This window comes from Vulpes vulpes, chromosome 3 (genome assembly GCF_048418805.1).
Source record: "Vulpes vulpes isolate BD-2025 chromosome 3, VulVul3, whole genome shotgun sequence".
Lineage (NCBI taxonomy): Eukaryota > Metazoa > Chordata > Mammalia > Carnivora > Canidae > Vulpes > Vulpes vulpes.
The window spans coordinates 42,355,036-42,499,214 of NC_132782.1; positions in this window are offsets into that span (position 1 = coordinate 42,355,036).

Below are 144,179 nucleotides of genomic sequence, written 5' to 3' on the forward strand. Positions count from 1 at the left end.
ATTTTTTATTCTATTTTTGATCTCTTTGCTGTCACTTTGTCTTTTAGTCCATCTTTGTCTTTCTCTTGTAAGTGACTGGCATTTCTCCTATGTTGAAGACCTTGGTTACCTATTCATATTTTTAGAAGAGAGACTAAGTAATTACTTCGGTTCCCTTTAGAGTTGTGCAAATACTGTTTCTCTCTAATCTCCTTGTTTGAATAAGAAACCTGATTAGAAGCATAATTACAGCTACCTGAAGCCATTTACATGCTTTATTTTATGATGAATGCAGAAGAATGCAGGTATGGGGCTGGCTATCAGACTGTGTATTCTCTGTATGTCAGAATTAGCAGATCACATAGATTTTCTATATGCAGTTTTTATGACTATGTGTAACACAGACCTCTAAGCTTTGCAAGAATTTTTTTAAAAATAAGATTACAGTATCATAGTTTGTATAACTATCATGAAGACCAGAATGATCCTGTTGACTGAGCAAAATCATCTCTCTGTTGGAAAGCTAGTTGCTTAATGATTATGTTATTAGTGCAAGAAGAGTTATTAGATTATATATCAATTACTGGGGATTCCTGCTATGATTGCCTGAGGCATCCATACCTATTATAGGATTGTACTTGACAAAAATTTGAACACTCATATCCCTGAGATGACCCTTCTCTGCACCCAAGAGTGCTAGAGAAACACTTTCCTAAAGAAATGTTTAATAGGATCATTTCTCTCTCTTTTTTTTAAAAAAAAATATTTGTTTATTCATGAGACACACACAGAGAGAGGCAGAGATACAGGCAGAGGGAGAAGCAGGCTCCACGCAGGGAGGCCGACGTGGAACCCGATCCCGGGTCCCCGATATCATGCCCTGGACTGAAGGCAGCGCTAAACCGCTGAGCCACCTAGGCTGCCCATAATAGGGTTATATCATGTGAGTATGCAGACAAGTTAATTAGGTAATTAGCATTCCTGGGTCCCTAGTACTTGAAGAAGTAGAAGATCAAGATCAGTGCTGTGCAACAAGTTTCTGTGATAAATAGAACGTACTATGTCTGTCTTGATCGATATGCCAGTCACTGGCCACAGGTGGCAATCGCACACTTGAAAGGTGGCTAGTGTGACTCAATAATGGAAATTTTAATTGTTTCTAATTTAGTTAATTAAGATTTAAAGTCCTATAGCCATATCTAACAGCCACCTGTTGGACAGCTTCTATCTAGAAACTTAATATCAGCTCATCTTTCACAAACGGCACCTATAGAGCCATGAGGATAGCATGATAAAATATGCAGCATATATTAGGCACTCCATAAATATTTGTGAAATTATCCAGAGTTTTTTTTTCAGTACACATACCCAGGCTTAAAGAAACATCTACTGAGAATATCATCTTAATAGCTAATGTCAAATTTTTTTCATTTCTTTTTATGCATTATATATCTCTATTTACATATATAGAGAGTAAGTAAAAGGTACTTTCAGATTAAAATTGTGTATAGCCTATAGAATATTTATTAAGCGTGTACACATTCAATACAAGGAGGGATTTACTGGCAACTACATTCATTCTCTACCAAAATGCAATACAGAGTTCAGGAAACAGTGAGAAGACCTGAATTTAAGCAGTGGCTCTGTAACCTTGGGATTATAACCTTGGAGTAGTCATACAATCTAAGCACTAGTTTTAAAATCTATAAAATAGTAATGACAGTTCTAAAGTCTAATTTAAAATTCTTTGTGGTAATTAATAAAAACAATAAAACTTAATAAGTAATTAAAAATTAAGAAACTAGTAATTCTTAAAAATCCTGGTCAGGGATTCCAAAGTTCAACAGAAATTTAACAATTAATAGTATTGGAATGTTCTGTAACACAATAGAAAATAATTTTGGATTTTAGACCTGCCTCAGCCACTTGAAAAGCCATTGACTTTGGACAACTATGTAAACTATTTTCTCATACTCACAGTGTGGATAACAATACCTAATTTCTCTAAACATGGAGTTTTGTAAAAGTTATTATAAAGACCCAGGTGAATTAATGTGAAATAGTTGAGTGAAATAATATGATTTTATTAGGAAAAAATCATAAGGCAAATGAAAATGAATAAGAATGAATAATAAAAAAAGACATCAAATGCTTTAGGAGGTCAGAGGAGTGACAAATCTCCAGCCTGGGCCCAGGAAAGCTTTATAAAGGAGGGATTGAAAGCAAACAGGAAAGCACGATACTCAACCCTATATTCATATTTCAACATCTTTTTTATTTGCATTCCTTTCATTTTAAAATCTAAAACAAATTATGATAAACTTGAAGGTCAGGGAAAGGGCAGCAGAAGATAATAGTTCAATTTAATGAAATAGTATTGTGTCAACACAGAGAGACAGGGTGCTCAAAGAAATTGTTAGTGTTTCATTTTATATTCTATGAAGCCTATATTAGGAAAATTCAATAATCAGCAAAGACACCAAATTCATGATGTGTCAGAATTATTCTATTTTAAATGATATTTAGTAATGTCCCTTCATTTAATTTAACAATTTCAATGGAACTGATATTTCTACTTTCAATGATTGTCACTTATTTAAAGCATACATTCTCCTAATAATCTATTACCTTATGAATTTGACAAAATACTGAAATTTTTTGAAATGGCTTTTGAAATGTTTTTTTTCTTTGTGTCACATTCAGATTTTGCAAAGTGATTTTTGCTACTAACAATGTTACTAATAAAACATTTTTAAAGAGGATAATTCCATTTGTACTATTAGTTAAAGTAGTTTGTTATAAAATGTCATGATTTTTAAAATTCTTTCTTTGGTATTTCTTGTTTCTAAGACAATCCGATTTTAATTTCACAGTTTTTGTTAAGCTTCTTCCTTTTGTTGGAAAAAAAAACCGATGGACTCACATTTCAGACTAATCCAGTAAAAAGCTATCTTTACAATAGTGATGAGTTTTTTTAAAAAAAACTCTGGTGGACTGTTATATTTCAGACTAATCTAGTAAAAAGCTATCTTTACAATAGTGATTGCTTGCAAATATTCTACTAGAATTGGCTAGACTTTTGACATTTTCTGTACTTTATACTGTCCCAAGAAATATATGACTCTATCTCCTATATTTTTAACAATAAAATTGAAAGAAAATTATCTAAGTAAAATCCCCCATTTCCAAAATTTTAAAAGGAAGAATTTGCTATTAAAACTGCTCATGATCTGAAAATAAATTAAGAAGGTAAACATGCAATCATAACTCGAATGGAAAGGTGCGAGTTGTTAACTTTTTGAGTGTGGTGTATTTCATTCTATCACTGCCTCTATACTTTTCCTGTTTTACTGAACTTTGTTTTGGGGAGAAAATGCCTATGTATTTCATACATATTAGTTGTGCTTAAAATAAGTGTTCATTATTTTCTTAATTTTAAACTGTGAGCCTTGAAGAATTCAATTAACAGGTATGTTATACAGTACAAATGTGTTCACTGTATCCACAAAAGGACCGTGGCTCAACTATAAAGAGCTTCTGTTGAGACTTAGCAGGTGGCTAAATTAGTTTATTTAATAACTTTATTTTCACTGAGTCTTCCTATAAGATAGTAAATTTGTGGCATTTATTGCAAGTGTGATGGATTTCCACTCAAAGTATCAACATTCTATAGATCATTTGATCAAACTTCAAAATAGATATTTTTAACAGAGAAAGGGAATTCTTTATTTCGATCTCAAAAATAATACTTTTCTATATTTTTAGAAGATAAATCCCTAGTTGGTGTATATTTTTATTTTTAAAGAAAGGCATTAAAAAACCAAGAATATTACACCTCCAGTACCACACCTAGTTTTGTATTTACTTTAACTGGGTATTTCAATATTATTTCATAGTTATGATGATACTTTCTTTGCACGTGTTTTCTAACCCAAAAAAATATCACAATAAAGAAAATAATTAATTCCTACAATGAGAAACATGTTTATGTGTCCTTGCAGATAGAAACTCAAGGAGGAGCAGAGTTATTCAAGTACTTCTGAGCTTCATCCCAGTCTCTCTTACACATTTGATTTTAGAACTAAATTTGATGGTCACTACTACTAAATCCTTTCTGACAAACACTGTGTTAATGCTCAAAAAAATTAAATAATGATAGAAAATTTAAAGTTACAAAGTGAACTTAGTTCAGTTTCTATAGAACCCAGTTCTACTTTTTTTCTGCACCTCAGTAAAATGTGAAGTACTTCATTTTTAAAAAAGGTTTTATTTATTTATTTGAGAAAGAGAGCAAGTGAGAGCACAAGTAGGAGGGAAGAGGAGGAGGAAGAGGCAGAAGCAGACTTCCTGCTGAGTAAGGAGCCTCCTGCAGGACTCAGTCCCAGGATCCTGAGATCATAACCTGAGCCAAAAGCAGATGCTTAACCAACTGAGCCACCTAGGTGCCCCAAATGTGAAATACTTCAAACAATAATATGTCCAAAAGATAAAAAAAGTATGTGAAAATGTTGGACTTACTTGGAAGCAGTTTTAGTTTATGAAAGTAATTTTCATAGTAATTGGAAAAATGTTTGCAAAAATTGTTATAACTTGATATAGTACATTAAATACTATACCACTTATATACTAGGGATCCCTGGGTGGCGCAGCGGTTTAGCGCCTGCCTTTGGCCCGGGGCGCGGTCCTGGAGACCCGGGATCGAATCCCACGTCAGGCTCCCGGTGCATGAAGCCTGCTTCTCCCTCTGCCTGTGTCTCTGCCTCTCTCTCTCTCTCTCTGTGCGACTATCATAAATAAAAAATAAAATATATAAAATATATATACCACTTATATACTATTAAGTGCCATAGACTATGATCTCTATGAAAAAATGTACTTGCATTTTCATCAAGCACATTATAATTAATAACTTGTCTTTCAATAAAGTAAATTAGGATAATTATTCAAATATTATTTTGTTAATGTTCCACTTTACGTGTTTTGAGTGTTTATATGATCACTTTTAATATAAATATTTTCTTCTATGTAAATTTTTTGGCTAATCATTAAATATTTAGAAAAGCTTGCCATTCAAAGAAGACATTTTATGTTTGTTAAAGAATGAATCCATTTTTATATTATAAAGGGCTAAGTTCCATTCTCATAGCACACTGGGTTCAAACACTTGAAAATGAAAAAAATGGTGTATTTTTTTTTGTCATTATCACTCATCCCTTCATTCACTCTAGAATTTCTAATTGAGAAACGAATGTGTGTCAGGTAGTTATCTAGTTATTAAATATATGGTAGTGAAGCAACATCCATGCCTTTGTGTAACTCATGCTATTATGTGAAGGAGACATTACTGAAAAAAAAGAAAAATATACTATGTCAGATGAAGAAAAGTGCTATAAAAATATTAACAGAGAGGAGAAGAGATGACAAAAATCACATGTAATTTTGGGTATTACTTGATTTAATAGAGTCAAGAAAGTCTTGCTATCTGGGAAGCCATGTGAGAAGGAGCCATGGGGGGAAGAGTACAGTGGAGTATGGGAAGTTGGGGAATGTTCTTTTCCAGGTAAAGATACCTGCCAGTGCAATGATCTGAGTTTGGAATATGCTTGCTGTGTGCACAGGACAATAGTGAGGCCTGTGTAGCTAGAGAGGAGGAGGCAAGTACAGAGGAGTAAAACATGGAGCTAGGGAGAATGCAGGGACAGATCACAGAGGACCTTGCAGGTATGTTATTGGCTAATACTCTGAGTGAGATAGGAGGTCACTGGGGGACTCTTGTTTTGTTTTATTTTAGCAGAAAAGGAAATGGTCAAATTTAGAATGAAAATGTAAATTAACAGGGATCCATTTAGTGTGACTGAGAGTGCTAATGGGCTCAGTCACTTTAGATAGCAACATACCATTATACTTTGAAGCTGGACATTTATACACCATATAGCACACCACTTCTGCTGACAGGTATGCACACCCAAAACTGTTGCACACATGTTTTGGGATACATGCACACTCATTTTCCTATCAGCACTGTTCATAATGGCCAAAATCTATAGAGAATTATAATGTTCATTGACAGGAAAAAAGGAAAAAGTTATAGTGTATAGATTACTATATAGAAGTGAAAATAAATGGGGTAGGTGTCCATGTAGCAAAAATGGATCTTAGAATCAGTGTAGGATAAAAACAGATCACTTACAGTGTGATATCATTTTAAGTGTCTAGAAAAATAAAAAGCAAATGGTTTTTAATAGGGATAATCAAAAAATAATAATAGGGATAACCACATATATAACCAAGATAAACGAGGAAATTAAATATAATGGATTCTCAGGAGGCTCCTGGATGTACAGGTCTCCATCTCATTCCTGCAACTGCTGGCTCAAGCTGCCCCAGGAATCTCCAGTTACAGCCCCACAGTGGGTTCTTATGAATCAAGAATCCAGCTCATTCTGGTGCCTTTGATTCCAACTGCCCCAGGGACCTCCAAGTAAGAGTGGATGATATATTCAAAATGCTAAAAGAAAAAAATGCTACCAACTAAAAATATTTTACCCCAAAAAATTGTCTTTGAGGAATAAAGGGAAAATACTCTCCTAAGAATTTATTAATATTAAACCTGCTGGGAGAATTTATCGACACTAATTATGTGAGAATGGAAGTATTAAGTAAACTTATTGTAGTAATCATTTTGCAAAACATGTATGTTAAATCATCACAGAGTATACCTTGATCTTATATATATTATATGCCAAATTTCAGTAAAGCTAGGAAAAATATTAATAAAAATGATTTAGCTAAACAGGAGAGAAAAATAAATAGACTTAGGGAACTCAATGACACTATCAAGTGTAATATTTTCATTATAGGAATCTCACAAGGAGAAGAGAGAGAAAAGGAAGGAAATATATTTGAACAAACAATAGCTGAAAGCTACCCAAATCTGGGGAAGGAAATAGAAATCAGGTTCGAGGAAGCACAGAGAACACCTCACAAAATCAACCTAAGGAGGTCCACACCAAGATACATAATAACTAAAATGACAAGAAGTAGTGATAGAGGGGGATGCCTGGGTGGCTCAGTGGTTGACTATCTGCCTTCGGCTCAGGACATGGTCCCAGAGCCTCGGGATCGAGTCCCACATCGGGCTCACCTCGAGAAGTCTGCTTCTCCCTCTGCCTATGTCTTTGCCTCTCTCACTGTGTCTCTCATGAATAAAAATTAAAAAAAAAAAGAAGTAGTGATAGAACATTTTAAAAGTAGCAAGAGAAAAGGCAGTTAAATGCAGGAGAAACACTATAAGGGCATCAGCTGATTTTTCCACAGAAACTTTACCTGCCAGAAGAGAGTGGCATGATGTATTCAAAATGATGAAAGAAAAAAATAACTTATAACCAAGAATACTTTTACAGCAAGGCTATCATTCAGAATAGGAGGGATAAAAGGTTTCCAAACAAACAAAAGTTAAGGGAATTCATGACCAATAAACGATTCCTACAAGAAATGTTAAAGGGAACATTTTGAATGGAAATGAAAGACCATATGCGGGAGTAAAAGATATAAGCAGCATAAAAGCAGTAAAAATAAATATATCTATAAAAATCAGTCAAGGGACTTACAAAATAAAAGCATGTAAAGTATGACACTATATACCTAAAACATGGGGGCAGCAGAAGAGTAAAAAATAGGTTCAAACTTAAGTGACTATCAACTTAATGTAGATTGCTATATGCAGGTGTTATATGCAACCTTATTGGTAACCACAAGTGAAAGCCAGTAATATATATGCAAAAAATAAAGGGAAAGAAATCCAAGTATTTCACTAAGGAAAGTCAACAAACCATGAGAGAAGAGAGCAAAAGAAGAAAGGAACAGAGAAAAACTAAAAAAACAACAATAAAACAAGTAACAAAGTGGCAATAAATATGTACCTACAAAAATTGCTTTGAACATAAATGGACTAAATGTTTCAATCAAAATATATATGATGACAGGGTGGATGAAAAAGCCAGACCAAACTATATGCTGCCTACAAGAGACTCATTTCACACCTGAAGACACCTGGAGATTAAAAATGAGATGATGGAGAAACATTTATCATGCAAATGGAAGTGAAAAGAAAGGTGGACTGATGATACTTACATTGGATAACAGACTTTAATGCAGATTGTAGGGGCACCTGGATAGCTCAGTTGGTTGTGTCTGATTCTTGATTTTGGCTCATGGCATGATGTCAGGATTGTGAGGTTGAACTCCACATCAGGTTCCACACTGGGTGTGGAACCTGCTTAATATTCTTTCTCTCCCTCTCTCCCTCTCTCCCTCTCTGTCCCTCCCCCTTCTAAAAAACAAAATAAAAATAATAAAACAAAGACTGTAATAAAAGATGAAGAGGGACACTATATAATCATACAGGGAACAATCCAACAAGAAGATATAATCATTGTAAATGTTTATGCACCAAACATGGGAGCACCCAACTACAGAAAGCAGATGATAACAAACTTAAAGGAAGTAATCCATAGTAATAAAATAATAGTAGGGGACTTTAACCACTTATATCAATGGATGGATCACTGAAATAGAAAACCAACAAGGAAACAGTGGCTTTGGATGAAACATTGGATCAAATGGACCTAACAAATATTTTCAAAACATTCCATCCTAAAACAGCAGAATATACATTCTTTCAAATGCACAGGGAACATTCTCTAGAATAAATCGCATATTGGTCAACAAAGCAATTCTTAACAAATCCAAAGAGATCAAAGTTATACCATGCATCTTTTCTGACCACAACACTATGAAACTATACTATGAAACTAGATATCAACCATAGGAAAATGTATGGAATGATCACAAATACATGGAGATTAAATAACATGCTACTAAACAATGAATGTCAACCAAGAAATCAAAGAAGAAATCCAAAAATACATGTAAGCAAATGAAAATGAAAACACAATGGTCCAAAATCTTTGGGATTCAGTAAAAGCTGTTCTCAGGGGAAGGTTATAGCAATACAGGCCTACTTCAAAAACCAAGAAAAATCTCAAGTAAACAACCTACGTTTACATCTTAGAAAGCTAGCAACAGAAGAACAAACAGAACCTCAAAACAGTAGAAGGAAGAAAATAATAAGGATTAGAGCAGAAATTAATGAAGTAGAATCTAAGAAAAAATACAATAGAACAAAGCAAGGAAACCAGAAGCTGGTTATTTGAAAAGATCAACAAAATTGATAAATCCAGATGAGAGAGAGAGAGAGAGAGAGAGAGAGAGAGAGGACTCAAATACACAAAAACAGAAATGAAAAAGAAATAACAACCAACACTACAGAAATACAAAAGATTAAGGAGAATATTATGAAAGATTATATACCAACAAATTGAACAACCTACAAGAAATGGAGAAATTCCTAGAAACATATAACCTCCCAAAACGGAATCAGGAAGAAATAGAAAATTTGAACAGACTGATTACTGGCAATGAAATTGAATCAGAAATCAAAAAACTCCCAACAAACAAAAGTTCAGGACCAGACAGTTTCACAAATGAATTCTATCAAACATCTAAAGAAGAGTTAATACCTATTCTTCTCAAGCTATTCCAAAAAAACAGGAGGGAAAGCTTCCAAATATTTTCTATGAGGACAGTATTATCTTAATACAAAACCCAGATCAAGACACTATAAAAAAGAAAAAAAAAAAGAAAAAAAGACAAGTACAGGCCAGTATCTCTGATAAACAAAAATATGGAAATCCTCAAAAATATTAGCAAACCAAATCCAACAATACTTTAAAAAAATCATCCATCATGATCAAGTGGGATCTATTCCTGCGATGCAAGTGTGGTTCAACATTTGCAAATCAATGTGATATATCACATCAACAGGAAAAGGAATAAAAATTATAAGATCATTTCAATATATGTAGAAAAAGCATCTGACAAAGTACAGCATCTATTCATGATAAACACCCTCAACAAAGTAGGTTTAGAGGGAACTTAACTCAATATAATAAAGGCCATATATGAAAAAAAAAACACAGCTAATATACTTAATGGTGAAGAACTTTACCCCTGAGGTGAAGAACAAGACAAAGATGTTCACTTTCACCACTTTTATTTAACATAGTACTGGAAGCCCCACCAACAGCAGTTAGACCATATAAAGAAATAAAATGCACCCAAATTGAAAAGGAAGTGGTAAAATTTTCACTATTGGCAAATGCCATGATACTAGATATAGAAAACACTAAAGACATGATACAATATATAGAAAACCCTAAAACTCATAGCAACATTTTTCTAGATAGGTCTCGTGAGGCAAGGGACACAAAAGCAAAATAAACTATTGGGACTACGTCAAAATAAAATTAATTCTGCACAGCAAAGGAAACCATCAACAAACATAAAGACAACCTATTGACTAGGAGAAGATACTTATAAATTATATCCAGGAAAGGGTTAGTAAAGAACTTATAACTAACTCAACATCAAAAAGCAAGAAAGGGTTAGTAAAGAACTTATAACTAACTCAACATCAAAAAGCAAATAATCCAGTAAAAATGGACAGAAGACATAAACATAACAACATTTATTTTTTCTCAAAGAATACATACACATGGCCAACAGACACATGAAAAGATGTTCAATATCATTGATCATTTGTGAAATACAAATCAAGTCCATAATGATATATGATCCCATACAAGAAATAATAGCCATCCATGAGGATGAGAAAAAGGAACGTTCATGCACCTTTGGTGGGAATGCTAACTGGTGCAGACGCAGAGGAAAACAGTATGGAGTTTCTTTAAAAATACATAGAATTACCGTATGATCCAGTAATTCTGCTACTGGGTATTTACCCAAAGAATACCAAAACACTAATTCAAAAAGGTATGCACCCATATGTTTATTGCAGCATTATTTATGATAGCAAATTGTGGAAGCAGGAAGCAGGCCAAGTGTCCATTCATAGATGAAAGGATAAAGAAGTGATGGTATCTATCTATCATCTATCTATCTATCTATCTATCTTCTATATATCTATCATTATCATCTATCTATTAATCATCTATCATCTCTCTACCTATTTATCATCATCATCTATCTGTCATCAATCATCTACCTACCTATCTATCCATCCATGCATACATACCATGGAATATTACTTAACCATAAAAATAAATGAAATCTTGCCATTTGCAACAACATGGATGGATATAAAGAGTATAATTCTAAGTGAAATAAGTCAGAGAAAGATGAACACTATATAATTTTGTCCATATGTTTAATTTAAGAAAAAAAATGAACAAAGAAGAATAAGACAAACCAAAAAAAAAAAAAAAAAAAGAAAAGAAAAGAAAGACTCAACTATAGAGAACAAACGGACGGTTACCAGAGGGGAGGGAGGGGGCAGGGTGAAATAGTGAAGGTGTTTAAGATTTTTTTTTTTTATAATTTTTATTTATTTATGATAGTCACAGAGAGAGAGGGAGAGTGAGAGAGGCAGAGACACTGGCAGAGGGAGAGGCAGGCTCCATGCACCGGGAGCCCCACGTGGGACTGGATCCCGGCTCCCCAAGATCGCGCCCTGGGCCCAAAGGCAGGCGCCAAACCGCTGTGCCACCCAGGGATCCCGTGAAGGTGTTTAAGAGTACACTTATTCTGATGAGCACTGAGCAATGTATAGAATTGTTGAATCACTGCATTGTATACCTGAAACTAATATAATACTGTATATTAACTATACTGTAATCAAAATACAAAATAAAATAATTTAAAAAGTAAAATAGGGATCCCTTGGTGGCTCAGCAGTTAAGCCTCTGCCTTCGGCCCAGGGCGTGACCTTGTAGTCTCAGGATCAAGTCTCACATCAGGCTCCCTGCATGGAGCCTGCTTCTCCCTCTGCCTATGTCTTTACCTCCCTCTCTCTGTGCATCTCTCATGAATAAATAAATAAAATCTTTTTTTAAAAAAATTAAAAAGTAAAATATTTTTAGTGAAAAAAATTGTTTAAAGAATGCTGATAAAGCAGAGAAAATTGATCAGGAAATCACATGGTTTTGCTTAGGAAAAAAAATCAGTAGCACAATGCACAAAAGTCACTATATAATTTTGAGTAAAGTAAATTGGTCAGACTTTCCTTTCAATGTAATGTGTTTGTTGTGTAAAAAACTACCATAGGTAGACAGAGATAGATATCGGGAAACCAATTAGGAGACCATTTCAGTTGAGGGATGATCCTAGCTGGCTTGGACTTAGTTAGTGGTGGATGTGATGAGAAGTGTTTGGATTCTCGATATATTTCACAGTTATATATAAAATGTAAGAGAAATAGAGACTTCAACATATGGACTTTGAATTGGAGTAGAATAGAGTTTTCATTAGTTGAAGTTGAGAGGACTATTGGAGACACATGTTTAAGGAACAGAACACAGGGTCATGTTTTGGAATATTTTAGACCTGTGATGTCCATTACACAGACACAGGGAGATAAGGGATACGTGTCTGACTTTCAAGGGAGGCATCAGAGCTGCAGGCGTAAATGTGGGCATCATCCGTGCAAGTCGGCTATTTACAGCCCACCGACTAGAGTTAAAAAGACAGGCAGTAACTTAGAGACTGAGCTCATAAGGCCCGAGAGTTAGAACATTGAGAGAAAGTAGTCCTGATGTCCAGTAAGGACAGTGTTTGAACAAAGAAATAATGAATGATCAGTCGTGTCAACTGTGGCTGACATACCGTGTAAGTGAAGGTTGAGAAATGATACTGCATTTGGCTCCACAAAGAGCATCAATAACTGTAACAGAGGAAGCCCACATCCTATTCCTGCTACAAGTCATAAATTAAGGTAGTAAGTTCTTAAATAATCTCTACACTTCAACCTTGACCGAAAAACAAAACAACAAAAAAAATCCAACACAAACAAAAAACAAAACAAAACCAAAAAAAAAATCACAACTTTATGGTAATAAAATAGAAAATTAGTGACTAAATTTTGTCAAATTATCAAAGATGAACCATAAATTAGATGATACAGAAAAAAAAAAGCAGAGATGATATATTGTGCTGCTCGGCAACACTACATTTTTCTGCAGGATTCTATTCTATTCATACTGAGAGGAAGGGTTTGTGTAATGAACTTGCCTTTCCTACTCCTTACATACTGAATTCCACCATTCAGTTCAAATTTTGATGACTGCAGATTCAGAAACCCCAAACTCTGGATGCAGGCAATGCTTTCTTTGGAGAAAAAAAAAAAAATCTGGGAGCTGTGGAGAGGATTTCCAGGGCCAGGACAATGTTAAATAAAGGAACAAACGTTATATTCACTACGTGCTAAAGATTAGATCGCAACTGATGGAGGAGGCATCCATGTATTCTTTAATGACATTTCTTGAGTTTTGGGAGGAAGGATAGGACTTCATGATGTGGACATGCCCCAAATCTAAGTATATATGATTGTTTGTGAACATCTCAAACTGTACTCTGAGGCTGGCATGGCTGAAGGTAAGAGTGAGCAGAACTGGAAACTGTGCTTCCTTAGGATTCCCTCTCTTGTGCTCTCTATTGTCACTGCTTCAGAATGGGGAACACACAGAGAACATAGCAATCCTGGGCTTGAACAGACTCCATGTACGTTAGCTGACACTTTTGTTTGTTTGTTTCTCATATTAAAGGATGTAGGTACTGGGGGGAAACATCAGGGCTTGGAAGTGAATTAGTTAATTCCTCCTTTATTCCATGCCACTTTTTGCTTCCTAGAACTAAGTAGATGATCCAGCATCATTTTTATGCATTCCTGATACCCAGAGTAGGATCAAAGCCTACTTTCTGAGGACTGAATATAGCACAACTGCATATTTTGTTTAAGGCTACTTCTCAGATACTTATATTTTTTGTGACAAGTCAAAGAAATTAAAATTAGAATGAGGAGATTTAATGAGAAGAAAAATAATTTTCTTTGCTCAATGGAATTCATAAAAGTGGCTTTTAGAATTCAGGTATCTCAGATACTTATTTTTCCATGCATTTGAAGTTGAATATTATGCTGCATATGAAAGTCAAGAAATTATTTTATGAAATGAATTTAATCATTTTAGTTTGATTGCATAAAAATCTGTTATCAGAAGCTATGGCAAATTGATTTTTGGATGGAGAGGGATTTCCAAGGCATTAAGCGATTTGCTTTTGCTTGTCAGCAAGACAGAAGCAAGAAATATTTTATCTCATTTGGGCCTATGGTTCTTGTTTGGTTCATTAGTTTTCATTCAAGTTCATCTACATGCCACAGTTAATACACTAACGCTTTAATGAGTGTGTATAAATAAGATGAGACAAAATCTGGTCTATAAATTCCCAAGATATAATTGCTTCTATAGTATATACAGTTTTCTTTCTTCTAATTAATTTTAATTAATATAGGATATAAGCCAAACTAGGACTTTTCATATACTAATGTATGTGTTGTCACTGCATTATCTGGAGTTCTAGAAATCTGTATTAGAATTTATGTAAATGACAGTATAACGATTGAAAAGTCTAGGGGCAACAAAACTTGAAAACTTTCATGCAGACTTATTTAAATATCAACTCCTTTCTATAATTATTTAGCTTCTCCACCTCTCAATACCGGTATAAACTCTTCTTTATTCCATGGAAACTTAATAGATTTTTCTATCTTAACATATATCATGTTTACTATAATTTTAATGTCATCTTCATAATGAGAGCAGGAGCTCCTTGGGGACAAGGACAACAAAGCCTTCATGGGTGTTTTTCAGTGAAAAGTACGATGAATAAGAAGGCCACGTAAGCTTGGCAAATAATTGTTGACTCATTATGATCCTCTTCCAGCCTCCTAGTAAATCCTTTTTCCTCCCCTTCCTGGTCCCTTCTCCCAGTAGTTAGTAGTTATAGTTTTATATATGTTTATTATATTCTTTCAGAATTCATCTGCTTTATAGCTACAGCTGCTATTTCCAAAGTGTACCGTCATATATTTAGCCTTGTCCTCTCAATTGCACTCCATCTCATATGTAAAGTTGTTACATAAGTTTCCATATCTCTCCCATATTTTTTCCCTGCTCTCCTCATTGCTCTTACCTCCTGCAATCTGGCCTATTGCTATAACTGCCTCTCAATTTGTCTCTTTGAATTTATTATCTTTCATTTCACTCATTTATTCTAACACCATTTTTTCCCCTAAAATACAGATTTAATCATATTTCCCTTCTGTTGTTTAAAATCTCTACCACCTATGGTCCTCTACTATCTCAGAGTCACTGTGCAAATTAACCTCCATTCCCAGCCTCAGTTCTCATAGCATCCCACACTCTACTGGGCCTCCAAATGTGCCACAGGTTTATCTACCTTGGTGTCTTTTATTACGATTTATCTTTTATCTTGGAAAAGTATACTCTCATCTATTCCTTTGTCAATCTTCAACAAAAGATCAGTTAGTTCAAATGTAAAACCTCTTCTGCGGTTGGAATGAGTCTCATTCTTTCAGAAATCACTTTTTATTTACATTTTACATCATACCTGGGAAATAGTAATTTCTGTAAATATTTATCTTTCTTACCTTATTTTAATCTCCCTAAAGACAAATAAGACATACTTCTCCTCTTAGTGGAGCTCATCTTCCAGCATGAGTGATGGTTTTGTTTTTCCAATCTCATCCTTCTTTCCTGACTCACTCTCTGTTTCCACACTCTATTGACAAGGTACAGGGAAGGCTTGTATCTCTGTAATGAACTCTCTGGACTTTCGACATTGCAAACAGGGAACCCAGCTCATACTTCTGTTGTTACACCAATTCTTGGCAAGCAGTCCGGGTCAGTAATGCGATTTACAAAACAGTACTCAAAGATTAACATTTAATTATATTCCCTAACATCTTGTTTTCTCTCCGTTGTTGTTGTTGTTGTGCTGCTTCTGTTTGCACAATTGACCAGAAGGCTCCAAAATAATAGCAACCATTTTCTTACCTCTTTTGTCTCTCCCTACCTATAATACCTGACAGAGGTTTGTAAACACAGCCTCGTTAGCTAGGCAATTAGGTTTTTTGTGTGTTTATTTTTTTTCATTCTTATTATTCTTGTCATGAATCCATCAATACAAATTAGTTATAGTTGCATAATACAGACATTATAAGCTCCATAATCTATCTCTCTTTATATATGTTCAGTAAAATTTCTACCACAATGAAATATATAGATGTTTAGGTGAATATATTCTCCTCCATCATTTATACAATATTTTAAATTATTTGACCTGTGTTTTAGAAACTATTCTATTCATATCTTTTTCCTTTTGGCTCAGGTTTGGTCAGCACCTTTGAAAAAATACAACACGTTCAAAAGTAGGATGTAAGCAAAGAAATAGAAATAACTATAATCTGGCTATTCAGTTTTTCAAAAGGCGTGTGCTTGGGGAAAAAAAAAAAGTTTTCCCCTCACAGGAAAAGATAAATTATTCTGTTAACATAGTAACAAGTGACCAAAAGAAGTAAGTTTATATTTCTGTGGTGTTAGAGCCCCGGAGTGTGATAACCAGGTTATGTGATGGTTACATATTTAGGTTTATAAGAAACTGCCAAACTATTTCCCAGAGTATCTGTTTCATTTTATATTTCCAACAGCAACGTGTGAAAGATTCAGTTTTTCTGCATCCTTGCCAGCATTTTGTGTTATCATTATTTAAAAAAAGTTACTCATTCTAATAGGGGTATAGAAATATCTCATCATGGTCTTAATGTATGTGTCTCTTATGGCTAGTGATGCTGAACATCTTTATCTATGCACATTTGCCATCTGTCTATTCTTTCCAGTTATTTTTTTCTGGATATAAATAACTATGTCAGATATCTGATTTTTAAATATTTCACAGTCTATAGCTCATCTTTCCATTTTGTTAACAAAGTCTTTGGCAGAGCAAAGATGTTTAATTTTAATGAAGTCCAATTTATCCATTTTTTCTTGTATAGATTGTGCTCTTGGTATTATACCTAAGAATTCTTACCAAACTCTAGGTCTCAAAGATTTTCTTCTATTTTTTTCCTTATACATGCTTTCTATTTTCAATATTCAAATTTTTTTCCATATTGAATTTACATTTGTATAAGTTATATGATTAAAGCTGGGGTTCATTATGGACAAATTATGATATAAAATTCCATCAAAATAATAACATAAACCCTATAGAAATAAAACAATTTACCTAAATACTATTATATAAAAAGTAGGATTTTAAAAAAGAATAACAAAATATATTTACCTTGAAAACAACTATGTAATACATTTAATTTAATAATGAATTTATTCACTAACCTACTCTGTTCAAAAAGGATCTCAGACAAGTTAATTGTAACTATTTTATAATGAATCCCTGGAATTCCTAGTAAGTGAAGGATCAGAAGTCTTCAAAAGTGTTTGTAAGCAGGATGTGTTTTGTCATAACAGTTTATTTCCTGCCATTAAGCACTGCTCTTTTTCTTTCTGCAAACAATTGTCCAAAAGATACTATATAGTTATGTTTATTATGAATCAGAAAGAAAATATCAATTTAGAAAGAGGAATAAAAATCTGCATTTTATATTTTAAATTAATTACTTTTGGGGAGGGGCGTAGGGAGGGGCAAAGGGAGAGACAAAGAATCTTAAGCAGGCTCCATGCTGATCCCAGAGCCCAACACAGGGCTCAGTCTCACAACCCTAAGACCATGACCAGAGCTGAAATCAAGAGGTGGATACTTAACCAACTGAGCCACCCAGGTGCCCTAAAACTATTTTAATAATAATCAGTTACATCCAAGAAATTACTTGTAATTTTTTAAATGACCCTGTTTTTTGCTAATGGTCAGTCATTCCTGCAAATAAAATGAATATTAATAAATGTGCAAACAGAGTATACTTTATGCAAATCCTATGAGTGTTATTTCAAAAATAACAATTTTGGGGGCACCTGGATTACTCAGTGGTTGAGCGTATGCCTTGGCTCAGGTCGTGATCCTAGGGTCTGGGATTGAGTCCCACCTCAGGCTCTCCACAGGGAGACTGCTTCTCCCTCTGTCTCTGTCTCTCTCTCTCTGTGTCTCTCATGAATAAACAAATAAAATCTTTTTAAAAAAACCCATAAAGATAGACAAGTTAAAAAGTAAAATTTAACTAATAAAAAAGTTTACTACAATTTATAAGATGTAAAACCAAAGAAAATCACTGGAAGAAAACTATAAGCATTCCTACTCGACAAAAACAGCCTAAGAAGTAAAACAAATAATATGTCTTACATAAGAAATATAATAATTTATAAAATATTTTAGCAGACTTGAGACTAAATATGTTAATTATAACAATAAATATGAATAGGCTTAATTCCCCTATTAAACAAAAATTGTGGGAATAAGGACCAAAGTTTAATACTAAAATGGAGCTTATATACACCCCTTTGCCTTACCACTCTTTCCATACCATATTAACAAGTTCTGAGTATCCATAAACAGCAATCTACCACTGGGCATGGGTCATGATTTTGGAGTGAGGCACCCTCTTGAGGTTTTGGCTAATAAGGAAAGTCTAAATTTAAGGGCAGAGCAGGAACAGTAAGAAAACCACTTCAGTAACCTAATCCTTTTGTTGGCATAAAATGATCCTGGAGGAATTTGGAGTCAGTTGTGCACTAAGGATAACCTTAGCAAGAACAAAATCTGAAAACCAGCTAATTAACTTAACCACTACCAAATATTCAGCAAAATCCTAACAGCAGAAGAATGCATAGTTCTAGACACAAATAGATATAGGCTTGAATATAGTTTTTGTTTTTTTGTTTTTTTTTTTTTTAACCTCAATCATCACTGGTCTTCACACAATTTCCAGCTTTCAATAAAAAAAGAAGAAAAACCCTGAAAACTCCATAATATAGAAATGGAAATAAACAGAACGAGATTCATAGATCACCCAGATGATGATACTATAAGACACTAATGTAAAATAATGAAATAGTATGTTTAAAATCTCGAAAGGAAAAAACAGATGGGGACTCTCAGCCGAGATGGACAACATAAAATCCTAAAACTACTGAGATACTATTTCTTATCAGCTAAGTGAAATGTCAGATAGATGAAAATTAAAAGTATAATAACACATTTTCAGTGTATGTGTGAGGCATGAGGTGCTCCTCCTACACTAGTGTTGGGAATCCCTACTGGTACAACTCATGTGGAAGAGAATTTAAAATATTTAACAAAGTTCCCAATCGACTTAGCGATCCCACTTCTAGGAGTGAACCCCAACAAAATGAAAACACATTTGACAAGTGTATTTATTCCAGCATTGTTTGTAATTGCAAGAATTGGAAACAACCTATATGTCTATACAAAGGGGAATAGTTGACCAGACTATTACCCACCAGACAGACTACAATAGGAAAGACGTATTAAGTGATGTAGTGTGATTTTTTAGAATATATATTGTACCTACCAGATGGACTACAATGGGAAGGAAGTATTAAGTGATGTAGTGTGATTTTTAGAATATATATTGCTAAGTGACAAAAGCAAAGTCCAAAGGTTATCTATTATACATTACATTTCATGGAGAAAGAGGAAAAACAAGAATATATGTACCTCATTTCACAAATTTTTTAAAAAGAGAGAAATTTAAACCAGAAACAAATGAGAGTAATTATCTATTAGGATATGGGTGGGAGATCACTAAGTATACTTTAAAAAAATAGTTCTGACTTTTAAATCAATGTTAATATTTTATACACTTAATAGATAAAATAAACGGAGATGACATTTTTGAAAAATATTTTAAATGACAAGAGTATTTTCATATAAACTTCCTCTCTCTCCCCCATCCCCCATTCACTCTCATTCTCTCTGTCTAAAAAGTTTGGTTGAAAAGAAAATATTGACAGTTTCTATATTGCTAACCTTTATTCTTTTTCATTTTCTGACCAGCCTTGGGGAAATATACTTGAGTGGAATAAGCACTGTACTCTGAGTTGGGATTCTTAAGTTCAGTTTTAAGAAAGTCATAACCTTTATGATCTTCAAAGCCCACATTTATCTGATGAGGATACTAATTCTTCTTCCTGGCCAGTATAGTTGAAGGATTTGTAAGATAATAAATTAACAGAATAATCCCTAAGAGAATAAGCCTATATGAAATCAATTCTCAATTCTATACCTGTTTGCTGATTCACTTTGGCAGAAAGGTGGCTGAATTATTAGATAAATTAGAATATAATTAAACAGGCCTATCGATGAAGGTATCTGAAATCAAACAATAACAAATTAACTGCAGTTAATATCAGTTGTTTTAATGTATTAGTTAACCTTAGGTTTGATAGCTCAGTCATCAGGCAAAAGTGTCTTAAAGAGTTTGGATGGTGAAATCGTGTAGAATAGGACAGATTTGGAATCTAAAGGCATCCAATATTTGGAAGTTGAAGATGTTCAAATCCTGCGTGTGTTGTATTGTAATTACGTGACACAGCGTACTTAAGTTTCCTAAGGTTACCAACTTACCAAGAAACTGACATAAGAATACCTGCTTAGCAGAATAATAGGACTGTACTTGACTGACATTCAGCACCCAGTAAATTTGACTATTTCTAGTGTGTTATTATCTGATAACTTAATGATTTAAATCAGTGAATTTGAAAACAGAAAAAAAATGTATAGCTTTTACATTCAAGAGTCAGATCTTTATAACTGGAAAATAAATCAACCTACTAACTCAAGCACAGAAGGTAGAGAAAGAACCAATTCATAACCAAAAAATGATAATGGAGAAATTACCTGCCAGAGAGTTATTTCAAAGAATCATGACTCCTTGCACAATAATTTTGAGAGCATGGATGTCATGTGTGATTTTTCTAAGATAAATATACACGACGAGAACTGATCCTATCAGGGTAGAAATCTAAGCAGATAATTACCGTAGAAGAAATAAAGTTGTCAAAGATACACTCATTACTTAAGGAACACGGGGCTTGAATAAGCAGTTTAAGATAATAGTGCAGTGCCTTTAAGTAACAGATAATTCTAATGACCTTTTAACCGTTTCTGAGAACAAAGGAGAATTGCAAATTATTTTTATGAAATTAGCCTGGCATTTATTTCCATTTTTGTTATTAAGCTGCATTGGAGTTATTTCATTGTTTCTTTCTATATTCTTAATTTTGCATGATTAGTTCCTTTATGATAACATTTTTTCTTTTTTCCCCCATCTTTATTGAGATACAATTGACACATAACATTGTATAGTACATTGTGTTGTGACACATAACATTGTAATGTACTTTGTGTTGATTTGTTACACTTACATGTTGCATGTGATTACCACCCTAGGTTAGCTAACACCTCCCTCACATCTCATATTTTCTTTTTCTTTCTTTCTTTCTTTTTTCTTTTTTTCTTTCTTTCTTTCTTTCTTTCTTTCTTTCTTTCTTTCTTTCTTTCTTTCTTTCTTCTTCTCCTTCCTTCCTTCCTTCCTTCCTTCCTTCCTTCCTTCCTTCCTTCCTTCCTTCTTTTCTTTCTTTCTTTCTTTCTTTCTTTCTTTCTTTCTTTCTTTCTTTCGGTGAGAACATTTAACGTATACTTCCTTAGCAATTTCCAAGTGTATAATACAGTTTTATTAGCTATTATCATGATGCTGTCCATTAGATGCCCAGAGCTTACTCATTTTCTAATGGGAAGTTTGTATTCTTTAACCAACATCTCTTCATTTCTACCTGCCAGGCCCTGGTAACAACCATTCTTTTTCTTTTTTTTTCTTCTTTTTAAAGATATTTAAAATTTATTTATTCATGAGAGACACACAGAAAGAGGCAGAGACATAGGCAGAGGGAGAAGCAGACTCCATGCAGGGAGCCGGATGCAGGACTCAATCCTGGGACCCCAGGATCAGGCCCTGTGCTGAAGACGGATGCTCAACCCCTGAGCCACCCAGGCGTCCCAAAAATCATTATTTTCTCTGCTAATATGAATTTGGCTTTTTTAGATTACATGTAGAGGAAATATGCACTATTTGTCTTTCTCTGTAAGACTTATTTCACTTAGCAAACGGCCTCAAGGTCCATCCAAGTTGTCACAAATGGCAGGGTTTCCTTCTTTTCTTTTTTCTTTTCTTTTCTTTTCTTTTCTTTTTTCTTTTCTTCTTTTCTTTTCTTCTCTTTTTCTTTCTCTTTTTCTTTCCTTCTTTCCTTCTTTCTTTCTTTCCTTCTTCCTTCCTTTTCTTTCTTTCTTTCTTTCTTTCTTTCTTTCTTTCTTTCTTTCTTTCTTCTTTCTTTCTTTCTTTCATTCTTTCATTCTTCTTTCTTCTTTCTTTTTCTTTCTTTCTTTCTTTTTCTTTCTTTCTTTTTTTTTTCCCTAGGGGTTTTGCGGTTTCAGGTCTTACCTTTAAGTCTTTAATCCATTTCAAGTTAGTTTTTGTGCATGTTGTAAAATATGGACCCAACTTAATTTTTCTATATGAGGTTGTCCAGTTTTCCTATCATCATTTATTGCAGATTGTCCTTTTCCCATTGAGTATTCTTGGCTTCTTGTCAAATATTAGTAAGGATTGCAATGAATACATTTTGCTTTCTTAGTGTCTTTGGCTGTGTCTTTTGGTTTCTAACAAATATCCTATAGTCTTTGGGGCATATCACATTGGAGATCTTCTCTGAATAGAGTCAAGAAAATTCACTGGTTTATTTAGTTATTTGCATGTTTTTTAAATACTCTACTGCTGGATATTTTGTGTTCATTTTACTTTCCAATTTTATTATAAATCTTGGGGGATTATCCTGTTATCAATCACTTAAATTTTAAAATACAAATAAAACTTAATTGGGTTTAATATATATTTGTCTTTTTGGACAGTTCACAAATTTAAACAGTGACTATAAACTGATTGCCAATTTAAATATTAATCTGGTTCATTTAGAAATTACATGGATTGCAATATTAACATTAGCTTATTTTATGACATGCTGATTTTTGAGCAATATTTTTATACTACTGCCAGGTAGAAGATAATAGAATTTGGGGTATTTAATACTAATTTTTAATAGTAATTTTAAAAATACCATATATGCCATTAATTGTGATATATTATGTGCATATTTTTTAGTTTTAGTTTTAGTTTTTTTGAGGGAGAGAGAGAGAGAGAGAGAGAGAGAGCAATGGTGAGCAGGGACAGAAGGAGAGGGAGAGAGAGAACCCCAAGAGGTCCGCACCCAGTGTGCCATGGAGCCTGATTGCACGACCTTGATATCATGACCTGAGCCTAAATCAAGAATCAGACACTCAACTGACTAAGCCACCCAGGCGCCCCTGTCCTTTTTATTTTTGTACTCAATATATTATCATAGAAATTTGGAATCCATTTTTTATTAAAATTGTATGCAAATATCCATCTGCTCTCTTTCATTAGTGATTTAATTTTGTAGAGATTTAATTTTATTTATTTATTTTTTTTCATGTTTGTTTGTTTTTGTTTTTTTTTTAATTAATTTTTATTGGTGTTCAATTTACCAACATACAGAAAATTTTAAAAGAGAAATTATTTGAATTCAGTTTCAGAGCTTTTACTAAATAGTTTGAAACTCTCGATAATCTTGAGTAGTGAAGGACACAATATGCCTACTTTCACTAATTATAGGCAATTCATAAATGCACATTCCTTTGTATAAGTCCATGTAGGCACATATTACAAATCTTTGGATTTTTCATTTCTTATATAGCTATTTTAGTGAAGTAATATTGAAATACCATGTGAAAACATTTAATTTATGCCAAGTATGTTATAATGTTTAAAAGTAAAAGGTAAATCAGATTTGCTATGTCCAAGTCAAGCTGGCTCAGTGTGATGATTCCTTTGACAATTTCTTAAAGAAAAGGGAGCATAAATTGTGTGTAAAATTGACCTGAATTCTCCATTTGGGTAAAGGGTCTGATAAGAACAAAAACTTAGACAAGGCCTAGATAAGGCACATTAGAAGACAATAAACAACTGGAAAAATTAAAAAATCATGTTACTGAGAACTTGGGCACATTACACATTCCTGGATATCACTTGTAGTCTCAGATTGAAATTATGGGGAAAACATTTTTTTTGGACATCAAACCATACTTTACGAATGTAAAGGCGCACACTTTGATAGATTTAACTAATTTTATTAGATAAAATGATAACAGGGAATTTAAGAACAGAGAGGAGCTGAAAGAAAAAGATACCACATAAGTGACAGAGCACTCCAGAGAATGCACACACTAATCAAGGTAGATAAACAATCGGATTTTCACCAAAGAGAAAAATTATCATTTTCATTAATTCTATCATATTATACTATTTTATATTTAATTATGACACATTATGATCTGTTGAATTTGACAATAGTTGCATTCCAGCGAAGAGATGCAGTTCATGATCTATTATTTTTCTGATAAATAAAATTTGAATTTATAGGCTTATAGAAGATAAGTGAAGTGTGAATCTTGGCAATGGAGATCTTTGCTAGTCTGAGTTTAGCAGTGTCGCATTGTGCTTCCTCTTTATAGGAGACCTTAAAGCTCTTCCTGAATATCAGAGACAAGCAGATATGAATTTGAATTTTTTCTTTGGCACTAAGTATGGCATTGGAGAAAACGATTATCTATGAATTTGAATTTTTTGTGAGTGAAATGTAGATAAAAATATAAATCCAGCGGGATTGGGAGTTTAGGGATAAAATTAGGTAAATTCAGATGATTTGCTCTCGCTCTCTCTCTCCTCAGGTTTCTTTTCTATATTATTTTTATGGACATTGATTATACTCAGAAAAATAAACCTAGAAAAAGAAAGAGGAAACAGAGTTGAGATGAGGAAAAATTTTATTATACACCCTTCCGTGCTGTTTATTTTTTAGTGAGTGCATATATTACTTAATTCAAAAATGACTTTTTTTCCACAGCAAAAGCTTTGTTTTATGAAGTCAGAAAAATATACATAGATTTGTATTTGTAGGTACAGTTCTTATGACAGAACAAATCTTTATTGAATGAATGAACTGATCCCATCTGCTTAATTCTTTAAATCTCTCCCTCTCCCCTCACACATACACTCTCTCTCTTCCTCTTCCTCTCTCTCTCTTATTCTTGAATTTGAGGGCACCAGATCTGTGTTCCCTCCTATGGTTTCTGCTACCTCTATTAATTATCATTCCGAGCTCCTCATTTCAGTTCAGCTGAGGTTGTACGTTTCTTTATAAAACAAATTAGATGGTGCTAAGCTTTGATCCTAACATCAGAAATACTGAGTCAGCATTAGAACACAGAGTGTTTGAAGAGAAAGCATGATTGTTTAAGGCATTCTTTTAAAAATTTGATTATATCCTTATTAAAGTATAATTAACATACTGTGTTATATTAGTTTCAGGTGTACAATATAATGACTCAAAAATTCTATACATTTCTCAGTACTCATCAGGATAAGTGTACTATTAATCCCCTTAAGCTATTAAATAAATAAATAAATTTAATTGTATATAACCCCAAAAATAGTGTATTCATGGAAAAATAAGTATTATAGTGTCTTACTATACGATATGAGTTATCAGCTTAGTGAAAAATATTAATGAGTAATTGAAAAGTTTCTTAGCTCTTAATCACATAATTTTCCAGTTGAGACAACCTGCTGTTATCTCCAGAAGAGTAGACACCTCTCGTAGCATACATGATATTTATCATTAAGTGAATTTAATTAAATTAACAGCAACCAGGGTGTATTTATTTCATGCCTCATACAACTTCTGAATACTAACTTACACGTTTGTGAAATTAACCCCTAAATAATTTATCCCAAATGAAGAAAACAAGGTTTACTCGGAGGTTTAAAGTTTGACTTATAAATCCAAATTAGTAAAAGACTCTCTGGGTCACTACTAATTTAACTCTAAAACTTAATCCTTTCCTTTTTAAATCAAAAGCTCTTCAGCATCATTAGCAATACTGACATCAGAGTTATAAATTCCCTAGGAAATAACAGTTTAAAAATTCACCTGTTCCACCTCATAAAATTGCCGTTTTTTCCCTTAAGGAGCCATGTGATACAAGAATCTTATTCCTGCAAAATTATCATTCCGTTTTCCATCACACTTAGAATTTTAGTCTTAGAACTCATTTCAATTTTTTTTAAAATCTACCATCTGATTTTGTTTTACTCCGAAGTTCAATTATCTGATTTAATATTTTTTAATTTACTGGCTTTTCTTCTTTTATGATACATTTTTCACATTTTAGTATTACTTTCTCTTTCCTGATTCCTTCCATCCCCCAAATATATTCCATATATGAAATATTACCTTTCATTCTGGACTAAGTTCTCCTACTTGTCCTTATCTGGCCTCTTAATTCAGATGTGGCCACCTTGACCCTGGCATCTTTGTTTTTTATGCTTTCCCAACAGCTACCAACAAAATCTATATTGTCTTCTCCACTTAGAATTTTCTTCCCATAGAAAACTTTTCCGAAAGCAAAAGTATTCAGTAGATCACATTTTTCTCTGACTTCTGATATCATGATACATATACATATATGGAAATTCAGAGGGATTCTCATTGGGTTCCAGAAGTGAGGGAATACTTTGAGGAGGGGGTTGGAGTTGAAATGAAGTCTGATACTGTGTTTTAGGAAAATATTGAGTGCTGTATATTTCTGTAATTTCAGTGTGTCTGTGTTTGTATGTATGATTTCACACTTGATAAATATTTTAAATATCCCTCAGTCAGGTGCTTTTATTTTTTTTTATTTCTTTCCCAAATTTTAATTTAAATAGTAGTTACTTAACATATAGTGTAATTCTAGTTTCAGGAGTAGAATTTAGTGATTCATCCCTTACATATAACACTTCATGTTTGTCATAATAAGCACTCAGGTACTTTTATTTTTAATTCTTGTGTTTCAAAATGTATGTTCACCATCTTTAAAAATAAACAAAATGGTGTAGATAATACTCTCAGTTCAACTTTATTTCCCTGATAATTTTATCAATGTTGCTACATTTTGTTCTGATATCTAATGATGATGAAATTATTTTTCTTATCTAAATATAGATGATTTATTTCTGGATGACTAAGAAATAATTTGTTTATTAATAAAATTGAAAAGTAGGGCCTTAGTATGCATTATTCTTTATTAATTTTAGTTGGAACATATGGATCTTTTCAAGCTATTTCTAGAATTTTTAAAATTATATTTGGATGTATTACTCGATTTGCTAGTTTCCATTACAAAGACACTTGCTATCCATATTTTGGAAAGTCTTTGTTTTTCTTATTTACTCTTACCTTCCTAAATGCTTTAATCTTTTTTTTTTTCACTCAGTATAATCATCTGAACACTTTTTTCCATGTCAACAATTCAATTCTCATTCTCTGATATTTCATTTACTTTATTAATGTCTATAATAATGCTTTAACCTAGTAATATATTTCTTCAAGTTATATTTTCAGCTTATCTTTGAGTCGTAACTTTATAGAATTCATGTTTTGTATTAATTTAATTTATATTCTAAAGTATTTGTGTTTCTCTATTCTTGAGCTATCTGTTGTACAAACTAGGTTCTTCTAATTATAAATTAATAAATGAACGAATAAAAATGGGATACTCTGAGATTGGAAATAATAGCCAACTGGGGAGGTTTATTTTAAGAATCTAATCAAAAGAAAGTGTTAAGTTTAAGAATTTGCCACTTGCTTATCTATTTATTTTGTTATTTTCTTGGACAGATGATGACAATGCTTACATCATGTCTTATGAGCCTGTTCTGTCCTTTTTTTTAATTTTTTAACAAAATTGATGTATCCTCATGAATCCTTTTTGTATTTAACACTGAATTGACAGCCTCCAAGAAAGAATAAGGGAATTTGATGCATGACTTTGAAAACCAATTTAGGTGTGCTCTCATTTTATTTAAATGGTTTATTACCTAAACGCAGGAAATTTACTGAAACTACATTTTGTAACTGCTCTAAGGGTAGGTTCCTTTCAGGACAGACTTAGAATATATGAAATAAATGAATGTCTAATACATACCTTGCTCTACTAGAACTAATTTATGTATCATTATGAGCAAAATTGTATCAACCGTATTATGTTGTTGTAATATAGCTTATAAAATACTATTTTTTTAAATGCATGAGCTTTGTTTTTTATTTTTTTAAGATTTTATTTATTTATTCATGAGAGACACAGAGAGAGAGAGAGAGAGGCAGAGACAGAGGCAGAGGGAGGAGCAGGTTCCATGCAGGGAGCCCTATGCGGGACTTGATCCCGGGTCTCCAGGATCCCACCCTGGGCCGAAGGCAGGCGCTAAACTGCTGAGCCACCCAGGCATCCCTGAAGTACTATTTTTAAAAATAAAAATTTTCATTTGAAAACCTGACTTTACTTTTTAGAGAAATTTTAGGTTCACAACAAAATTGAGAGGAAGATACAGAGATTTCTCGTATAGTTTCTGCCCCAACCCACATATAGCCTCCCTAACATTATCAATATCCCTCACCAGAAGGCTACATTTGTTACAGTTGATTAACCTACACTGATATAGCCTTATCATCAAAAGTCCATAGTTTACTTTAAGGTTGTGTATTCCATGGGTTTTGATAAATTTATAATGATATGTACCCACCATTACAATATCATGCAGAGTTGTTTCACTGCCTTAAAAGTACTCTGTGCTCCATCTATCCATTCCTCCCTCCCTTCCAACCCTGGACAACCACTGATCTTTTTACTATTTCATAGTTTTGCCTTTTTGAGAGCATCATCTAATTGGAACTGTGCAGTGTGTAACCTTTTCAGGTTGTCCTTTGCTTGGTAATATGCATTTAAGTTTCCTCTATGTCTTTCCATGACTCAATAGTTCATTTATTTTTGGCACTGCATAATTTCACATAGTCTGGATGAAATATTTTATATATCTGTTCACCTACTGAAGGACATCTTGGTTGCTTCTAAGTTTTGGCAATTATGAATAAAATTGCTATAAACTTTATTGCTTTAAAGTTGCTATAAATCTGTGTGCAGGTTTTTATGTGAACAGGCATTTCTATAGCCTTTGGGTAAAAACCAAGTAGGGCAATGACTGGATTGTATGTTAAGAACATGTTTAGATTTATAAGAAACGTGTCTTCCAAAGCACCTCTACCATTTTGCATTCTCACCAGAAATTAATGAGAGTGCCTGTTCCTCCATAGCCTCCCCAGCATTTGGTGTTGTCTGTGTTTTGGATTTTGGCCATTCTAATACGTGTATAATGGTATCTTATTTTTGTTTTAATCCACATTTTCCAATCATAAATAAAGCATCTTTTCTTTTACTCCTTTACCATCTATGTATATTCTTTGGCAAGATATATGATATTTGGTCCATTCTTTAATGAGGTTGTGTATTTTGGATGAAGCTGTTCTTTCTTAGAGAAGTGAAAAAAATTAATTGAGAAATTTATTTGCTATACCCACAGAAACTATTAAAAAGTTTCTTAGAACACAAATATAATCACATTTCTTTTTTAAAATGTCAGCACTTACCTTGTCTTTATTAAAAATTCATCTCTTTACCAATATTTAACTAGACTTAACTTTTTGTGTCCTCTATTACCATAGATTTTTGGGGTCAGGAAGATGCATACCAGCTAACAAGAAGTAATTACCCAACATTGTAGTGGCATTTTTTACTTTATGCCTTCCATAATGTTGGATCTAAATTTCTGCTACCTGAAATCTTTGCATAAGAAATGGGTTCCATTAATTTTATGTTAGCAGTCCAAATGCCCAATATCCCACTTCTAGGTATGTATCCAAGGCAAATGAGAACATCACTTTGCACAACGACATGTATATGTTTGTTAATAACAGCTTCACATAAAATAAATGAAAATTGTAGACAACCCAAATGGCCACCAGTAAGTGAATGAGTAAACAAATTATGACACAGTCATGAAATTGAATGAAATACTATACAGCAATAAAAGTAATGAAGTACTAAATATACCTATACTATATGGCTTTATCTCAAGATATTAGCAATAGAAGTCATACACCAAGAGAGAATTATTCCATTCCATTCTAGACTGAATGATTACCTTGTACAAAACTCTGTTTAAGGCAAACCTATTCATAAGTGATAAAAAATAGGTCATTTGTTTCCTAAGTTTTGGGTGTGGCAGCAGCATGAGGCACAAGGGAAACTCTCAGGGTGATGAAAACATTCAAATCTTGAAAGGGTTGATGAATATGTGGATGTACAATTTTTTTTAAGATTTTATTTATTTATTCATGAGAGACACAGAGAGAGAGAGAGAGAGAGAGAGGTAGAGACACAGGCAGAGAGAGAAGCAGGCTCTGTGCATGGAGCCTGACGTGGGACTTGATCCCGGGTCTCCAGGATTAGGCCCTGGGCTGAGGGCAGCACTAAAGCCCTGAGCCACCCGGGCTGCCCCACAAATTTGTTCAAACCACCAAAATATATGCTTAAAATGAATGCATTTTATGTATTTAAGTTTTACCGCAGTAATATGATTTTAAAATATGGAATGATTCTTTTCTTGTGATATAATTTCATAAAAATTCCCCCAATTATTAGTTGTCAATATTTTATAATTTTCCTCTTATTTTTCTTGTCAGTTCTTCACATTGAGAGTGATGCAGTTTCTCTCTATAATTCGTTTTCACTATTAAATTCAGTTTTGTATTCCATTGATAGCAATTGTTTGGATTGAATGCCAAGATTTAAGTTTCATGAGTTTTTTAAACCATATTTCTTCCTTTTATTGGTTAAGATATAATTGACATACACAACCATGTATTTCTCAATCTTACAATTGTAAATTATTTCCTGGTTGGTTGAAAATAATCAAAAAAAAAAAAAAAGAAAGAAAGAAAATAATCCAGTATTCGCTTTTCAGGAAAGTAATAGAGACAACAATAGTAATAGTAATAGTAACAGCAAGAAGAAATAACTTATATATTTACTTATTTATTTAAAGTATAGTCGAAATACAATATTACATTAGTCAGGTGTACAACTTAGTGATTTGGCGAGTTTATACATTATCCTACACTCACAAGTATAGCTACCACCTATTTCATTACATCACTCTTACAATATCACTGACTGAATTCCTCATGCTATGCTTTTTATTCCTGTGATTTACTCATTCCGTAATAGAAGCTGATATATCCCTCACCCCTTCACCCGTTATACCCAATCTCCTACCCCCTCCCCTCTGGCAACCATGAGTTTGATCTCTGTATTTATGGTTCTGATTTTGCTCTTAATTAATTATTTTTTTAAGATTTCATTTATGAGTAGAATCCTATGGCATTTGTGTTTCTCAGTCTGAACTATTTCACTGAGCATGATACACCCAGGTTCATCCACATTGTCTCAGATGGCATGATTTCACCCACTTTTGTGGCTGCATAATATTCCATCATACATGTGTATATGTGTGTGCGTGTGTGTGTGTCTATATGTAGACAGATGATAGATTGATTGATAGGTAGATAGATGGATCACTTTTCCTTATTCATTAATCTATTGATGGATACTTAGGTTGCTTCCATGCTTCCATGTCTCAACGATTGTCAATAGTATTGCAATAAGCATGGAGGTGCATATATCTCTTCAAATTAGTTTTTCTGTTTTCCTTGTGTAACTACCCACTAGAATCATTGGATCATAGGGTATTTGTACTTTTACATTTTTGAAGAATCTCCATTCTGTTTTCATAGTGGCTGTACCAATTTATATTCCCACCAACAGTATATAAGTTTTCCTTTTCTCCACATCCTCACCAACACTTGTTTTTTATCTTGATTTTAGCCATTCTTTAGGCATGAGGTGATATCTCATTGTGGCTTTGATTTGAATTTCCCCGATGATTAGTGATGTTGAGCATCTTTTCATGTGTCAATTGGCGATGTGTATATCCCCTTTGGAAAATGTCTATACAGGTCCCCTGCCCGTTTTTTAATCAGATCCTTTGGGTTTTTTTGGTGTTGACCTGTAGGCATTCTGTGTATTTTTTGGGTACTAATTCCTTATCAGATATATCATTTGCAAATATATTCTCTCATTAAATACTTTGTCTTTTTGTTTTGTTGATGGTTTGCTTTGCTGTACAAAAGCTTTTTTATGTTGATGTAGTCCCAATAATTTATTTTTTGCTTTTGTCTCCCTTGCCTTAGGAGACACCTAGAAAAATGTTGCCATGGCTGATGTCAGAGAAATTACTGCCTGTATTCTCTTCTTGGATTTGTATGGTTTCAGTTCTTACATGTAGGTTTTTAATCCATTTTGAGTCTATTTTTTTCATCAGTGTTTTATGGTGTCCAGCTCTTTCACTTTGGTTAGGTTTATTCCTAGGTATTTTATCCTTTTTGGTGCAATTGTAAATGGTATTATTTTGTAAATTTCTCTTTCTGTGATTTTGTTATTAGTGCTACTGATTTCTGGATATTAATTTTGTATACTGCTACTTTACTGAGTTTATTTATTACTTCTAGTACTTTTTTTGGTGGAATCTTTAGGATATTGTATGTATAGTATCATATCAGCTGCAAATAAGTGACAGACTAACTTCTTCTTTACCAATAATGGATGCCTCCTGTTTACTTCTTGTCTGATTGTTGTGGCTGGGACTTCCATTACAATGTTGAATAAATGTGATGAGAGTAGATCTCCTTGTCTTCTAATTGACCTTAGAAAGAAAACTCAGTATTTTTAGCTGTGGGACTTTCATATATGGCCTTTATTATGTTGAGGTATGTTTATCTACCCCATTTTGTTGAGCTTTTATCAGAAATGGATGTTGAATCTTGTCAAATGCTTTTCTGCATCTATTAAGATGATCGTATAATTTTTATCCTTTGTTTTGTTGATGTGGTGTATGATATTGATTCATTTGCAAATAGTGAAACACATTTGGACCCCAGGAATAAAACCCACTTCATCATCTCGAATAATGTTTTTAAAGTATAGTTGTATGCAGTTTGTTAGTATTTTGTTGGGGATATTTGCAACTATGTTCACCAGGGATATTGGGCTGTATTTCTCCTTCCTTCCTTCATTCTTTCCTTCCTTCTTCCCTCCCTCCCTCCCTTCCTTCCTTCCTTCCTTCCTTCCTTCCTTCCTTCCTTCCTTCCTTCCTTCCTTCCTTCTATTGTGATGTCTTTGCTTTTGGTATCAGGATAATGCTGGCCCTATAGAATGTATTTGGAAGCTTTTCTTTATCTTCTATTTTTTTTTGAAGAGTTTGAGGAAAATAGGTATTGACTCTTTTTAAAATACCTGGTAGAATTAATCTGTGAATCCTTCTGGTCCTAGACTTCTGGTTTTTGGTAGATTTATTTTATTACTGATTCAATTTCGCTATTTGTAATTAATCTATTTAGATTTGTATGTTTCTGGGAATTTCTCCATTTCTTCTAGGTATTCCAATTTGTCAGCTTATTCTTTTTCATAGTATTGTTTTATAATCCTCTTCATTTCCGTGGTATCAGATGTTACTTCTCCTCTCTTGTTTCTGGATTTATTTATTTGGGTCCTCTCCCTTTTTTTTCTTATTTCTGTTTTGATGTTTATATGTTCTTTCTCCTACTTACTTTGGGATTTGTTTATTCTTTATCTAGTTCCGTTAGGCACAAATTGTTTATTTTTTTCTTGTTTCTTCAGGTAAGGCATTTAGATATCAAATGGTCCAAGTATTAGGTTGTAGAGAGTATATATTATACGTGTAATACATGGGGCTGTATCAAATTACCTGGGTACTATAGGAGAGGATCAATTTACCACATCCAGCCAACACTTACTGTTATGATACTTTTTGCTTTTCATTTTTAATAGGAAAAATTTTGTTGACTTGTGGCTTAAGTGGCTTCTACACTCTAGTGATTCATTTAGCTCATTTGCAAGGAAATTAATAGAAGAAGAAAAATATAGGAGTTTAAAAATGTCAGTAAGGTATGTTCATTTTGTATAACTGTATTTAGAATTAAAACTAGTGTTTTTAAATTGAGATGTAATTGACATATTAGTTTTTGATGTGCAACATTATGATTTGAAATTCATATATACTCTGAGGTGATCACTAAAATAAATCTAGTTAACATCTACCACCATATATCATCACATTTTTTTCTTGTGATTAGCACTTTTAAGATCTTAAATATTGTAAATTTTAAATATACAATACAGTATCATTAACCGTAGTCACCATGCTATACATTATATACCTATGACTTATTTATTTTATAGCTGGAAGTTTATATTTTTTAGACCTCCTTCACTTATTTTGCCCCTCTTCCTCACCTCTAGAAACCACTAATTCCTTCTCTATAACTAAGAGGCAAGTGTTTATTGCTGTTGTTTGTTTTGTTTTTATATTCTGGATATAAGTGAAGTCATATAGTATTTGTCTTCTTCTACAACAAATGACAGGATTTCCTTCTTTTTTTATAGCTAAATAATATTCCCTTATGTATGTGTGTGTGTGTGTGATATCTTACATTTTATTTCTCAATCCATCCATCAATGAACTCTTGGTTTGTTTTCATGTCTTGGCTATTGTACATAATAGTACAGTGAACATGAGGGTGCAGATATCTTTTCTAGTTTTCAACTCTCAGACTTGCTTAGTTTACTTTTTTCAAAATTATTTTAAATGTTTTGTTTTGTTATGCATAAATTCCATGAATTTTGTATATTGTTTTCATATCTTGCTATCTTCCTGAGGTTTTCAACATTATAGCAATAATAAATGCCTTAGTGATATGCACAAAAACATCAATAAGGTAATCAAATGTCCTTTGACCTCCGTAAGGTATAATTGATAGAAGGTGATACTTCTCTCAAACTAGACTATCTAGTTTCAGCGGTATTACTAATTTAGCTTCATAGAGACAGAAACTAGGTAGAGGCATTTAACTGTCATAAGAAACTTAGATAATTATATTACTAGATTGCACCTCCTGAAGACTGTCAGGACCACAGAAAGATGTGATGTTTCTAGGGACAAGATGGATAGAATCCTAAATGGGAGCTGTTTATACAGCTTTAAACAAAACAAAACATAGCTCTGGGGAGTAGAAGTGTTACTTAAGTTGAAATAAAAAACTGTGATTCTTTACCTTTTCTCTAGATCTAATTAAGTTCACAGACCCAGAGCCCGCTGAATAGAACACTGGACTCCCTTAAGGAATTAGCCTATAATGCCACCACAAGAACAACATTTATTGTTCCCCTCACCCTTTTTTGAAAAAAGGGACCTGTGACCACATATAAATATAAGTTCACAGAGAGTTTAAGCCAGATATTTTCAGGGCTGCAAAATAAAATATCTAAACTTATACTGATTCATGGAGCTCTGGCATTCCATCGTGTCCTTTTTTCTTTTCTATTTAGTGTTTATGGAGATCAGGAGATAAAGTAACCCTGGGCTAAATTCATCTGCAGCGCGTCCAGTGGGTTCACAGATCTACCCAGTGGTATGTCCTTGACTCATGAGTTCATAATTTGGTTAATATATGTATCAGCTGGGAGAGACCTCAGATGGGTTACCTTACTTGTGGAGTAGGAGCCACTTAGTTGGGAGACTCAAGTGTTTATCATCTTAGGTCCCATTGCTTAAAGAAGTAAATATTCTATATAGCAAAACTACTTACTTAGTAGAAATCCTTTTTTAACTTTAAAATTTTACCTGGGTTTTGTGCTGAGATCATTATTATCATATTTGACTATGTGTTGTGTTGGGGCACCAAAAGTTGTATAAGAGATTGATGTATCTTCTGGGAGAGAGAATTCATTCCATGGACATAGGGACTCTGTAATTAGTCATCAGAATGATGAAGTAATTATGACTACACCATGATTTTCTCCGATTTGGGTCTGCCTCCCAAAGATTAATTGTGGATGTTAAGGAAAGAAAAGACTGTGAATAAAAGCATTGAATTGCAAATTCCTATTAAAATATGGTAAATAACATATTACTTCATTGATAAAACCACAGTGTCAGAAATATAATAAAAGATGAGGTCCTCTTCATTTTACTACCAAAAGGCTCCAGGATATTGAGGTCTAATGCATCAGTAACCCCACCCAAAAGGCAGTCAGTGGGGAAGTTCATAGGCAAAAAATGTTAATAAACAGTAGTGTTCAGCAGAATGGGTAGTGGTCTCTACAGGTGAAGGAATGTTCAGAAGCACCCAGCAGGTGTGGTAGTTCCCAGAAGGGCCTACAGCAATGGTGGACAATGACTATTTAGAGGTGGCAGGGATAATGGACACCTTAAAAGTGGAAATGGTGTATGAGATTTGTTTTACTACCTTAACTGCAGTTTAAAGGAAATGGAAATTTTCCTTACATAAATGCCAGATCTGTTGAGTACTCTAGTGGAACGGCTATATTGCTCTATGTGATGATCAAAGGACTTAGTCTTCTTCTGGCCTGTTGCTCTACTCATTCTTAGATGATGGAACATAGCTTATGTTGCTATCTTATGGGGTATCTGAAAGTGCTCCTGATAGAATAAAAGAGAAAGAAATACGCTTAAGAAGCATTGTTTTGGGCAGCCTGGGTGGCTCAGTGGTTTAGCGCCACCTTCAGCCCAGGGCGTGATCCTGGAGACCCAGAATTGAGTCCCAGGTTGGGCTCCCTGCATGGAGCCTACTTCTCCCTCTGTCTGTGTCTCTGCCCCTCTCTCTCTCTCTGTGTGTGTCTCTCATGAATAAATAAATAAAATCTTCAAAAAAAAAAAAAAAAAAAAGAAAGATCTTGTTAAAACATTTCCTAGAAGTGGTACTTACCACTTTTGTCACATCCCTTTGGTCAAAGATTGATCACACAACCACTCCTGGTTACCAAAGAGCCCAGCAAAATGGGGTTGCTATTACTAAAAAGAAGGCTTAGTTGCAGATAGTAGTTTCAATTCAGACACCAGTATATGAAATGGTGCTTCGTACAGGTAGAGGGGCACAGTAATGTAGGAGTGGCAAAGTGGAACAAGAGGAGAAAGGGAAAACAAATTCCATGATGTTGGGTTTATTTCATGGGTATACTGAAGTCATCTAAGAATGTACTTGGCAAAATTCGCTACAGGTTCTGGCAGAAAGTGAGATGGCACATTGAAAGATATGGACAAAGTTAATAAAATATAGGTTACATGAGCATTCCCAAAGTGTCCAGTAGAGGGACACGTGGGTGGCTCAGCAGTTGAGTGCTTGCCTTCGGCCCAGGGTGTGATCCTGGAGTCCCTGAATCGAGTCCCACATCTGGCTCCCTGTATGGAGCCTGTTTTTCTCTCTGCCTCTCTCTGTTTGTGTCTCTCATGAATAAATAAATAAAATCTTTATTTAAAGAAAAGTATCCAGTAGAGGCTGGGCTTATTTGTAGAAACTTTATGCTTGAGTTTTAGATATTATAACAGGAGCATAGGCCTTCTTGGAAGCATAATATGAAGCTAGAATTAGAAATGGAGTACAGAGGGGCACCTGGGTAGCTCAGTTGGTTGAGTGTCGACTATTGTTTTCAGGCTCAGGTCATGATCCCAGGATCATGAGATGAGACTCACCTTGGGCTCAGTGGTCAGTGCGGAGTCTGCTTGAGATTCTCTCCCTCTCCCATTTCTCCCTCCCACTGCTTGCTCTCTCTCTCTAAAGTTAAATACACCTTAAAAAAAGAAATGGAATACAAAATAGTAAATTATGTTAGTGAATAATTCCAAATTTAAAATAGGTACTATATCATAATACTCTAATAAAGGTAAACTCTTATTCTTCAAAATAGAATAAGATATGCAGTGATAAAATTCAAATGCTGTGTATCTTCTATTGTAAAAAAAAAATCTACACATTTTAAAGCATTGAGCAAATAACATATATCTGCTCTAATAATTTACTTTTTTCAGCTCTCTTAAAATCAACTTTGCACTGATAATTTCTTATATTGTATAAAAATAGAGAATTTCTCTAAAATTTTGTATCTAAAAGTGTTCTTCATGTAATCCACCATATTGATTTTTTTTCTTTTCAGTAGATAAAAATAAATGTAACAAAAATTGAAACTATATGAAACTGAAAATATGAAAAAGGTGAATAATGAAATATTTAATTTTTTTATTCCAAGTTATTTCACTCTGAAAGTTTTGAAAAGTTATATAGCTTCCTTTGATTTATTTTTCTCATCATTAACATTTTCAGTAAAGAGTTTTCTCTTCTTAAAATGTTAAAGTTCATTGTAACTTTATTATTTTTTAATTACAGCTTTAAATTTTGCAACTGGTTTGTCAAATAATCCAAAAAAGTTGAGGGAGAAGTAATCCATTTCAAAGGAAATCAAGACTGGATTATTTTTGCAATGGTTAGTCTACTCATCTCAAACAAAATAAGAATATTGATAGACACTGATATCATGTTGATTTTGAATGTAGAACGTGTCAAGGGCAGAATAATGTTATAGGGCTGTACTTAGTGCACCATGATTGTTTTTATTCAAATACGTATCACTTTCTTTTGCAGTAAGACTGTGAGAGAACCCCTAATGAGTAGAATGATAAGAAACTTGTCTACAAAATGAATAGGTTTATCCAACAGTATTTCATACAGGTATTCATGTATGACAGTTTTGCACATTTTGAGAATTATAGAGTGCTCTTTCAATTTCAAATGCACTTATAATAATACTGGGAATAACAATAGCATGTATGTTAATATTCTTATTGGCTCATTTATATAGGTTATTTCATTTTATACTCATTTATAACATTTTTACAAGTATTATATTATCTCACTAGTAGGTTGAACAAACTGGGTCTTAGAAAGGTAATTATCTTGCACAGAGTTATACAGACAGCAGATAAAAAAACCTAGATTCAAAAATACTATCTCTAGAGCTTGGAGCCTCTGCCTCAATGCTACTGCACAATAATATGGTGAAAACAAAATGCTGCACAGGACTGTGTTCTACAATAGCATAGAGAGCCCGTGTCAAAACAAACTACGCATCTTCCTCCTCAAGGAAGTACATCTGACTTCAGTATTTCTGTATTGAGATTCAGGTCTTGAAATATTAACTGCTATGTCTTAATTCTCACTATTTTCAGTTTTCCTAATTGTTCCATAGCTTTCTACCAATTGGTTCAATTTCAGTGTTTGCTTCAGAGAGCAGGATCAATTTGGGTTTCAAATGCACCTTTGATAAGTATATAATTGAAGCAATTTTTCTTAAAAGCATTTGATTGAGAGTGGAAAATTTCTTGTTTGTTTTGTTATTTTTAATTTCAAAAGGCTATCTTTCTAAATCAAGAGCCAGAATCTGGCTGATTTAGATCATGGATGGTTAAGAAAACAACCGGAAGATAAAGACAAAACAAACAAACTAGGTGAAAGGAAGATGTGACAGAAAGATGAAGTAGCATAATTCCAGCCTGCCAGGCAGCTCCATATCATTCTGGGCAGGCATGAAGGAACTGACGTGACTCCACCTTTTGCACATATACCTGCAGTAGCACCTTTTACCACCACTTCTTTGATGGGATGGATGGTCTGAAAAGTTTCTTACCCTCAGATTTCACCTGTGGAATTTCAGGGAAAAAAAGCTAAAAATTGGGGAACATGAAACAGTGTGCTTATCTGAGGGAAACTGTGGAATGGGAGAAAGATGACTATAAAAGCTGTGAGATAGATCTCCAAAACCAGAAACTATCTTAAAAAAAAAAGAAAAAAGATGGAGCCAAGTGATGAGGTATACAGACTTTGAGCTCCTCTCAATCCTGCCCACTGAGAATGGACCGCAAGTTACAGTGCCTGGTAAATTACTGCAGATTCTGTGGAGATGAGTCCAATATTTCAGACTAGTCATATTTTCTTTAAGCACAAAAACCACTCCTTGATGACAAGATGATTAATAGCTACCTTCCCTTCCCATGAACACCTAGAGAAAGGAGAAAATAAGGGGCAAGGAAGAACAATGAATTTGTCTCAGCCTAAGTCTCAACTTGACTGAAAGTGACCTTCATTTACCATGTTTGACTTTTCTCCCCCTGCCTTCAATGTAAATGAGAGATTATGAGCTAAGTTGAATTCTGTTACAGAAATAAAGCTGCAATTTTGTCTACCAAGTACTAACTTTAAAGTTTAAATATGAACTTTAAAACTTCTAAAATTATCATCCATATTCAAACTCTGACAGTCAAATTTTTTTTACCCTCACCCAAATGTATTAAATCAATCACACATTATTGTCCACTCTTTTGAAATCTGTTTTAATATTTATAACTGCCTATTTCTGCAGTAGAATGTGATATAGTTATTAAGTTGCAGATACAGTAAATGACATTGTAAAGAAAAGTCATGTAACAATGAGATAGTGTTGGGGAAATTGTTATACTAGAATCAAAGTTGAAGATGAGTATATATACATTTTCTATGGTTTCCTGGAACCTCAACTGAAATGTAAAATATAAAGACATAGGTAGTTCTTAATGTAAGTTTATAGAGTGAAGTAACCTCTTTTCTAGTACCTAAAACTAAAACGCATTTGCCTCATGGATATGCCTATCTATATCCATATATCTACATGTATATAGTATTAAAATCCTATATAGTATTAATATCCTATTAATGGAAAAGATTATTATAAATGTAGTGGCTTAAAACAACATAAATTTATTATTTTGCAGTTCTGAAGGTTAGAAGCTCAGTATGGGTCTCATTGTGCTAAAAATGAATGTGTTGGCAGGACTGTATTCCTTCTGGAGGTCCTAGAAGAAACTTTCTTGCCCTTTCCAGCTTTTGTAGGCCACCTATAATCCTTGGATTGTGGGTCCTTCTCCATTTTGAATGCCAGCCATTGCTTCACTTTCACTTTATTTTCATCATCACTTTTCTTCCTCTTCCTCTCTCTCCCTGCTTCCCTCTCTCACAAGAATGCTTGTCATTATACTGGGCTGAGTGGGAGAAGGATTACTCCAGGATAATCTCCCAATATCAATATTCTTAAGTTGATCATCTCTGCAAAGTCCCTTTTGCCATGTAAGATAATATATCATCAGTTTCATGAGTTAAGAAGTCAACATCTTTTTTTTTTAAGATTTTTATTTATTTATTCATGAGAGACACACAGAGAGAGAAAAAAAAGAGAGAGAGAGAGGGGCAGAGGGAAAAGCAGGCTCCATGCAAGGAGCCCAATATGGGACCCGATCCCATCCCGGGATTCCAGGATCATGCCCCAGGCCAAAGGCAGGCGCTAAACCGCTGAGCCACCCAGAGATCCCCAGAAGTCAACATCTTTGAAGGACCATTATACTGCCTACCACACATACACTCATAAATGATTGCATAGTGTGATTAAACATTATGAATTTAACTCTTTCTTATATTAATTCAGTATTGCAGTAAGCAATTTGAGGGAAACATAATGTATTTGTAGACATATATATATATGTATATCAGTGATTACACTCATGTAGCTAAAGTATATGATTATTGGTAATAAAGTTTAATACAGCCTTCACTTGCATTCAAAGTAAATGTAAGCATTCAGAAGTGCTGACTTAAAATTAAGCTTTAGGTATAGGAATATATAAAATGAAATTGCATATTATTATGAAAATAATTGAATCCTTTTTGGTATGTGAGAGAAGATCAATGTTAGTCTATAACTGGAAGATGTCCTCTGTTTTCTTCTCATTCTCTTCCTTTTTCTTGCTTTCTGTCTCGCTTTCTATCTTTTCTTTCTTTGCCTTCCACTTTTTTCTTGCCCTCTTTGGCTTTATTGAGCAATTCATATAATTCCTTCTTTTCTCCTCAGCATACTAAGTATAATTTTTAAACTTATTTTTAGTGAGTGATGTTGAGTTTTCAATATACATTTACAACAAATCTAAGTCCTCTTTCAAATAATACTACACTACTTCACAGGTAGTGTAAACACTATGCATAGAGAATCCCAAGTTCCTCCCTCCTTCTTTATAAGAATTTTGTCATTCATTTCTTTACCTATGAGCTATAGTCACTGAATGCACTGTTACTGTTATTATTTTATTATTTTAAAGATTTATTTATTGATTGATTCATGGGAGAGACTGAGAGAGAGAGAGAGGCAGAGACACAGGCAGAGGGAGAAGCAGGCTCCATGCAGGGAGCCTGATGTGGGACTCGATCCCTGGTCTCCAGGATCAGGCCCTGGGCTGAAGGCAGGCGCTCAACCGCTGAGGCACCCAGGGTCCCCTACTGTTATTATTTTAAACAAACTGTTATCTGTTAGATCAACTAAGAATGAGAAAAAATATTTTATTTTACCTTCATTTACTCCTTCTAACATATTTCCTTTATCGGGTGGTTCCAAATTTCTATTTTATTTTTTCTTCTTTTTGAAGAATTTCTTTGAACATTTCTGGCAAGTGTGCTAGAGAAAAAATTACCTCAGTTTTTGTTTGTCTGGAGTATGTTTCCTTCACTTTTGAAGACTACTGGATACAGAATTCTGGGTTGGTGATTTTGTTCTTTTAGTACTTTAAATATTTCACTCCACATTTTCTTGATTGCATGGTTTCTCAAGAGAGGTCCAACATAATTCCAATCATTCTTACTCTATTGCTAAGGTATTTATTTCTTCTCCTTATTTTCTTTCAAGATTATTTCTTTACCTTTGATTTTATGCAATTTGAATATTATATTTCTAGGTGTGATTGGTATTTTGCCTGCTTGTTAATCTCTGAGTTTTGGGAATCTGTAGCTTAGTGTCTGTTGTTCATTTTTGGAAATTATTAGTCATTATTACTTCAAATATTTCTTGTGTTCCTTTCTTTCTTCTCCTTCTGGTATTCCCATTGTACATATGTTGTATCTCTTTAATTACTTCAGAGTTCTTGGACATTCTGTTCTTTATTTCTCATTATTATTCTTTGCATTTTACTTTTAGAAATTTCTATTGCCATTTCTTCAAACTCACTGATTCTTTTCCTGGCTGTGCTTTAATTGTAGTTGTAAGGTGGATAGAAGGGGAGTGTTGGCCAAACCCCAGTTAGTTCAGCTCTAGTAATACACTTTCTCTTGAAGGCAGGCTTTGTTATAAGGAACAAAGTGTTCTGAGAATGTTTCAGAATAGCTACTTTCTGCTCCTCCTCTTGATAATGAAGGGATTTTTCTCTGATCTTCACTATGAGAACTCAGTAGAGCTCCTATAGGCAAAAATAAAAAATAAATAAATATACATGTGGCTTTTCCTAGGACTGGACACCCTGGAGATTTTAAGTCTCAAATATGCCTATATTGAGCTTCCAGAAATTCAATTACAGTTTCAGTTTCCCAACTCTGGTACTAGTTCCCACAGAAGTTTCTGCTCCTGGGATTCTGCTCTGGTAAGCTGTGATTTACTGTATCTGCCTTTCTAATTCTGGGGGCAGCAGCTATCCCTGTGACCTCAATTCTCTGCTGAATATCAGAGTTGTTAATTTTCAATCTATTTAGTTTTTTCTTGTTACAGAGATAGGAGTGAGTACTTCCAATCTGCTTACATTCTGGACTAGAAATCAAAAGTCACTATTTATTTTTATTGCTGAATTTTAACATTTCATTGCATGGATATCAGATTCCAAGAAATTTTCAAATCTTAACAATAGGCTCTTTTCATTGAATAAGACCCTCAGCTTGCTTTGGAAAAATATTTGAAACTAAGCATCATTATTTCTTGCTTGATACATCAGAGTGAATTAGCTATAAAATAAACTCACTTGGTGAATCCACTGTTCTCTCCTCCAGATTAAAAATTCTGAAAAAATGACTGGCCAATATTGGGTCGGGTGGGGGGTGGGGGATAAGGCACTGTCTAGTCTTAGTGCATTCTGTATCCTACCAAAGTTCATTTTGTAAGGTCTTCCCAAAATATTTCAAAGGGTTTGACATATTTTTTAGTCCAAAATAAAAACAAAATGTAGTTACAAAGTATCCACATACCTTTCTTCCCCATATTCTTTGTAATAAGATTAGGGTGTAGCTTTATATTCTGGTTGGTAGGATATAGCAGGAACTAATGTACATTACTTCCAGGCCTGCTCACAAAATTCCTCCATCAGTAATGTTTGCTTTCTTTTTCTTAACAGTAGCAAATTTACAAGCCACTTGTTTAAGATTATAGTGACACAAAGGTGGAAGAATGATGGATCTCTGAGATAATGCCTCTAAGGAGAGTCAAGCAACCTGAACATAAGCAACCTGACATAAGCAAGAAATAAACTTGAATGTGATAAGCCAAAAAAGTTGGGGTCTTGTCAAGGAAGAATAGTCTGGCCTTCTTGAATGCTTAAACTGTGACAACACACTAAGCCATCATTAAGTTAATAAATGATAGAGCAAAGAAAATGTAGCAAGCAGGGAAAGAAAACTTAAATTCTCAATGATCTTGGCAAAGAAATTTCACAGCATCCTCATAATGGAATTGATATATTCCAATCAACTTGATGCCCTCTTGGGTACTATACCCAAGACACATGATTTAGCATTGCTGATGAAATTGTGGACACTTGGGAGGAGCAGTATGGTTAGGGATGAGCCATGCATACCCTCCATGATCTCTTTGGTCATATATTCATTAAGAAAATGCTTGGGTAGCTAGGCAAAAAGCTAACTGATTTCCACAGAGTAGTCTGTCTTGTAGATATTATAAATTGCTTCCTCCTGGTAAGAGCTTTTAGGGATATTCACTTTTTGGGCCTAATATTCTCCTAATTTGGGCTACATGTTTTTAGATGTGTCTACATTTATGACTAGGTGAATCATTTAACACCTATTTTGTATTGAGCTGTTCAAATAACATAGCGTTCCGTGGTACATAGTCTCCTACCAGTACTGAGTGGCAAGACAGCAGCAATTTCTCAAAAGGAGTATATTCACTTGCTGAAGAGAGAATGGCTCTGCGCCAAACCCACATGGACCCTCTGCTGTGATTGTGATTCTCCTATTGGGGTTTGCCACAAGATCAATATAGCAGCTTGATCTTTCATAGATACTCTGCATTTGCTGCTCTGTCTCCTCCTGTCAGCACTTTCCAACTCCTGAAACCCATCTACTGTGTCCTCTGGGATTCACTGTTCATTATCAGTAAAACCCTTTAGATTCTCAATCAATTTTCCAAACACTTATTTTACTTTCTTCCTCCAGTGAAAACCTGGCTTTCCCTGAGGACACTGCTTACTCTGCAGCCTTCTAAAGTGATTTACTCCATGCATGGATACACATCCCTAGGTCTGGAGTAGAAATTGGGGAAGGGATAAATATCCTTATTGATCCTCTTGCCAACTTTAGAAATTTTCTTTCACTAACAACTTCCCAAACTAATTTCTGTCTATCAGATGCCCATCAACCCTCATTGTTTCAGTTATCTCCCAGCCCTTAGAACACTACCCCCTCATTTCTTTGCAATATAACTTTTGGCTCATGGTCATTCTTGCCAATGCATTTCTGTCTATTACCACATTCATTTTGTCATCTACTTTATCTTACACACTAATTTTTTTTTTCTTACACACTAATTTTATCTCACTCTGCCTACCTGTCCAAACCACTCCCCTTAATGTCTCACCTTTAATACTTTTGGCCACACCAGGATGTATGATCATTTTATCCTACTACATTTTGACTATCTCTCAAATATTTGATTTTCTAACTTCTCTCCTTAGACATGTTAATTTTGTGGCTAATATTTCATCATTCCATTGGTATATCCTTAACTTCTAAGCATGTCTCTTGCTTCTTATTCTAAGCAAAATTGCAATTTTACAAAATCTACCTTGCCTACTTTATAACTGTGTTTGTGCAACTAAACTTGGTTGGAGAAAAATATCCAAGTACAATGGGGGAGACTCACTTTAAATTCATGGTCATAAACTTCAAGTTGATCCTTAATGCTGAAAAAAAATATTCTTCCATTTTTCTTAATATTAGTTCTCTCTTCTCACTTCCTCATTCCCCATCACAAGGGACAGTGATCCCTAAGAAGCAGGAAACCAGTGTGGTGAGGACTATGGTTTTCCCAGCTTAATACCTTTTGGTAAGTTGCGGACTGTGGCACAGGTAAGAGGAACTTACATAAAGCCTGGGAGATGCCTTGAGTTAAGGAAATGGAGGTGAGAAGCTGAGAAGACCATAGAGTTTGAAGGACTGAGTATTTGAGAGATGACAGTTGTACAGAAAGAGAACTCCAGAGGTCTGAAAATTATAAAAGCAGTCAGGGTAAGTAACTTACCTTGCATAAAACGCAAACATAAGAATAAGATCATATGTATCATCAGAACCAATCCAAGACAAAGGAAAGTTTTGTAACATTGAAAGTATTGAAAGAAACAAATTTTTCCATTTGTAATTTTATATTCACTAGAAATGTTCTTCAAAATTTAAGGGAAGATTTGTGGTTCAAGATCTGATGTTAGATTCAGATTTACTTGCTATTTCTCTTGAAATTCCACTAAATTCCTGGAAATAATTGAATAGAATCTTCATAAAATCATTCTGAAGCTTGGAAAGAGGACTGTAGACCGGCTAGCAACCTCAGAATTTGAAGTAAGTCAGCTTGATGAGTTCCCTGTTGTTGTTGTAGTTTATCTTCCCTATATACTAAACTGTATGCTAAAAGGCTTATAATACAGAACCACTAACAGGCATAAATTAATTAATAAACTAGTTAATTTGTTAAAAAGAAAGTCCACTCCTTCTTGACAAAAGACAGGGGAAAGGGAAGCCCCACAGGGATTTCCCTAGTGGTAAATGCCTACGCATGGCAAAAAGGTGCCAGTATGGATCTGTGGACCTACCCAGGTTGCATTCACACTCACTGGTGATAGCTAAGCCAATCTACCCTCAGTAGCAGAGCACAACGGTAGGATCTAGACAGGCCCACTCAGTTCCTACCGAACATTAGGTTCAGCAAGTAGATCTATTCTCCTTTACCAGTTGTGTTAGCAGGCAAACTGTTTCCTTCATTTCCTGGACCAGGAAATCCAGGTTAATATTAGATTAGCATCAATTGAGGGACTTGTGACAAAATACTTGACAAATATTTTCACTTCAAAATTGTTAAGGTTACCAGAGATAAGGGTAGGTCTGAGAAATTCTCAGAGCCAAGATATAGATACCTAAGAAGACATGACAACTAAATATGATGTATCTGAATGGAATGCTAGAATAGAAATAGAACATTAAGTAAAAAGCAAGTAAATATAAATAGGATATGGACTTTACTTAATAATAATATATTAATATTCGTTCATTAATTGTGACAAATATGCCATTCTAATGTGCAATGTTAAAAATAGGAAAAACTAGGTGAGAAATATTATAGGAACTCTCTATACTATCTGTAAGTTTTCTGTAAATGCAATATTTTTAAAATATAAAAATTATTAAAATATAATTTGGAGCAAGAAAAATTTTTTGCTATTTGTAAGACACTAAGAAAATGAAAAGATTGGGAGAAAATATTTGCAAAGTATATCTCTGATAAAGAACTTGTATCTACAATATATAAAGAGTTCTCTAAACTCAGTTATAGGAACACACAACAAAATAAAACTTATCTTACACAATGGGGCAGAATGTTTGAATATATAACCTGATAAAAAAAAATACACCAATGACAAATAAGAACATAAAACGGTGCTTAATTTCATTAGTCATTATGAAAGTACAAACTAAAGCCACAATAATTTTCTGGTAGACAACTATTAAAATCACTAAAATTAAAAGGCCTGACCTCACCAAATGTTGGGGAGAATTTAGAGAAACTGGAACTATCATACATTCTGTTACGAATGTAAAATGTCACAACTACTTTGGAAAATACCATGATGTTTCTGGGAAAGACAAATGTAATTTAACACATGATTTGTCTTTCCATTCTTAATGACTCAAGAAAAGAGAAAGCTATTTGCCCAAAAAAGTTCATGGCAACTTTATTTGTAATGATCAACAATTGGAAATAATAGGCTAGTAACAAATGAGTTGTGAATAGAATAGAATAAAACTAATGAACTATGTATGCACACATCAACATGGATGAATCAAAATAATCGTTCTGGGTGGAATATCCAAATAATATAGTATACATACTACGTGATTCCTTTTATATAAAAATATAGAAAATTCCAATAGGCATAAAGAAATATTTGGAAGTGCTCAAAATGTCCTCTACCTTGATTTATGTTATGGTTCAATAAGTTTATATGTACGCTTTAAATGCATATACTTTATGTTAGTTATATCTCAAGAGACCCATTAAAGTAAAATTTTCCCTTCAGTAGCTCTACTTTCTTCTCTTTTAATCATTTTTTCCCCATGGAACAATAGAAACAGTGAATCACATAAACTTTTTCTTTCTAAATTGAGAGAGAAAGAGACTGGGACAGAGAATCAGAGAGAGACAGAGAGAAAAAAAGACAATTTTTTCATGCTAATGCTAGTTATAATGTATTATACTGAAGAAAGCATTTACAGAGTCAGCATTGAATATTCCACAAATATACTGGTATTTTTTGTAATAAAAATTATCTGGGAAAAAGCTAAAAAGCCTAAAAGATATTATTTTACACTATTGTTTAAAATCATGCATGGCTTTAGATAGTTACTTACAAAGTTAATTTATATTTTCTTTTTTTTTTTTATTTTTATTTATTTATTTATTTTTTATGATAGTTACAGAGAGAGAGAGAGAGAGAGGCAGAGACACAGGCAGAGGGAGAAGCAGGCTCCATGCACCGGGAGCCTGATGTGGGATTCGATCCCGGGTCTCCCGGATTGCGCCCTGGGCCAAAGGCGGGCGCCAAACCGCTGCGCCACCCAGGGATCCCCTAATTTATATTTTCATACCAATTGTATTCATTAGAATATTTGACAAAGTAGTCCTGTACGGTTTTTAGAGGTACACTTTTTTTTAACCATTTTTGTCTTTATTTGCTTACACACACACACACAAAGAATATAAAGAAATATATTTATACAAAATAAAACTAGATATAACTATACATAGCTATAAGCAACCACTTTGTATAAATAAATATATATGTACGCATATATTTTTAAAATGAAAAAACATCAATTATTTGGGTAAAGCAGGAAGACAACCCTTAGGTTACCTTATTGTTATCTTAATAAACCAGATTTATGTAAATCTTCAACCTAGAAAGTGTCATAATATTCAGAGAAAAGGCTAAAATATTCTTTTGAATGCTCTATAATTTTAAATCACTGTTTGCTTATTTGGAAAATCCAGATTAGTAGCACAGTATAGAGATGATACCAGGATGATTTATTGCATTTATTTGGGTGGAAAATTATAATAGATGGTCTTGACATTGGTTTCACTCACATGATTAAGTAAAAACAGTTTTTATTCAGTCTGCTTTTACTTTTTTATTTTCTATCCTAGGCAAATTATACAGTATAATAACCATATTCTGAACAGACTCCACTGAATATCAGGCTTCTCCCAGCATCAGAAAATTCAGAGTTTACCATGTCTGATGGAGTTCTCCTGGCTTAAGGAGGAGCAGTGTCTACTGTGATCTGCAAGCACTCTTTAAGGCTTCAGTAGAAGCCCTCAGAATGCCATAATTATTAATGTATACTTTGAGGAAACCACTTTTCATTTTTTAAAATATTCTATTCATTAGTTCATAAGAGACACAAAGAGAGAGACAGAGACATAGGCAGAGAAAGAAGCAGACTCCCTGCAGGGAGCTCAATGAGGGACTCATCCCCAGACACTGGGATCAGGCCCCAAGCCAAAGGCAGATGCTCAACCTCTGAGCCACCTAGGCATTCCAAGGAAACCACTTTTCTATTAAATAAATATATGCTAAGAACTGTCTTTGTCACAAGGGTCTTTTCTTCAAGTTTTCATTAGAGTATAAGAGACTTAAAGTAAACTAGCAATTAGTGTATTGCTACAAGTAAACATAGGGATCTAGGGGAGTGCAGAGTAAAGAGTATTAGATGTGATTAGAATGTTGATGTAGTTGTAGAAATTTTTCCCATTGGGAATGATGCTTCGTTATTTTTTTATTATTTTAATTTTTGAGAGAGAGTAAGTGATCAGTGGTGGGGGTGGAGAGAGGCAGAGGAACAGAGAGGGCAGTGTTTTGGGCTAAATTTTAAAATACAAATAAGAATTATTCAGATACAAGAGGAGAAAGTAAGGTATTCCAAGCAAAAGAGACAGCGTGTGAGAATGTAGTGAGGTGAGAAATAGCATGTTACTTGTTGTTTTTCAGTCATTATTACACCTTAGTAGTTTAAAAACCACTAGGGAAATCGATGAGTTCCTAAAGAGGAAACTCAAACACCTGAGCAGAATAACACTGTGGCAACTGAGAGAGCAGAGATTGGCTTGAAAATCCATGGAAACATGCTGAGTGTAATGCTGTACCACATTGGCTTGGCCATCTGGCAGTACTTCTGATCTGTGATGCCAGAACAAGACAAAATTTGGCAGGAAGTATAAATTATGGCATTCAAAAACTAATGTATATGCCTCCTAGAAGCAATGGGCAGATTCAAATTAATGGGCTAGAGCTACCACTTCACAGAATGAACTGCTAATTCATCCCCATTTATTTATGTCTTCTTTTTTTTCTGTACCATAATACCCTCTGAAGGCAAAATTCTTAATTTTAGATATGTGTATGCTATAAATTTAGTTAATGTCAAGTTTTATTCTCCTCTATAAGTCATTTTGTTTCTTTAAGGAGACAGTTAATGGTATGTGTTCACTTTCCATATGTCAACTTTATATTTCAAATTTCAGAATACATCATTCTTTCCAAGGTTTTGAAAAGAGAGACATGGAGAGTTATCATTATCATTAAATATTTTCCACAGTGATTATATATTTATAAGCAACATAAGTGTGAAGGATTTATAAAAAAGATGGCCCTGAATCTTTATCTCTCTGTATCCACAATCTTGCAATGTGAGCTGTTATATACTCTCATCAAGAAAGAGATTCTATTTTTCTATTTCCCCATTGTTAGATAGTGGAGTTGCTATGTACCTTGCTTAAAAAAAAAAAAAAAAAGAATCACAATTGGTTGTGTGCTGATTCTGAACCCAGGCTTCAGGAGGCACTGAGTGTGGCAGCTCCCTCTCTTAAGACTATAATGAGAGCAAGCCCAAGCAAACATGCTGGAAGATGAGATACCATGTATAGCAGAGCCAATTCATCTTACCTGAAGCCAGTAGACATCATCCATCCCTCAGTTTATCTATTAAGTCTCAGCAGAAGGGTGAACTAGAGCAAGAACAATTAGCCAAAACTGGCACAAACTGAACTTCAAAGACAGCTATTGCTTTATGCTATTGAACTGAGATGTGGTACATTGCACAGCATTATAAAAGCAACAGATAACAGATCCAACACACTTTATTAAAGAACATGAATAGTATTACTGCAGTATGATTTTGTGCCTTATCTCCCTTTATCCTTGCTAATGTATACTTGCCTACTCTTCTACTAGGCTGCCTAAATTTACTTAATTGCAAAGTGGAGAGAAGAGTTAATTGAATTAAGTGCAAGTGCATTGAAATGTTTGGCTGAAAAATAAAATGGCACTAATTTCACTGCTATAAGTGTAAGAAACACCTATATTTGCTTTTTAAATTGAAATGCAATATCCTTTCTTAATATAAAGTAACTCTAAATAAAAGTAGAAATACGATTATTCTGCAGAGGCAGGATAAACCCCCCAACCATATCTGAGTTGAGTGTTGAGACTAATGATACCACACACATATTAAGAAGGTATGAACAGGCTTATGAGTCTTATAATGAGGTTTTCCAGGGCCAGCAGGACAGTTCTCAGGTAGATACAGAGATGTCCTGAGAGCACAAGGAAAGGAGATTGCTTGGGTATTTTTAAAGGTGGTAAGTGGTGGTCCCAGATTAGGGTTCCTTTTCTTTTTTTTAAAGATTGTATTTATTTGAGAAATAGAGAGAGAATGAGCAGGGGAGAGAAGGAGAAGCAGGCTCCCTGTTGAGTAAAGAGCCTGATGTGGGGCTCAATCCCAGGACTATGACCTAAGCTGAGGGAGACATTTAACTGAAAGAGCTACCCAGGTGCTCCCAAATGAGGGTTTACACTTCCCACTATTGCCAAAGGAATGAACACCCAGAGCTTCTCCATATGTGAAGCTGAAGCATAAGAGTGGGATGTGAGGTGTAAAAGTGATTACTAGTCAAATATCAAAAATGAATTGAGAGTCTTTATTACAGTTCACCCCTGATGTTTGCTTGCTGACTGAAATATGCTATGTTGCATTTAACGGATTTGAACTTTGTCAAGTAAGCTATTATGGTGATTTATGAGACCTTCAACTTGATTTCATAGAGAGGTGAAAGTTATATTAAAGGCCTTGCTCAAGACCGAGCATTATATATTCTGAGAATTTAAATGAGTGTCTAGTTCACTATCAATAATTTCTGGAACTCTTAAAAGGATAGAGGAGGATCTCAAGGAGGCTTTGTAACATGGATTGTATCGTAGGTGTGTAGACATGTATAATCTTTATTTTTTTTAGATATCTGTGAGGCAAGAGGTTCTTAGAGATTTTTACCCCCTAGTTGGCAACCCTGGTAAGGAATTGTTGCCATCATTTCCTGGCTATTCAGACAGATTAGAGGAAAAGGTGATGTTTAAAAGCTTACAGCAGTTAAGCATAAAAAATATAGCGTGTTTGTTATAATAGAGAAAGTTAATAAAATTTAATTTGTGAGAGATCATATTGCTGAAAAATTGCAAGTGGAGAATACAGATTTATTTTTTGGGGGGGATACAGATTTATTAAAAAGTAAACATATGTATAGCCTTTACTGCTAATAATGGGTATGGAAATATATCTATAGATTACTAAAGTAAAATGTAGAGAAATAAAGGTAAGAAGAAACATGAAGGACATGTGGGACTGACAGTTATGGAAAGAAAAACACCCAAACAGTTATGGAAAGAAAAACACCCAAACATAGGATTTGCGAAGAGAGATAGTGAAGAAAGTAGGAATCAGTGACATGAGATTTGCTTTCCACATTTTCTTTTGGAATATAAGCATAACATTTATCACTTATAGTTATTTCATACTTTAGCTAAATAGTACATACTTGTTTGCTGGAGAAATAAATGAAACATCACAAGTTATAGCTCTTCATCTATATTTCAAAAATAATACATAGATATTATAAAAAGAATAATTTAACAGTAATGTCAAGAAATTATTTTGCAAATGTTTAACATTTTTTATGTTCCTTTAACAAGACTGGAATAAGATGGGTTTTATAGTTGAGGGGAATTTTATGTTTATTGAAATATCTAGATGATAAGTGTAAAAAGATATAAACCATGGTATAGAACATCTCATATAAGTATAAATATGTACAATTAATAGAACATAAAAATGGAATTATATAGCCTGTTTCTTTTTAAACAGATCTATGGAGATACAATTAATAAAAGACACAATTCACCACTTAGGGCAAATGATTCAATGTTTTTAGTATTTATATATATTTTTTCCAACATCACCACAGTCTAATTTTAGAATATTTCTTATCCCAGAATGAAATCCAATTCCCATTAGAATGTATGCTTTTTTCCTCTTTTTTTTCCATTTAACATAATGCTTTGAAATCTAAATGCATTGTTGTGACTATTCATCATTTATTTTTTATTTATGCTGTAAGTAGCATTCTTTCTGAGGCATGAATATATCATAAACTATTTATCCATTCTTTTGTTAATAGATATTCTGGTTGTTTTTGGTTAGCTGCTGCAGTAAACTAAATGTACAAGTTTATTTGTGTGTGTGTGTGTTTGTGTGTGTGCACATATGTGAAAATATACTTTTTCTTTTTTTAAGATTTTATTTATTTATATGTATGTATGTATGTATTTGAGAGAGAGAGAGAGCAAGAGCAAAGGGGAGGAGCAGAGGGAGAAGCAGACTCCCCACTGAGCAAGGAGTCTGATGATGCAATGCTGGGTTTGATCCCAGGATTCTGAGACCAAGACCTAAGCCATAGACAGGCACTTAACTGACTGAAACACCCAGGTGACCCATCTTTATTTTTTCTTTGGTAGATATTTAGTCAAAGAAGTAGTTAACTTTTGAAAGATTAGAAAAGGAAAGGGTCTAATTTACAGCTAGTGTCTGTCTTGCCTGACACTCCAATTGCAAATCCCAATACCACAGTTCGGTGTGGCAGAGAACATAACTCAGGGGTTAAGAATAGCTGGGAATTAAGACAGAAAGCTCTAGATGTAAGAATATCTTAGAACAACTGAAAGGACAAGATTCAAATTTGTATACACACCTCACCAGTGCTTCCTTGCATTAGAGGTTCATATCCCTAACATATGAATGCCTAAGAGAGACCCCAGGGTTTTTCATTCCACAAATGTGAGTGAAACAAAGTAATATGCCCTTGACAGAAAAAAACTGCACTATGTAAGCTTTGCAAGTTTGCTTCTTTTTGATTGTATATTTGTGAACCTATGAGCAGCTTCAGGAGCAGAGAGCTGAAGTTTTATTACCATGAGATATTAAAAGGTTAGAGCACAGAGACAATAAAAAAGCTGGAAATTTAGAGGAGAAAGCCTGGAATAAAGACAGTCACAAAAATGTGAGGCCAAAAGTTTGAGTTTAAACTCTGTCCAAATCATCTTTCTAGATACAGAAGAGACTTTTGGGAGCCAGGCTTAAAAAAGCAACAATGAGAATCTGAAAGAACTGAGAAGAGATATCACACTACAGTGTAAACAGAATTTTCATTATGGGTTCAGGCAAGTTAAGTTCTACCAGAATAAAAATTTAAAAAAAAAATCCAGCAAATTTTACAAGAATATGACAGAATTTAAAGTTGGTACAAAGTGTCATGTACAATGTCTACTTTTTAACCAAAAATTACTAGACAAAGTAAAAGGAAAAATGTGAACTATTCAGAGGGGGGTAAAAAAACAGTTAATGGAAATGGATCCTGATATGTTGTTATTGTGAATTTCCTTAAGAGTACAAATGATCTATTACAAACATGTTTAAAAAAATAATGTAAAAAACAATTAATGTAAATATGCATAAGTAATTAAAGGAAAGCATTATACCAATGAGTGAAAAGACAAAATGGAAACAAAAGACAAAAAGGAAAGCTCAAAGATGAAAAGTGGAGTAAAAATTCATATCCACTAGACAGATGCAAAATATTGACGATGACAAAACAAAGAATGAATAAATTTGACCATAAATGTATAGGAATTATTTATATCAAACGACAGAAAACAAAACTATTGAAAAAACAACAATTGGGTATCAGAGGTAAATCAAGTGATTCAATATAGGCTTAATAGTACTTCAAATGGAAAGAGAAGTTAATAAAATATTTGATGAAGTAATGGCCACAAATTTCACAAATAAAAATAAAAATATATTGGATTTTAGATCCAGGAACCTAAATGAATCTTAAGTTGTATAAATTACAAGAAAAGCATGTCTATACACTTCATGGTCAAATTGCTCAAAGCCTAGGTTAGAAAAAAAGTCTTGAGGGCAGCCAGAGGAAAATGATTCATTAGATAAGAAGTAAACAGTGAGATAGTTAAAAACTAACTTCTCACCAATGGTATGGAGTCCACAAGATGTTTAATTATATACATGAAGGGCTAGAAAAAAATTGCCAGTAGTCCATATGTTGTAGGACTTATGGACTTATTTTACCCTCTTTTACCCTTATTTTACCCTACTTATTTTACCCTACCTCATCACTACTCATCAAGCCAAATTATTTCATAATTTAATTACTTCATAATCGATAGACATAATAAGATAGACATAACTGATAGACATAATATTAAGACATAATTAATCTTTTAATTAAACACAATTCTTCCTTTTTCCTGGAAAAAAATTGCAAACCTTCCATTTGGAAAATGCAGGAAATACTGTCTTTAATACAGGGAGAAAATATCTAAAAGTGAAAAACACATTTTTTGTACATCTCTTTTATTAGAATCTAATTATTCAAATAATTTATTTTTATTATCACTATATTAATATTTTTGATAGATCTGCCACAAAATAATGTCAATTTGGCTAAGATATTGAGTGTTAGCTATAAAAATGGTATTGAGAACACTATTTCTGGACTTGAGTTGTAATTATTATAGTGGTTAATATGTTATAGCCTAGAAAAAAGAAAAATAGTGCAACACCAAATTTCATTCTGTTTCCACAAGCCATGTATAACTTTCTTTGAATGAAGGTAGTTTTGTGTTATCCATGGAAAACAAATGATTATTTGGAGTTATTTTTCTATTTGTAGGATCAAGTCTTATAAAGTGAATTAAACAGCATTTTCATCTGCCATGGCTATTAGCTTGAGCTGAAATAATCTAATCTTTCAGACTATTTTGCACCTTTAAGATTTTTTTTAAGGCATACATTTGAAGTGATGCTTTTTATTAAAATTCTTATCTCCTTGAAGTCATCAATATGTATTTATTCTTAAAAGATGACAACTGACAGAGATTCCATGCATATTAACTTTAGCCTTCTCTCCTTTCTTCTTGTAGATGATGGAATTCTAAAGAACCAGAGAAAAAATAATCATCAGTTTCTTGACATGAGATGAACTAATAGGACCTTAAATTTATAAGAATATTTAGTGGATTAAAGGGATTATTTGGTTTAAAGTCAGAAAAGATAGGAACACAATAAATCGCAGTTATATTTGGGAAATTTATTCATAAGTAGAAATCACGTGATACCACAGTAAGGGAAGTTATATAGCTCAATCTGTTTTGGGAATGATAAAACTGTGCCAAAATGACTTACCCTTATCTTAGATAATTAGTGTCAGTCATGATTTATTGTCATGATATTCTAATTCCTAGACACACACACACACACACACACACAGTAAATACTGAAGTATACATTTTAAAGGGAAGGTCATAATTGCAGCAGCAGTATTTGATAAATGTCATAGCATGTAATTGTTTAACAAATGGTAAGTGCTTAAATAATTAACTCATATATAATGAACAAATACTCCATCATTGTCATTATATATGAAAAATTGTGTTAATTTTTATCAACAAATGATGCATGTTCCTTTGTTGATGAAAATTTAAGAGGAGTCTTAGGACTTACCTACACTGTGTCAGGTCATAGCACCCTTCTGATCTCTTAATGTCACAAATTCTATCTCAGTTTTATAATTAAAAAGATCAAGTCCGAAATTAGTCACCATTCAAGGGTAGGACTTATTCTGCCTTTCTCTCATGCTGACTGGGCTTCTTCTCCTCTTTTCTCAACTCACTTCTGTCCCTACGTGCTAGCACTAAGTGTGCAACAGTGCCGGGGAGGATTCTGTGTCATAGGTAGAAGTAGTGAAACAAAAACTCTTCTGGTCTGACTTTGAGACTTCAGGTTTACCAGGCCTGGAGACAGCAAAAATTCATGAGCTTTTACAGCTGCTTGTGAGATTCCAACTGCAACCCTTTAATTCTAAGTCATGTGAATGAGAAGTTTATTTTCTGCTTTAGCTCATCGCTCCAGATCCTCCTCATCTCCTGTTTGTCTTCTTTCAACCTCATGTAGACCTGTGTGGTAGCACTCTTTGCCTTCTAATAGGTCATTTTCTTGAGCAGGAAATGAATGAGAAGGAAATAGAATTTATCTACCCTTTTTAGTTTCTGTGAGATAAAGAGGATGACGTGGACATGGCTTTCTCAGAGCCTTCTGACTCTCTTCAAAGAAATATCTACAAACATCTCCTTACTCTCTTCTGCTTTCTTTTTAAATCTGTAGTGTGACCGGGATTCAAGAAACATGGTTGAATGAAGCTGACCCTTCATTATCGAACTTAATTGGATTTAAATAGTGAAAGACTAGGAAACTCTGAGGATATTACAAATCCAGAAAGTCCCATTCAGTGTTTTAATAAAATTCTCTAAACTTTCCAGCAGAATTGCAACTTTGGAAGAACATTTCTAAACATTTCTAAAGTTCTTAAAGAACATTTCTTTCTAAAAGCTTAACTGCAAGCTCTAGGAGAATATTTATTCATAGTTTATAAAATGTAAATTGGCTCAGAAATAATGCAGACTTAATTTTAAGGCAGACTCTTTTTTTCCCCCCCAGCTTAGTTATCCATGTTTATGGCCAATATTTGCAAGAGACATTTACTGATAGTAATGCGTAGGGATATCTTCTTCAGTGACATTCCAATGCTGTGATGTTAAAACTTTCTACTTAAACCTTCTTTGGAGAAAATCTACTTAAGTCCCAGAGTAAAAGTAAGGTCTGACTCCAAAAGGAAGGTTAGGTAGGTAGGTCACTAAATGAGACTTTTCTAATTTTAGAGTTTCTCTCCTGGAATGCAGCATACTGCATATGCCCTCATTGGATTACCTTGTGGGGCTTGGGGGCTCAGTTAACATTTCAGATATGTTCCTCTGACTTCAGCTTTTGCTCTGAGTAACAAACTGTCTTTGTCTCTAACCCAGAGTTCTTATATTTCTGTCAGTATACACATAACACACACACACACACACACATACACACACACACACACCATGGGTAACTATAACATGCAAATTATTTCAAATAATTCAGAAGCTTATTAGCAGAATTAATACAACTGAGGATACAGCCTGAAGATAGGTCAATTGGAATTTCCAAAACTGGAATACATCCTAACTATTGTAATAGGGAGGGAAAAAAAGAAAGGAAAAAAAGAAAAAAGAAAAAGAAAAAAGAAACCAACAAAGAAAGAAACAAAACTCAACCATACAGATTGCAAAGAAAGAGGCAAAATTAGGTGCATTTGATGAAAATATATCTGACTATATTAAAAATACCAAAGATTATACAGAACAAGCTACTAGAATGAATAATTCGGTTTAGCATGTTATTAGAGAGAAATTCCACTTACCAAAACTCCATCGTATTTCTATATACGGCAATGAGAAAATGGAATTTGGGTTTTTTCTAAGTTTTCATTTAAACTCCAATTAGTTAACATACTGTGCTATATTAGTTTCAGGTGTACAATTTGGTGAATCAGCACTTCCATACATCACTCTGCTCATCACAAGTGAACTCTTTAATCCCCATCATGTATTTAACCCAGCCCTTCTCAGACCTCCCCTCTGGTAACCATCTGTTTTCTAGAGTTAAGAGTCTATATCTTGGTTTGCCTCTCTCTTTTTTTCCTCTTTGTTCATTTGTTTTGTTTCTTAAATTCCACATTTGGGTGATATTGTATGGTATTTGTCTTTCTCTGACAGACTTCCTTCACTTAGCCTAATACTCTCGATCTCCATCCACATTGTTGCAAATGCCAAGATTTCATTCTTTTTTGTAGCTGAGTAACATTCTACTATATATATCTCATTTATTTATCCATTCATCTGTTGATGAATATTTGTGTCCTTTCCATAATTTGGCTACTGTTGATAGTGTTGCTATAAACATTGGGGTGTATGTACCCTTCAAATAAGTATTTTTGTATACTTTAGGTAGATGCTAGTAGTGCAATTGCTGGGTAATAGGGTATTGCTATTTTTAAGTTTTTGAGGAAACCCCATACTAGTTTCCAGAGTGGCTGCACCAGCTTGCATTCCCAATTGTATGTATGTAAGAGAGTTGCCCTTTCTCCACATCCTTGACAACACCTGCTGTTTCCTGAGTTGTTAATTTTAGCCATTCTGACAGGTGCAAGTATCTCATTGTAGTTTTGATTTGAATTTTCCTGATGATGAGTGATGATAAGCATCTTTTCATGTGTCTGTTAGCCATTAGATATGTCATTTGCAAATATCCTCTCCCATTTTGTATAGTGTCTTTTAGTTTTGTTGATTGTTTGCTTCACTATACAGAAACTTTTTATCTTGATGAAACCCCAATAGTTTATTTTTGCTTTTGTTTCCCTTGCCTCTGGAGACATATCTAGTAAGAATCTGCTATGGCTAGTACCAAAAAGATCGGTTCCTGTGTTCTCCTCTAGGGTTTTGACGTTTTTCTTTCACACACTTAGGTCTTTCATCTATTTTGAATTTATTTTCATGTATGTTGTAACAGAGTGGTCCTATTTCATTCTTCTGCATGTTGCTGTCCAGTTTTCCCAAAACCATTTATTGGAGAGACTGCATTTTAGTTTTGTTGATTGTTTCCTTCACTGTGCAGAGGTTTTTCATTTTGATGAAGTCCCAATAGTCTATTTCTGCTTTTGTTTCCCTTGCCTCAGTAGACATATCTAGAAACAGGTTGCTTTGGCCAATGTTTAAGAGGTTACCAACTGTGTTCTCCTCTAGAATTCTTATGGTTTATGGTTTCAAATTTAGGTCTTTAATCCATTTTGAATTTGTTTTTGTGTATAGTGTAGGAAAGTGGTCTGGTTTCATTCTTTTGCATGTTGTCGTCCAGTTTTCCCAACAACGTTTATTGAAGAGGATGTCCTTTTCTCATTGGATATTCTTTTTTGCTTTGTCAAAGATTAATTGACCATAAAACTGTGGATTCATTTCTGGGTTTCCTATTCTGTTCTACTGATCTATTTATCGATTTTTGTACTAGTACCATACTCTTTGGATCACTACATTTTTGTAATATAACTTCAAATCTGAGATTATAATGCTTCTAACTTTTCTTTTTCAAGATTAATTTGGCTATTTAGAGTCTTTTGTGGTTCCATCCAAATTTTAGGACTATTTTTATTAGTTCTGTGAAAAATGCTGTTGGTGAAAGTAGAACTTGAAACAAAATTATACATATGTCATTATAATAATGCCAAATACCCTGAAATTACATGCAAATAAAACCAAATATATGAAAAATCTGTATGCAGAATATTATAAAACATTGTTGAAATAAATAAAAGAAAATATAAATGGAGAAGTACATGGTGTTTATAAATTAAAGGACTCAAAATTGTTAAGGTATCAGTTTTCCCAAAAATGGATATAGATTCAGTGTTATCAAAATCCCAGCAAGGTATTTTTTTAGAGATCAGCAAGCTGGATGTGAAATTTACATGGAAATGAATTTAATTGGAATGACCAAAATTATTTTGAAAAGAAGAATACCATTTGTGGAATCCACTATCTTATTTTGACACTTATTATTAAGGTAATGTGTTCAAGGCAGTGTGGGATTGGCTAAATTATAGACACATACAAGATGAAACAGAATAGGGGAGTCTTCCTCACACATACATGGCTGATTTATTTTTGACACAATTAAAAAGGAAATTCGATGGGAAAGAAGGAATCAGTGGTGCTGAAACAATTGTATGTCTGTATGTTAAAAAAAAAAAGAGAAATGTTTCTTGATCCATATATCATATATAAATATCAATTATTTTTGTCTGTTTTACTTATATGCATTTGTTTTCTTCCTGTGCATTAAATGGCTATATTAATTGTGAAGCAAAATTTTTGTATTAGAAATGGGTTTTGGATTTGGACCAAACAGGATCTAAATTATAATTTTCACTTGTTCTTTGTATAACTTGGCAAGTATAATTGATCTTTTAGAGGTTCAGTTTCATTATTTGTAAAATTTTTACACTTGTACTTTGTAGAGTTGCAGTGATAATTGCATTAGGTTATTTATATGAATGATTATTTCTAAAACATTTACTTTTAATCATTTTGTGTTGGGCATCAGCCTAAGAATTTTAGATATAATGACTCCTTAATTCCTCACATCAAATTTATATGATGTTACTCTTTCTTAAAAAAAAAAATTTATCTCTTTTAAAGAGATAGTGGGGGAGGGCTCAAAGGGAGAGAATGAGAGAGAATCTCAAGCAGATTCTGCACTGAGTGTGGAGCCTGACGAGGGGCTCAACATGGGGCTTGACACAGGTCTCAATCTCATGACCCTGAGTTCATGACCTTGAGTTTACAACCTGAGCTGAAACCAAGAGTCAGATGTTTAACTGACCATGCCACCCATATGATGTTACTCTTAATTCACACTGTATGTATGAGAAAAGGAAGCATATAGAAGTTAAGCAACATGCTTAAAGTTATAGACCTATTAAGTTTTAGTGCCAGAAATTTAACTCAGACTGGCAGAAACTTTTAAGTACTAATCACTCTGTTCTAGTGATGCATTTAAATGGGATACATTTATAAACATATGTTTTATATTATATATATATACACATACATACATTTTGACTTATGAATAGAATATATAGAAAATGCAGGAACCATTTCTTGGTAAGCTGATGTTACTACCATGTATTCAGTTATTGTACTGTGTTTCCTTTTATTAATCATACTGTGATTTTTATTACTTTGACTTTTGTGATAGGAAGTATTTTTTCTTTTTCTTTTATTTATTTCTTTTATCATTTTTAATTTTTTTTAATTTATTTTAGTCAGGCTATTAGCTGTCATTTTCCTGTTATGTCTTAATAAAATTATTTTCTTTACAATAATTTTTCTCATCTAGATAACCAAGCTTATAATTTAAACTATATGAAACTATATGAAAAAGAAGAATAAACAACCTGATACATTCTTCCCCAAAATATATAAATTTTGATACATTGATTTATGCTCTAGTTTTTTTTTTGCTACTCAAAGGCTTTTTGAAAAATTATGTTCTCATTTTTAATTTTGTTGTCAGATGTGCAGTGGAGCTAGTTATAATATTTATTTATTTATTTATTTATTTATTTATTTATTTATTATTTATCATTTCCATCATAATATTATCCTGCTTTAGGTGGATTCATGTAGTTTCACATTATTAACTTATGAAGGCTAACAATTTGATGAAGAAGTTACAGAGAAAAAGTAGAAAATAAATGGTTTGAAAAAATATTTTAAGTCATAAAATACTTACATTATATTACTCATGTTCTAATGAAAATATCCCATAAACTTTAAAAATCCTATAATAGCAATTCTTCCTCAGACAGTAGTATGGAGTATTTACAGACTCAGGCACACTCAAGTTACCTTACTTGTATCTAAAATCTTAGAAAAGACTGGATAGTTCCGTCAGTTAAACATTTGTCTTTGGCTCAGGTCATGATTTCAGGGTCCTGGGATTTAGCCCTGCATCAGTACCCTTGCTCAGCAGGGAGCCTGCTTCTCTGTCTCCCTCTGCACTCCCTCTGTTTGCGTTCTCTTGCTCTTTCTTTCTGTCAAATAAGTAAATAAAATCTTAAAAAAAAAAAGAATTTGTAATTTTCTAGGAGAGTAAGATGAAGGGAGGAAAGAAGGATATTAACTGGCAGAGTGTCGGATTTCAACTGCATTTTTTATGATCTCTGTGTGATTATAAAAATGATTTTCCAAATTCTTAAATGCATATCAAAATGTGAGTCGATTCCATAGTGATTCTGATGCCATAGAGGCCAAAATTATGTATTATTATTTCAATCAATTTTTAGTCTTCTTTACATTAAAAAGGAAAAAGACATTCTATTTAAAGCTTACAGTGACAAAATCTTCAATGACAATTCATTTAATATTTTTTAAATACAATATTTCTGAAGTCCAGATTCTTTGTTATTTCAGAAAACTAATGAAACAGAATACTATTAGAGCAATCTGAATGATATGATTAGTAGGCTATTCATTCTTTGGTGCTCATCTTTAAATGACTGGAAATGGCTCCAGGCTATATACTGTCAAATATAAAAGTTTAAATGTCTGGCATCATTTTATTTATTGTAAAGACCTGAGTCCAGTCAGTTATAAAATTAATTCCTATTAAAATAAATCGCTTGAAATTAAACTTGAATTGCTTTTTTCTTTAACATTTTTAAAATGTTCTTGGAAGCAACATTTATTTTGATCACAAATCTGTTCAGCCATTAAGTACACTTTTGAATCATATGGTTAATTTATTGATTGACATACTCAAAACAGCAAGATAAAATAAATACACATGTGGGGAAAGAAATAACTTCTCTTCAAATATGAATTTTGTTGAGGAAACAATCTGAGGATTTATCATTTAATCATGAAGGTAGAAGTAATTAAGAATAATTAAAGTATTAATCAACTTGGTGACAGAACTAGTTTTGCTGATTTTATTGTGTCCACCTAGTTAAAAAACATGAAGAACTAATAATTATTTTTACTTATAACCCTGGCCCTGAATGCAAATGGAGTCACTCATCCAATGCTTCTGTGGCTAAATTGCGCAGTTGCACACTAAACAGAAATCCAATTAAAAAGCTCACAGCTGCTTTTAAAATGTCCTAATCAAAAACTAAAACAAAAATTATCTTTACCTGATATCACTAATTAAGGAGTAGGAAAGAATTTACAGCTGTCTTTGTAATCTATTCTCTTCCTTTAGATTCCCTGGCAAAGATAAGGAGGTGACCCAATCAAAACTTCTTGCAAACATAATGAAGGACCTCTTGCTAAAGACACTGAAGGTATGTTTTGGTGGAGTGTCTTTATGTGTGGAATGCTTTGGTAGTAGGCACCTGGTTTGTTAGTGAAGAATTTTGGAATCTATTCATTTATGGGACATAAGAAATATCATATAACTTGTAACTAATAAGGTGTAAAATTAAGTTTTGTGATCAAACAGCATCCTTATGTGCAAGTGAGAATATATACATCCTTTAGATGTTAGCCTGGAACAGTCCTGATTTGGACACATTTAGCAAAATAATTACTAATAGTGGCCTTTTCAGTTCTCTAAAGTGTTCTTAGATGAATGATAGAGTCACTCTAGATACAGACAGGGAAGTGTGTTTAAGAGAAGGCAATTTGCATCATAAAGGACCAGATATATCTAAACTGGAAGTCTAGATATTAAGAGACTTGTCACAATTTTATTTGAATATTTTAAAAACTTTAATAAATTTCTTAACAGCCACAGATGGCAAAAAGTAGATAATTTGCCTTAGCAGATTTTGAGTTATTCCTATTGTCAGCTCCATTACCTCCATGATTGCTAAGAGTCAAGATGACTTCTAATGCTACTTCATGATTTGTTCTAAAAAATAATTGAATTGTCAATGAAAAAGTTCTCTTGTCTATTCTGTGTTTAGGTTGTAATGTGGGATATGGAAGATAAAGGTAACCCATAAATGGGATCCACTACAATGAGATTTATACAAATGAATGAGGGTGAACTTATGGGTGCTTAAGGGACATTTTATTAGAGGAGAACTTTGCAATGATCTTTGTCCAGTCTATGGTAAGTGAAACTATGTGGTGGATTTCTGTTAGGTTAATAAAACACACAAAATCATGGAGGAGAAAAATGTAGCAAACTGCTAAGGATCAGTGAATGATTTGGCTAGCTCAGAGAAACATAATGGGAGATAGACCTAGAAATGCAGAAATGGGCGATAGTGTGAAAGTTTTATGGCTCTTTAATGGTTTTTGTTTTGTTTTGTTTTCCAAATGAAAATTATATGGTGAGTGGAAGACAATGCAAGTTGGACAAGCCATTGAAAAATGTTCTCATTTTAAGGGAAATGAGAACTTACTGATTCCTAGGATCTGGGAAAAGGCTCCAAGTTTGTATATTAACACTCAGAGGAAAATGAAAAAGAAAAAGAAAAACAAGGAAGAATGATATTCCGAGAACATATAACACATTGGACAGTTGCTTTGGCTTTTGCCACACTCAGATCACAGTCGAAATATGTGCCATTGCAAAGAGCTAATGAAGACTAAAGGTTGGGTCTCTGCAAGATCTTAGTGGTAGATAAGAGCCCAGTTACCTCACAGGAGAATTCAGGAAAAAAATCTCTTCCTTTTCAAACAGGCTTGGAAAAAAAAAAAAATCTCCTCTTTACATAGATGTACTTTAAATGGACTTGAAATAGGAACTTCCCTGAAAAAAAAAAAAAAAGAAAAAAAAAAAAAAAGGAACTTCCCTGAAGAGTGAAATCCCCAACCATATCTGTGAGACAATGATATTTTCTGGTCTAATTCCTGAGGGAATGCATCCTTTCTTTCATTATTCTTTCCATCTCATAGTAAAATGTAGGTTATATGTACTGCTTATATGTATGCAATATTTATATAGGTACATAAGTACTAGTGTATTTTGGGAGAAAATATTATTAATGAAAATGTCAATGTAGAAACAACCATTGTGTACCCTTTGTGTGCTTATGAAGAATGACCCGTAGATCATTGCCAGTCTGTTGTTGCTTGAGACCTCTTATCCTTGTATTGTTCCTTAAGGTAACACTTGGAAACAGCTATTTGGCTCCTCAGTGCCACCCACCAGGCTGATTTGTCTGAGATCTTGTTTCCCAGCAGGTCCCAACTAGCTATGTTGTTTGAAGTTGCACTTCAGTGAATCCTTAATATGTTACTCATGCCCTCTCTACTTTCTAAACAATAGCTATAGGAAATAAGCATCTTTATTCTTGGTGATGTGCCAAGATAGAGTATTGTAGAAATCCTCTCTCTGAAGAATCTGTTAAAAATTCAAAACCATTACTTTAACATCTGAATCTTATTCTAGAATTCGTCAGTAGAGACATATCCTCAGAATTCTACTTATGTTAGAGTTAATCTTCAGTGGGTATTTAAAAAAAAGAATCTTTTTTTAAAAGTACATTTAGATAAACTTACTAAAAATTCAAGCAAAATGAAAAAGAATAATCAGGATTACGGAAAAAAATACTGTTTTTGAAAGCAATATTTCTCAATATTCCTGAGTCCATGACATGATTTTTTTGTCAGTGGACCATTGCATCATTCAACTGTTTACTTCTCAAGGTGACTTCCTGCATATATACAAAATTAGAGAGGTAGTGAATGGTGGGGGGGGTCCACACCTTCAGGTGACTCAACTGTGTGATTCCACATATAGAAGTCCAGACTGGGAGAGAAGAGTCTAGCCAAAGACCCAAATATGAAAGTATTTACAGCAAATGCCAATATATGGGCTATTATTTGTTTGTCCTAGCCTCAGATAGCACCCATGAGCCTTCGACAAGAAACCATTCTGCATTAGGATGGAGTTCTTGGACTTTGCCTCTGGATACCATCAATAGTTTTAGGGGCAAATCAGTACAAAATGTTATAATCTCAACTTTATAATCATTTGAAAGACCTTGCTAATCATCGAGGATTCAAAAATAAATGGATGGGTTGTTAGTTATGAATCTGATTTTTAAAAATAAAGAGAGCAAAAGCAATATGGCTGTGCCTAGCACTGTCACCTCCTGGACTTCAAAAACAGTTTTGAAACTTCTAGAGGGGTAGATTTGTTAAATAGAGGGTTATAGAAATGCTTACCCGAGTCTGTGAATCTCTTAAACATAGGTATAAGAATTTTGTAGAATAGGTATATTTGCTCATTTTTCTCAAGAGGAATTCCACAGTTTTATCAAGTCTCAAAGACTCTGTTCCCAGTGAAATTAAAGAACATTCTGTCTCTCTTTCTCTCTTTCACTCACACACACCCCACTAATTTAAATATATATATATGTGCAAACACATGTGTAAAATATGCAGTTACATAAATATATATGTATATAAGTATCAGTAACTATAATCCATCTGTTATACACCATCATGTGCCTGTGCTAGAACTTTACATTTCTTCTCTAAGTGAATTGCCCAAATAACCCTGAACTCTAGTTTTTTTGTTTTTTTTTTAAAGATTTTATTTATTTATTCATGAAAGACACAGAGAGAGAGAGAGGCAGAGAGATAGCCAGAGGGAGAAGCAGAAAGAGCCTGATACAGGGGCAGACCAGAGACTCAGGGGTTTAGTGCTGCCTTCTGCCCAGGGTGTGACCCCAGGGTCCCAGATTGGGTCCCACATCGGGCTCCCTGCATGGAGCCTGCTTCTCCCTCTGCCTGTGTCTCTGCCTCCCTCTCATTCTCTCTCTGTGTCTCATGAATAAATAAATTTAAAAAAAAAAAAAAAGGAGCCTGATGCGGGACTCAATCTTGGGACTCCAGGATCATACCCTGAGCCAAAGGCTCAACTGCTGAGCCACCCAGGCATCCCTGAACTGTAGTTTTTATGCTATAGTTTTATAGACGTAGAAACTGCAACTAATATAATATTTGTTCAATATCACACAGCTAGAAAGTGCTAAATCTCTTATCTGCAAAAACTCTGGTTATCCACTTTCAAAACAATACATAAGAAGCCATATTATTAGCTAATACCAGGGTTATAAAATCGTCAGCAGAGAAAAGTTCATTCATAACAAGTTATGGCTACTCAATGAATTAACTCTTTAATACTTGGCCATTACTTCCATTATTGTTATTATATTGTCATGGTTAGTTTTTTTCTAATATTTTATCTCAATTTGTGGTAAAACAAGCTAATAAGTAGAAAAATTGCCTACAAACAGCCTTAGCATTGTGAGGGTAAGGGGATATCCTAGTCGTTTTGGATTGCTCTAACAAAATGTCATAAAGTGAGTGGCTTATCAACAACAAATTTATTTCTCACAATTTTGGATACTGGAAATCTGAGATCATTGTACCAGCATGATTGAAATACAACCTCTTCTAGGTTGTAAACTGCTGGCTTCTTGTATCTTCAAATGGTGGAAAGAGAGCTAGTTAGCTCTCTGACATCTTCTTATAAAGACTTTAACTTCATTCATAAAGGCTATACCCATGTGACCTGGTTACCCTCTCAAGGTCCCACCTCCAAATATCATCCTATTGGGATTGGAGTTTCAAGATATGAATGGGATGGGACAGAAACATTTAGTTCATTGTAGGGAACAATTTTTTTTTTTTTTTTTTTGTAGGGAACAATTACTCTGAACATTTTCCAGGTTCTCAGCTTTGAGGTAGTGTGGGGTCAGCTGTGACTTGTGCTATTTGAAGTTTAATGTCGTGTAGAAAGGCAGCTAGTTGATAAGAGGATCAATATTACTGGTAAAAAGAAAAAGAAATTCATGTTTTTGGTTTCCAAACAAATTTTGGAAATTGAAAAAAAAATGGAATAGACAAAGGTATTACAGAAAAGGACTTTTGAGGATTCCTAAGGCAATACCTGACATAATTAACAGGTGTAGCAGAATATAGGTCAGAATTAAGTGTTTTTCTTGAGATTTTCTCCATTTTGGTCCACTTTGGAGTATTCTACAAAATAAAGTGAATTGTTTCCCTGCCTGAATAGAGGAAGTAGGAAGGAGAACAATAGACAAATAAATGGAAATAGTTTGTGTCTCAGAATTTAGGAGAAGATTCTCCCCCTATGTCATAGAAAAGTTCCAATGGCCTATTCACCACATATCTCCCTTAATCTATTGCTTCTAGAAGATCAAGGAACCATATTAAATCCTGAGTTCAGCTTTGGTGATTGCTAGTCTTTCAAAGCCAAGGGTATGTATATACTCTTATACAGAGAAGCTCAAATGGAGCCTTCTTTCAGACACCATTAAACTACAGACCTAGTGTTAAGTGCATAAAACCAGGTTCTGAACCTTCCAAGGAGCTTAGATTTTGGTAAGGGAGAGATGCCATGTGCTCAAAACAGTCTTATGGTTGTGATGAGGAGACCCCCCAAACCAGAAGCCAAATGGAGACATATTTGCCAAGGTTTTGGACAAGAAAGTGAGAACTAGAAGCGGCTTCAGCTGCTATAACAGGGTTAGGAAGTTAGATGATCAAATGTTGACCTGGAAGACTGTAAACCCAAGGGCTACAGACCTGAGGGGATGGCTGTAAACCCAAGGGCTACAGACCTGAGGGGATGGCTGTAAACCCAAGGGCTACAGACCTGAGGGGATAGCTGTGGGTCAGGTACCTCTTCCTAGTCCATAGTATCTTATAAACTAAATATGTCCCAGAGAAAAGAAAGGAATGACTAGAACCTGTATGTGAGAGAGTTTAAACCTGAACATACAGAGAAAGCATGGGAATATCGCTTGGTTCTTTAACAGGGAACTGATATCTGTGAAACGCAAAGTACATAAGAGGAATTCAATTATCAAGCTTACATTTCTTCAAGAGGAAAATCCTTTTTGCTTTTAAAATAATTGCTAAAATGATATTTCTAGCAGCATAGGATTCACTATCAAAAACTTAAAGTTTATTCGAAACAAAAAATCACTAGAAAATTTGAAAGAGGCCAAAGTCATAAAATTTCAGCCTTTATTCCAGGTATTTTTGGTTTTACAGTATAATACAGTATTGCATCATCACTATTTAATCATCTTCTAGAACTTTTAATATGGAATGATTAAAGGTAATTTTTATTTGAGAAAAAAAATGCACCTATAACAAATGTGATATATTCATATAAGAATTCAATAAACCTTGGGCAACCTGGGTGGCTCAATGGTTTAGTGCCACCTTCAGCTCAGGGCATGATCCTGGAGACCCGGGATCAAGTCCCACATGTGGCTCCCTGCATGGAGCCTGCCTCTCCCTCTACCTGTGTCTCTGCCTCTCTCTCTCTCTCTCTCTCTCTCTCCCCCTCCCTGTGTGTCTCATGAATAAATAAAATCTTTTTAAAAAAAAAAACTTTTTCATTACGTCAGCCATAGAAACTTACTCCTGTACTTGATCATTTAATGATTATCTTCTGACTTGTCCCTACAAAATATCATTCTGATTAAAAATTAGAACCTCATATCTCCCTCTCCACTATCACTTGTTATTTGCCTCTTCCATTAGCAAATCATGTATGTAATTATGCTTATTGCAACTTACTCTTAGTGGATTCTCCTAAGCTGTTTTTTTTTCTTTAATTAAGAGTATTTCTTACAGAGATATAGAAGTGGATAATTAACATATATTCCTAGATTAAGTTAATTGACCCAAATTTTGTTATTATGTGAAAATATTTCTGCCTTTATTATTTGATGACTGTAACTACTTATATATAATTAGGAAATGTAGATACATAGCAGACATAAGTCATATACAAATGATGCTATTTATTTAACATCTCCTTATCAAAATTATGTGACATAGTTATAAATCATTTAAATACCAGGCAGGAGGAGATAAGTGCTGTTACTTTGATTTGGGGAAAGAAGAGAACGTCATGAAAAGTATGGGTTAAATTTGGCAAGTACAGAAGAGGATAAAGATTGTTTACTGGAAAAAGAAAAACCTGTATGACTGAAGCATGGAGATGAACAGTTAACAAATGAGCAATCATGAGCAATTTATTTATATGGAACATAGTGTGAAAGAGAAAAAAAGATTGACAGATGATACAGGAAATACCTGTTCCAGTCAGATTATAAAACAACTTTCTAGGGCAGCCCTAGTGGTTTAGCACCGACTGCAGCCGGGGGTGTGATCCTGGTGACCCGGGATCGAGTCCCACATCAGGGTCCCTGCATGGAGCCTGCTTCTCCCTCTGCCTGTGTCTCTGCCCCCCTCTCTCTCTCTCTCTCTCTGAATAAATAGATAAATCTTTTAAAAAAATAATTTTCTAGAGATTTTGGATATTTTTCTGTAGATTAAAGTTCCCACTAATTGAACACTCCTAGCTCCTGCTATTGTGATAAGCACATTTCATATATTAAATAATGTCCTCAAACATCACAGATATTCTGATTATTGTTCTAAAGAGCAATTAATCCTTTCATTCTCTCAGATTTAAATGGAAAGAATATTTTTTGAGTAAAAAATATAAATTCTTTTCCCATTCTGAATCAGCCAAGCATTCCAATTTTGTGGTATATCAAAATTATCCAACATTTTGTATGTACACACACATGCATGCACATGTATATAAGTAAAAAAATGAAACCTATTTTTTATTGTCAAAATTAATTGTAGTACTTGCTAGCTGAGGGCCCAGAGAGATCAATTAGTTTGTGAAAGATCAAGTAGCTAGTTAGTACCAGTTGAAATTAGAGCTATGAACTTTTGACACCAATTTTACATTATTTTTTTTTTCTGTGTTAATTCTTTAAGTATGTTCACTAAAACTGCTAGTTCAGACTACCTGGATGAAGGTCAATTTTCATTTTTAAAAGACTGCACTATATTGCTAATGTGTGATACCATAAAGAGTAACTCTAACCATGTTAATGAACTCTGCCAAGTAGAGTTAATTGTCAAAATAAAAATTAGTGCTTAATTAATGGCTTACATGAAAATCCATCTTTGAGAGATTTTTGAAGTCAACTAAAATAAGTATTACTTGCATAGTCTTATTTACATTGCTAATTTAAATTGAAATGTCCTTATTTGTTATTTGCATACATTTTCATAGTTTTTGCCCATATTATCAATATTTCCAAATTAATGAGCTTTACAAAAAAAAAGAGAGAGGTTTTTCTAGAAACTTTGAAAAAGGGGTGCCTGTGTGACTCAGTTGGTTGGGCATCTACCTTTGTCTCAGATCGCGATTCTGGGTTCCTGGGATTGACCCCCATCCAGCTCCCTACTCAGCTGGGAGTCTGCTTCTCCCTCTCCTTCTGCTTCTGCCCCTGCTTGTGCTCTCTCTGTTTCTCTGTCTCAAATAAGTAAATAAGTAAAATCTTTAAAAAAAAAAAAAAACTTTGGGAAAAAAATTCAATTAATTAGAGTTTTATATTATTCTTGAGAGTAATAAAGCTGTTATAAAGACTCATGACTTGAGTTAAATATACACTGTCCCCTTCAGAAGCTAGGATGAAGGAGATAAATGCAAGTCTTGATTTAAATGAAATCTGTCAAGTCAGGTGTTGTCATTCTCATAAGAGTATAAATTTCACATTTCAAAACATATGGATATAATATATTTCATGGAGCACCTAAATTAATAATAACAGTAAATACATATGACAAAAAATATTCCCACATTTCTAGGAAAAGAGGAGTTATTTTGTAGCCATGGTAATGATAGCTACCAGAACCCATTTGAATATGCTTAATTAATAAATGGAAGTTCTATATTTATGATAACAGCCACTGGAACCATTTAAAGCAGTTTAATCAATAAATAACAATACCTCACCTCAGTGAACACGCTTTTTTCCTACCAATCAATGAGGGCTCCTTGCTTTTAAAAGTCAAGCAATTAAAAATGGACTTTCATATTAATGCCAACCTCTCAACAGCAGTCTCATTCCAGACAAATATGTCAACCTACTCATTTGTAAAATTCTACCAATCCTGGGATTCCATGCTTTCAAAATATTTAATAGAAAACTGAAAGTTAGTTCTCTGTGGAGAAACTGCCTGACCAGCAGGCTTTCTCTTTTATAGTAAAAATATATTTAGGTTTGTGTTCTCTCTTTTAGATATTAAGAATTTCATCCTCCAACAATTGTGAAATTACCTGAAGACCATGTTGAAGATCTTTGCTGGTCAGCATTTTTGAGGGCCCTTGAATCAACAGGCCCTCACTCTAGGCTCTTTGTGTCCAAATTCTGTTTGTCTTTAAGATTTGCTTTTGGAGGAGCCCATGTCTATAGAAAGTTGAGCTCTGTCTTATTATAGATTTTCGAGACCAATATGTGTTGGCATAATGTCATTAGACCTATATATTTTATATAAAGTAGTTAGGTCTTTTCATCATGTATTTTTTACTACATTGATAAGAAACAATCTAATTGCCCCTCTTTTCTAATTTATACCACCGTGTAAAATTATTTAGTTGGAATTTAGCATGGTAAATTATCAGTTGAGTGACTCTTGGCAAGTCTTTGAAATTCTCTGAAGCTTATGTGACATGAGAATAATAATTCCTACTTCACAAGTGGCTTGTGACATATACAATGCGGTAAGCACACCCACCACATTAAAAACATCAAACCACCTTTCACATGAGAAAATGCCTTAATAACCCTGCACCTACTACCATTACTTCTCCTATCCCTTAATCCTAAAGTCATTCTAGGACCATCTACTGTAGACATAGTTTAATAAGAACGTTAGATTGTGAATCTAACAATAAAAGCTCAAGCCTTTTTGCCTACCGAAAAGGTATCGCAAAAACTGCTAACTCATGCCCCCATGCATAAAAGCATGGCTTTTTCAACTTTTATAGGATAGAAGTGATCCGTTGGTCTTAGGAACCAAAAATTTGGTGCAACTCCAAATAAAAGTAATAAATATATTCGCTTCCTGCATAATTACAGCCTTAATCATACTTACTCTACCAGTTATTCTAACTACTACTAAACTTTACAAGAGTAAACTTTACCCATACTATGTGAAAACAACTACCTCTTACGCATTTATAATCAACATGATCCCTACAATAATATTTATTCACTCAGGACAAGAGATATTTATCTCAAATTGACACTGAATAACCATCCAAACCATAAAACTATCCTTAAGTTTTAAACTAGACTACTTCTCAATAATTTTCGTACCTGTAGCACTCTTCGTCTCATGGTCCATCATAGAATTCTCTATATGATATATGCACTTAGACCCCTACATTAACCGATTTTTTTAAATATCTCCTCATATTCCTTATCACCATAATAATTCTAGTTGCCACAAATAATATATTCCAACTGTTTATTGGCTGAGAAGGAGTTGGCATTATATCTTTCTTACTTATTGGATGATGATATGGCCAAACAGATGCAAATACAGCTGCCCTACAAGCAATCCTCTGAAACCGCATTGGAGATGTAGGGTTTATTATAGCAATAGCATGATTCCTATTAAACCTAAACACATGAGACCTTCAACAAATCTTCATAACAACTAACAACAACCTCAACCTACCGTCATTTGGTCTACTATTAGCAGCCACCGGCAAATCCGCCCAACATACAAGAAAATGTGTAAAATGTTACTCAAGGACTGTTTACAGAATCTAAATTATAGTCTCATTTTACATAACAACAAATTTCAGCCACATGCATCTTCCAAGTGTTGCTGTATCTCTGTTCCTAATCTCCATATATAACTCTAAGCAAGGATAAAGAAGACTACATTTCTTTTATTTTTAGGTGTTAGGTAACATGTTTGCACATACAAATTGGACATATATTTTTTATTTCTCATTTTTATTTTCTTTGGTTCTTATTTACTTTCTTTATTTCATGTTCCCTTCTTAAGAAGCTACAGAGTATACAGAGAATTAGCATTAGAAGTTACATAAAGAAAAACAAAAGCCTACATTTGGAGCAACAGAGATTTGGGGCATAGAAAATAAGCCTATTATCTAAAAATGAAGAACATAAAACAGATGGTGGAAATTACATTATCCAAAGTCTTCAACAGGTTTGCTTCATGATAGAAAATATTGGTATTTATTTAAAAGAAGAAGCAAATGAAGAATATATAGTGGTTTTTACTTTTGAAGGGCATTTTTATTGCTGTCTGTGATGGCAAAACAGGAGAATAAAAATAAATTAGTGTAATTTAAGTCAAATCCATTTGTTTTTATCTTAAACCGTAAGTTAATTAGTAACATTTCCTTTAAAAGAGTTCTAATTTGTTTTAGTTTTTTTGTGCGTTTTTTTTCCCAATAAAGCACAAAGGAATGAGCCTATAAAAACATTGGTGCATAGTACTGAATTTGAAGATTCGAGCCTAGCAGTATCCTTAAGCAAAACCCTCAAATATTATGGAATGAAATTTGATAAACTACAAAGCATTTGCACTGTCAGAAGATAAGAACTGACATAAATTTTCAAAAATTTATATCAGCACTGGAAATGCCAGATTTATGAAAATTTCAAGGAGAAAGAAATTCTAAGGAATATAAATGATTATTTTTTTATGTAATGCATTATTCTTTTATATAAAAGCTCTGTTAATTGCACATTTATCATCTATTATTACTTTCAAGGCAAAGTTTTACCAAGTCATTTTCCAAAGTAACAAGTAGATGGCATTATATTACTGTTCTTAACACATATTCTTAATGGAAAATTTCAAGAAAAAATAATTCTACAAAACTTTTTTAGCTTTAAAACTCATAAGTTGAGTAAATAAATCTGTTCTTATTCAATAATCTAGTCACTTGAGTCTACTCATATCTAAAATTATTGCAATTCTAGTGATTTCCTTGAAATAATTGCTTTGTTAAATAAATAACTAATTACTTAAAGAAAACTACTTAACATGGCAAGTAAAACTTTTTAACGTGAAATCAAATTCCTTTTATATTATGACATTTAAGGCTGTAGAAAGAGTTCTAGTTTATAATGAAATATTAAACTATACCACAACATACTCTACTAGCCCAAACCTAATTAAATGAACAAAATAATTAAAATAGAAAAGCAAATAGCAGCACACCCATCTCAAAGTAAAGAAACTGTTGAAACTATAACTATATTGTTTGAAAAGCGACATAAAGAAAAAAGACAATAAAAGATTCTAGGAATCCATGTGTCGTTCTTACCCAGACACACAGGAAAAGAAGAAGAAACTGTGCTAATATACACCTGCTTTTGGTGCACTACAGAGCTTCCTCTACTTACAATAGGGTTACATCCCAGCAAACCCATTGTGAGTTGAAAATATCATTAGTCAAAAATGCATTTAATACATCTAACCAACTAAACATTATAGCTTAGCCTAGCTTACCTTAAATATGCCCAGGACACATATTAGCCCACAGTTGGGCAAAATAATCTAACACAAAGCCTATTACATAATAAAGTTGACATCATAAAGTGTTGATTATTTCCTGTAACTTATTGGGTACTGTACTGAAAGTGTATAGTGTATATGTTATACTTGTCCTTTTAAGAAAAATTCCAGGGTATTCCTGAGAATAATCACTACAGAAGGAGAGATCTACCAGGATTTGGCATTTTACTAAGTAGGAGTCAAAAAATATATATATATATAAACATGATTACAAGAGATATTTCCAATAATAAAACAAAATCTAAAAGGATAGAAAAAAAATGAGATTTTCAAAAACTGTGAACACTGAAGTTGCTGATGGCCCAAAGAGGAGGGCCATTGAAAATCCAAATTTGTCTTCCTTTCTTAACAAAAACTTATATGACTCAACATTTAGAAGTTTTGCCTATTTTTACTTCCTATTTCAGATAAGAAAACAGTGGTGAGTGCTGTGAAGATTTGAGTAAAGAAGGAAAAAATGTTTGGCTTTTTTTTTTTTTTTTTCCAAACGTAAAGGATCCAAAGCATATTCTGAGTTGGAAAAACTATTTTAATCACTCCCAGGACCCATAAGGCACTGTGTGCCTCCCATTCTTTTTTTTTTCTAAGATTAATTATTTATTTGAGAAAAAGAGCATGTGCATGAGCACACACAGGGAGGAGGGGCAGAAGCAGAGGCAGAGAGGGTCTTAGGCACTCTCTGTGCCTAGCAGAGTCTGACAGGAGGCTTGATCTCTGGACCCTGAGATCAGGACCTGAGCCAAACCAAGACTCTGGTGCTTAACAGACGGTGTCACCCAGGCACCTCAGTGTGCCTCCTATTCTTAACTTGAGGCATTACAGGTTTAGGTTTTGGTTTGCTTATGTAAACTAGCAAGGCATTAAAGCCACTTCACTCTAATGGCCTCCTTGTTTAATTAACTTAACAGAAGGAAGATGATTAGAGCCATTGCAGCCCAGAGATCAACTACATCTGTGGGAACTATAGAGTGTGCCACTAACCTCCTTTGTAAGGTTTCTCTCAGGAAGAGAAACCCACTGATGGAGCTGCTTCTCAACGTGAGACAGAGAAGTAGGGTGGACTGTGGTGGTCATGGAAATGGTTGTGTCTCAGATCTTCCTTTGCAAGGACCATAACTGACAGCCTCAGATGCCGCAGATCCATTAGCACAGTAGCTCTGAAGCTCTGCTTTCCACCATTGCTTCGAAAAGCAAAACAAAACCATAACAATGTGGTGTGGATAGAAGCAAGGCCGTTCCTGTGAGTATGGAGTTCCCCTAAATGAGGACATATGTTTGAGAAAATCCCGTCAGTGTGAGAGCTGCCCAAACTTTCTTTGAGCTGCTCTATAGTGTGAAATTATCCCTTCCTTTTTTTTTTTTTTTACAGAATTCAGACCTGCTTACCCCTCATTTTCTGACTTTCCCTTATTTTTCCTTGCAATAAATCTCTCAACATATATTTTTCTCCCGATACATCTCTTGTATTCCTAACAGTATCTTGTGTTTGCTGCTCAGAGACCATGATCAATGTGCTTATAACTTTCAAATAGAAATGGAAAATTAAGCTAAAAATTTGATAGTGGATATACAATGTATATAAATATAGAACTAATCTTCTAAAAAGTCTGGGGTTTCTATGGTTATAATACTATATATATAGTACAAGTAATGTACAAGTAATATAAATAATACAATAAGGAAAGGAGAACTTATATTTTCATAGAGCCAAATATTTCATGGAGATAAATGTATAAAATCATTAAAGATATTTTCAAAGAAGTGTATTAGAGACTCACTCTCAAAGTATTGGCTGATTAAATAGAGACCATAAATCATTAATATGTTTAGTAATAGATGACAATCATCATCATAACCATAGTTCTTAGAATATATGACTAATAATTAATATTTTTGATACTTTAAAACAAACTGCTAAATTTCTGAAATGAATACTTATATTAGAATAACTCCAGAAATGATATCATAATCTCTTTTTTTAATTATTTTTTTTTTATTGGAGGTAATTTGCCAACATATAGCATAACACCCAGTGCTTATCCTGCCAGGTGCCCCCCTCAGTGCCCATCTCCCAGTCACCCCAACCCCCTGCCCACATCCCCTTCCACTACCCCTTCTTCATTTCCCAGAGCTAGGTGTCTCTCATGTTTTGTCACATTCACTGATATTTTCATAATCTCTTAAAATTGAGTCAATGTCAAAGATCCACTTTAGAGATCTTGTAACCATTATCAGGGCTGGTCAAAGCTTATTCATTGTGTATCAACTTTATCAATTTGATGATATACTTAGAGAAATTGAGACTTGGTCTTTTTGATAATGAGTGTATACTCATTCTGTATACAAGATGTATACAGGAAGGACACTGATTGACATAAACTTAAGGCCAGGAAGTATCACTTTTCTATAACAGAAACTGTAGTCCTTTTTGAAAAACCTAGAACCATCAAAGATAAAAGTTTGTTATAATAAGGCAATTGCCTTCAATTTATTTGTTCAATAGCAAATATTAAATATCTGTAGTTACAATTTATGCTTTATTCCAAGTTCAGAACTAAAAGGATATACAGCAATCCATTTCACTTGTTAAGGCAGGCACCAGAGTCAAATGAAACACTGATATTATGAACTTAAATTTTCACATTTTTCATTGAAACAATTGATGCCAATAAAGTAATTCAAAAATTTGAGGAAAAAATTCTATTAATGCTTTAATTACCCAATTTATTTTTGGGTTTTCAAATTTACTACCCATTTTTTTACTTTTATTTAGCATCTTTGATGTAATTATCAAATTTTACTTTGACTATATGTGTCTTATATGTGTCTGTATGTTTAGTTTACATATATATTTATATTTTTAATTATTTAATGAGATATTGAAAAACCTAGATAACAAGATTCTTAGGTGATAAAATTGAGTTTCATGACTGTATCAAACACATTTCAACACTTTTCTATTTAGATATCATATTGCTGTTTTTGGAAATAATCAATTATGATGACTTGTTTGCTTGTGCTGATTTTTGATACAGTAATGCAATAATGTAATTTTTAAATAGTCAGAAGAGTTGTACTTGCATTGATTAAAATACCCGGATGTGATATAATACAAACACATGTTTAGCTAAATACAACTTAGCTATAAGACTATAAGACTATATAAGGCCATAATGTTACATAAACTCATACCCTTTTGATACTAGAGCTTAGACAGATATTTTGAATTCCAATTCTTTGGAAGTAATCTTCTCAAATGATTATTATCAGTTCTCTACTAATCATACTTCCTTCCATTATGGATATAAAAGGTTAATTTTCACATTTGTTATTTTGGAAAGAAGACTTTAATTCATGGCCCAATTAAAAATTCAAAAATTATAAATAAAAATCTATCCTTCTATAAACTCAGTATAATTTTTTGAGCAGTGTCTATAAAAAAAGACATTTTTTCACATTTATTCATAATAGAGAATAAATTTACATTTTTTTTAGATTCAGGGAAGCTGATGGAGCCCCAATTTTTTATTACAACAAAAGGCAGAACTGTGATTAGATTGTAATTCAACCTTATTTATCCTTTCAATTATAGGCAAACACGAATATATGCCCAAGCAAAATGTGTGCTTAAAACATGTTGTTGGTGTAAATATAAGTAATATTGCTCTTCCAACAGCAGTAATGATTATCCAGAATAGTAAAGTCTAAGGAAAGGAACCACGTTATATTGAGATGAAGAGATAAAAAATAGATCTTTAAATATATTTTAATGATACTAATACATGAGCTTTATATCCTAATTTTTATTCTAAGTCTGTTGTAAACAGGATTCAAAGAGCAAAATTACTTGAGTTTTTCCCCATCATTTTGTTGAGCAATAATGTGTATACAATACATATGTATTATAACATTTAGAACAGATTAATGACATTGGTAGATCCTAATAGACCTTTCTGTTTGTAGCCTAAAGGTAAATTTGAAATATCAGAATAGAATTTGATGAGCCTAGTAAAATCATTTGGTTTTCTTCTTCAATTCTCATTAGATAGATCAAATATTCCTTGTGGAAAGCCAGAGAGTTGTTAAAAATGATTCAGTCATGAGGGGTGACAGCCATTACCCAGAAAACAATGAGGGTGGAAAACCAGACAGGATTCCTTATTCTGCGATGATGGAAATAAGGAACTCATCTAATGTTCATTACACTGATGAAAGTATTATTTCACAACGGTGTAATTTATTACCACTTTTCTTATAGGAAGGACCTAATGATTTCTTTATTTTATAAGGTGACAAATATAAGTGGGTGTGTTAAAGATTCATGAAGTACAGGATATACACTTCTGTATTATATAGATAAGTGATATCTGGAAGTTCACTCTGCTAAAGGGATGTGCTAGGAGTCTAGAATTTGGGCAAGAAGTAAGTAGGAAATGAATAAAGGAACTCTATGATTGAAAATAGCTATCAGATTTTATTACTTTAAATTCTAAAACAGAGTTATCTTAGACATTTTCCAGGATATATATATATATATTTTTTTTAACTGATGAACAAACCAAGATGTAGAAATGTGTGTATACCTCTTAAGGTTTACCCAATTTGTGGCTCAGCGGTTGAGAGTCTGCCTTCGGCCCAGGGCATGGTCCTGGGGTCCCGGGATCGAGTCCCACATGATGCAGGGAGCCTGTTTCCCCCTCTGCCTATGTCTCTGCCTCTCTCTTTGTTTCTCTCATGAATCAATAAATAGAATCTTTTAAAAAAAAAAGATTTCCCCAATTTATAAAACTAGTAGCGAACACACAGAAAAAGAAAATAATTTGAGAGAGATTGACTTGATTAGGATATTCCATAAGATAGAGGACCAAGAGAAACCTCTTTGCATTTACATACTTTGACATTTGACCTAAACAATTAGTAGTTATCCCTGAGAGTCTCATATACTGATTTCTAAGATAATGGTCTTGTCATTTTACTGTAATTCTGTGGGTCCGTTTACTTAAAGCCTAGCATATATTAGTTAAATAACCATAGCATATCAATAGCATGGAATAGTACTTGGTCATAGAAAAGACATACCCAGCCTCCCAGATGAAACTTCAGAGAATTATGGGAGTAAACAAAGCAGATCTCTAAAGGATTGCCTGAGTCTATGTATACATCATTCTTGAAATGACAAAACTAAAGAGATGAAGAAAGTAGTGGATTCTAGGGCTTAAGGAGGAGCTACATGGAGAAGGGAAGGGATGGCAATAAAAAAGGATAACATGAGGGATTGCAGTGCTGATGGGTATGTTCTGTATCTTGACAGTATCAGTGTCAATATCAAAGTTGTGACATTGTACTATAGATTTGCAAGATGTTATCATTGGGGGAAAGTTGGTTAAGGTCTATGGAATGTCTTTGTAATGTGTCTTACAACTGTATGTGAATCCACAAAATATCTCAAAATATCTATTTCAAAATAAAAAGTTTAATTATAAAAAATTAGGCCAAAATTAGCATATATTTACATATGTGCAGGTTTACTTGATTATAATCCACGCTTGATGATACCACAAAACTAGAATTTTAAGAAGAATTAAATAAAAATGAATTATTTTTAAAACAACTTGCAGATATGAGAGTTTTAAATACCATTTTCTGGCATTTCAAGGCACAGTGTTTACTGTTTATTATTAACAGCAGTGACTATAAATCCATTAAGCTAGTTTCCACAGGAATTTCTAGTATCATGATTTATCAGATCTAAATATATTATTACTTTCTTTAGCCTCCTTGTATGCTGGTAGAACTTGTACTAGAAAAAAAAAAAAAGAACTTGTACTAGAATCGTGTCTGTTGTCAGATCACCCTTTTTTTGGTGTTGTTCACTTATGTTTGCATTTTCAGAGATAATATTTAACCTATAGTTTCTCTGAAGGAATCTTTTCTTACCCATTTGCTATTTTGTGGGTTAGTTTAGTTCAAACTTAACAATATATTTTCTAAATGCATTTACCCAGGCATAGATAACACCCTGTACATTACAAGTGAAGGAACTGAAACAGGGTGGGTAGTAGCATCAAGCCCTCCCTCACCTAAAGCTTCTACCCTTCTTTCCTGATACTTCACATGATCCACATGACATGTGACATCTGAGACATACCAAGGGAAGGACATGAGTACAGCTAGTTGATTAAATATCAGTAAAGGCTTTTGTTCTTTCTTAACTTTTAGATTAAAAAAATAGAAACACAAATTCTGTTAGTTTATTTGTTTACTTGTTTTGCTCCCTGAGGAGTGCTCTCAGTGGAAAGCTCTGGGTTTTTTTTCATATCTTAACTAGAAGGAGGAGCTCAGGCAGCTCAGAGGCTATTAGATGTTTTACTTAAGAAACTACCCTGTCCCAAAGTAGTTAATTTTGAAATCTCCAAACTACAAATGCTCTGACAGCCTCTTGGTAAACAAAAATATGGATAATAATGATGAAGGAGCTGCTGAGGAAAAAAAAAAGAGATAATTGAAGTGGCAGGTAAATGTAGCATTAATTCTGGTAAATATCAGTTATACTTTAGCTTTTATCTACTTAGCAAAGTTGTTAATTAGTGTGATACACTCAGCAATTTCTTTTTCTAGAAGTAGACTTCCAAGAGCTAAAATTAAAATGTAGAAAGTATTTTATATTAGCTGTATTAGGTTCTCTAGAGAAATGAATAGGATGTATGTATAGACACACACACACACACACACACACACACACACACACACAAGGAAATTTATTTTAACAAATCGCCTCATGCAAATATGCAGGCTGCCAAAGCCCTGGGTCTTCAGGAAGTCAGCAAGCTGGAGACCCAGGAAAGCCCATGGTGTAGTTCCAGTCCAAACCCAAAGCCCAAGAATCCGAAGAGCTGATGATATGGTTCTTTCCTGAAGACTGGAAGACTCAAGATGCAGGAAGATCAGGTATTTCAGTCTGAAGGCAGTCAGGCAAGAAGAATTCTCTGTCACTCTTGGGAATGTCAGCCATTTCATTCTATTCAGGCCTTCAACTGGATAAGGCCACCCACCTAGGGGAGGGCTATCTGCTTTATTCAGTCTGTCCATTTAAATGTTAATCCAAAAACATCCTCACAGAAACACTCAGAATAATTTAAGAATGACTTAATATCATGGCATCCAGCTGCCCAACCAAGCTGACAGATAAAATTGGCCATCATATTATACTTGCAGTAAACAAGGATAATTTTTTAAAACCCATTAGAGATTTAAAGATCATAGTCATCCATATTTCTGTCAAATACTCCCTTAAGAGAAACGTAGTTCCTTAGGTGATATTGCCACTTATGACAGTGATATTTCATTAAATCTGTACAGCTGCTATGTCTTTCACCTGTAGTGAAAGTCTTTGTAACTGACAACAAAGGAAGGAAAAAGAAACCCTCCTGATCATGGTGTTTGTTTTGTGGTATTAGCATTCTTGTAATGTCAAGGAATCATTCAGAACTTTGAAAATCATTAGCAGAGAACCAGGTTTTAATTATCAGCTACTAATTCCTGAATAAATACACTATGCTGTATAGTGATCCCCCTGTTTTCATTCTCCAAAATACTTGAGTGGGTAACCTTTTTCCTAATTTAGTGTTAAATCCTATTGTGTCCTTGGGTTTTGTTTTCTGGGAGCTGGGGTGGGTGAAGGCTGCCAAAACCCAGTCAGGGAAGAGTTTGCTTGCTGTGAAAAAAATTATGCATCACAAAATATACAGTACAATGGTCAATGAATCATAACATGAAACATATTCTCATATTAATAAAATAAATAGAAATAAAACCAAGATAAGTAAAATGCAAAGAAATGTGAAATAGGAATAAGAAAATACAGATGAACAAAACCTAGGACTGTATAAGAAATTCAAGTATACAATACATACTTTTTCAGAAATTTGCATCTAATACTTATAAAATATAAATAATGTGTTGGTCTCAGACTTCAGAAATCACCAAGTCTGTAGCATTATTTTACTGTTTCAATGAAAATTATTAATTTTTACCCCTTCTTTCTCACCTGCATAACCCATCATTCTTGCTTATTTCGATCACAATGCAAGTCAAAGTTGTAATTCATGCTGATTAATACAAAGCTCTATATTCTCATTCTGGGACTCTGTTATATGCATTTTCTCCTAGCATTGCATGGAGACCTCCAAGCATTTCACTGATGACATATATTTTCAACTGAAATATATTTTCAATATATTTCTGTATATATATATATACACATATATACATACATATGTATATATATATAATATACAAAGATTTTTTTTTTTGAGAGAGAGAGATTGAGAGTGAGCATGAGTGGGAAGGAGCAGAAGGAGAGGGAAAAACAGGCTCCCTGAGGGCAGAGCTCGATCCCAGGACTCCATCATCATGACCTGAGCTTACGGCAGACCCTTAACTGCGTGAGCCACCCAGGTGGCTGACATGAAAAGTCAGGTAAATTCAGAAAGATCAATTTGCTATTCCTATCTAGCTTAGTTTTATATGGATATTATTCTTAAGGACTAATTTGTTTATTACTGGTGTTATTCTCAATAATGAATTCTATTAATATTGGAATTTCACAAAAATTAGAAGTTTATAAATATTAATAGAAGTCTATTAACTAAATTAAAAATTGGTAATTTAAGTGTCTGAGCAAACTTCTTCCACATGTCAAAGAAAAGGATGGTTGATGGATTTTTTTCTTTATTTCAGTCCATCACTAATTTAAATAAATCCTATGTTGCCTTGCATGATGATAAGCTCAGTGAATATGACAAAAGTCCCTATGTTTGAATTAATTAGTATTTTAGATATTCCTCATTTATAAAGACAGCATTTATATAGGTCCCAATTTTAGTTTTATGATTATATATATCCATTTATATGTATATTTATATATTTTCATAGTTATGTATATATTCATCTGTTTCATTAGGAAATAAAGAGTTTGAGGTTAATCAGTTTACTGAAAGTAACCTTTTTTGAAGATTAAAATAATCTTAAATATTTAAATAATCAAATTTAATTCTTTTCATTGCAACTTGGGTTTAAATAGTGATCCACTAAAAGGCCAAATATTGGAGTGGAATAACTTTAAGTATAGTCAGAGTAGATAAGTTGTGTTCTTTTAAAAGGATTTTCTTACCTCATGAAAGATCTCTTCCCTTCTCTATACATGGAATGGAGCATTTCTTTACCTGAGTCAGAGTCTTGATTAGATAATATTGCATTAGCTGTAAAGTCCAGGCATTATTGGGGAAAATACAATATTGACTGGTATTCACAATGTCTTAGTCCATCCGGGCTGCTATAACAAAAGTACCACAAACAGGGTGGGTTATAAGCAACAAACATCATTTCTCACTGTTTGGAGGCTGTGAAGTCTCAGATCATGGCACAGGGAGCTTCAGTGTCTTGACAGAGACCATTTCCTCTTTGGCAGCAATCTCCCTGTAACCTCCCATGGCACAAAAATACAGGAACTCCCTGGAGTCTTTTTTATGAGGGCATTAATCCCATTCCTGAGGGCTCTGCTCTCATGACTTAAACACCTCCCAAAGACCCCACTTCAAAGTATCATCACACTGGGGATTAAATTTTGAACATTTGAATTTTGAGAGGAACACAGCCAATCTAGAGCAACAAGTAATGTATGAATAATTAGACATATCAATTTTTGTGATCCAGGGATGTTGATGCCGTGAAGGGAATTGAACTGAGCCTATTGAAAATGAAAGGTACACAGAGTCAGGATCATTTTAGGCTAACCATATTCACTCATTGAGATATTTAAACAATTAGTCAACTCAGTATAAAGAGAAAAATTTGTGCAAGTGTGCGAGAGGGATTCTTTTGGTGTCATATAGAAATAGGCCACTCTGGGATTTTTTTTTTCTCTTTGTCTCACAGATCTCTGTAGTCATTACTTGGGAGGTAAAGCTCTTTTATTTGTAATAATTGGCAAGATCAGTGTAATATTTATTTTGGTTTTATGCATTGAATTTTATGTAATTGACAGATTTTGTGGATAACACTAGCTTCTATTCTCCCGAGCTCTCTGTATGTTTCTGTATATTTATGTGTAATACATCTGTTGCAGTGTGCAGCTCCTCTCAGAGTCATTTTTTGGTTTCTGTTCAGCAAAAGGGTGAAAGAAAAACAACTGAGAAGACAAAAATGAACTTGCTGCCAGGCTGCAGTTCTGAATGAGACTTGGAGGCTCCTTCACTTCTTTGAAGCAGCATGTGTCAAACTTGTTGTGAAACAGATTTTTATATTCAGAATCAGAATCCTCTCAGCTGACACAGCTGAAGTCAAAGCCTTGAGGGTACAGTGCACGATACCTGTTTTGCTTTGAAAGACTGAACACTTCCATTGGAAATGCTTTTGCCCAAAATAATTGGCTGAGTTTCAATTGAATGCTGGGTGCAGATGCCCAGGAAACCAGCATTCTTTTTTAAGAAACAAAGACAATAAAAAATGTGATGTGACCTTTCTTCTTTTCTACAAATTGCCTCTGAGAGCATATCTACCTGTCAGTTTGCCTACCCTCCGTACTATGCCAACAATATCAACTGCTTAATAACTGAAAAGGTGCAAAACAAGGCTCCACATATAACCATTTTATTAGGTGTAATAATTCTTCTTGAAATAGTGTAGTGGATTGAACTCTTTTGCTTTGCCTTAGAGGAATGAATGGGAGATTATTTACACAGTTTGTATTGAGGAGTGGGTAGCTTCTCTTCTATTTTGAAGGAAATTCTATCAGACTCAGAAGTTTCAGTGGTGAAATTGACATAACCGTGTCTTAAGTATGGTTCAACCATCTTCGTCTTAGGTATTTTTCAATGGAATTTTTCCAAGGATGTAATGAGGTTTTGCATGTAGATTATGAAAAGACATACATACAGGAGCATCATTTTTAAATACGGTTTTATTATCATGCTTTTATATTACATTATAATTTGCAAGTGATTTTCATTTGGAGTTTGTGCTTGACAGATACAGCTCTCTGATTTAAAGAAACACTGATGCTTACCTACAGATTTAAAAATATAACTTGATCTTGAACTGAAGCACCTATTCCAGATGAAAATTATATTTAGCCCTAATACAGGTATATATGGTAAATACTATTATTCAGTAATAAATAATAAAACATATAAATATAGAATAAAGAGCTGGATATATACACAGGTCTTGATCTTCTCATCCATTAGTTGCAAACAAATTAAGTAGTAATTTAAACTCATATCTTTATGACATTTTATTTTTAAATGATTTAAACTTTTATATTTTATTTATTCATCCAAACAGTTGTAGGGAAAGAAGAAGACATTGCATTAATACCTGTTTTAGGGATGCAGAAATTGAAGCTCACAGAAGCTTACCTAAACTGTATAGAGGTTACAATTAGTACATGATAGAGTAAGTGCTTTGGTCCATTGTTTCCTCTTTTCACAAAATACCCTGAAATGGAATGATCACTCCTTGCTATGAGTTTAAGGAAGTAACACTAGATTTTTTTTTTTTTAACACTAGATTTTTAATAGCTATTTTCACATTAGTTCCTCCTAACTGTAAAAGTTTACCATTGCACATAACAAAAACAAAACCCTAAATATTAGTAGATGCCTACTGCTATGGACAGAATACTTCTGTCCCCAACATATTCATATGTTAAAGTCCTAATCCCTTGTATAAGGGTTTCTGGAGGGGCTTTTGGGAAGTAACTAGTTTGAGATGAGGTCATGAATGTGGAGCCTCCAGGATAGATGAATGCTTTATAAAAGGAGAAAGAGAGAACAGAGCTTTCCCTCTCTTCCCCATGTGAAGACACGGTAAGAGGGTAGCCATCTGCAAGCCAGGAGTAGGTCTCTCACCAGGAACCAAATATTCTGGCCCTTTGATCTTGGACTACTTATTCTTAGAACTGTGAGAGATAAATCCCTATTGTTTAAACCATCCAATCTCTGGTATTTTGTTGTAGTCCTAGCAGACTAGGAGAGGCCTACCAAAAAAATATGTATTTTTTACATAAGAAGATTTTATTTATTTATTCATTAGAGAAACAGAGAGAGAGAGAGAGAGAGGCAGAGACACAGGCAGAGGGATAAGCAGGCTCCCTGTGGGAAGCCTGATGTGGGACCTGATCCCAGGACCCTGGGATCATGACTGAGCCAAAGGCAGATACTCAAACACTAAGCCACCCAGATGCCCCATGTATTTTGAAGAATGAGCCAAATTAACAAGTGGCTAAATTTGAACATAACTAAAAATTAATGGAGACTTTTAACAGAATTTATTAAAATGCTCATATACTTGAGATTATTAAGGTAAATTTTTTGGGAGGCAACTTTAAAATAAAATTATATTTAAAGGCACAATATTACTAACATTTACATTTATCAAAGTAAATAAATAGAATTATATTAACACATTAGTTACCCCTTATTAGAATACTGTTATAAAGGAGTGCCTGGGTGATGCAGTTGGTTAAACCTCTGAATTTTGATTTCAGTTCAGGACATGATCTCAGGGTCAGGGTCCTGATATTAGGCCCTACATCTGTCTCTCAACTGGGTGTAGAGCCTGCTTAATATTCTTTCTTTGCCTCTCCTTCTGCCCATCCCCTTTCTCTCCTCTTGTACAAGCTCTCTGTCTTGGGGGAGGAGGGAGTACATATATTCATATATCTAAATGTGTAGCTTATACTTTTTAAACAAATATTTTTTCTACATATGTGTAGGAGATCCCTCGATATAAATATAATTGTATCTTATTTTTATCATCTTGCGAGATGTATATTTTCTAAACCGTAATCATCCTATGGTTAACTTACACAAAAGTCAAAATAATTTTGTTTTTATAGTCAGTCCCTACCAGTTCCTATATTACATATATGCTTTATTTCTATAATAAAACAATCATATTTGAGGAAAATTTGTCTGCAAATCACTAAGGCAATAAGTCTTTAAAGAGCAATATGTTTATTTCATAAGAAAAAATGTTTTAATAGACCTCTTTTCCTTTAAATATTAACCTTTACAGTAAGTAGAAGGCTGAAGTGTGAAAGTGATAATGGGCCAACTGTGAAGTGTTAAAATTCGTGACTTAATTAACTCCTGTTCTTTTCAATGTGTAGTAAGTCTCATTAGATGATATTTTAGCAAAAATCAATTGATGTGGGGATTTTTAAACAGAAAAAAAATGAAATGCAGTCCATCATATATTAAAACATACAAATTATATGCTGACTCAAATACAAATTTATAGAAATATTCAGAAAAATCCTTACTAAATCTTGTAGAACTACTAACTTTTCCTTAAAACAGTTAAAAAATTATGTCACTGAGTTTTTGTTTTTGTTTCTATTATATTTTTCTTGTAGAATTCTAGGCATTGGTATAGACTATCATTTCTTTAGGAACAGGTTTAAGAGTAAAAGCAGTGACCACCAATGCTGGTCTCCATATCTTGGGATTTATGTCATCCATTTATTTCAAGATTACCTCTGTTGGCTATGTTGAAAGATTCCTCTTATTTTACTACCTAGTAATGACAGGATTACAGCCAAACCATGACAGGAAGGATAAATTATATGGAGCATAATAAAAATGACTTGAGGAGTGGCCACTAAAAAAACAACAAACAAAGCAAAAATGATAAACACACTAAAACCCCCACAAAACAACTCTCAAGATAGAAATATTAATTTCTACTTCTTTTGTTTAGTAATTTTCATTGTTTATAATCTTTTAAATAATAATATATCAATTATTTCTATTAATATTGAAAGTGGAGTCAAAATAAGCTGTAGAAATAAAGCAATAACATAATGCCTATATTAGATATTTATATCTTAGAAAAGGACCAATTAAGCCATTTATTTAGTTTAGGATTATCTAAAATTTAAGAGTTAATGTAAACCTTCTGCTATGTTACTGTCTTAGAAACATCAGAACCCATGAAAGTGAGGGATGTTCGTGAAGGATTATAAATGGACTGACAGATATGTGAAAGAATAAAAAAAAAAACTGAATATTTGACCACAAGCAGCTTTTAATCCAATAAAAATTAAAATAATGACTATTGGTAATATAGTATTAAATAATTCCTATTTAAAATATCTTCCCAAATTATACTTTATCACCCAGTTTATTTAAGTCGAATGATTTCCTATAATCTGAGATTGTTATTTTTGTTCTTTAGAGTTGTTATTTTGTTACCATTTATCTTTACATGGGAAATAAATTGTATCATACTATTTCCTTCTCTTTTGCACAGTTTTGACTTCTTAGCACCTAGCCCAGAGCCTGGCAAATAACAGGTGGTCAAAATTTTTAACTTAGTCAGTGATTAATTTGATTGTGTGAAAGTTGCTGAACATACTCTAGCCGAAAAGTATAGGAAGGTAGTTTGACCTTGTGTTTAGTGTAAGACAAGAAATTTGCCAGAACTTCAATTTTCCACTTTCAATAAAATCTGGACTAGGAGCTTAAATATAGCATATGAGTATGGATCTTGATTTATATATTTTTTGTGCATATTTTTCATTCCCTTCTCATGTTCAAGCAGCTAATAATGCCTGTGCTTCTTGCTTTGAGGTGGTTTGTGGCAGTGTTTTCTGGCCTTTTATTTCTAAAAACAAAATCCAAATGAGGAAGGACAAGTTTTGAAGAAAAAAGAGGAGGGAGAGAGAATATTAAAGATATAATGCTATGGTGAATGCTATGATGTTCACAGATCTCCTATAGGACTGAGGGATTTGTTACTCCGCCTCTACTATAAGTGTCATCAGGAATTGCTTCAGGTGAAGAGAGCCACCTGGCCCAAGGCTACCGGGCTACAAAGGCTTCCATCTTGAGAACTCCTCATAGCATTTTGTGGGGTTTCCACTGAGACTGCTTGATTTGTCTATTTGCCCATTCATTCTTTCTTCCCTTTCCTTCCAAAGGAATTAATCTAAGAATGTTCTATAATAGACATCCTATATGGTAATGTGCATTTTAGATCCTATTTCCTGGGAATCCAACCTGGAAATGGTACAGAATTATTAACAAAAAAGAGGACACTTACATGGGATCCTGGAGCTGGATTATCCACCTCCCAACTGGAAATAAAGATCCCATTATGCTAGTGTGTGAAGAACAGAGAGCTCTTGGCCTAAAGTAGTGCAAGTTTCACCTGCGACAAATTGAGGTGATAAAACTGGTGGAAAACACAAATTGTGGAATGGCCTTGGGAAATTATAAGAGAAATAATTATATTAAACAATAGAGCTGCTGAATGTGACTACTACTTTAGGAAGAGAGAGCAAAAGATTGAGAGTGATGTTTGGCAATTGACAATTAACTGTGTCAAAGTCAGAAGGTCTTCTCAGTATTATACAAAAAGGCTCTCATCTCCGACAGTGGGAGGATAGAGAAAACTGAGAACCAGACCCAAATACTTAATTATAAGAATGGCTGACATTGAAAGAAGTTTACATGATTTAACAACCAGACAGTAACTCTGGAAAATGATTTATAAAAACTGGTAGGAATGTCTACTAGAAGCATGGAAAAGTTAGAACCCATACTAATCAAGGTGGGCAGAAAAATGGTTTCCAAAGATGTCCCAAATCCCAGAATTTGTAATATATAGGTTATAGGGAAACACTAAATTAAAATTATAGGTGGAATTATAGTTGCCAATCAGCTGACCTGATTTTAAGAGAGATTATTCTAGGTTTTCCTGACAGGCCCAATGTAATCACAAGACATCTTAAAGGGGGAGGAGGAAATTGGAAGAAAGAACCAGACAGATGGCAGAATGAGAAGACGTGTGTTGTTTTAAGTAACCAAGTTTGTGGCAGTTTGCTTGCAGCACTAACAAGAAACATACATGGAGGTAGAAATGCCAATGTTTTATGACAGATGATGGAGGAAGGAATTGAACAACTGAGAATAATGTTTTGTTCATGTAGATACACTCTAAAACAAACATGAAAACATGCTCTATTAGAGGGCATATAGGATACATTGTTTTATTTATTTATTTATTTATTTATTTATTTATTATTTTATTTATTTATTCGTGAGAGACAGAGAGAGAGGCAGAGACACAGGCAGAGGGAGAAGCAGCCTTGATCACAACCTGAACTGAAGGCAGACGCTCAACTGCTGAGTCATCCAGATATCCCTGTTCCCAAATTTAAAAGGAATCTGTTGATGAGGAGATACAAATCTCACTAAGAAGTTCACTGATTACACTGATGGTTCTATTTAGGGCTTGCTTGAAGTTAAAAAAAAAAAAAAAAAAAAAAAAGGCTAGGAAAGAACTCGGCTCCCAGAGAGCAAAGGTTAGGTGTTATCACTTGACAAAAAACAAACAAGCAAACAAACAAACAAACAAAAAATAACAACAAAAAGTTATGTGGTAATATTTAACCATCAGAATATCAGAAGTCAGGCCAACTTAATTACTGTAATGAGCAGACAAGTCACAGTAGCAGCCATGGGAATCCAGTTTGCTGAGAGTTATGAAGTATGGGAATAGAAGAGTCTTCCAGAAGGCAAGATAGATGAGCAGCTAACAAAGTTACTACTCAAACTCGACATTGAGCAGTACCAGAGGACATAAAAATGATGCATGGGGGGCACCTGGGTGGCTCAGTCAGTTAAATGTCTGACTCTTGATTTCAGTTCAGATCATGATCTTAGGCAGTGAGATTGAATCTTGAGTGGGACTCCATCTGTTTGAGATTCTCTGTCTCCTCTCCCTCTGCCCCTCCCCATGCACTCTAAGCAAATAATAGCAAAAAAAAATAAATAAAATCTGAAAAAAAAAAAAAAGAAATGCCTTGCATGTTGTTGGCTCCAAACTTTCTGGTGGTGTCAGCCACCACTGTTGCACCAGCACCTCATAAATTAATGTCTCACATTTATGCCTCATAGAGGTTTCCTAATATTCTGCTAGTGCAAGAAGAAGAATCCAGAGCTTGGTTCATGAATGAATTGGTTTGGTATATGGGATGGCCCCAACATAATGTGAGAAGAAGAGATCTTCCCAGTGTAAGGAACGTTGAATGTTGACTGGTTATCTGCTTTGAATGGAAAGAAAACCTGTTGTAGAATATACACTGAGTCCAAGGCAGAGGAGAATGTCTTGGATGGATGTCCAAGCCGTGAAGGAGAGAGCTTTCAAGATAGAGGACAAGAAGATTTTCAGTAGAAGTATACAGGTAGAAAAATATTTATTGTCCTGACTAACTCAGATTTTAAGCAAAAGAGACTACAGTTAAATTTTTATGAGTTGGGGTAGCCTGTGTGGCTCAGCGGTTTAGTGCTGCTTTCAGCCCACGGCCTGATCCTGGAAATCTGGGATCGAGTCCCACGTTGGGGTCCCTGCATGGAGCCTGCTTCTCCCTCTCCCTGTTCCTTTGCCTCTCTCTCTCTCTCTCTATGTCTCTCAGGAATAAATAAATAAAATCTTTAAAAAAATTATTAGTTAAAGTTGAGGTAAATTATCAAAAGGAGGAAGTATTATAATTTGGGAGAGGAGTAGTTTAGGGGAATGGAGACATAGATGCTGGTAAGTGTCACAACTGATTTTAGCTGCTGTGTCATTAGCATCTCGATTATGCCTAGCATATAATGAGCACTTAGTACATACTTGTTAAAATAGTTCTTGAGTAGCATGAATATACAAAACATACCACCAAGGAGAAATGTCTAGATTTAGATTTATGTAAAAATATGAAAAAAAAATGTGTGGTACATGTTCAATTGATTGCCACCTAGAAATTTATAATTGAGTAAACTCAGGGAGTAAATTTTAACAGTTACTTAATATATTCAAGACTTAATTTCCTTTATAAAATGTGGTCAGTGATAATATTCAGCTCATAGATCTTTGATATAATTAAATGTGTGATTGCATGTAAATGCATCTAGACTTGCTGGCAGTCATTTAGTAAATGCTCAAGAAAATGTAGCTGTTTCATGCATTTATTAGTGAAATGGTTATAAGCAATTGTAATCTCTACAGAAGAAAAGAACAGTGTCGGTGTTTATTTTCTGTATTTGCCAATACATAGCAATGTGTTTTCTCTCAGCAGGAACAGATATCTCAAATGACTGTCTCTATTTAAAGATTAAGTGAAAATTGGGAGGGTAAAGAGCTAATTCTACAAAGTCATTTGATTGTAGTTTTTTTTCACTTTTAAATATGCTTATTGCTTATTGCCTCAGGCATACTTGAGCATTTAAATCTGTTCATTATATTTATACACTGACTCAAGAGCTAAAAGACAGATGACAAAGATTTAAACAAAATGAGTGAGAAACCAAACACTTCTTACTTATGCTGATGTATGCTTTTTCCTACCTAAATGCCTAAATGTGCTGCTGGGATGAAGCTGAAAGATCTTCATTAATACTTACATCTGTTGTTGCAGATGTGGATAAAATATATGTTTTTATTATTTTAGAAAAGTAGTGATAAATGACATACATAAAAGACCTTCAGTTTGAATTTTATTTTATTTTATTTATTTATTCATGAGAGGCACAGAGAGATAGAGAGAGGCTGAGACAGAGGCAGAGGGAGAAGCAGGCTCCATGCAGGGAGCCCAATGTGGGAGTCGATCCCAGGACTCCAGGATCATGCTGTGGGCTGAAGGCAGGCCCTAAACCACTAAGCCACCCAGGGACCCCTCTGTGTTTTTTTTTTTTTTAATTTAATTTAATTTAATTTAATTTAATTTAATTTATTCATGAGAGACACAGAGAGGCAGAAACACAGGCGAAGGGAAAGACCTTCAGTTTGAGAGACTTTTCTACATTTCATACATTTATATCTTCACTATTTATATATTTATTATATATTATTTATATATTATATATAAACACATATATACATATACACACATATACATGAAATGTTTTTAGGCAAATTTGTCATTAAAAATCAGAAAAAAGAAAAAAATAGAAAAAAGAAAACAATGAAAAGCAGTTTAAAATAGAAAGAGCACATATCAGTCTGAGGGACTCAAAGTTTTTGGAGATGCTATTTCTTCTCTTATTAAGACAAAGAGTTTATTATTTCCAGACAATCACTTCTCCAACTGCTTTATCACTGAAAACTCCTACAAAATTTAAGAAAAATTGAAATGTCCAAATGTCAAAATCATAATGAGTCCTAGGATTTTTACAACCATCTGTAAAAACGAACTGTGATTGAATATAATATGTTTTGAAACTACATCCTGTGCAGCTGGGTGGCACAGTGGTTGAGTGTCTGCCTTTGATTCAGGGCATGATCCTGGGGTCCCAGGATCAAGTCCCACATCTGGCTTCCTGCAGGGAGCCTGCTTCTCCCCCTACCTGTGTCTCTGCCTCTCTCTGTGTGTCTCTCATGAATAAATAAATAAAATCTTTTAAACAATGTTGATAGTAATCAAATGCTTAAGATATACACTAATACAACAATTCCTAAGTCATAAATCAATTCTATATAAAAATATTTTTTGTTGGACATTTCAAATTCAGCCTATGAGGAACAGAGGAGGAGAAATAATCTTTACCCAAGAAGATTCAGCAACATCCCCTTAAAGGAGCCAGCACATCTCATTTTGTTGTTTGTTTGTTTGTTTGTTTAAAGGTTTTATTTATTTATTCATGAGAGACACAGAGAGTCAGGCTCCATTCAGGGAGCCTGTTGTGGGATTCGATCCTGGGTCTCCAGTATCATGCTCTGGGCTGAAGGCAGATGCTCTACTGCTGAGCCACCCAGGTGTCCCCTCATTTTGTTTTTACTGCAGGTGATCTTTATCAACAATCTTTATTTGTCAGCATTTCTAGCGATTCAGCTCCCTCCAGTGCCATGTTACTGCTAGCCACACTCAGAGGCCAAGATTTTGAGGAGGATTCCTTAGCATTACTTTACCTACAGTGAGAATGTATTTATTTTATTTTTAAATTAATATAAATAATTCATTTTAGGAAAAATTATTTAGAATGTTTGACAATTAAGTGGGTTGAAAATCAGATTTGAAAAGATAGTCACCATTGTGTGGGTGTCTCATATATTAAACCTTCTTGTTCTGGAACATAAAACAATGAAGAGAAACTTCAGTTTTCATTTGACCTTGAAAAATTCAGGGCTAAAAGTCAAACATTTGGATATTCTCAAGTAAGAAGCCTGAGATGGGGGTTCAGGGTAGAGCTGTACAGAGGTATACACCAGGACTCTTTGGAGAGGAATCTTTGGTCCAAATGACACATTCTTCTCCCTGAGTAGGTGCAACCCCTTGGAAGTCAGGTCAGGGAAGCAGAGAAGCAAAGCTTGATGCTGGAGGACATGGTTACCGTATCTAAGAACACATCAAAAAAGGCTTTCCAAGAAACAGAATTTTACCAGTGGAATCAATATTTTCCACCTGAAACCATCTTATGTTAGTTTGCCTGGGTAGGTGAACCTAGCTTTAAAAATAGATATTTGTGGAGGAAAGCAACATAAATTATATCTAATAATACTGATAGTATACAGTTCAAATTGAATAATTGTAAGATCATTAGTATATAAATTATATATTTATTTTACCCCTAGCATGTACTCGATAGCCTGGTGACTGCTGGAGACCTGCTGGTGAGCAAAGGATACTGCCCTTTCCTCAGGCAGCTTATATCCTGATGAGGGACAAAAATAAGTATATAAACAAGTCAGTTCTAGAATGCTCTAAGTTCTGTGAATAGAGTAAGTGGAGTTAACAGTGATCTTTGAAAATAAACCAGCCAAGGGGCAGCACTGAAGGGAGAACATTCAAGGAAAACAAAACAAAACAAAACAACAACAAAAAAAAACAAGTGCCAAAGTTTCATGTATGGAAGTGCTTAGTTATGGGGATTCCTGGCAGCGTCAATGTGGCTGGAGTATAGAAATACTAGATACCATTGCTAACTACAACTGGAGAGATTAGTCGGGACCAACCAGAGGAAGGAAGGTCTTAAATGCCCCAGTAATAATTTAAGATTTAATGTGAAGAGTAATGGAGAAAACTCAGAATGTTTTTCTCCTTCCATTCCTTCCTTCTTTCCTTCTTCTTTTCCTTCCTTCCTTCCTTCCTTCCTTCCTCCCTCCCTCCCTCCCTTCCTTCCTCCCTCCATCCCTCCCTCACTCCCTCCCTTCCTTCCTTCCTTCCTTCCTTCCTCCCTTCCTTCCTTCCTTCCTTCCTTCCTTCCTTCCTTCCTTCTTTCCTTCCTTCCTTCCTTCCTTTTTGGGGAACTTAACCTAATTTATATTTTTAAATAATCTTAACTCCTGTGTGAAGAATGGATTTTAAGGAATGGTGAATGGAAGTTGAACCAGTGAGATCAATTAGGAGGCGAGTGTGGAAATCTGTATGACATCCAGCTAAGGGAAGTGCCATGGAAGTCGAGAGAAGCAAAGGGAATTTGAGATCTGTTTAGGAGGGAGAACTGTATACTTGATGAATTGCATATAAGGTTCCAAAATATGGAGAATCAAGGATGATTCCTAGATTTTTCACATAAAATGGGAAAAGTTTTTTTAGAAAAGGAAAAGTTTGCTTAGGGAATTAAGATTTCTGCTTTGTAAATTTGTAGCTTAAAATTATTATTGGACAACCAAGTAGAATTGTTATGTAGTTACATATACCAATACGAATGATTACTTACTTATGGTGTTTTAGCTCTATTTTATTCTTCCTTAGTTTCTAAATAAAATTCATCTTGAAAATTATATTCTATCATTCCTTAAGGGGAAATAAAGGCAATCAGAAGCAAAGTTTTTCCATATTTAGACCTATAGAGCCAAGAATATAAGAGCACCTCTAGAGAGCAGTGATTACAGTTTCAACAGCATTATCCTGATACATGTTGGAAAAAAAAACATGATTTATTTTACAATGAATTGCCTAGAGCGGTGTAGTTATAGCATCATTGTTACAGATTTTACCCCATGATGGGTCTCCTGAGTTTATTTATTTACCTCCTTTCTAAATAATTATCAAACTGTCATTGCTACTAATATTAATCCACAATTATTCCACCTTCAACAAATAGAAATGATGACTCTTGGGGATCCCTGGGTGGCGCAGCGGTTTAGCGCCTGCCTTTGGCCCAGGGCGTGATCCTGGAGACCCGGGATCGAATCCCACATCAGGCTCCCGGTGCATGGAGCCTGCTTCTCCCTCTGCCTGTGTCTCTGCCTCTCTCTCTCTCTGTGACTATCATAAATAAATAAAAAATTTAAAAAAAAAAAAAAAAAAAAAGAAATGATGACTCTTTTCCCCTGTGTCTTCATATATCTCACACAGACTTCTAACATGGCATCCAATGCATTTTCATTTCTTATTTGACTAGATTGTAACTTCCTTGACAGAGTGATGGTATCTTAATGTCTTTGTTTTCCTCTCATTAGCACTGGCACATCCCAGGAAATAATTAGTTCGTGGATAGATAGATGAATGAATGAATCAATGAGTGAATGAGTAAGTGGGGCACCATTAGAGTACAGCCAAGTGAGGTTGTCCTCCAAAGCTGTTGTTTTTCTGGGTCCTGTCCTGCTGACGTTTGGCATTAACCTCAGGTAACAGCTAGAGGTCAGAAAGCATCAGGAGATCAAATGTTCCTAAACCATGGAAAACTAAAACTCCGATAAGTTCAATTATATTATAGTTTTCATGCACAGCGCCTATAAACAGCAACATGTTTTCAAAGTATAAGAGAGCAGCTACATGTTTTCATCGCACACCACAAAAGCAAGAATTTTGTGTTTCATTAACAACAACAACAACAACAACAAAAACCCAGAATACATGTAGATTAATTTATTGTAAAATCTTTAACTGTTAATGGAACTAGATTCAGCTTATCAAGCTAGCATGTATTTTTCATTATAGGCAAAAGACACAAAAAGCCAAATTAGAACCAGTAGGATGCTTTGTAAGATGAAATTAGAGGGAAAAGAAGTTCTGTGATTCAACAACTGAAAAGTGTAAAGCTAGAATAGAATTATATATCATAATAAAGATAGATATATAATGGTAACTGGTATTTACAAAGGTCTAGTCATTGAGTTATAGAAGCATCTAATCTAAACAATCTTTGGATTGATACTTCTAATATTTAACTTTTATCCTTTATACTCTATTTTTTGTACTCTACCTTCCCTGATCCTCCAAATATAAAGTGTCTTGTTTTTCCCCTCTAACGTTAACACAGTTGAGTACTTCCCAGTTGTGAATATTGAAAGGAAGAAATACTGGAACACACTTAATTTCTCCCAATACAAGAGATCCCTGTTGTTATACAGGTTGAATGTAGTTTTTTGGGGAGTGTTGTTATTATGATTATTTTGGGGTTTTTTACAGATTTTATTTATTTGGGAGAGGGAGGGGCGGAGGAGCAAAAGGAGAGGGAAAGCAAACTCTGTGTGAGTGTGGAGTCAGATGCCGGGCTCAATCTCATGACCCAAGATCATAACCCAAGCTGAAATCAGGAATCAGATGCTTAACTGACTGAGCCATCCAGGTGCCCCTGTAGTTGTGAATATACTTTGAATTAGACTATTCATACTGACTCCCTTTATGGTGCACCTGTTATATAACAATATTGTGCCAGCTTACAGGAATAAAAATACACAAGTTGAGGTTGATATGTAAGTAAATTGCAATACAGTGTAAGATAAAAACATGAAATATGTAAAAGATTCAGAGTCAGCACTGTGAAGGCAGTGATTCACAATTGGAAAGAGTAGAAGCTCAAGTCCTTGTTTTTTCAAATGAGGTTTTATTCAATCGAGACTTGAAAGATAGGACTTTAGCTGATGGATTAATGGTGAGAGTTTTCCAAAAGATGGGACGGTGCATATCTGAAGATACTAAGGATTCATGAATAAACATGCTGGGTTCAGGAACAATACATAATTAAGTACTGAATAAAATCCCATGCATTTACATTAAAGATATTGTTTACAAAGACCAACATTTTGAGAGATATATCGTGTTTATTTCCTTTTAGTTAAATAAGATGTATTTTATATAAGATAAGATATACTCTTTTTGCCAATAAAATAGTAATATCATTTTTTAATATTATTTCTAAAAGCTTTATATGTGTTTATAAAGCTATCATACTATCAAAATTGCATTATTATCCAATCAAATATAAACTAAACAATGGAAGGTACTTGATTCAAGATTATACCATTGATTGAGCACCTGAGTGGCTCAGTCCTGGGATTGAATCCCACATCCAGTTCCCTGCTCAGTGAGGACTCTGCTTCTCCCTCTCACTTTAGCCATCCTCTTTGCTCATGCTCTTTCTCTCAAATAAATAAATAAAACCTTAAAAAAAAAGATTATAAAAAGATTATGATGTTAGTCATGCTGGTGGTTCAGAAAGTTAAACTTTCTTCTCAGAATAAAAAATCAATTAACTCTTAGGCATACCTTTTGAAAGAGCTGAGGGAATGCAGTTGTCGTCTTTAAATGTGATATATAAACTGAGATTTTCATTTTAAACATTTATAGGAAACCAAATTTTTTTCTCTTCTTATTTGGTGCATAAATTGTTGCTCTTGTGCTCCTAATGAGTTTTTGTATTATCTATGGCTGTTCTTCTGAACATAATCTGAAGGCCATCAGTGTCTGCCAACACAAGTAATAGTATGGTGGATCTATACTCTACAAAGCTTCAAATGAGAAGAAGACTGCAAATAAGAAAAAAACTTTCTTCTAGCCCTGTCAGCTGTGACCTGTTCTTGGTTACCATTTCTGAGGAGAACTGGTATTGGATTTTCTTATTCTATTATTCCATATAAAATGTACATATCTGTTTTAGAAATCATAACATAAAATTATGATTATTACCTGACTTTTTTCATAGCCTGAAGCATCTTAGAGGCAGCAAGATTTAATTATGTCTGATATCCCAGCACCTATTGAACTCTATGACAATACTCAAAGAGATTTTATCACATGTCTGATGGATTGAATTGAATTGAAATGTATGGGGAGTATTTATTTTAAAATACAAAATTTGCAAGTGCTGACTTGAGGAAAAATTCACAAAGTATACTTCCTAAGTTCCTTAAATGTTACATAATAGTATATATTTTATTAATACTTAAAGGTCATTTTTTTCATGAATCTTTCAGAATACACACTGTCTAACATGTTGGCTATAGCATGGCCCATCTGACTTAACGTAGATGAAATAGCAAGTAGATGTGACATACGTTTGAAAAGAGAGGGACAAAAAATTGAAATGAATGGAAAAGTATCATTTTACGACCCCCCCCCAAAAAAAAAGTGTCATTGGCCAACATTTTAGCTATTTTGAAAGAGTTACTTTTAAAAACTAGACATGTTAATGCAAATTGAAATTGAAATGCAAATAGCTTAGTCTTTCTTTGCTACCTTAAATGAAGTTTGGAATTTGATCAGGGGTGGGTGGAAATGGAAAAGAAAATGGATGGGTTAGCTTCAAAGCAGAGTTCATAAAGCATAAAGTCCTTATGAGTTGGTGTTACAATGATAGTATTAATTCCTTTTAATGGATTATTCCATAAAGAGATGAACCTAATAGACATCACCAAAGAGGAGGAGCCTGTACTGTGAAATGTTTAAGATGACATAATGGGATAGAATTCAAAGGCCATAGATCAATTACTTAGAGGCTCAATAAGAATAACTTTACTATTTGAGATAAAAGAGTTTAGAAAACATTTAAATTGCTGTATTAAAAATGATAAATTGTCCTTTTCACTTAGAAATTTGAATGTCTAACTCATACATTTTCTCACGGTGTAATTTAATAAAATATCATGGCTCTATTGATAAACAGCTATGGCAGTATTGTATGGGATAAATAGTATCAAGTCAAATATTTTCTTACTTTAAAAAGACAAAATAGAGGATAGTGCAGATGGGTGAATAGACAGAGTGCAGAGGATTTTTAAGGTGGTGAAAATAGTCCATATGATACCATAATGATGGATATTTATCATTATGCATTTGTCCAACCCTATAGAGTGTGAACCACCAAGAGTGAACTATGTAAACTATGAACTTTGGGTAATTATGATGTGTCCATGTAGATCCATTAATTGTAACAAATGTACCATTCTGGCAGGGAATGTTGATAATGCATATATGGGGACAAGAAATACAGAAGACATTTCTTACCTTCCCCTCAATTTTGCTGTGAATTTTAAACTGTTCTTAAGAATTAATAAAAAGACAAAATACTCTATGAAAACAATCCAGCGTTTCATAGATTTGGTCTTTACATTGTGCAATTTGCTTAAGAATTGCACAAATTTTGAAGTAAATTAGATACTGTATTTTCAAAAAAATTAAAAAGCAAACTTTAGAATCTATACTTTGTTCATAATATCTAGGCTTGGGGAATCAAAGATACTGCAATTAGGGAGCTCATGGTTACCAATGGTGTTTTTCTGATCATTTTGACATCTACTCAGCAATAGCAATGGTAATACTAGCAAAGAAAAACAAAACAAAACAAAAAGAAGGGCTAGAAGAGTTAGTCATGTGTGAGTTTTTCCAGCTGGTAATGTGGCACCTCTATAGTCTTAATTATTCCCTGTGTATGCTAAGATTTTCTTTCCCTTAAATTGATCCTCCCAGGTTAGTAAAAGAAATCAGCATTTCTTAGAATTTGTTCTATAGTACCCTAATTTTTAATAAAAAAAAATAGGGACACCTGAGTGATTCAGTGGTTGAGCATCTGCCTTCAGCTCAGGGCATGAAAAGAAAAAAATAATCTCAGGTTAAGTAACTTTGAGAAACTTTGAAAAAGGCTGTTTTAAGTTAAACAGAATTCCCTACCACAGGTTTGTTTAGAGGATTTATGATGCTAATGTGCATTGCACATCTCCAAAGGGTTATATTGTGTATATGAGGTTTTCCAAATGTATTCGATGACTACTAGATTTGTCTGAATACCTAAGCACTTTAAACCAGGGATTTGGCAAACTGAGAACTCCAGAGATATGAGAGTCAGCTTTCTGAACATTCATCCAAGGACAGCTAAAATTGTGTTGATGTATGCTTAAATACAAAGAATGATGACAAGTATATAGAAGGGGATACCTAGTTCCATTCATGTACATTTAGAGCAGGGTGTACAGTGGCTGCTTTAAGGGCAGTATGTGAACCCCAGTTTGCCCAAACAGAATTAAGTATAAACACTACGTATTCTCAATACCCCACCATCAAATTCTTATAGTTATTAAGACAGGAAAAGATAGAGTAAGAAGAGATAGTTCTTCACATTTATAAATGAAGAAAACATAATACTGAAAGGATGATATCCCTGTCATGTAGAGTAAATGGGGACATATCAAGGTGTTTAATGTTCTGACTTCGATTTATGGGCTTTTGGAAACTTAAGTAATATAGCCTTCTTTAGGCTTAAAAGGGAGCTGCTGAAGTGAGAGGAATCCAGTATTATACCTTAATGTGCCATTGACCTGATGAGGCTAGGCACCTACAGAAAATCTTTGAGTACAAGTGGGAGCTCAGACTCATAAGGAAACTGAGAGGGACATTGCTTAATTGGGGAAGGTGGAGCAATTCCTATGATACAACTGAGACAAAACCAAGCTACTCTCTTTTCCCATTTGGTTGGCTAATTACGAAAAGGAGTTTTTCTGGAAGACATTATCTAAAGAAAAATCCCACAGTATCTATTCAAAAGTTCAGACTTGCAAATTGGATTTTGGAAAGGTTCGGAGAGCACAGAAACCCCAGTGCTGCAACCGATTAGACTTACCTCTACCTGCTTGCCCTTGCAAAATGTAAGTGGGACAGAAGAAGAAGGAGAGACAGAGTCTGGAAAAAGTAGCAAAATAACAGCTGCCACAAGTAAGTAGAAACATATAAATGGAAGACTGAACCACCATTATTGTCTGTCACCTAACATGGGAATATTGCTAAACTCTAACACTATGGGCTCATTTATAAAGACAAAGAGAAAGCAAGTAAATAGATAGTTGGAGTATATAATTAGACGGTCTAATGCCAGTTTATGAACCCACTTGAAGCTTAATAGGAAAGTGACCAGGAGACATGAGGAAGGACTCCAGAATAGAATTGTGCATCAGAGGAAGAAAAAAAATAATGATGAGAATACACATGGACCAAGGGTTAGCATACATTTTCCTTTCCCTGAGGAAGTTAAATTTTAAGATTCTTGTCAACCTCAAATTGAGAAGATCTATATTTAAGGGAATAGAGAAAAATATACTTGGGAGAAAATGGAGGCCAACTTCTCTAATGTTTTAAAAATGAAGGAAAGGAAAGAATTGGATAGATAATGATTAAAAATGCATGAAATTAAGAAAAAACTATTATTTATTCATTTGAGCCTATTTTGCTGGGGGCTGTTTATATGTTGGAGACGTGATTGTCATGTGGAAATGAAATAGAATATCAATAGCATTCTGTTGTTGTTTCTAGTAGATTAAAAGTAAAATATTTATTTAATCTCTAAAATTCTGAAAAGGATTTTGTGAACTTTAACCTCCATAAAATGTGCCCATTGGAGGTAAAGCATTTCAGTCTGAAATATTGATCACCTTTTATATCAAGGTAAAATTCAAGCTATTATAAGCATCCATAGCTACACCTCCCCCCAAAATAGCTACCATTTTCACATATTAATCAATGATAATTAGAAATTGATTTTGGATTTCTTCACCATGGAAACATATAAAATGTATTAGTTTTGTGTCCATGTTGTAATAACTTTTGCACAGTTTTTATAGTCTCATCAACATGCCCTTTTAACATTAGAAAGGTATCACAGATGCAAACTTGCTCCAAATTAAGATTAATCGTTTTGCAGCATAGGTTACCATTGCTTACCAAATATTATTTATGTTCTTTGACTCTCTAGGCAGATGCTCTCTTCCTTCACAGCTCCATGTATGCCTTTTCTGAATTGTGAGAGATTTTCCCTTCTTTCAACTAAATTTTATAATTAGACCTACTGCCTTCTTTTCTAATTTTATACCTTTTCATTAGACATTTGTTGAATGTTTATGACATAGGCATTGCATGGTGCAGAAGAAACTATCTGACTTTATGGTCTAGCAAAGGAGAGTCACAAGTATTAAAGTACTGTGTAAGTTGAAACAAAAAATAAATAAAATTGAATGAAAACAACAATATACCTTATTGACTACTTAAAATACAAACTAACTATAACGAGTATTTCATGAAGGTTAAGAAGCTCCCTGAATGACTTCTGGAGGCCAATTTATACTGTAATAGCTGGAGAATACAAGGTCAAGAGCTAGAATTGCAAGTAGTGGCAAAAGCCTGAGGAAAGGAATTGAGGTTTAAAAGGAAAAATGTAAATGGATTAGTAGGGAATGGATACTATTTCTATATAACTGGGTCATAAGATGTCTAGATAAAATTTTGCATATGAGACTGTCAAAATCTTATCATAAAAGACATCTGAGGTTTCACTGAAGAGTTTAATTTGGGAAACCCTAAGGCATTCTGAGCAGAGTAGCTTAATCTTTTTCTGAAGAATAGTGCGATAGACTGGAAGCAGAGAAACCACCGTAAAGCTAGAAATGGCAAGGATTGTGAAAGGAGGTGCTGAAAATTAGAGAAGATTTCTATTTAGGGAAATTAAAAATATAATGAGACCTTTAAACATGAAAGAGAACCCAAGGAGAAGATCACTTCTTGATAGCTAATTACATTTGAATTTGAATATATTGAATATATGCTATTGTCTGAACACCCATGATGTATGTTCAGCCCAGCCTGAAATAAAGGTTTGAACCTCAATAAATCAGAGAAGAGTTCAGAAATGATACATAATCACTGTATCTGAATTTACAGGAATAGGTTAATACAAGAAGAGCACTTAGAAAATGGGAAGAGACTTAGGGTACAATGTTAAGGAATAAAACTTTAAGGTTGGCAAGGTAAAAAGAGTTTGGTGCTTCTACAGTTAGACCTGTAGAAGATCAAGGGGAAAAGAAAGAGAAAAAGAAAAAAGAAAAGAAGCAGAGTTAAGGAAGCCAAAAGCAGAGAGACTTGGAAAGGAAAGGAATGATGTGAGAACTAAAATGTGTCAGCAAGCATGGCAAATAGCGAATTTTGTGAGGTGACAGGATCAAGGCACAGTTTTAAAGGGATAAGAAGGGAGGAGAAGGTAAGGAAATGGGTATAGGTAAATCTTGGAACATTTTAGTAATTACAGGAATTTAAAAAGTAGGATAGCTCATGGGGAGATCACAGACTGGAGACAACGTCTTCAGAATGAAAAAGACATGAACATGTTTGAAAATCAAAATTAAGAAGCTAGTTGAGAGAGAAAGATAATTAAAATAGTCCCAATTGTTTGAGACCCCCCCCTCCTTGCCAGATAATCTTAGATATTTACACATGCAAATCTGTCCTGTGAATAACATTATCCCTATGGTAAAGGACAAAGAACCGAGAAAGATTGTGTTGCTTGTTGTGGAAGGTGGAAGGTCCATATGATGAGACCGGGACCAGGAATCATCTCAGTCTCTTTCTGAATCCAGAGCCAATGTTCTTTTCATTCCCCTGTTTTGATTAATCATGGCTGATTCTACACAGTCAGATGGAGAAAGATAAATACTCCATGGTCCGTACGATATGTGAAATGTAAAAACAATAACAACAACAAAACCCCCAAACTCATAGGTACATAAAACAGATTGGTGGTTTCCAGGGGTAGGGGATGGTGAGTGGGGAAAACAAGTAAAAGCAATCAAAAGGTACAAACTTTCAGTGTGAGATACTTAAGTTCTGGAGATGTAATGTATAGCATGGTGATGTTAACTCAAAGTAACAATATATTTGAAAATTGCTAATAGATTAAATTCTAAAAGTTCTCAACACGAGGAAGACATATGAGGTAACAAATGTTAATTAAACTTAAATAATGATTCTTTTGCAATATATATTTGTATACAAGCATATTATACACCTAAAATTAATGCAAGGCTATATGTCAATTATATCTCAGTAAAACTAGTAAAACTAGGAAGGAAATGCTGATTCTAGAAAGTAGTGGGTAAAGAATATTTGAAAGAGCAAGGTCCCCAGGTGAGGTCAACCTTGTTCTTTCCTTCAGTAAGTGATTAAAATATTTTCCTCCTGTAATTCTTCTGTAACTTTTTTCATTCACCGTCTGTAGCTGTTAATGCCATGTATTTTTTAGGCCAGTCCAAAAGTAATTATCAGGCAATTTAATCTGTGTTATATAAAGAGGTGGTGAGGGAATTTCTAAAACAGTAGCTGATGAGACATCTGAGGCAGCTTTTATAGAGAAAACCTATCCTTTTGAAATTCTACAGACATAGAAGTCCTTGCTTTTCTCCCCCTGACCACTCTGGCCCCATGTCCCAAAACACTGTCAGATAAAGTAGGAGTTCCTAAAATATAATAAAATGCTCTGATAACATAAACAATAGCAATCTTATTACATTGTTGTGAGGCCTGGTGTGTGTAGAGCGTATTATGCACCACATCACACTATTGTGTCAGTCATATCAAGGGAGTCATGGTAAAGAGGTAATGGTAATAAGGAGATAATTTTATTTTTAATGTAAAATGGATGAAAACATAAGCCAGCTGCTAAATGATAAAATTTAATTTGAAAATGACTCCTGTAATGAGATGGTATGTGGTAGGTACCTATCCATTACCAAAGCGATTCCTTCATAGTAGAACAGGAGGATGATTAAAATTCTGTGGATTGGATATTTATTCATAGTTATTATTCAATAACTGACATTTTGTGACCTCATGAAAATGCTAACACCCATTTTCTATTCATATGTAACCCCAGAAAAAATTAAACTGGCCTCAATCATAATTTATATGGTCATACACTACCCTACTTGCAGTTTAACGCTATTTTATCAAAGTATCCTCTTATTTGCCACTAAATGATATTCTGAAATTCACAACAGTCCTATATTGAAATTGTACTTTTTATTTTTAACATACAATTATTTGATATTTCTCAAAATCCTACGAAAAATAGTATAGACAAATAGGATTTCCCAAATAATGTGGTATGTTAATTATTCACCAAGTATAATGTGTAACCTGGAGTTTGTTCATAAAATATTTTAGGTTAAATTTGAACCAAAGTTGTTTCTCTCTCTCTCTCTCTTTTTTAAATCAGATAATGCAGACCAAATGTTCTGATGTCTTTTCTTTGTTGAATACTTCAGGGTCCTACTCTGTCTACCAAATAATTATATAATTCTAGGTTTGATGTAGCAAACAGAATACTTCAATCTGGGTCTGTTTGCTCTGATGGTCAATTTCTCTGTAATCTTTAGACACTTCCAGTCACCATTTGCCATGGCAATATACCATCAACATTTTTTGGAACATTCAGGTGGTTGATCTTGGAGGCTAGGGAACATGTGATGCCAAATTCCCTACTGGTGCCCCTCAGATATACAACTTTGGGTCAAACTTGTGCAGATTGCTGGAAGTGGCTTTTGTCAGAAGAACCTAGATGTATGATGATTGAAGAAAGTTTTTCCTTGTCCTCCTCTGAGTAGAAAGCTTTCGGTAGCTTTTTAATATTTAGAAACACTTCCTTGATATATTTTGTCCATATTTCTAATTACTTGTAAAAATAAAGTAAGTCTGTAGCCTGTTATTCCATCATGGCTAGAACCAGAAGTCTGGCATATTTTCATAAACTTAATATGGCTTTGGCCTATGATTTAGCAATTCTACTCCTAATTATTGACCCAAGATAAATGGAAACATATTTTATTACAACACATGCACAAGAATTTTTATAGAAGCTTCATTCAGAATAGCCTGAAACAATAAATAGCCAAATTCACAAGTGAGGAGATAAGCAAAATTTGGAATATTGTCACTACAATAAAAATGAACTAACTACTGATACATGGATGAGTCTCACAAACATTAAGTAGAGCAGAGGCAGGCACAAAAAGGTTTCATAATATAATATTCTATCTTTATGAAGTCAAAAATCAAGCTTAATCTATGGCAATAAAGATCGTATCATTAACTGCCTTAAGATGTTAGAATTCTCTTAAAAAAAGTGTTTACTTTTACTAAGATTTTCTGTATCTTGACAGGTACACAGCTAGTACAAATTTGTCTAAAGTCTTCGTACTTTGTGTTTAATATGCATAGACTTATTTTCTGTAAATTTGACCTCTAAAAAATGTGTATGTGTTTGTGCCTATGTTAATAAATAATGAATTTGTATATAACTCATCTTTATCCATATAGAGCCTCTAGAATATGGAAATTCTATGAAACTAATTGCAAGAATAAGGCCATGGGGAGAGAATGAAAGACACACAGATGCCATTAACAAAAGGTACAATGCAGTGTTGAGAGGTTGCATTTTGTGATCTGGTGAACTGCCTTAACCCAGAGCAAATCATTCTGCTTAATATGGATAGATGAACTATTTGTTTCAAGAATTCAAGTATATTCCTTTGTATATTTTTGACCGGTAGAACAAACAGACTTTTTCAGGCTTTTAAGAGATGTATGCAGGTCATTTGTTACTTGATTGAAAGTTGGCAAAGGATTCTTGTAGCAAGAACTATTTGGACTTTTCTAGCCTGAACTTCTAAATAATCACCTAAGTAAAAGGATTGAACAGAACTGTAGTATTCATGGGATGTACTGAGCATTTGGGATGTACTAAGCTATTTCAGCTGAGCCTGGGCAGATTTTTGGTAACACTGAGTTTCCTGCTTTTTGTTAATTGAATTTAGTTTCATATAGACATCCATGCTTTAATGACAATGTTCAATGACATTTTTAAATCATTATTTATACCTTATTGCCATTTCTCCTGAAAATATGCTCTTCTGCTTTACCTCCATTTTATTTATTTATTTTTTAAGGCTTTATTTATTTATTTAAAAAGAGAGAGATAGCACAAGCAGGGGGAGAGGCAGAGAGAGAAGCAGCCTCCCGCTGCGCAATGCCTGATGTCACTCTTGATTCCAGAACTCCAAGATCATGACCTGAGCCCAAGGCACATGCTCAACTGACTGAGCCACCCAGATCCCCCTTTAGCTTCACTTTAAATGGATTGCTAGCTGCCTAAAAGTTTTCAGGATATTAATTTTTAATTGATTTAGATATAAAGGACTATAGCTTTATTAATGCAATTTGGAAAATCAAAGAGTAAAGCTTGGGAAGGATAAACATAGAATGCATAGCCAATAGGTATATATAGTTTGTTTTGTTGGAAACAACCACGACATTAAAAACAAAGAACAAACATCCATTGTGTGAAACTGCCAGTCATAGAAAGCTACTTTTCAAAATCTAAAGAAATAAAGATATCTAAGGCATTTGAAAATAATTTTATCTCTTATGTTTTACTGACTTCTCCTGGATCTATGTAACTGACTTGCCACATTCTGATTGCTGTACTTATTAAAATATTCATTTTTAAGCTACCACACAGTGGCTACTTGTGTTTATGACTTATTTTTCCACAACATTGTAAATACTGAAGTCAAGAGCAAGGTCATATTTAGCTTTATATATCGCCCAACATGTTGTTTTGAACACTACAAGGCATCATTTAACACGTTTAATTAAAATATGATCCAAAAGACATAGTGCAGCATGTCATTATATAAAACACAAAACAGAATGTTTCCCAACCTTCAAGTCTTTTTAAGATTTCACCTTGATCTCTAGGAAAGTTTTGAACAAGGGAGGAGTAGGGGGAGGATAGTTGCTACAATTATCTCTCTTCAAGAATATTAATATATAAATTTAATATTCTTTAATTTTAACTTTTTTTTTACGTTCTTTCAGATCTGTTTATTTTTTTGCCTATAAGCTAATAATGCTACAAGTTTGGTATTTTTTTCTTGATTCTCAACACCATAGTGAAATTCTGTTCAATTATTTGACCACCTGAAAAAAAAAGACTCACCCAATTCAAAGCAATTTATCAATGCAAACCACACAAAGAAACATATAATTTGATAATTAGATAGGAAAATTAGCTATAAACATTCCTCAATATTTTTATAACAAATGAACATCAGTAAATACTTCTCTCAATGGTTGAAATGGCTAAATGTAATTTTTTGGCTAAATATAATTTTAATATGTTCAATTACAGCAATGATCAATTATTTCTAATTATATGCATTTTCATTTAAATGTCGTTACCTACACACCTACTTATTTATTTCTGTTTTACAATCTTTGCATGTTACTGATTATTATAAATCTATGCCTATACAATGTTCTCAAAAATAATTCAGTTAATTTTATGAAATAAGCAGATGTAAAAAATCATTTCAAAACAGCTGGTATACTAACACCTATATTAATGAGTTTTTATAGCCCAGTACAGACAAAGCTTTATAAAAATGCACAAAAAATGTTTAATCACATAAAATTGTGCTTTTTTTTTAACAGCTTAAGAATGATTTCTTAAGAGTCCAACACAGATGCAGAAAAAGAGGTTTTCAAGCCCATTTCTTTGTGGACTAAAACATATATGCAAGTGCCCATGTACTTTGAATAGATGTACATTATATCTTTTATGATGGTTTTAGTGTCTTCAATTTTTCACCTTTTTTTTTTTTTTTTGCCTAAATGACTTGGTTGTATTTATTGCCCTGTACTATACACACACATACATATCTGATTATACATATATACACACATACACATATTTAAAATCACATTAAATATTCTTTAGGATTTACTTTTTCACACTATATAATCGCAGTGCTTTGGATTTTTTTCAAAGGTTATATATTTTTCACCTTTTAGTCATTTGGTAATTTCTACTTGCCTTCTATTCCTTTAAGTTATCAATAGAGGATCAAATGCTTCCCATAGCTCATCACTAACCTCCCTTTCCGTCTCCTCCTTCCAATTCTACACATGCTTTTTACTTCATTGTGTCCACTTGGCTAAGTCAGTGTTACCTATCTGCCTTAAAGTTAGCTGATTTGTAACTTTGATTCCATCTACAACCTTAATTCCATTTTTTTTTCCAGTAACCAAACACATCTACAGCTTGTGATGATGTGGTGGTGGACATCTTTGAAGAGACCACTATTCTGCTTACCGTTTTTTTTTAATTTTTAAGGTATTTTTTAAATCTTTTTTCTCACTTATTTTTTTTTCAAAATAGACAAGACATTACAGTGTCAGTTACCTATTTTACTAATTCTCCTTCTAATCCCAAGATTGTTATAAATATCTACCTCAGGATCATCTTTCATTAAATAATAATTCATCTTATTTGGTTTCTCTAAAATATGTAGATGTGAATGTCACCAATATTCATGGAAATTTAAATTCCATAAACTTAAAATTCGTAATCAAATCAAACATTAGGCAGCAGATCAAATTTTTTAGAAATTTTAGTTCACTTGTCTATTGACCTCCTTTCTTTCTCCTGGGTTCTCATACCTACCTTCTATACCTTTGATCATCCTGGCTGTTCTTTTCTAAGTTTATTTCTATGTTTTTCACATTCATTTTAAAAAGTTTTGAGAGAAAAGAAATCTTTTTATAGCTATAGAAATATGTGGTTTGATGAATATATGACTCCAAGCTCTTAAGAAAGCTTGATTTCATAGAGAAGTAGTCATAAAAGACTATGCTTCTCAATTAAGACAGAATCTTTTTCAAATCTTAGCCTAGTTTTTACTAGCTCTGTCACCTCTGAAAACCTACTAAATCTCTTTAATAATATATAAAAAAAAAAAACCTTCAACCTTCTTCTTTGTGATACAGAGTTAATGATCAACCTTTGCTGAGGCATTTGTAAGGATTAAAGGATGGAATGTCTATAAAATGCTTAGCATATTGCCTGCCCTTGAATTAGGGCTGGAAGTGTCTTAATTTGAATATTGTGTTTGTATAGGACAATAGAACAGTACGATGGGGCAGTGATGCTCAGCAACTGTCAAACTGTAGTACACAGCTTGTGTAAGCTTCTGAGTGAACGACTTCCCTTTATATTGTAGGATTATATGAAATTTCACATTTGAATGATGTTATAGCTCTTTATAACATCCATATTAGAAATAAAATGGTGTACTATGGGTCTTGGTTTAGAAATTTTGTGTAGGGAATATTTAAAGTGGTCGAAGCCTAAGTTCTAATGAACATGGAATACTATAGACATAAAAAGAATGCTGGTGAATAAAATGGAAAATACAAGTTGGGATATAACTGAGTATTTAGTGTATTGTATAGCACTCACTAAAGAGCACTGTGTAGAGAAAAAAGTAGAATTTAGCATATTCTTTCTAGTAATTTAGTATTAAAAAAAAAGAAATGATATAAATACATACAAGAATTGTTGAAAGCCTATGTGGTTTCACTTAAAACCCAAATAGGAAAAATATTACTTATAATAAATTATCATAAATTATTTATTTATAAAATTATTATTTATATTTAATATAAATATAAATTGGCATTTATATTTAATCTCATATTTAATTATGCAAATAGCTATTATAACATAAGTATACTTATATTAATGTAAATATATTTATATATTATAAATAAATATAATATATAAGCATTTTATTTATATTCTTATCATTTATATTTCTCCATTCATGTGGAGAAATATTTATAATACACAATTACTTTTATAAACTACAAATTCTATAATTAGCATGTATTACTTCTATAAGAAGAGTAGCATATGTTTAGATACCATTGAGAAAGTGATAAGGTAATTTGTATAATACCAAGCTTTAAGATTAATTAAATAATTAATAATGGAGAGTAAAATGAGTTGAACAATTGAAACCATGGAAGTTTTGCATCTATCTACTCAACAACTATTCATAGTATGCCTAATATATACTGTGTATAGTTTAGTATGAAAAAGAATATAATTGAATATTGAGTTGACTTTAACAGATAGAAATTTTAGTTATAACAAAATATCAACACTGTATACTTAGAGGTGGGAAATAATATAATAAAGAAAACTTGTGCATGTTTATGCAACCAAACATAGAAACAGAAAATTATTTGTCAATGAATAAATTTACTAAAGTGCTGTGACACAGCATATTACTTCCATTTACTCTCCATATGCTATCTTCCAGCATATACTCTCCATTGACTTTGTATGGAAGATTGAATAGAATAAAAAAAAAGCACTTATGATTTCAAATTGTCCCAGTTGTAGTAAATAGAAAACCTGTATTCTTTCCCAGATTTTCCAACCAGTATTTTTTTCCAATGACAATAACTTTGTAATAATATGAGGTTTTGTTGTTGTTGCTGTTGTTTTTTAAAGATTTTATTTATATATTCATGAGAGACACAGAGACACAGGCAGAGAGAGAAACAGGCTCCATGCAGGGAGCCCGATGTGGGACTCAATCCTGGGACCCCAGGATCACACCCTGAGCCAAAGGCAGATGCCCAACTACTGAGTCACCCAGGTGTCCCTTAATAATATGTTTTTAAAAGATAGAATGCAATATCTTATCAGATGTTGAGTTCTTATCATTCAGTGCGTTTATTGGGATAATCACTTGGCAAAAACAATGTATAGAAGATATAATCATGTCACATCTAAATACACCATTTTAAATTAGCTTATAATGTAGGTACATTATAAATATAATTTTTATTAAATGTCAGTTAAGGTGTTTTATATTTCAGAAATCTAAAATTTTGTCAAATGTTTCCTATTTTTCTATTGTAATCTTCATTCCTATGGAAATGGAAATTGATGTGTCTAAAGTTACAAAAGATTCCACTTATACAATATCTTACATTTTCATAAAATATTAATATCTACATTTAAAAATTTCGATACTATGATTCTCAATGATAGTTTATTTTCATCTCTGGTGATAAGAAGTTCTCCCTAAATATGAAAAGATAAATGTTGATAGTGGTGGGAAGCCATTATATGCCTCTTGCTGAAATGAGAAGTTTAACATAGTTTTTTCTTCTACTTCTGTTTCTGAATAGCTTCACAATTTTATAATAAGCAATAAAATAAACTTTCAGGGAAATCCATGTTTTGTACTAAATTGTATAATACATCAACACTGAACATCAGAAGAAATACTTTATTGAGAAACAATTACTTTTATACTTCATGTTTTAAATAATATTACATATTTAAATAAGTAGCAACATTTAAAATAATTTTATCAAAAATCTAAAATGCATTTTTTTTCAAAATAGCTTCTGAATTCAAACAATTCAAGTATTGATTAAATAAACTTGGCTTACTTACTGATACAATAAACTAATGAATTCTGTTGATTATGTTAATGGACATAATAGAAAACTTGTATTCTTTCCCAGATTTTCCAACCAGTATTTTTTTCCAATGACAATAACTTTGTAATAATATGGGGTTTTTTTTGTTGTTGTTTTTTAAAGATTTTATTTATTTATTCATGAGAGACACAGAGACACAGGCAGAGGGAGAAGCAGGCTCCATGCAGGGAAATACAAATTTCCATAAAATGTATTTCTTGAAAAACTGGCTACAATTTTTAAAAACAAAAACAGTATACTTTGAAAGTTTTTTTTTTAATTTCATGTATTATATTTATTGCTTTTATTCAGACTTTTTTTGTATTATTAGTCATTAAAACATTTGTAATATAATGATGTTTGTTTGACTAAAAGTACAAACTATATTGGGTACAGGTCCCAAAGTAGCACACTTTCTGTGCTTTCTTTTTCTAATGGATTTTCTTTCAGGAAAACTAAAGGCTAAATGATCAGTTCATGGATTATTTAGTCACATTATTGCTTATATTTCCTCACCACCCCAACTTCAACTGTGCTCGTGATAAAAATTGTGGTTCATATAAATTTTTAAATTTCTATATAGGTTGAACAGTGGAGTTAGATTTAAAAAATGGCTGAATAAAAATCCTTATCTAATGCGAATAAAAAATAAAAATGGAATAAGAATAAAAACCAAGTTAGATTCTTTAAACATAGGGAATGGGGCAAAAAGAAAAAGAACAGAAGGACATTGAAATATCCATTTAACCAGATGTATTCATTGGGTTGATCAATTGGCAGAACAATGTATAGAGATACTTTTGGGATCTGGCTAGAAATACATCTTTCTATTAATTCATCTTCTAATTCTAATCAATTTTATTGCATATTACCTGCCTTAATTTATACTTATGATACATTATGGAGTCAGAACATCCATTTAACTCGTGAAAATTTAATTATATTAGATAACGTATTCGCTTTTCATTATTCTGCTAGTGGTTCCAACAATGCAGACTCAATGGAGCTTGCAAGGGAGACAGGGAAAATCTCTTGATCAAAAACACCATGTTCTAAAAAAAACTTTAAAAAGTGGGGAAAGGTGCATCTGGCTGGCTCAGTCAGTAGAGCATGTGACTTTTGAGCTCAGGATTGTGAGTTCGAGCTCCATGTTGTGTGCAGAGATAGCTTAAAAATTTTTTTAAATCTTTAAAACAAACAAAAATCCACCATGCTCTTCTGTTCTGTTTCTGTCACTATGTCTTTCTTTCCTTCATTACAAATCTCAGTGATATAGTAATAATTTGATAATAATTCAAGTGTCATTAATCACCTATATGAAAAGATAATTTTTAAGATGGAAAACATGAAATTTCATTACTGGGAACACTGATGAATTTTTGCAAAAGATTTTGAGGCAGGGAACACTAACTTTGAACCCTAATTAAGCAAACGTTATCCTGCTGCTCCCAAATATACCCCCATTTTCATTGGTAGACACGTAGACAAAAGTTTTACTCAATTATTATTGCTATTATTATGTACTGAATTACATTCTCCCAAAATTTATATTTTGAAACTCTAACATCCAATGTACTCGGAAATAGGGCCTTTAACGAGGTAATTAAATATGATCATAAGGGTGGGGTTCTAATCCAACAAGACTGGCATTCCTAGAGAAAAGAGGAGGCAACACTAGGGATGTGTGGATACAGAGGAAAGACCATGTGACACATGACACTTTACATGACACAAGAATATAGTCATCTACAAGTTAAGGACAGAGGTCTCAAAACAAACCAAACCTGCCTGCACCTCTATCTTTTACTTCTAGCCTCCCAAGCTGTGAGAAAATAAATTTCTTTTAAGCCACTCAGTCTGTGGTATTTGGTAGGGAAGCCTGAAATGACTAATACAATTACGTTTTTGAATTTCAACAATAAAATGTTCATGAAAATTTGTGGGTTTTTTAAAATTTATATGCAAATATCTGCATACTAGTCTCAATGTTGCCTCTTAACTCTGAAAGTCTAAACCTTTACTATAGAGGCCATTGATAAAACAGGTTTACAAATTCCTTCCTTAAAATAACACTTTGTTCCTCTAATCTTTTTATAAGATTTGATCTTTCCTTTAACATGACATTTACAACAATTTATGTTCTACTCTTTGCTATTTCCATATTCATTTTATCATCCCTATTAAACAGAAAACACCTTCTCCCACTATAGGCCTACAGCTGTTTGCAGCAGGTGCTTAATAATTGATTGTGAATCCAGGCCTGCTGGAGGTAAAGGCAGTGCTTAGCTGACAGCCAGTAGGAAACTTTATTCTGTCAACAACCTGGGTGTGGGAGAAGATTCTTCCCAGAGCCTCCCAGGAAGAGCTCAGGATGGTTGTTGACACCTTGATTTTGGCCTTCGGAAATCTAGAGCAGAGAAATCAGTCAAGCTAACCTGGACTTTATACCTACAGAACTGTATGTTACATTTGTTCAAACTTAATTGTTTTAACTAAATTAAATTTAGGTAAATAGTTGCTGAATTTGTGATATTTGTTACTGCATAAATAGAAAGCTAATATAATTGGGTGCAGGTATTGCCAGCCTGACCCATTTATAAAAAAAGTTCCCGATCAATGTCTCACCTAAAGGTTTCAGCAACCATTGATGATTGTTGTTTACATTTCTTGTTGTCATTAGGGAATATCAATTAGTGACTTTTCTCATTCTATCATTCCTTCTGCACCTCTTTAGTTATAATTGTTCTCTAAAGAAGAACTTTTATTTACCAATAATTAGTTATCCTGAAATATATTTTGTACATGAAAAGCAGGCTAACTGCCTGATTGTCCCCCCTCCACCACCACCACCTCCCCCTTTATTAGTTTTCAGAATACTGAGGTGGTGCTTTTGTTACTGTATGAAGCAGACAATTAGGTTTTTTGTATCATTATATGGTCAAGGATTGTTATATGTGTGTTTCAATCTTGTTGCTGTTGATTTCTTCATGGTGTTTACATGGTCCTATGTGTGGCCAACGGAAATCCCTTCAAGTTGGATCCTCTTTTTGTCAAGACTTTGTTATTCTATGAGAGATTACTTTTGGCACTACTGACTATCCAAGGTTTATCTTGCATATTTTATACCTCAGACATTGCATTGGCCATTCCCTCAGGAGTTTCTTGTTTCTTTGGGGTTTTTAGAGACCACACTCTGGGCACTTAGAAGTGCTTTTAATTGCTTCAAGCCCATCTCAGTAAACAGAGCTAGCTCATGGTGTTTTCCAAAACTGAAAAATAATTTATGAGTTTATACTGCATTTCCAATTCAGAGGTTAAAATACATGATTTATACTTAACTGTTGATTTTTATACTTGAATTTTTTAAAAATGTTGGATCTAAAAACATTACTGTAATTTATTATTGGTTTTATTTATCTGACAACATAAACATTATTCCTTATAATAAGATCGTTGAATTTGGTTTAATGTTTTTTTGCAGGCTTTAAAAAAAAAAATATTAGAGGGATGCCTGGGTGGCTCAGCGGTATGGCACTTGCCTTTGGCCTAGCGCGTGATCTTGGAGTTCCAGGATCAAGTCCCTCATCAGGCTCCCTGCATGGAGTCTGCTTCTCCCTCCAGTCATGTCTCTGCTTCTTTCTCTTTCTGTGTCTCTCATGAATAAATAAATAGAATCTTTTTAAAAATTATTAAAATATCCTTCTAGGGGAATACAGTCAGAATACTAGATCTTAAAGTATTAAAATGTTCTTCCCTAAGAGGCTAGATTACCAATTTTATATAAAGTTGAATTCATTTTTTTTTGTAATTTAAGGGATTATATTTTTCAAATGTTTTAATTTTGTCTTTAAATGTATAAAAATTGGGCAGCCCAGGTGGCTCAGCGGTTTGGTACCTGCCTTCAGCCCGGGTCGTGATCCTGGAGACCCGAGATGGAGTCTCGCATCAGGCTCCCTGCATGGAGCCTGCTTCTCCCTCTGCCTGTGTCTCTGCCTCTTTATCTCTCTACGTGTGTCTCTCATGAATAAATAAATAAAATCTTAAAAAAAATGTATAAAAATTTAATTCCAAAGTAAAACAACAACAAAAAAACAAAAAAACAAAACAAAAAAAAAAGGGCATTCTGAGAAAAAAAAATGATTGTGAGTTAATGGTAACTGGGCTGGAAAATCGGTGCAGATATTCCAGAAGTAGATTCACTTCTAGAATTATTTATAATATCCCCAGATGAAAAATTCAGCAAGTGCTGTCAATGTTACTACTTTTAATATTAGACACTCTTCATCCCCAGCATCATCACCCCAGGTGCAGATCATCCTGGCTTTCCATAGATAACTGCAGCTGTCAGCTATCTGGACTCCCTAGCTCCATCTGACTCCCTTCTCCTAGTGCTCCAAGATCAGTAGGATTTTTCAAAATATGAATGGACATGCTATTTACCTCTTTCAGACTTCATAAGCCTCTCCAGGCACTTAGCTAAAGAGGCATCACTTCTTCTTTTGGGAGATGTGTTATCATACAAACATCGTGTTTGTAATCTGGGAAAATAGGCCATAAATCTCAAGGAAACCATCTGTAGTAGGATGTCCATGTATGGAGAATGAAATATGATTAAGAGACAAAAATTTTGTCTGACTTAAGTTTATAATTTCAACAAAGTGGCTTTGACTCCTTGTATTTGATTTTGTTTGACATTTTTTACTTCTGTATATAAGTGAATGTATCAGCTCTATAAGATGTAGAAAAAGTACTAATACAAATTTGTGAAGGCAAAACACTTAACCAACTATTTTTTTTTGCCTTTCACTGTACATTAAATGAATCTGTTAAAATTCCCACTCTTCTATCTTTATTCAAGACTTATACTTTGGGTAGATTTAAGAGCTTAATGATATAATTTATGAATCTAAACTATGCTTAATTTTCAAGATATAAATATATATAGAAATAATGAATATATAAAAATAGTCAATCTGAGACTTGTAATTTTACAGAATTTAAAGTAATTACTCAATATTCTAAGTATTTATGAAAACTCTGACATTGCTCAATGTTGGATGAGATTAAATGGGAACATAAGAAAAATTGGACCCTCCCATATTTCAGGAACAGATTTTTCCTTTAGGAAATTTAAAAGGAAAAAAATAAAAAATTAAAAAAAGAAAATTTAAAAGGAAAAGCAAGTGAAGGGGAAGAAGGAAGGAAAATAAGGAGGAAGGAAAAAACGGGAGGAATATTAACAGAAAGAAAACACATTTTGAAAGAAAACACATTTTAGATTTGATTAAATATAAAAAAAGAAAAGGAGTTTGAGAATATATATTACGTGGTCATTTTAGGTAGGGTTAAAAATGCATTGGGTTAAAGATTTGTTCGGTTTCCTGGAATAATCTAGACTTATTTTCATTTTCCCAACATGAATTTCAGGTTAGCATTATTTTTGTCTTTAAAAAGTATTTGGCAAGAACAATGAATCATATCAGTACATAGTAATATAATATTTAAGGACAGTAAAATAAATTATAAATTTACCGCTTATTTACAACAACCACAAAATGTATTGTCTTATTCTTACTAATTATTTGTAAAGTCTCCTAATACATTCGTTCTAAGACTATACTTTTGAGAGAAGAAAGGGTTTTTTTTTTTTTCAGTGATGTTTGTGTTTATAATTTTCTGTGATTAAATTGTACTCAAGTATCCTAAATGCATCTTCAAACTTAAATGATTGCTCACAGTTATTTTTAAAAACTTTCAGGTGATAAAATCCTTTAATATTTTCTTATAACCATTGTACTTTTCTATAATTGTAAGATAGAAGATAAGCAAAGTAGGATTTAAAGAAAATTAAGTGAATGGAAAAGATTTTGTACCTTAACTACTATAACCACTCTGACAGCTTTGGATTACAGATTTTTTTTTTTCAGATTTTTTTTTTTTTTTTGAAAGTGGGTGGTAAAATGAATGTGTTAGTGTGGGAAAAGATAGAAGATAAGCATGAAGATTATTATAGAATATGAGGAATCACCACAGATATGACAGAAAAGAGTGGGCTTTAGACACTTGAATTAAGACACAAAGAGTATTAAACGTTTTTTGAAATGGTTTCCCTGAGGAGCTAAGTGGATATCTGGACTCTGTACCTCTGTAATTCTTTGGAAATACAAAATGATGTGACACAGAAAACAGCATTTTAATTGTTCAAAAAAATTTTAGAACTCCAATGTAATTAACATACATTGTTATTAGTATCAGGTGTACAATATAGTGATTCAATAATTCTGCACATTACTCAGTGCTCATCGTAAGTGAACTCTTTATCCCCTTCACCTGTTTTACCCTACCCCCACTCGCTGCTCCTCTGGTAACCATCAGTTCTCTATAGTTAAAAATCTTTTTTTTTGTTGTTTCATTTGGTTTGTATCACTTTTCTTTGTTTAGTTTCTTAAATCCCATATGTGATTGAAATCCTATGGTGTTTGTCTTTCTCTGATGTATTTCTTCTCTTGATCTCTTGTGATTTGATGGCTTTCTTTAATGATATACTTAAATTCCTTTAGCTTCATTTTTTGCATATCTATTGCCAGTTTTTGATTCGTGGTTACCATTAGGTTTATATATATAACCACTTATGCATATAGTTGTCTGTGTTAAGTTGATGGTCACTTAAGTTTGTACCCATTCTAAAATCACTAAATTTTTACTATACCCCCCCTTTTAGATATATGGGGTCATATTTGCACTCTTTGATTCTATGAATCTTTTCACTGATTTTTATAGATATACATAATTTACTGCTTTTGTGCTTCCTACTCAACTTCCTGCTTATGATCTTTCCTTTCCACTCAGAGTCCCATTTAACATTTCTTCTAAAGCTGCTTTATTGGTGATGATTCCCTTAATCCTTTGTTTGTCTAGGAAACTCTTTATGTCTCCTATTCTGGATGATAGCCTCGCAAGATAAAATATTCTTGATTTCAGATTTTTTTCTTTATCACTTTGAATATATCATGCCACTCTCTTCTGGCCTGCAAAGTTTCTGTGGAAAAATCAGCTGATGGCCTTAGGGGTTTCCCTTGCATTAACTCTTTTCTTTTGTTGCTTTTAAAATTCTGTCTTTACCATTCTTTTTGCCATTTTAGTTAGCATATGTCTTGGCATGGAATTCCTTGGGATTATTTTATTAGGGGCTTTCTGTGCCTCCTGAATCTGGATTTCTGTTTCCTTCCCCAGATTTGGGAAGTTTCCAGCGATTACTATTTCTGCAAATACATTTTCTGCACACCCCCCACTGCCGTCTAAGATTCCTATCATGTAAGTGCTTTTATGCTTGATGGAGTCACTTAGTCCCTGCTATTCTCATTTATTTTTATTTTACTTTATGCCGTTCAGCTTGTTTTCCATTACTCCATCTTCCAGGTTAATGATCCATTCTTCTGCTTCTTCTAGTCTACTATTTATTCCCATTAGTGTATTTTTAATTTCAGTTCTTGAATTCTTCATCTCTGGTTCTTTTATATTTACTCTCTCTTATCATGAGTCTCACTGAGGACCTCTACTCTTTTCTCAAGTTCAGTGAATATCTTTCTATTACTTTATTATTTTTAATAGAATTTTCATACTGCTCCTACCCACCCCCAACCTCTTCACTATTTTTAAAATAATTTTATTTTATTTTATTTTCATCATGATAAGTGGAATTTTTAATCCACATCCCCTATTTCACCCATTCCCCCACCCTCCTTCTACCTGGTAATTATCAATTCTCTATTAAGAGTCTTTTTCTTGGTTTGTCTTTATTTCTTTCCTTTGCTCATTTGTCTCTTAAATTTCACATATCCATGAAACATATGCTATTTGTCTTTCCTTGAATTATTTTACTTAGCATTATACTCTGCATCTCTATTTATTATGTAGTATATGGCAAGATTTTATTATATTTATGGCTAAATAATATTCCATTATATTCTTCTTTGTCCATTCATCTATTGATGAGCATTTGGGATGCTTTAATACTTTGGCTATTATAAATACTGCTGCTATAAACATATGAGTGTATGTATCCCATTGAATTAGTGTTTTTTTTTTATTTTTTGTGTAAATACTGCATGGTGTGATTACTGGATTATAGAGTAGCTCTATTTTTACCTTTTTGAGGAAACTCCATACTGTTTTCCTCAGTAGCTGCACAGATTTTTATTCTCACCAACACTGTAAGAGAGTTCCTTTGTCCCCACATCTTCATGAACTCTTATTATTTCTTGTGTTATTGATTTTTAGCCACTCTTCCAGGTGTGAGGTGATATCTCATTGTGGTATTGATTTGTATTTCCATGATGATGAGTGATGTTGAGCATCTTTTCATGTGTCAATTGGCCACCTGTATATTGCCTTTAGAGAAATGTCTGTTCATGTTTTCTGCCCATTTCTTAAATTGGATTATTTGTTCAGGGGTATTGAGCTGTATCAGTTCTTTATATATTTTGAATACTAATTCTTTATTGGATATATCATTTGCAAATATCTTCTCCCACTTAGTATATTGTTTTTTTTTTTTTGTTTATTGTCTTTTTGTTTTATTGATTGCTTCCTTCACTGTACAGAAACTTTTTATTTTGATATAGTCTCAATGGTTTAATTTTTGCTTTTATCTCCCTTAAGTAGACCTGTCTAGGAAAACATTGCTATGGTTAATGTCAGAGAAATTACCACCTGTGCTGTCTTCTAGTATTTTTCTGGTTTCAAGTCTCACATTTAGGCCTTTGTTTTAAGATCTTATTTATTTATTCAATAAGAGACACAAAGAGAGAGAGGCAAAGTCACAGGCAGAGGGAGAAGCAGGCTCCATGCAGGGCAATGCAGGACTTGATCTCAGGACTCCAGGATAATGCCCTGTGCTAAAGGTAGGTGCTAGACTGCTGAACTACCCAGGGATCCCCTCACATTTAGGTCTTTAATCCATTTTGAGTTTTTTTTTAATTAATTTTTATTGGTGTTCAATTTACCAACATACAGAAAAACACCCAGTGCTCATCCCGTCAAGTGTCCACCTCAGTGCCCGTCACCCATTCCCCTCCAACACCCGCCCTCCTCCCCTTCCACCACCCCTAGTTCGTTTCCCCGAGTTAGGAGTCTTTATGTTCTGTCTCCCTTCCTGATATTTCCCAACATTTCTTTTCCCTTCCTTTATATTCCCTTTCACTATTATTTATATCCCCCAAATGAATGAGAACATACACTGTTTGTCCTTCTCCAATTGACTTATTTCACTCAGCATAATACCCTCCAGTTCCATCCACGTTGAAGCAAATGGTGGGTATTTGTCGTTTCTAATTGCTGAGTAATATTCCATTGTATACATAAACCACATCTTCTTTATCCATTCATCTTTCGATGGACACCGAGGCTCCTTCCACAGTTTGGCTATTGTGGCCATTGCTGATAGAAACATCGGGGTGCAGGTGTCCCGACGTTTCATTGCATCTGAATCTTTGGGGTAAATCCCCAACAGTGCAATTGCTGGGTCGTAGGGCAGGTCTATTTTTAACTCTTTGAGGAACCTCCACACAGTTTTCCAGAGTGGCTGCACCAGTTCACATTCCTACCAACAGTGTAAGAGGGTTCCCTTTTCTCCGCATCCTCTCCAACATTTGTTGTTTCCTGCCTTGTTAATTTTCCCCATTCTCACTGGTGTAAGGTGGTATCTCATTGTGGTTTGAGTTTATTTTTGTGTATGAAAGTGGCCCAGTTTCATTCTTTTGTGTGTAGCTGTCCAGTTTTCCCAACACCTTTTTTTGAAGAGACTGTCTTTCTCCATTGCATGTTCATTCTTCCCTTTGTCAAAGATTAATTGGCTATATAATTGTGGGTTTAGTTGTTATTTTTGTTGTCGTTTTTCTATTCCATTGATCTATATGTCTATTTTTATGCCAGTACGATACTATTTTAATTACCACTTTGTAGTATAACTTGAAACATGGAATTGTGATGCATCTAGGTTGGTTTTTCTTTTTCAAGATTACTTTGGCTCTTTGAGGCCTTTTATGGTTCCATGCAAATTTTAGGATTATTAGTTTTAGTTCTGCAAAAAAAAAATGCTGTTGGTGTTTTGACGGGATCAAATTAAATCTATAGATTTATACTACTTAGGGTAGTATAGACATTTGAACAATATTCTTTCAACACATGAGCATGGAATGTCTTTCCATTTCTTTGTGTCATCTTGGATTTCTTTCATCAGTGTTTTATAGTTTTCAGAATACAACTCTTTCACCTCTTTAACTTTATTCCTAAATATTTTATTATTTTTGGTGCAGTAGTAATGGGAATGTTTTCTTAATTTCACTTTTTGCTGTTTCATTACTAGTGTATAGGAATGCCATATCTTTCTGTACATTGAGTTTATATCCTGCAACTTCACTGAATTAATTTATTAGTTCTAGTAGTTTCTTTGGTGGAGTCTTCACAATTTTCTATATACAGTATTATGCTATCTGCAAATAGAGTTGTATTTCTTCCTTACCAATCTGAATGCCTTTTATTTATGTTGTCTAATTCCTATGGCTAGGACTTCTAGTACTATGTTGAATAAAAATAGTGAAAGTGGACATTTTGTCTTGTGCTGGACCTTCGTGGAAAAGCTGTCAGTTTTTCAATATTGAGTATGATACTGGCTGTGGGTTTTTAATATTAGGACTTTATTATGTTGAGGTATGTTTGCTCTAGACCTACTTTGTGGAGAATATTTATTATGAACATACATTGCACTTTATCAAATGTTTTTTTCTGCATCTATTAAACTGATCATGTAGTTTTTATCCTTTCCCTTACTGATGTGAAATATCACACGTTGATTATTTTGTTAATATCAAACCACATTTACATCCCAGAAATAAATCCCATTTGATTGTGGTGTATGACTTTTTAAAATGTATTATTGAATTTGGTTTGCTATAATTTTATTTGAGAACTTTTGCATCTATGTGTATCAGGGATATTGGTCTGTAGTTCTCTTTTTTAGTGGGGTCTTTATCTGGTTGTATCAGGGTAATGTGGGCCTCATAAAATGAATTTGGAAATATTCCTTATTTTTTATATTTTTTAGAATACTTTTAGAAGAATAGGTATTAACTCTATAAATGTTCAGTAGAAATCACCTGAGAAGACATCTGGTTCTGGACTTTTGTTTCTTTTATTTTTAAGATTTTATTTATTTATTTATTTGATATGTCGAGAGAGATAACACAAGCAGTGGGGAAGAGTAGAGGGAGAAGCAAACTCCCCATTGAGAAAGGAGCCTGATGTGGGACTCGACCCCAGGACTACAGGATCATGACCTGAGCCAAAGACAAATCTTTAACTGAGCCACCCAGGAGCCCAGGACTTTTGTTTCTTGGGAATTTTTTGATTACTGATTCAATTTCACTGCTGGTTATTGGTTTCCTCATATTTTCTGTTTCTTCCTGCTTTAGTTTTGGTAGATTATATGGTTTACTAATTTTTTCATGTCTTGTAAATTGTCCAATTTGTTGGCATATAGGTTTTCATAATATTCTGTTACAATAGTTTATGTTTCTGTGGTGTTGGTTGTTATTTCTCCTCTTTCATAATTTTGTTTAGTTAGGTCCTCTCTCTCTTTTTATGATGAGTATTGCTAAAATTGTATCAATGTTGTCGACTTTTTTCAAAGAACAAGCTCCTGGTTTCATTGATCTGTTCTATTACTGATTTATCACTTATTTCTGATCTAATCTTTAATATTTTTAATATTTTCATTTTTCTGTTGGGTTTGGGTTTTATTTGCTTTTCTTTTTGTAGCTCTTTTTGGTGTAAGGTTTGGTTGTTTATTTGAAATTTCTCTTGTTTGTATTTATTTCTCACCAATCCTTTAAATTCTCCACTAGGCATATTGCTTAATTTTGTTTAGGTCTTCTGCTATGATTTTTGTTCTGGTCTTTGATTTGGGACATATTCCTGTCTCCTCATTATGTCCAACTCTCAATGTGGTTTTCTATATGTTAGAAAAGTGAACTATTTGTCCTTCTCTTACAAATAGTTGCCTTATAAAGAAGAGGTCCTGTAGTGTCCTGCAGGGCAGTGTCCTCTGTTTATTAGAACCTGGTGCTTCATGGGAGTCTCTTATGTGTGTTGCATGCACCCTACTATTTTTGAGCCACATTTGTCATTCCAATAATCTACAATGGCATTCTTTACCTATTGTGAACAGAGTTTGGTTCCTGTTTTGTTAGTGGGCTAGTCTGGTGCTGCCTTGGGCTTGAGTTGGAATAGCCAGGCTTTTGCCATAGCTGTGGTTGCACCGAACTGCAGGATGCTCTCCCTGTGTTGGCCTCTGTAGCTTTTATTAGGCGTTGGAGACTGCAGTAAGACCAGTTGTCTGCCCTCAGCCCATTTGTGGAACAGAGTGGAGCTGATATGTTTCATTATCTCCCTTCTCTCTGGAGGTGGAATCATTTTGGAGTGGGGTTGGCTTGTCAGTGCTGCTTACACAAGACCTTAGTTTGTGGTCTTGCTTTGGACTCCTGCTGAAAGTGGGTTGCAGGGGGCAGTTTGCATGAGAGTGCAGAGGTAGGGTGAGTTGTTAGCAAGCTAGGTGGAGAGTGTTCACATTAAATCGTGCAGATGTCCATGTATCTAGGCTGAAGGGCAAGGGAGGTAAATAGTACTGGCTGCTCTTTTGTTTTTGAAGAAGTCTCCTAAAGATATTTGTCCCTCTGGCACATGTTCTGAGATTGGGAAATAAATCTTCCTATATGCCCAAGTTTTCCCTATATATACTTATTTTTAAAACTGCTGCTTCCATGATATATCTCAGCCGGCTGTGTGTTACACTGTCTCTTTAAGGGCAGGGACCTGTTTCCTATTGTTCCTCTATGCTCTCCCAGACTTGAGACCACTGTTTAAAGTTCCAGGTGTTAAGCCCCAATAAGAATTTATGAAGTTAAGCCCCTTTGGTTTTCAAAGCCAAATATTATTAGGATTTTTCTTCCCAGTGTGGTCCCCCTGTGCCTGGGGTATCAAAGGTGCCTGGTGTGGTGTCTGGTACTCTTCCTCCTCCATGCTTCTGTTGTCCTTCTACCCCAAGGAAAGTTTTGGATTTGGGTTTGTTCCCATTTGTGTTTCTATTCACCCCTACACTTTTTGATGTGATCTCTTCTTTAGGATTATCTGTGGGGAGTCTGATCTGCCACACTTCTGATGATTCTCTGGCTCATTTACACTGATGTGGGTGTTATTCATGGGACAAGGTAAGCTAAGGGTCCTTTTACTCCAGCATCTTCACTAGAGATCTCAGCATTTTATTTTTTTGATATTTGAGTTCTCTCATTTTTTGTTTAAGTCTTATCTAAAAACAATTCTTTCCCATTAAGATATGAATACATAGAAATAAAACACAAAAATAACATCAAAAATTACTTTATAAGTAGTCTCAACAATCATATTTCAGATAAGTTTTTAAATCTTTTTTCATCAATTCCCAATCAAATGCTGGATATACAATTCTCAGCTATATGTCCTAGCTGGGAATGGAAAGGTATAGAGAAAAAGAAATATTCATAGGTTTGAAAGGATGCAAATAAATGAATAAATATATTATAGAGATATTGGTTCACAGTAAAATGCTAATAATTTAAGCTATTGCCATTATTAATCATTTGGCCAATAAAATAATACAGATAGATGAATGGGATAAATAGGGAATAATACTGATAAGTATCAGTTGCAAATATTTACATTAATAAATGTGAAGCATAATTATTTTGGCTAAATATTTTATACATTAATTTGTGAAGCAGCCTACATATCAGAAAATAAGATTTAATAAATAGGAATAGAGGAAAGTAACAATATATTTTGTGGGAAGTAAAACATTGAGTAAGAATAAACTATTCCTATTTTAGTAGAAGTAGGGGTGTATGTGTGTGATGTGTACATACACACAAAACATGAGCAACCTGAATATATTCTCATAAAAGTTAAGATGATTTTAGCTATTTTTTGTTTTCTTCATATTCAGGAGGGAAACAAACCTAAAATGAATTGTGAAATAAAACCAAGAAAAAGGATTTAAAAAAAAAAAAAGAGTAGAACTCAGTGAAAGAGAACATAGAAAAATAGAAGTCAATGAAACCGCAAGCTGGATTTAAAAAAAAAAAATAACAATAAAAATTATTTTTATTTAGGCTGATAAATATAAAAGTTTAAGAAATGACAAATTTTTGATGTTAGAATTTAAGGAGAGGGCATCTCTAGTATTCCTACAAATATTAAATGGAAAAAAAAGAATGTTATAAAGTAGCTTATGACAGTAACTTGAACAAATTAGAGAAAGTACACAAATCCTTGAGAGATACAAATTATCAAAACTATCTTAAGAAAAAACAGAAATCCTGAATATACCTATTTTGTTAAGGAAAGTTAATAACCTACTTCTCAGTAGTACCTTTACCTTATTTTTGATCTCATAATTTTTTTTACTCTATTTCTCAGATGTTAAGTTATATCTTCATTTGCATAAAAAGTGACATATCTTCTAAGTTATTATATATCTTTTTTAAAGTTTTTTTTAAGATTTTATTTATTTATTCATGACAGACAGACAGAGAGAGAGAGAGGCAAAGACACAGGCAGAGGGAAAAGCAGGCTCCATGCAGGGAGCCTGACGTGGCCTCGATCCCAGGTGTCCAGGGTCACACCCTGGGCTGAAGGCAGCGCTAAACCGCTGAGCCACCCAGTTTGCCCCTAAGTTATTATATATCTTAGGTTCTTTTACTGTATGACCTTCCTTTGGCAAAAACTATACAATCAAAAATCAGAGTAAATCCTGTTTGATTGAGTTACTTTTCATTGAAAATAAAACCCCATTTGACCTAATAAATTAACAAAATACCACATGTAAATAGATGTTTAGATTTAAGAGATAGTAGGCACATAATTATAAACTTCATTAATTTCAAGATTGTTCCATGTTTTCTTCTGTCTTTTCATTTTATTATTCTCAGTCTTAACTTCATGTCAAGTTTTATGTTATTCTGTTTTTAATGATGTGGATTTTCTCATGCTATAAATTCTGATGAAAATCTGAAGGGCAAGTAACATGATATAGCATTTGATACACTTGTAAGCTCTTTTCCATGAGCCACAATACAATACTTAGTCACCTATTGGTAAGAATGTGGTTTCCCTGGAGTCCTGGTGAATTGTACAGCTCGAAACCATGAATTTATTTGTTGCTCTAAGCCACTAACAGATTTAACTAGATTGCATTTTTTTATCCAGTCCACCTTGTCAAAGTCTCTAAAATTTGAAACGGACATGTTTCAGACTTTGTAGGCTTTTACTGAACTTGTTTGTGAACTTGTAAATTTTTTGTTGTTCAGGTCATTTGGGCAGATTTTTTTTAGATAAATTTAATTGACTCATGTGAATCTCCTCAATGTGTCCAATACCAAGGTGGATTTCACATGTGATTCATTGATCATGACTGATCTGTGTAGGTAATACGGCAATTCTTATTGAATTGTGATATTTTTGTTTTAACAAGAACATATACCAAGCCACATTATTGGAAGTGAGGAAGGGAGGAAGAAAGGAAGGAAAAGAGAAAAGAGAAAAAATAAAAAAGTAGAAATATTTTATCAGTACTGGGAATATGAACTAGATTCAAATATATGCATCTCATTAACTGGACATTTGATCATGGATAAGTTCTGAGTCTATAATCATTGATTTCCTTTGTGGAAAAATGTTGAATTAAATCTATTTAATAAGACTTACCAATTTCAAAATATTGTGTGTCCATATAAAGAAAAGTAGATCATAGTAAAGTATTTTGGTAAGTGTGGCACCTAAAAAATATAGACTCTGAGTGAGAATATGACTTATAGAAACTCAAGAGGATTCAGAGTTACTCAAGATTGTATAAGCAAATTTCTTTATTGATCCCATTTTAGGAATGCCTACTAGGAACAAGGTGAACAAGGTTATTATTGCAGTATATTTCTGTTTGTAATTTCCTATAGTTTTAGTATATCACCAGAAGAAAGATGATAATTCCTTTAAACTCTAGGTGTGAAGCATTTTTTTTTCATGAAATGACCAGAAAATTAGGCTTGAGTGACTTTTATCCTCAGAGATGATTGCCAAATTGGATCACACTAAAGAAAAAAATCTATTTGCATATGCTACAAATTTATATCATTCAGCCATTAGTAGATAGAACTCAATGAAATTCAGGGGAGGAATCAAAAATAACTAAAATATTCTGTATAAAGAACATAATTTGGCAGATGAACAATAGTGAGACTGTTTTGGCTGTCAGAGAAATTATGATGCAGGTGACTGAGGATAAATTTGGCCCCTAAAAAATACTCAATGTTAAGTAAATACAGTGTTTTCAAAACTATTATGGATCTCTTGCCCATCTACTGAAAATTTTAGCAAAGCTGCTATAATGACATGTGCCATAAAATAATTTTAATTTCACAATTATACTCTCATAAAATTAAAAAAAATAAAAAGGTAAATGTATCTTTTTTTAAGATTTTATCTATTTATTAGAGACACACACAGAGAGAGAGAGAGAGAGAGAGAGAGAGAGAGAGAGGCAGAGACACAGGCAGAGGGAGAAGCAGGCTCCATGCCGGGAGCCTGACATGGGACTCGATCCCAGGTCTCTAGGATCACGCCCTGGGCTGAAGAAGGCACTAAACTGCTGAGCCATCAGGGCTGCCCTAAATGTATCTTTAGATCTATCTTCTTCTTCAAATTCTACTCTCTTGGGACACCTGGGTGGCTCAGTGTTTGAGCATCTGCCTTCATCTCAGGGCATGATCCCAGAGACCCAGGATCAAGTCCCACGTTGGGTTCCCTGCATGGAGCCTGCTTCTTCCTCTACCTGTGTCTCTGCCTCTCTCTCTTTCTCTGTCTCTCATAAATAAATAAATAAATAAATAAATAAATAAATAAATAAATAAATACTTTAAAAAATTCTACTCTCTTCCCCAAATGGAAACATGGTTAAGTATTTCTAATTTTAGTCTGTTTTCTATACATATATGTGCATATAGAAATATATAATTTGGTTTTGAAAAAGTGTATATTTTAATTAGGATGGTACTAAAATGATGTAATTAAAGGTGGGACATTTGCAATGAGCATACATTATATGTAAAAACACAGAAACTTTGAAAATAATGAAATAAATGAGGAAACATAATGAAAACACTAGCCAAAATTGTAAAAACTGTATTAATAGAAAACCTTCCTTTAATGAGACAATGTTTTCAGAGCTAAAGAGGAATGTTTCACAATGAAAAAAGGGATTATTCAATCCTATATATGTGTGAACCTAATACAGCTTTTAAAATAGACAAAAGTTAAGTTTAAAGGTTCAAAAGAAGATATAAATTCATTATTGTAGTGGAGTTTTTTTAAAACACTTTTTCCAATAAATTATAGAGCAAGCAGACAAAATAGTCAAAAAATATATGAAAATTAGAAAGATACATCATCTGACATAACTTACATTTTTACAGACTATTACCAAATCACTTTTCTTGAGTGAATATGATTCACATTCCAAAAATAGACCATATTATAGGACTCAAAGTAAGTCTCAAACACTTAAAGTCCTTGAAATAGTAAAGGGTTCTGGTATAATGAAATTACACTGAAATAAAAATTTATATAGAAATTTTTTAATGTTTGAAAACTAATCAGTATGGCTTAAAATAAATTTGGAATAAAGGGAAATAGAATAAATATTAGAAGATATTGGACTGAAAAATAATGAAAATGTGACATCTCAAAATTTGAAAATGTGAAAATCTGTGATCTAATATTCATTCTCAACATGCTAGATGCACACAGCATAAAAAAATCCAAAGATACTGGAAAGTAATTAAATTAGAAAGAAAGTAAAAAGGTAAACAATTGAGTCATCTATGAAACAAATATCAGATAAATAATAAAAGAATAAGCAAAGAATAAGCAAGAAATGATGACTGTAAAAAATAAAGAAATAAAAACTTAAGAATATTCAAACTAGGGGCACCTGAGGGGCTCAGTCAGTTAAGTGACTGCTTTGGCTCAGGTCATGATCTCAGGGTCCGGAGAGTAGAGGCCTGCACTGGGCTCCCTGCTCAGTTTCTCTCCCTGTTTCTCTCTGTCTCTCTGTCTCTCTGTCTCTCTGTCTCTCTCTCTCTCTCTCTCTCTCTCTCTCTCCCTCTCTTTTGCTCATTCTCCCTCAAATAAATAAAAAATAATTTTAAAAATATTTAAAGAATATCCAAATTAGAAAAGAGATATCATTAAAACATTAAAAGGGTAGCAAGAAAAAATGAAAAAGTACGTCAATAAACTTGGGAAGTAGTATGAACAGAACTCATTGATATACAAGACATACACCAGAGGAAAAACGAATTTTAAGTAATTATATATCTATTAAAAAATTGAATCTCTACATAAAAGTTTTCCTACCATAAAAACTCCAGAGTTAGTTAACTTTAATAGTTATTTTTCTCCCAACATTTGGCAATCTTACAAACTCTTCCAATATATAGAAAAAAAGAGAAAAAACATGTCAGGTCATTTTATGAAAAAATAAATGATTATTATTCACAGTTGACATAACTGGGAATATACAAAATTTAAATACAAGTAATGAGAATGATGAATTTTTAAATTTGCTAGATATAGGGTTAAATACAAAATTGCATTTCTTTGGTGTAATAATAAAAATTAGAGGACAAAGTTGGGGCTTTTTAAAAGATTTTGTTTATTTATTCATGAGAGGCACAGAGAGAGCGAAACACAGACTTAGAGGGAGAAGCAGGATCCATGCAGGAAGCCCGTTGTGGGACTCAATTCTGGTACTCCAGGATCACACCGTGAGCGGAAGGCAGACATGCTTAACTGCTGAGCCACACAGGCAGAGGACAAAGTTTTTAAGATATTTCCTACACATATTAAATACATTAGAATATGTCTTTAAAAAGTAGAAGATCTCTACAATAAAAATCACTACTGAGAGAAATCAAATGTGTTGCAAATTAATCAAATAATCTAATCTGATCATTATGAATTTGTAGGTAGATTGGAATATTCAATATTTGTTAGCATTTTATTTCTTCCCAAATAGATACATTAATTAAAGAAATTCTAATTAAAATTTCATAACATTTCTGTTCAAAATTGTGTGATTTTAAAATTTATACGGAAAATACTTAAGAAAATTTTGTTTGTGAACACCAAAACTAGATGATTTATTATCTGTCAAATAAGACTTCTTATACAAAATTAGTGAGATTTATACAGACAATAAAACAAACAAGACTTAAGATAGAACCTGTACATATATAGAAACCTGATTTATGAAAGACACCACTTCAATTTGGTAGGAAAATAATTGCCTTTTTGACAAATGTTTTCAGGGTCAATAATATATTTATATGCAATAGAAATGAGGTTGATACTATCTTATATCATAAAAAATATACAAAATAGATCATAAACCTAAATGTGGAAGCTTAAGTTATGAAACTTCTAAGTGATAGAATATCTTCTGGAAATAGAGGGAAAAAAATAATTTAATAAATCACAAGTCCTCTACAAAAGAGCAAACTGAAAAATTATACTTAAGATAGCCTCTAAAATCTACATTAAAATTGAATTCGAATTTTAATATAAATTAATAAATTTATTAAAAGTCTTCAATTAAGGAATTGTTATATATAACAAAAAGTGCTTTGTATCCATGATGCACAAAGAAGTTTAATAAACCTGTAAGGCAAATACTGCAATAGTGATAAAAATTTTAACCAATTTGAAATATAGTTACATTATTATACATATACACATACATAAGACATAGATAATAAAACCATAATGTGAAACCACTGTATCCCTATGAAAATGTCTAAAATAAAGAGTCACAAATATCTGAAAGGCTTCAGAGCAACTCGTAATCTTAAACTTTGCCTTGAGAATGTGAATTCATACAACTTTGGAAAATTTTGGCTATGTCTAATAAAGTTAAATCTTTGCATATTCTATAGACTAGAAACTTCAGTCCTGGTATATAACCAAGAATGATTGTGTATTCCCACAAAATTATATGTACAATAATGCTTATGGTGGCTTTATTCATAAGGGTCATAACTAAAACAACCTAAATTGCCCATTAGTAGTAAAATTTAAAAAAAATCAATGTTGGTATATTCATACAAGAAATACTATACAGCCTTGAAAAAGCACAAACATTGCTAGAAACCACAACATGTATGAATATCATAAGCACAATATTGAATTAAAACTCCAAGCATAAAAGTTCAGGCATACAATGCAGGTAAAATTAATCTATGGTAATAGAAGGAATAGCAAATAGGTTGAGGGGAGTACTATAGAGAATTCTGAGGAGCTGAAATTTGTTTTGTATTTTGATCTGAGTGATAATAACAGGAGTATATGTAAATAAAAATTCTCCAAAATAGAACTGTATGGTTGGTAAACTATTTACTTCATATATTTTAAAAATTTACTTTATATTTAACAAAAAGGAAAGCAAACTCCAGGGGGCACCTGGGTGGCTCAGTTGGTTAAGCATCTGCCTTCAACTCAGGTCATGATCTCACAGTTGGGGATCAAACCCTTCATCAGGCTCCCTGCTCAGGAGAGAGCCTGCTTCTCCCTCTCCCTCTCCCTCGCCCTCTCCTGCTTCCCCTGCTTGTGTGTTCTCTCTCTTTCTCTCTGTCAAACAAAATCTTAAAAAAGAGAGCTCCATTAAGTAAATATGAGTAAACCAGGTTTACTTTTCCTACTTAATACATAAATTGATATCCTGAAGTGGAATGCTAGCACAAAATATTAAATATGTCCCTTTGCCTTAATATTGGTAGATAACAGGTTAGAATGGAAGTTAGACCTGTTTTAATCTGGTAAACTGTTAGTACAGTCTTCACTATCAACAACTGAGGAAGTAGTGCATGTGTTTTATTAGCTTTAGAAATGGGTATAGGGGCCCCTGAGTGGCTTAGTCAGCTGTGTCCAACTCTTAATTTTGGGTCAGTCATGATTTCAGGTTTGTGAGATTGAGCCCTACATCTGGGTCTGTGCTGGGTGTAGAGACCACTTATGATTATTTCTCTCCTCTCCTTCCATTTCTCCCCTACCCAACCTCTACCATACTCCTCTCTTAAAATAAAAAAATTAAAAAAAAAGTGACACTAAAGGTGGTGGTGTCATGTAGCCATCAACTGTGCAGGCAATGGAAAATCCTTGAAAGGGGCTCCTTGGAGGCTTGATGGTGAAGAGAGATTTAAAAAGTGGCTGACAAATAAAGCCTTACTGGAATTAGAAAATAACAAAAATTTATAAAATGTTAGATCAGAAGAAATACCATTAATTTTTATTTGTTGAAGAAATCACTATAGCAACAGGAAAGCTTATGATTGAGCTAAGACGTGAAGGAAGCCATCAAACCTCACTTTTATAGACTATTTCTACCATTTGTTCCAGAAAATTCAACACAGTAATCAAAAGAGCAAAATGTGAACCCTGAACCCATTAAAGTTACCATAAGAATAAAAAAAAAAAGCATGAGCATACTATTTCTTAGACCAAAAAAGTTCTCTAAAAAAACTAAAAAACATGAAAAATTATAACACCATTCTGATAAGAATTAAATGTAATTAAGCAAGCATTTATAGAATTGAAATAAATCAGAAATACAAAGAGTCTGACTACAAATGGACAAATAAATAAAATATGAACTACTAAAGAAATTAGAATAAAAGACAGTCGTTTCTGAGATAAAGGCTAAATTACAAAGTCTCCAATAGAGAATAGATACAATAAAAAACATACTATGGGAAAAGAAACATAATATGGGATTTAGAAAATAAAAGTGATAAAAAGTCAAGAACAGTATTTGAAAGAGCAAAAGTGATAAGTGTGTATTTGTGTATGTATAAAGATCTAAGACCTACAGTAAATTAGATTATTTTTACAGAAATGTTCTAGGTAATAAATGAAAAAATGATAAGATACAGATATGCTTATAGATACACTGTCTACTATCTATATATCTATATGTATGTATGTACTGTACTATACATTTAATCTTCCAGGGGCCTGGGTTAAAATGTTGAAAATATTCTTGTCTCTACTCTCACCATAGTGGAACAGGGCAAATGAAATTTTGAGTTTGGAATCTTTTAGAATCCAGTAAAAGTTCCAGTACGTATTAGGTGTCATCTTAGATGAGACCCTTATCTTTCTGATCTTCATCATACCATATGCAGGAGAGAAATTCCAGTTTGATATAGAATTATCTTACTGATAAAATAATATTTGACGAAGGCCATTTCCACCACAAAAAAAGCAAGATTTCTGCTTGACCAAGTTATTTGATTTTTCCAGAAGCTTATTAAAGTTAAATTTCATTAGAACTACATACAAAAATCTGTATATAGTATGTTTTAATGAAATTCAAGAAGAGCTCCTATCAAATGCAACTAAGGATAAACATTATAACTTTGTTTCTATATATATGTGTAAATGCATATGCACAGATACATACATACATGCCTTGTGTATAATATCCTTGGTATTAAAATTAATTATATTTATAATTATTTATGGAGGCAGTTTTATAAATATTCATTAAAAATGTTTAGACCTGAAATATAGCCACCATTATGATACAATTTATACTTTGATGATGATTGAGAAAGGATTATAAGGTGGGGCATATATATTACATTTTTCTTCAAATATAAAATTTGTAAATTGTTGATAAAGCATACTGTTAGCAAAGGTAAAGAAAGGAATACCCTAAAAATTGCATCTGGAAAAAAAATTTAAAGAAACTGCATCTGGGAGTGAAAACCAGTTAAAATATCAAGAGGACAATTATAACATGCCACCCAAATTTGGGGAAAAAACCTAGAAATAAGGTAATCTATCAGTTTTATTTTTTAGGTATAATTATTTATAAACAAGTAAAAATGCATATTACATTAAAACTCAAACTCTGATTTTATAATTCAAAATATTTTTATAAATAGACATACATGTTGGTATTGAACAAGTAAAGTTAATATAAATATTGTAGGAAACAATGAGCAATTAGGAAGAAACCACTAAAGTTGATTATTTTATCTCATGTGTTTTGGGATAATAGGTACCTTGGTTAGAATATTTTTAATGTTGTTTTGCTTCATGTTATTTTCTCAAATAACATGTATTTTTTGTAATATAAAAATGGAATATTGCTGAGAGCCCAAATAAACAAAAAATCCAATATCTATAATGCCTTATTTGTGTTAATGCTACATTTGTTGCAGTATAAAAGTATGAAGTGCATATCAAAAAAATACTTCTTTTTCCTTGCAATTATTATTGTAGTAAAACATGTCTTTGAAGTTTTCATCAATGTTAAGAGTGAATGTATGGTTTAATAATTCAAAAGATATTATTACCTTCTGCTGCAAGCTAGAACCACCAGTGCAAGAATGACTAGTGAGATAAGCCTCACAATCAGTTAAATATTTCTTTACAGTCGCCTAACTTATTAATAACTTTAGGAAAAATTGATTCTCCTTGTCCTGAAATACATAGGAAATAGCTATGTTATATAATTTGGAAAGCATGAGAAATGTACTTCACCAAATTTTGGGTTATTATATTGATAATTTCAATTTTATTTATTTATTTTTTTTAAATGTTTTATTTTTTTTATTTTTTTTAATTTTTTTTTTATTTTATTTTTATTTATGATAGTCACAGAGAGAGAGAGAGAGAGAGAGGCAGAGACACAGGCAGAGGGAGAAGCAGGCTCCATGCACCGGGAGCCCGACGTGGGATTCGATCCCGGGTCTCCAGGATCGCGCCCTGGGCCAAAGGCAGGCGCTAAACCGCTGCGCCACCCAGGGATCCCGATAATTTCAATTTTAATATCTTCTCTAGAACTGTAAAAGTTCTCACAATTAAATGACATAAATCTACTGAGTTATTTTTATCAAATGGTAAAATAGAATATGCACAAATGGCAAATGTTCATTATACATATAATTAACTCACTCAAGAGGCACGTTATTACATATTGCAAATTATTTGTCAAATTTAACATTTTATTTTTTATTTATTTATTTTAATTATTTTATTTATTTATTCATGAGAGACCGAGAGAGGCAGAGACACAGGCAGAGGGAGAAGCAGGCTCCCTGCAGGGAATCCATGTGGGACTGGATCCCGAAACCCCAGGATCACGCCCTGAGCCCAAGGCAGATGCTCAATCGCTGAGCCACCCAGATTTGACATTTTATCTTTCAAGAAGTGAAATCCTGACATTTCAATTCAACAGAAAGTAGAAACAAAATAACAACAGAAGGATTAAGATCTATATTATTTAAGTTGTGTTTATTCCACATTGTACTTTGTCTGAAAGATGCTTTAAGCAAGTGATTTTATGTTTAGTCAAGCAATAATAGCCAATTTTTCCAAAAATACCATAGCAATTCTGTTATAGAGCATCTATAAATTATATGCAATCTATAAAATAATTATAAAGAACATGAGCCCTGTAGGTTAAAAATTTCTGCGTTCACGTCCTGGCCCCACTAGTAATCAGAAATTTGATTTTGGGTAAGTCATGGCCTTTAGCCTCTTCATCTTTGAGGTTATTGTGAAAATAAAAATGATTTATATCAGACACAAAAAAGCACTGTATGAAATTTAGTCATGATATTATTATAGTTACTATCATCTCTGCTGATAATACTACACTATCACTACTGCTATTGTTAGTAATACTGAAGGTATCATTTGAATTTTATCTGCAATAAAGATGCAGTAACCTCCTCTGATAGCATTTGATAGAATATAAATTTCAACTTCCTGATAATGAAACCATTCTTTTTTTTTTTTATAGATTTTTTATTTTTTTTATTTTTTTTTTAAATTTTTATTTATTTATGATAGTCACAGAGAGAGAGAGAGAGAGGCAGAGATACAGGCAGAGGGAGAAGCAGGCTCCATGCACCGGGAGCCTGACGTGGGATTCGATCCCGGGTCTCCAGGATCGCGCCCTGGGCCAAAGGCAGGCGCCAAACCGCTGCGCCACCCAGGGATCCCAATGAAACCATTCTTAATGTACAACTGAAACTTCAGTGGTTTTTGGAAGAGAAACAAAGCACTAGGACGTAGAAGCATTCATTCATTATCTGCAGATTTTTGTGCGAAAATTTTTTAGCATGTGAATTTTTACAACAATGTTGAAGTAATTATTTTTATTCCTATTTTACAGATGCTGAAACTGAGTTGTCCTCTATAAATAATCTGGCAAAGCCAACACTGCTTTCTGTAGACAAAAAAATAAGTCAATCTTTGGCCCACAATATGATACTTAAGCCATTCTTTTAGGCTTGACACAAAGTAGCCACACGTGTTTATTTTTCTGATGTTGGAGTGACAGTAATTGTCACATTATCTATTTAGAGAAGAAGTAGGACTATGGATAGAAAGTTGCTCCAGTGATTGAGAGACCTGTGTTGCCTAAATCACAGAGTTTGGGTGAGGGTCCAAGGAAATGTTTATAGAAAAAATTTGTGAACTGTGAGAATATATGTCCCCGGACTAACTACTAAGAATCTTTGAGAGTGTTGTGCTGGTTTTTTTTTTTTCCTTAAAAAATTGAAGGATTCTGTAGATTTTTTTTTTTAATTTTAATTCAACTTTGCAACATATAATATATAGCATTAGTTTCAGATGTAGTTTTCAGTAATTCATTAGTTGTGTATAACAGCCGGTGCTCATCATACCATGTGCCCCCCTTAATGTCACCCAGTAACCCACCTCCACCTACCTCCCCTCCGCAACCCTCAGTTTTTTCCCCAGAATTAAGGGATGTCTATGTTTTATCCTCTTCTCTGATTTTTCCCCATTCAGTTTCACTTCATTCCCTTAGAGTCCCTTGCACTGTTTCTTGAATTTCACACATGAGTGAAACCATATGATAATTGTCTTTCTCTGATTGAGTTATTTCACTTAATATAATACCCTCCAGTTCCACCCTCATCTATGTAAATGGTAGGTATTCATCCGTTCTGATGACTGAGTAATATTCCATTGTATATATAGACCACATCTTCTTTATCCATTCATCTGTCCAAGGATATTTCCAATCCTTCCACAGTTTGGCTATCGTGGACATTGTTGCTATGAACGTTTGGGTGCAGGTGTCCCAACATTTCACTATATCTGTATATTTGGGGTAAATACCCAATAGTGTACTTCCTGGATCATGGGATAGCTCTATTTTTAACTCCTTGAGGAAACTTCATACTGTTTTCCAGAGTGGCTGTACCAGCTTGCATCCCACCAACAGTGTAAGATTATCCCCATTTCTCCACATTCTTGTCAACTTTCATAGTTTCCTGTCCTGTTAATTTTAACCATTCTGACTGGTATAAAGTGGCATCCCATTGTAGTTTCGATTTATATTTCCCTGATGCTGAGTGATGTTTAGCATTTTTTCATGCGGCTGTTGGCAATGTGTAGGTCTTCTTTGGATAAATGTCTGATCATGTATACTGGTCACTTACTGACTGGATTGTTTGTTTTGGGGGTGTTGAGATTGATAGGTTCTTTGTAGATCTTGGATACTAGCTTTTTATCGGATATATCTTCTGCAAATATCTTCTCCCATCATGTAGATTGCCTTTTAGTTGTGTTCACTATTTCCTTTGCTGTGCAAAAGCTTTTTAACTTGATGAAGTCCCAACAGTTCATTTTTGCCTTTGGCAGGGGTCAAAATGGTTGCTGCCTGTGCTCCCCTCTAGGACTTTGATGGATTCCTGTCTCACATTTAGACCTTTCATCCATTTTGAATTTATCTTTGTGTACAGTGTAAGAATGGCCCAGTTTCATTCTTCTGCACATGGTTGTCCAATTTTCCCAACACCATTCATTGAAGAGACTTTTTCCCATTGGATATTCTTCCCTGCTTTGTTGAAGATTAGGTGACCATAGAGTTGAGGGCCCATTTCTGGATTCTCTATTCTGTTCCGTTAATCTATGTGTCTGTTTTTGTGACAGTACCACACTGTCTTGATGATCACAGCTGTGTAATACAGCTTGGAGTCAGGAATTGTGATACAGTTTTTTTTTTTTTTCTTTCCCAACACTTCTCTGGTTATTCGGGGTCCTTTCTGGTTCCATACAAAAATTAGGATTTTTTGTTCCAATTATGTGAAAAATGTAGATAGTATTCTGATAGGGATTGCACTGAATGTATAGATTGCTCTGGGTACCATAGACATTTTAACAATATTTGTTCTTCCAATTCATGAGCATGAACTAGTTTTCCATCTCTGTGTCTTCCTCAGTTTCTTTCATAAGTGTTTGTCCTTTTGAGAGTATAGATCCTTTCCCTCTTTGGTTAGGTTTATTCCTAGGTATCTTTAGATTTTTGGTGTAATTGAAAATTGGTTTGAGTCTTTAATTTCTCTTTCTTCTGTACAGAAATGCAACTGATTTCCGTGCATTGATTTTTCATCCTGACAGTTTGCTGAATTCCTATATGAGTTATAGCATTTTTGAGGTAGAGACTTTTGGGTTTCTCAGGGAGTATCATGTCCTCTGTGATGAGTGAATCTGGCTACTTCTTTGCCTATTCTGATGCTTTTTGTTTCCTTTTGGTTGTCTGATTGCTGAGGCTAGGACTTCTAGTATGAGGTTGAACAACAGTGGTGAGAGTGGACTTCCCTGCTGTGTTCCTGACCTTAGGGGAAGAGCTGTCAGTTTTCCCCCATTGAGAATGATAGTTGCTGTGGGCTTTTCATAGATGGCTTTTATGATAGTGAGGTATGTTCCCTCTATCCCTACACTCTGAAGAGTTGTGATCAGGAATAGATGCTGTATTTTGTCAAATGCTTTTTCTACACCAGTTGAGAGGATCATATGGTTCTCGCCCTTTCTTTTATTAATGCAGGATATCACATTGATTGACTTACAGATGTTCAACCACCCTTGCAGTCTGGGAATCAATCCCACTTGTTCATGGTGACTAATCCTTTTAATGTACTGTTAGACCCTATTGGCTAGTATCTTGGTGAGAATTTTTGCATCCAATTTCATCAGGGATATTGATCTGTGATTCTCCTTTTTGGTGGCATCTTTGTCTGGCTTGGGGATCAGGGTAATGCTGGCCTCATGGTGTTCGGAAGTTTTCCTTCCATTTCTTGTTTG